The following is a 141,951-nucleotide window of genomic DNA, read 5'->3' as shown; positions in this document are numbered from 1 at the left end:
GAAACAGAACCACACATATATAGTCAATTGATTTTTATATCTCAATTGATTTTTGACAAAGTCACCAAGGCAATTCAATGGGGAAAGAATAATTTTCCTCAAATGGAAACGATTGGAAGCCATATGGGAAAAAGTGAACCTCAACTCTTACCTTGCACCATACTCAGAAAATATAAAGAACTCTTACAAATCACTAGGAAGATACTCAAGCTGATTTTTTAATTGGCAAAAGATTTGAAAAGATACTCTACAAAATCAGATATATAAATGGCAAACAAGCACATGAAAAGATGCTCAATATTATTAGTCATTCAGAATATGCAAATTAAAACCACGATGAGCTCCTACTGCACACCTAGTAGAATGGCTAAAATTTAAAAGACAGATAATATCAAATGGCGAGAATGGAGAACAATTAGAACCCTCATACATTGCTGGTGGAAGTGCATAATTGTACAACCACTTCAGAAAACATTTTGGCAGTTTCTTATAAAGTTAAACATGCACCTACCATTTAACCGGGCAAATCTACTCCTATGTATTTACCCAAGAGATACGAAAATATATGTTCACACAAAGACCAACTCACAAATATAGCAGTTTTATTCATAATAGCCTAAAACTGGAAACAACCCAAATGTTCATCAACATGCAAAAGGATAAACAAACTTTTATATACTTATGGAATTGAACACTACCCAGCAATAAAAAGGAATAAACTACTGATACATGCAATGGCATGGAAAAATCTTTAAAACATCATGTCATAAGCAAAAGGGTATATACTGCATGATTCCATTTATATGAAATTTGGGAAAATGCTAATCTAATCTATAGGGACAGAAAGCAGATTATTGGTTGCCTGGGGCTGGGGATGGTAGAAGACTGACTGCAAAGGGACATAAGGAAACTCTCTGGGGGAATGGAAATTTCTATTTCTTGATTTTGGTGGGGTATGCATTTATCAAAACTCATCAAAATGTACACTTAAAATGGGTACATTCAATAAAGTTGGCTTTTAAAATATTATTGAAATTGTCATCATAAGAAAAACCAGAACTTTGTGGGCCTCTCTTTCACTTACTTCATGGCTGAACAATTGTTTTTCTTTATCGTTGGGGTGGGTGTGCCATAATTTGGGGGCCTCTAAAGGTCTTAATCCAGCCTTGGAGGGTTAAGCAGGCCAGATACCAGAGGGCCTTGAATGTTGAGAATGGTGGTTTTATGACTCCCAGGGGTGTAAATCTCCCTGGCAATGCGGGATGTGACTCCTGGGGATGAACCTGGACCCAGCGTTGTGGGATTGAGAACATCTTCTTGACCAAAAGGGGGATGCGAAATGAAATGAAATAAAGCTTCAGTGGCTGAGAGATTTCAAATGGAGTCGAGAGGTCACTCTGGTGGACATTCTTACGCACCATATAGATAACACTTCTAAGGTTTTAATGTACTGGAATAGCTAAAAGTAGATACCTGAAACTACCAAACTCCAACCCAGTAGCCTTCACTCTTGAAGACGATTGTGTAACAATGTAGCTTACAAGGGGTAACAGTATGATTGTGAAAACTTTGTGGATCGCACTCCCTTTCTCCAGTGTATAGATGGATAAGTAGAAAAATGGGGAGAAAAACTGAATGAAAAATAGGGTGAGATGGGGGGGATGATTTGGGTGTTCTTTTTTATTTTTATTTTTTATTCTGATTCTGATTCTTTCTGGTGTAAAGAAAATGTTCAAAAATAGATTGGGGTGACGAATGCACAACTATAAGATGGTACATGAACAACTGATTGTACACCATGGATGATTGTATGGTATATGAATTTCTGTCAGTAAAACTGAATTTTTAAAAAAGCTAGAAAAAAAAAAAGAGTGGTGGTTTTAGAGATGGCCATACAGCCTTTGACACTTCTCCCTTCAAGAAGCAGAGCCTGTTTCCCTCCCCTGAGGATGGGCTGGACTTAGTGACTCTCTTCTAATGATAGAATCAAGCAGAAGCAATGGTGTGGAATCTCAGAAACTAGGTCATAAAAGGCGCTGCAGCTCCCCGCTTCCTCTCCCTCTTCCTCTCGCTCCCCTTCTCCTCCCCTCAGATCGCTCACTCTGGGGGAAGCCAACGCCATGCCCTGAGGACACGCAGGGCACCCTGAGGAGAGCCTGTGTGGCAGGGAGCTGCGTGAGGCCTCCGCGACAGCTGTGTGAGGAGCCGTCTTGGATTCGGACCCTCCAGCTGCCAGCCGAGAGCTTGGCTGCACCTCAGGAGAGCCCTGAGCCAAAACCATTCAACCAGGCTTTTCCTGGATTCCGGACCCTCATAAACTGTGAGAGAATAGTTGTTTGCTGTTTTTAACGACTTAGTTTTCGGTCTAGTTGTTACATAGTAAAAGATAATACACCAAGGTAAGGAGATTGGCTTTTGTTCCAGGGGCCAGGGGGAGGCCTGGAAGGTGTCAGAAAAAGGAAGGGACATGGCAAGACTGAGCTTAGGGAGAAGCCTCTTGGTCTCAGAGTGGAGAAGGGATTGGAAGTCACAGGGGGACACGGGAGGTTCAGGGAACACTGGATGGAGGTGGAGACTGTAGAACCACTTGGCACTGTGTGTGCCAAGTGGCTGGGTCAGGAAATTGCCGCTGGGGAAAGGAAACAACATGGGCTAGGGCACGGAGGTCAGCCGTTGCCTAGTGTCAGAGGCAGTGGGTGCAGGCAGAGAATGAGACTGTTAGCTCAGGGTGACTAGAGAGTGCGCTCTTTAGGGCCTGGCCAGGCCTTCCCACCCCCTTCCCCACCCTAGTCCTGGCCAGCACCCGCAGCTGCTCCGGGAGGCACTGGACATCTACAGAACCCCACCTTAACTTAAATCCTCTATGACCCTCAATTGTCATGGTGGTCCATCCCCAGTACCCACTGGGGATGCAGCAGTGAACAAACAGACAAAATTCCCTTTTCAAGCCTTTATGTTAGTGGAAGAAGACAGGTAATGAGCAAAATAAAAAAGTACATACATTACAGGGAAAAATACACAAGGTAGTGGGGATTAGGACTTGGAGGTTCAATTCTAAATAGGGTAGACAGGGAAGGGTTCACTGAGAAGGTAGTGTTTGAGCAAACTCTGGTGAAGTGAGAGAGTTAGCAACGTGGGTCTCTGAGGACGTGCTCCAGTGGAGGAAACAGCAAGTGCAGAGGCCCTGAGGTGGCATCAGACTGTCAGAGCCTCGGCCACTTCAAAATGGGGTGATGGCACCATAGGCTGAGGAGCAGAGTACCCAAGTGGAGAAAGAGCTCTGAAAACCTACCTATGGTCCCCTGGAGTCCTTGCTCAGTCCAAGGCTGCATATGTGTAGGGCAAAACTGCACACGGCCAGGCAAAGGAAAACAGAGTTGTAAGCTGACCAATTTCCAGAGCTCACACGGAGTGGGGAGACAATCAAGCTTCACTTGTTCAAAGCTCGAGTCCTCAGTGATCACCCGGGACATTCAGTCATGCCTCAGGAGAAGGAATGAACCATCCCATGAGAGAAGGCTATTGTGGAAGCCCCTAAAAAAGCTTCAAAGAGCTTCAAGAGGATCAGAGTAATTAAAGGAAGAAAATGAAAGCCTGACCCTCAATGATATAACTTCCAACATCCCATCAGATATTCCTAGACAGGCCAAGGAAAAGGAAAATCTGACCCGTAATTTTCCTAGGAGAAAAACCAGTAAATAGAGACAGATTCAGAAAGAACAGAGATGATGGAACAAGTAAGCAAAGATGTTAAAAAAGGCTACTATATCTACATTTCCAAAGAAAAAGGCAACGTCTCTTACAAGCAGAGGCATCCCCTTCAAGAACAGAACATGGGCCGGATTCCAGCCCCGCTCGCCCTCGTCCGGGCCCTCACGCAGGCTGCATCCTAAACAGCCAGGGGTGACAGCCCGTGTGTCGATCACATTCAAGGAACAGTGAGGAGGCCAGTGTGGCTGGGGTGGTGTAAGCAGGAGGGGAAGGAGTAGGAGATGGAGGTGGGGGGTAACAGGCAGATAGACAACGAAAGGGCTTGCAGGCCAAGGTGAGGACATGAATTTTTAATCTGAGCAAAGAAGACTCATGATTCCTCCACAGGTTAATGCAGGATGAAGAGAGGGGGTGAGAGGGGAGGCTGGAGGACCAAGGAGAAAGCCTCTTCAGTGGTTCAGACACAAGGTGCTGTAGCCTGGCCAGAGGCCGGGGATGACGACCTTGGGGTGAGAAGGGTCTCTGAGCACCCCCTTGGAGAGAGACTCAGCAGGAAGTGGGGACAGATGGACCGTGGGCAGCGGAAGCAGGAGGAGTCAGAGATGACTTGGGCTCCCGGCTGCAGCCCCAGGTGGGCAGTGACACTCAGCAATAATGAGAACAGCAGAGAAACACATTTTTGGGTGAGAAGACCATGCAGTAGATTTGAGACACCTGTGGAGGGACCCAGACAATGTCGGCTCAAAGTCTATGGTTTGAGAGAGAGAAAACAAGGGGGTCTTGGCTGCAGAAGCAGTTGGGAGAATGTCAGCACAGAGGGTGGGGTGAGCTCATCTGGGGAATGTATGAGCAGGGAGAGCAGGAGAAGGGAAGCAAGAAAGACAGGACAAACAGACCAGACCCTGGCCAGAGCCCACCAAGCAGGCTGCAGATGGATGGATGGGTGGGCAGGGAGATGGATAGTCCATGCGAGTGACAGAGGGGGTGAGAGCCAGCCCTGACCGTGTCTTGGGGAGGGAAGGACCCACTTGCATGTGCACAAATGTGTGCACACAGAGCCACACCCACTGGCAGGACACAAGGAAAGAGAAAATTCCACAACCCCAGAAAGGGAGCAAGAGCAAGAGGAAGAGCAGCAGGCAAACACAGCCACCACCACCACCACCACCCCCCCACACACACACACACAACAGGAATTATGCACGGGCAGCGCAAATTCAATAAGCCTCCTCTGGAGAAGAGGGAGTGTGGCTGAGCAAGATGAAGACAGAGGAAGGGAGGCAGGGGGGGCAGGCGGGGGCTCAGGGAGACAGACACACAGACAGGCAGACACCAGGGAGGGAGAACACACATAGATTCGCATACGTGAGCCTCCCAGGCTCCGGCCCCTCAGGGTCTCAGGTGGATGGATGAATGGACGGGAGGGTGAGTGGGTGCCTAAAGGCTTGAAGTCACCTAGAGACTGACTTAGAATGAGAAATCTCCAGATAAAGAAAAACCCACAGGTATGACCCTTGTTGAGACACACAGACCAGACGGTTGTGACACGAGAGTGAGGACCAAATCTGGAGTGAGTCTGCAGCAATAAGGGGCAGAATGGGGAAAGGAAGCAGAAAGACTCAGACTCAGAGATCCAGAGGCAGATGTGTGTACATACGGACAGACAGACAGAAAGGAAGAGGCACACCATGGACCTGAGGTCAAACTCTGGAGACCACTCTGGACCCTAGAAGGGCAAGATGCAGAAAGAGGACTGTGCACAGAAGCTGCTACAACCTTCTCTGTAATGGCAGAAGAGTAAGGACAACCGAGTAAGCAGGAGGGCACTAGATCAACAATGGTGCATCTGTCCTCAGCACTGGGCAGCAGGTAAAGGACTGAGATGCGTCTGTAAGTTCTGACATGGAAAGAGGCCCGAGCCACATGGTTGAGTGAAGAAGCCCATTGCAAAATCATAGGCACAGAACAACAGTATTTGTGTTAAAACTACAATAACCAAATCTTTCCAGGGATCTATCTATGTCTATCTACCTATCTATCATCTATCATGTATGTATCAGAATAATTCACACCAGTTTAATGACTGTGGATCCATATAGTGTGAGAATTAGATTAAGTTTAGCTTTCACACAGGGTGGGGGCAGCTCAGAGGAATGGCAGTGGGTTAAGAAGCCAAGCTGTATTCGGTGGCCAGTCCTCCTGTTTATCTGCCCACTGTCCTTGCAAGATGAAGACTTGGGGGTGGAGTTTTCTAAAATAGCCTCATAACTTGTTAGCAAAGTAGCTCAGACTGACTCTGCAGTTAAAGAACAAAGGAAAGAGGCCACTAAGCATAGAAGTGGTGCCAATGCCTTATAAGGGCATAACAGTTATAGCCAGGGGTGGAGACTTGTTTCAATTGTTTCTTGTTTCGAATGTTTCAAATATGAGCAGGCTGCATGTTTCAAATCTGCACAGGCTAGTTAGGCTTGCTGAATAGAATGTAACCTCTGAAGTATCCCGCTGCTGGAGAAACAGGGAAGGGACTTGCGAGTTAGGCGTAGGGAATAAATAGTGCTGAGTCTATTGTTCTGGGCACCAACCTCCCACATTTTGGTTGTGCGCCTGTTCTTGCAAGATCGTGAATAAATTCTTTTCTTCTTCGCAATTGGGTGAGCTTTAATTCCTTTTTAGGAATAGTGCTTGTTTCTCACAATTTGAAGACAAGTTGGAAACTAGGGTTTAGGATGAGGTTTCACAGGAAATTTTAGTCCTTCCTGCAATGATTTAAATTTTTTTTTCAAGTTGAATGTGCGTTGTGCTACCTATTGTATAATTAAAAAGTAGCTCTTCAAAGGAGGAGAATGAGAGAGGAAGCAGAAGAGGGGACAAGAGACAGAGAGTGGGAGAAAGAGAAGATATCCATAGACAGACATACCTTCTGTCTGTCCATCTATCCTCCTCTCCAACTACAAACATTCCTCAGCCCCTCCCCTGTATTAGACCCAGAGAGAACTCAGATACAGACCCTGCCCTCAAGGTGCTCATGGTCTGGTGGGAAAGAAAGACCCCCAAACGTGCTGTTCCAAGGGTCGACCTCATGAGATACAATGTTACTGTCAGGGGAGAGCTGGGGCTTCATCAAAGCAAATGCAATACCTGAGCCAAGAGAAGCTTGGGTGCATGCTGGGAAGACCAAGAGAAAGGGCATTCCTGGAAAAGGCCAGCTTGAGCAAAGGCCTAGAGGTGGGAAACAGCCTATGTGTTCCAGCCACTGCTTTGTGTGTCTGTGTCTGCATCATTGTGTCTAGAGATGGGGCAGAAGGAGATATGTCACCAAGAGAGCTGAGACTGGAGAGTTTGGCCTGATCCAGAAAAGCCTTGTAGCTGGACCAATTAGCTTGAACTTAACCAGGAGGGCAGTGGGGAGCCAGCCAAGCAGGATTTGGGCTAGAGAAGGGTGAGCTTCCAGATGAGCGATTTGGAAAGGTGGCTGGGGCAGCCTGGTGGAGTGTGGCTAGGAGGGAGCAGGGCTGGAGATTGCAGACCTGGGGAGCTGGCATCCAGGTAAGACGGTGGTGGTCTGCTGGGGGCAGAAGAGGGTCCCTGGGATCCTCCTGACAGCCCTATGGGGACTCAAGAGATGTCCGTGACTTGTTCCCCATGGACTGGGGGTGGGGAGTTGGGCAGGTGAGGAAATTGCTAGAGAAAACCAGTATGGGAGGGGAGGGAGTCTGCAGATGCCCACAGGGAGCCTACCTCGCACTTCACTCTCAGGTGCACAGGTGTGCAGGTCCCAGTTCAGGAGAGAGGTCCATGTCCAAGAAGGGCAATGGATGGAACAGATGTCTTGGGAGGGGAAGAACCACCCTCAGGGAGCAGGCAGAAGGGGAAGAGGGAGGAGCACTGGGGAGCATCAAGAATGAGGGGGTGGATGGAGGAGGAGGCTGCAGAGGAGGAACAGCTAGAGGGGTGGGAAAAATAAAAGCAGAAGCACCCAATGTCCTGAGGGAAGCAAGGATGGCACCCACAATCAGGGTCCCTGAGGGGCCAATGGAGATAAAGAGGCAAAAAGGGGCATGGGATTTGGCAGCAGGAGGCCAATGGAGGGCTCACTTGAGAACCATGGTGTTCTCGGGAAAGTATAGTCCGTTGCAAAGGATGGGGTGGGATGGGAGCAGGAACAGAAGCAATCAGAGCTAATCTCTTCCGTGGATGGATGGAGAGAGAGGACAGGAGCAAGACAGGAACAATGGGACAAAGGAGAATGTCTCTCCTCATGTTGGGGCTAAAGCAAATGTGTCTACCTGCTAAGAGGACCCAGGACGAGGAGAAAGGATGGTTGTTGCCATGGCAACCACACTGGTCATGAGGATGAAGAGGAGCAAAGGGTAAGATGAGAGATTTTGAAGGAATAATCAGCCTGAACTTGAAGGTGGGAGGCAGGGACAGGGGAGTGTGTTGCCTGGATCTCTGGCCCTGGAGATGAGGATGGGGCGCTTGGGATGAAGTGGGGGACGGATGAAGAAGTTGGCCCTGGCTGGGTGAGTCTGTGATGCTGGTGATATGCCAAGTGGAGCTGAGGAGCAAAGAGTGAACACAGAGGTCTGGGGTTGGAGCTGAGGGATCTGGGTTTGGGGAGCACAAAAAAAGGGAGCAGTTGGTGGAGGGGGGTCTCTGAAGTCTTGCATGTGGACAGCATGACCCAGGGTCTGGAGAAAGTGCCAAGACAGACAAACAGATAAACACACACTTAGAGTGACTTAGAGGCTTGACAGTTCCCATCACCCCATCTTCTTATAGGGTAATAACTGCTCTTTCATTCCCCTGGACCCTGAGCTCCTTGGGATGCAGACTGGGGCTTTGGAGCTCCTGTCCTCAACACAAGAGCTAGGTGCTCAATGGACGTTGGTTGGTTTGAAGGATGGACAGATGGATGGATGGGATGGGGAGTGGTTCTAGCAGCCCCTTGGAAGGACAGTTGGCAGGGAGGGGGAACAGATGGACCGGGGGAGCTAAGCAGGAGTCAGAGACCACTCAGGGCCCCTGGCTGCAGGGAGGGCAGTGGTATTCCACATTAATGAGAACAGGAAAAGGGCTGTTTGGAGGCTTGGAGATGATGAGATGGGTTTGAGGCACCTGGGGAGGGGACCAGTCAACACTGGCTCCAAATCTGTGGCTCAAGAGAGAGAGTGGTGATGGGGTGGGTCTAAGATGCAGGAGGAAATTGGGGAGGGGTGCCAGCTAGAGGGCAATAGGTACGCTTGTGTGCAGGGAGCAGGTGCAGCCTGAGAGGAAGGGCATCAGAGAAGGACAGGAAAACAGATAGAACAGACAGACCATGATCCAGAGCTCACTAGGCTTTCTGTGAATGGGTGAATGAATGACGAGTGACAAAGAGGACAGTACCCAGCCGTGACCATGCCTCAAGGAGACGTGACTCATACACATGTACACATGTGTGCATAAACACACACACACAGACACACACACACAGGCAGAGAAAGGGCAAAACTCCACAAGCCCTAGAAAGAGAGGGAACTGGAGGGAAAATGGTAGACGTGCACGTACATGCAGATGCACACACACGCGCAGAGCAGGAATGACGCACAAACCCAAAGCAAAATTCAATAAGGTCCTCTGGAGAGCCAGAGGGAGCGTGGCTGAGAGAGGAAGACAGAGGCTGAGAGCAGAGGATGACACATCAATAAAAAAGTTAACAAAGAAAAAGAAGAGGGGGAGGTGGGACCCTCAGGGAAACAGGCAGGCAGACGCAGAGATACAGAAAACACACGCACGTACACAGAGTTAATGCTGGACCAGGCATCCGGGAGATGGCGGATCAAGGGAGGGAGAGGGGGAGGGAAAAAGAGAGTAAGGGCGGGAGAAAGCCAGAGCAGGAGGACAAAACCTGAGCAAAGAACCTAACGAGAGAGGGGCCCAGCTGTGAGCCACATACCCACACACAAGCGGCACAAATTGGGTCCTCCAGGACAAGAGCCAAATCTGGAGAGAACAGGAAGAAATCAGGGAGAAGAGGAGAAAAAATGAAGGAAGAAAGGAGAGCAGCATGGACTCACAGAGACCTGGAGAGGCAGCTGTGTGAATGCTCAGACAGACAGACAGATGTGTGGACAGAAAAGAACTCGCATACTGTGGGCAAATTCTGGAGAGCACCCTGGAACCCAGAAGAGGAGAAAGAGGTGGAGGGGAGGCCTGAGCCCAGATGTTTGTAGCAGCCTTGCCTGTCATGGTGAAAAAGAGGAACCCAGCTAAGGGTCCGTCCACAGGAGAACAAACTCAACCACAGCGCAAGTGTCTTCTGAAATACGCTCTGGAGCAGATTTTTAAAAATAGGGCATCCTATGGCATGCCTGCACATCAGCTCTCTGGGGGAAAAAAATCCCTGATTTGTAACTGGTTTCCTTGGTACAAATACTCCCACCACGGCCCGTTTCAAGCCACCAATGGGCCGTCCCTGAGCACAGCGTTGGGAAGAGGCACACAAGGCTCTGGAGCTGGCCCAGGGGCTCCTCAGCAACCTGCTCATGGAAGAGCTCTGAGACTTACCAGTGGGTGAAAAAGCCCACTGGAGAACCCTGCCCAACGTAAATAGCATTTATATTTAAAACAACCCCCCCCCAAAAAAAAACAAAGCAACTCTATTTTATCTTGACAAGGAGGTGTTTCTAGATGGTGTGGATAGGTTCACACAGAGAAGGGGCTGGGGACTGGGATGGGGTGGGCAAGGAGACATCAGTCTTTTCTGCCATGCTTCAGTTTTTGCAAAGAGAATTTTTTTTGTGTATTGCATGTATAATTAAAAATTAATTTTTAAACTCAGAAGAGGGAGAAAATAGAGAAAGAAGAGGGAGAATGAGATTGAGTGAGGAGGAGGAAGTGATCTCCAGACCTTTAGTCTGTCTGTCCATCTGTCCTCCCCTCCCCCTACATCGTGCCTCATCCTCTCCTCTGGGCAGAGACCCAGAGAAAAGTCAGATTCAGATCCTGTCCTCGAGAAGCTCATGGTCCCGTAAGGGGAAGAAGACGCCTGGGTGCCCCTGGCAGGGGCAGTCCTTCCTCCATAGGGAAGGGGCTGCAGAGAGAATTCGGAAAAGTCTTCTTTGAGGAGGACATGGGGCTTCCCAGAGCAGATCCCCTGACCCTGCTCAGCAGCGCCCTGGGGGAGGCAGGGGGGAGCTGGGTGTGGTGGTCAGTGTGTAAGTGGTTCCCCAGGGCCCAGAAGGAGATCATCCAGGGTAGTGGGCAGAAGCTGGAGGGAAGACAGAGCCCTGGGGAGCACTGACCCAGGGGGTGGACAGAAACAGAGAAGGCTGCAAAGGGGACATAGGAGGGCAGCCAGAGAGGTGGGACGGAAACCAGGAGCCCAGGGAGGAGTCAAGGGGGTCCTCATGGGGGTGGGGGGAAGGAAATGGGCAACAGGATTTGGAGGCCTCCTCCAACCACCCTGGTGGGCTCTGAGTGACTGTGGTAAGTTGTGGAGGATGGTGGGTTGGAGAGGGGAGTGGTGGACATGGCCTGAACTGAGAGTTCCCTCCCCAGCTGTTCTGTGGATGGATTGAGAGAACAGGAGGGAGATGGAAACAAAAGGTCAAGGGAGAACGTGTCTCCTGGGGTGGGCAGGAGGTGAGCAGTTCCACCTGCTGAGAGAGCTAAGAGGAAGGAGGAGAGAAGGAAACAACTGTTGCCAGGGCAACCACATTGACAGGGAGGATGGAGAGGACCAAAAGGAAGACAGGAGAGGGGCTTTGGAGGAAGCATCAGTCATAGGCTGGAAGTGGGAGGCAGGAAGGGAGAGGGGGCTTGTTTATGTTTTCTGTCTTGGATTTGAGGAAATGGGGAAAATAAGGGGCTCCTCCTGGCTTTGGAGAGCCTGTGATGCTGGTGAGGTCCTCATTGGGGTACAGATTGGATGCAGGGTGCTTCAGCAGAGGGGCCAGGGGAGGACCAGAGATGTGGGGGCATCATCTCTCTCACACACACACAATCACATGAACTGAGTGTGTGGCTAAGAGTGACATAAAAATTTGGGGTGCTCTTATGACCCCCTTCTTCTCATTGCAGGTAACGGGTCTGCTTCCCCATGGGCTCAGCTCCACCAGGACGTAGCCTGGGCATTGGGGTCTGCATCCTCAGCAGAGTACCCAGAAGGTGCTAAGTGAATGCTTGTTGTTTAGAAGGAAGGGGGGGGAGGGAGGGAGGAAGGAAGATGGCTGAGAGTATGGAAGGACAGAGGGGAGAATGGACGGAGAGGCTGGTCCAGGTCTGTGGTCCAAGCATGAGATGCTGAGGCCTGGGCTGAGGCAGGGGCTGAGGAGTTGGGCTGGGATCCTGAACAGCCTCTTGGAGGGAGATTCAGCAGGAAGTGGAGACAGATGGCCCATGAGAGAGGAATCAGAGATGACTCGGGCTCTTGGCTGCTGAGCCCCAGGAAGGTGGTGCTCTTCAGCTCTTCAGTGCTAATGAGACCAGAAAGGAGAACACAACGCGGGTGCAAAGATGACTTGAGCTCTGGGTCTGCATTGGTTTCAGATCTGAGGCTGCAGTCAGGCTAGAGTTTGGGTTACAGGAGAGGAATAGGGGTGTCAACCAAAGGAGCAGGGCCAGGACAGGGACGCGGGGGCCTGTTGTTTGAAGGCAGGAAGAGGAGTGGAGTGGAGAAGGTCCTGGAGCTCAGTGGGGAGATAGTCAGACAGACGAAATGCTTAGGAGAGCGACCTGATCATGCCCTGGAAAGAGAAACGTGTCCGACACACTTGTGCACACATGTGCACAGACACATATACACACAGTGAGAGTGACATACTGTTAAAAAAAAAACTCCACAGACTCAGGGGGCTGAGGTGGGTGGCAGGTGCACACACACTCTCATGAAGCAGGGATGAGACATAGACGCAGAGCACATTCAGGAAGGCCCTGCTGGAGAGAGGGAGCGAGCACAGATGACAGAGAGACGAAGACCAGGGCAAAGAGAGGAGGTGGAGGAGGAGCCTCAGGGAGACAGACAAACTGACAGGAGGAGATATGGGTGTACTGGCACAGAGGAGGGCCCATGCCCACCTGCACAGGGACACCTGGGAGATGACGGGTGGGTGGGTGGGTGGATGGATGGATGGACGGACAGGTGGATAGTTGGGGTGGCCCAGAGAGTGGGAACAAATCCTGATAAAGGGTCTACAAAGGGAAGGAAGAAGACAGCGAGACCCAGAGTGGCAGATGTGGATGTTCAAGCAGACAGACAGTCAGACAAAAAGGAATCACGTACCATGGACTAAGAGGGAGTCCTCTGGAACTACGTAGTCCAATGAACGCTTACAATATGGTTGAAATGTGGCTAGTCCAAACTGAGCTGTGTTGAAAGTGTAAAATACACATAGAATTTCAAAGACTTAGTACCAAAAAATGTAAAATAGCTCATTAATACATATTTATATTGATTACATAATGAGATGATATATTTTGGATACATTGGATTAAATTAAATGTTATTGAAATTAATTTCATCTTTTGTTTTTACTCTGTTCATGTGGCTACTACTAGAAACTTAGAATTACACTTGTGGCTTGCTTTGTGGCTTGCATGACATTCCTATTGGCCAGCGCTGGAGAGAGACAGAAGGGAGGACAGGGCCCAGAGGTTTGTGTCAACATTGTGCGCATTGGTGGAAAGTGGGAACCATCTAAACACCCATGAACAAGGGCACAGCTAAGTACAGGCCCCGGTCGCTGTCCGCAGGGGTCACTCGCCATGGGTCAAAGAAAGGGTGCTTCCCTCCAGCAGCCACGGAGAGTGACCCAAGACATACCACTGAGGGAAAAGCCCGTTCAGAACAATAGCATTTACATTTAGGGGGAAGAGTACTAAAAACCACTGGGTTTCTATGGATACGTAGGAAAGGCTGAGATGACTCTCACCCTAAACTGATGCCTGTTCTTCCCTCTGGGAAGAGGATTGTAGGGAGCTTGGATTTGGGAGGTGTAGTCTTGTCTGTAATGTGTTAATACGTAAAAAGAAAATGTGCTCAGATATTATTTCGGTAATGAAAAGTAATTTTTTTTAAAAAGGAGAGGAAAAGAGCAGAAAAGGGAGGAACTAAGAGAAGAAGATGAACTTCTGTGCATCCATCCGCCTGTTTGTCCTCCCTTCCACCCAAACATCCCACAGCACAATTCTGCCCTCGAGAGCTGGCAACTGAACGGCCAGAAGAGACCCCCACAGAGGTGTTCGGCTTCCTCTGGAGGTGACCATGTGAGTTAAGGGGCTCCTTGGGAGAAAGGGGTTGGTAAAGGCTCCTTCAAGCAGAACAGAGAGCTGTGCCCTGAGCGCAGCTTTGCCGTGTGCCAGCAGACAGGGGGACCAGGCATTCCGGGCTAGAACACAGCATGAGTAAAGGCCCGGAGGTAGGAAACAGACCCTGCTCTCCACGAACTGCAGGCATTTCAGTGTGGCCGACCTGGGGGAGAGCGGGTATCACCAAGAGACAGGAGGGGAAGACGCTGGAGAAGTTGGCAGCACTGATCCAGAAGGACCTGGAAGCTGGATCAGGGGAAGAGATTTTACCCAGAGTGCAGTGGGGCCTGCTGGGTGTTACTGGGCTGCTGAGGGGTGGGCTGGTCAGGGTTTAGAAGGGATACTCATGCGGCTTAGTGGGGCATCACTGGGCCTTAGTGGGAGTGAGACTGGAGGCCCAGGAGGAAGCAGAGCTCGTGACCAGGTAAAGCATGGTGGTCTGGTTGGGTCAGCGGCCAGGGGACATGGAAGAGTCTGGCGTTGCTAAGGAGGCTGAGGGCCAGGCTGCAGTGGGATTGTGTGAGGGGACGGAAAGGAAGTCATCTAGCCTATGGTTCTGACATGGGCAGTCAGGAGGTGGGGAGGCCAGAGGACACAGACTTGGGGAGGGAAGGGGAGGAGGCCCGTGTGAGAAGGTGCCCACAGACGTCCACTGAGAGCACATCCCTTGATAGCTCCATGGGCAGGTGGGGCTCAGCAGAGCTGTCTGGGTCCAAGAGAGACGGAGCACTGGCATGGTCAGTGTGTGGACAGTTAGTGCCGCCTGGGGGACAGGAAATACCCCAGAGGATCAGGCAAAGCAAGAAGCAGAAAAAGAAAGGATCAGGCCCTGGGGACAGCAACACTTAAGGTTGGATGGAGGCAGAGGCAGATGCAAAGGAAACCAAAGAGGGACTGCACAGTTACAGTCAACCGAGAATTACAGCAAGGGCACAAAGACAGTTCAGCAGGGCGGGGAGCTTGATCTTTTCAACAAATGGTGCTGGGGTGACTGGATACCCACATGCAAAAGAATGGCGTTGGACCCGCTACCTCACATCACATGCGAAAATTAACTCAAAATGGATCAAAGACCTAAATGTGAGAGCTAAAACTATAAAACTCTTAGAATAAGATGTAGGAATACATCTTTGTCACTGTGGGTTAGGCAATGATTTTATGACAGTAAGCACAAGCAACAAAAGAAAAAATACATAAACCTGGACTTTGTCAACATTAAAAATTTTTGTGCTTCAAAGGCCACCATTAAGAAAATGAAAACAACCCACAGAATGGGAGAAAATAGTTGCAGATCATATATTTGACAAAGCACTTGTATCTAGAATATATAACAAACTCTAACAACTCAATAATAAAAAGACAGTAGTAAAAAGACAATTAAAAATGGACAAAGGCTCTGAATAGACATTTTTCCAAAGAAGATATACAAATGGTCAATAAGCACATGAAAATATGTGCAACATCATTAGCCATCAGGGAAATGCAAATAAAAATCATAGTGAGATACCATTTCACACTCACAAGGATGGCTGTAATCAAAAAGATGGGATAATGGAAAGTATTGGCCAGGCTCTAGAGAAATCAGAACTCTCATATACTACTGGTGGAAAAGCAAAATGGTGTGGCCATTTTGGAAAACGGTTTGACAGCTCCTCAAAAAGTTAAACATAGAGTTACCATATGATCTAACAATTCCACTCCTAGGTACATACCTAAGAAAATTAAAAACATATATCCACACAAAGACTTGTACACAAATGTTCGTAGCAGCATTATTCATAGTAGCCAAAAAGTGGAAACAATCCAATGTCCATCAACTGATGAATGGATAAACAAAATGTGGTATATTCATAAAATGGAATATTATTTGGCAATAAAAAGGAATGAAGTACTGATACATGCTGTAACATGAATGAACCTTGAAAACATGCTAAGTAAAAGAAGCCAGACAAAAAAAGACCACATAGTGTAATGATTCCATTTATATAAAATGTCCAGAACAGGCAAAATCTGTAGCGATATGAAGTAGATTAGTGCTTGCCTAAGCCTAGAGCAGATGGGGTGAGGGTGGGGCTTGGAGGATGATGGTTATTGGGGATGGCATCTCTTTTTGCTAATGAAAATGTTCTAAAGTTAATTGAGGTGATGGATGCATAACTCTATGAATATACTAAAAACACTGGATTCTGTTCTTTAAATGGGTGAATTGTATGGCATGTGAATTATATCTTCATAAAGCCATTGAAAAAAAAAAAAGGAGGGACTGCCCAAGTGGGAGGAAAACCCCAAGTAGACAGTGTCCCAGGAGGCAAGAAAGGAGGGAGCAACCGGAAGTGGGGGCGGGCCCCTGCGGTCACAGCCCCCCAGTGGGCCGGGTGAGGGGAGCAGGAAAGGGCACAGGATCTGGCACACAGGAGGGCAGCAGAGGCCTCCCCCTACCCCAGAGCGGGCTCAGGGCTGACCGGGTGAGCCGCAGGGGACAGGCTGTGAGGGGTGGGTGTCCTGGGTGGACAGGAGGAGGGGGGCAAGAGCTGGGTGGGGACACAGGTGGGGAGAGAGGTGGGTGGGTTTATCTGGATGCTGGATGTCGCCTTGGGGAAGGGGAGGAGAAAAGGGAGTGTGGGAGAGAGATTGGAGGGAGGACTCGGCAGGAATTTGAGGAAGACTGGAAATGGGAGGACAGGGTGTAGGGAGGGAGTGTCTGGACTCCTTTCCCCTGAGGTGGGCCATGGAGGCAAGAGTGGGAAAAGTAAGAGATGACTCAGGCTTGCTGGGTGCAGGGCCCTGGGTGCGGGTGACATCCAGCACCAATGAGAACCAGAGAGAAACACATCTGTGGGGTACAGAGATAATGCAAAGGGATTGAGAGACCCGTGCAGGGGCTCCCTCAAGCTCGAGTCTGTGGCTCAACAGAAAGAGAAGGGGGTCTGGGCTGCAGAAGGGGTTTCGGGGCAGGGGGCAGTATCGGCAATGGGGGCGACCTGCTACATGTGTGCTGAGTGAGCAGAGAACCCAGGACAGGGCCTTGGAGTCCCTGAGATGTGAGCACAGGAGGAGGAGGAGTTGGGGAAGGAGAGGAGGAGAGACAGGACAGAAAGACAGACTCTGTCACTGAATTAAATAAGCGTTTTATGAACATGTAGAAGGGCAGGTGGATGGATAGCCAAGGAGAACAGAGAAGGTAGGAGCCAACCCTAGTCAGGCTGCAGATAAAAAGACGTGACACACACAGGTGTTCACACCCAGTGAGAGAAGCACGAAGAAAGGACATGGGTCCTGCACCCAGTAGCTGCTCTGTCTATGGATGGTGACGGGTGGGTGGATGGAGGAGTAAGAACGAGGAAGGCTCAGGTGGGACTACCTTGCGACCATCTTCCTGATAACTGATATTACTTCTGGGGAAAGGGGTGGAGAACAAGAATCAGGGGAATTAAAGAGAATTTCACAATTTTAGTGCAAAACTCCACAAGTTCCCCAGAAAAGAAAGAGCTAAAAAGGGGCAGGGCAGCCGGCACAAGTGCACACACATGGCGGGAATGATGCTCAGCCTCAGAGCAAAATTCAATCATTCTTCTCTGGAGAGAGGGAAGGAGCGCAGGTGAGCAAGACAAAGTCAGATACAGCAAAAGAAGCGAGATTATATGTCAATAAAAAAGTTTGAAGGAAAAAGGGTTGGTAGGACACAGGCAGACAAGTGGGCCGGCAGACAGAGGCCCAGGCCCAGGCTCCCGCATGCACACTGGCCCCATTCAAGGCTCTCCGCCCTGTACAGGGTGCCGGGAGATGCCCTGGGCACATTTGCTGGCTAGCTGGATGGATGGATGTGTGGATCAGGGTGGATGGATAGATGGATGGATGGATAGATGTGTGGATGGAGGTGGATGGACAGATGGATGGGTGGATGGATGGATAGATGGCTGTGTGGATGGGGGTGGATGGACGGATAGATGGATGGATGGATGGAAGGAAGCACAGAGTAACCCAGAGATGGGAAACAAAACCTGATGAAGTGTCCAGAGAGAAAGCTCCAGGTGTCTTCCACTTGCTCCTCTGCTGCAGGGGGCTGACCTGGACTGCCTCCCATCGGTGGCTTCCTGCTCTCTGACTTCCAGTTGGGTTTGGCTGAGGGGATGCCCTGGCAGGAGATGAGGGGGGAGGAGGGTTATTCCTCCGGGTTATTCCTTCCCCAGGATCCCTCGACAGGGTGATCCCTTAACTGAAGGTCACAGCTGCTCTCAAAGCAGCTGCCTCTACACGAATATTTGCCTCCAGACTCTGGTAGTTACTCCAGCCTCATCTCTAGTGGGGGAAAGGGGGTCTCAACCTCTCCACCATTAGCCCCAGGCCTCAGCAAACCCTCAAGATTTCCCTCCCCTCACACCTCACTGTACTGTACCTTTGTAAATAAACTGTCCTCAAATTTTCCTAAATTTTGGTGTTCCCTCCCTTTCCTGCTGGGGCCCTGACTAACACCCTCAGTGAGAAGAACATATAGTGAGAACGGACAACACACACAGGTATACACACACACAGGCACAAACGAGATACACACAGGCACACACACACACACACACACACACACACACACACACACACCCTTGTGACTGAGAGTGAGGACCAAATCTAGAAGAGTGGGGAGAGATGAGAAGCTGAGAGGGACCAAGGAGGGGAAGGAGAGAGAGTGACTCAGAGACCCAGGAAGGCGGAAGGGAGAAGGCTTGGATGGACAGACAGAGGGGAGCAGGTGCACAGGTATGCATGGCAACCTCATTTGAACAGCCAAAAAGGAGAAATCATCTAAATGTCCATTACCAGGAGAAAAGCTAACTGAACCATGATGCTTCTGTCCTCTGGAGCATTACACAGCAGATAAAAAGGCTGAGGTACATCTGTGTGTTGTGAGATGAAAGTGATCCCTGAAAAATGGTTGAGTGAAAAATCTCACTGAAGAACTCAAGAAAAAGAGAGAGGTTGATGCCAAAGCCACAGTCCAGGGAGATGAGGCCAGAAATGTCTACTGGGTTGGGCAATGGGGAGATCTTCGGAAACTGGTGAGAACAGATTTGAGAGAGCAGTGGGAGCAGAGGCGGGTGGCAGAGGCCGAGGGGTGAGCAGCAGGGGAGGGAGGGGCTTGGATGAGAGGGATGAAGGGTCTGTGGGGTGGAAAGGACTGAGAAGGAGTCAGTAGGAGGGAGAGGAAGGGTGGGGCCAGGGGCCTGGGTGGAGGACTGGACCCAAGGGGGTGGGCCGGTGTGGGCATGTTGGTAAGCCCCCAACCCAGCCAGTTCTCAAGGTGCCCCGGGAAGATGATCCACTCTTTGGTTCAATCAATCAAGACCTGGATTCTGGCCATCTTCAGTTGGGCCTCAGCCTATTGCTGGGTGTGATGATTAGGTTCATGTGTCACCTTGGACAGGTGATGGTACCCAGCTGTCTGGTCAAGCAAGCACTGGCCTAACTGTTGCTGCGAGGATGTTTGTGGCTGATTAATATGCCAACAAGCTGGTTTATTAAATCATCAGTCAATTAGCTGCAGCTGTGACTGATGACATCAATGAAGGGTGTGTCTTCCACAATGAGACAATGCAGTCAGCTGGATTTAATCCAATCAGTTGAAGACTTTTAAGCAACACAGATAGAGGACCTTCACTTCTTCTTCAGCTGATTAGCAAAGTGTTTCCTGAGGAGTTCGTCGAAGTTGCCAGTTCGTTTCCTGAAGAGTTCATCGAACATCTTCATTAGAGTCGCCAGTTTGCCGCCTGCCCTACAGAATTTGGACTCGTGCATACCCACAGTTGCGTGAGACACTTTTATAAATCCTACATTTATAGATATCTTGTTGATCCTATTTCACTAGAGAACCCCGACTAATACCCTGGGGTTCGCCTTCTACTATTAGTTGGTGTTTGTTCTGGGAATGAAAATCATTCTCAACATCTCCCTTGCCAATGGATAGTTTTATAGGCTGGCAATGGGTGCAATGGGGACAGCACTGGCCAGGCTGACTTGAGTTCAAATTCCAGAAAAAAAAATCAGTGAGAGAAAAATTCTCACTGAAGAATAATATATGTAATGTGATACAATTTTTCTGGAAAAAATACCTAAGCCAAAACCACCTACTCCAAACACTTTATATTTTCCACAGAAAAAACCATATATATAGATCCATCTCCAGCCTCACACAGAACCGGGTACTCCAGGCGCCCTGCGGGTGCTCCCCTGGGGGAAGGGTCAGCTCGGGTCTCGGTGTGGAGGACACAGGCCTTCTCAATAGACAATGTAAGAAGGAAAGTGGGGAGCCCTGTGGTTGCCATGCCAAGGGGAGCCGCCCCTTCAGGCCCATGGCCACGGGTGTCCCCCTCAGCAGGAAACAACCGAGCCACAGACCCAGCGTGGGATGTGGCCAAGGTGGGGATGATGGCTGAGGCCCTGGGAAGGTTAGAGACAGCCCGGGAGGAAGCAGGCAGAGCAGTGGAGGATGGCAGGGAGCGGTTCCAGGGAGCACTGAGATGCCTCAGGCTGTGAGGCAAGGAAACCCTCCAAAGGAAACAGAGGAGGGTCGGCCCAAGAAGTAGGAGGAAAACCAGGCCCCTCCTTGTTCCAGAAGCTAGGGGAGGAGCAGGGGCCGCCAGCGTCAGGGGCTGGAGAGATGAGGAGAGGTGAGGAGAGAAAAGATCTGATTCCGTCTGGCTAACGTGGCAGTGGGGGCCGCAACTGAACACCGTGGTGGGCTCAGGGTCGGCTGCAGGTACGCCGGGAGGGAGGGAACAGGGAGGGGGAGAAAGCCAGAGCCTAATGTCGCCTCCCAAGCTCTTCTGTGGACTGAAGGAGAGAGCTGACAGGAGGGAGACAGAAGCCAAAGGTCAGTGGAGGGACGTGAAGGTGTTTGCCTCTGAAAAACCCAGGATAGGGGAGCACAGCCGTCCCAGGGTGACCACGCTGACCAGGGGCGGTGGAGAGGAGCCAAGGGGCAGGCGGGTGGGAGGAGGTAATGGAGACGAGTCAGCAAAGCCTCAAGGTAGGAGGCTGGTGGGGGTGGGCGTGGGGGGTGCCTAGATTTCTGCCCCCTCTGATGGGGAACGGAGAGCGTGGGATAAGGTTTGGGAAGTTTTCTCCCAGACTTAGTGTGTGATGGGGGGATGCTGGGATATATGGTCTGGGTGTGCATAGGGAAGCCATAGTTGGGGGACGAGATGAAGAGAGACAGACCCTGATGGACGGATGGATGGATGGACAGACAGATGGACGGGCATTCAGAGGAAGCAGGACAGCGAGGTGGAAGCCAACCCTGACCATGCACACACATGTGCACACACAGAGAGAACAGGAATGACACATCAACAGGCATTCCTCAAGGCTCCTTGGAAAGCAGAAGGAGCTGAAGGCAGAGGCTGTGAGAGGGCGTGTGGTATGTCACAACAAAGTTTAAAAAGTAAAAGGGGAGCAGAGCCCTCGGGGAGACAGGCTGAGATCCGCGTGCTCCACGGTGTGACGGGGACACACAGCCGCAGCCCTGCCCAGGCCTGTCTCGGGAGGGTGCTCAGGAGTTGTCGGCAGGTGGGTAGAGGAGGGGCAAGGGGCTAGCCCGGAGTGGGGGGAAACTGCAGAAGGGCCCCGGGGAGAGAGGGCTCCAGAGAGCTCCGAGGGCAGGAGGTGGTGAGGTCAGGGTAGGGGCCCTCTCCTCTCAGGGCAGCTCTCTCTACACAATTCTGGAATCTTCTCCTGCACTTCATCCTTTGGCTTAGTGGTAATAACAAGTTCACTGCTACTAGCCCCCATTTCCTGCACCGTCCCCCGTGGCTCCATATTCCCACGTCTCAGTACCTTTGCAAACAAACCCTCCTCAGAGTTTCTTAATTTGAGAGAGACATCTGTTTCCCGTTGGGACCTGATTGAGGCCAGGATGGGAAGAGGGGTCAAACGGGACCTCAGTCACATATGTGAAGCTTTAATTTTTTCTACAAATACAATAGGTCCTTATATGGAATTTAAAAATGCAATTAAAAAGTATTTTCAAAAGGGAGCAAAGAAGCAACAAGGAGAGAAAGAACAAGAGTGGGTGGAAGAGAAGAGACCTAGGGACACTCACCTGTCCATCCTCACGTTCAGACTCCCCATGCGGGCAGAGACCCCGAGAGAAGGCAGACCCGGGCCCCAAGGAGCCCACAGCCTGGAGGGGAGAAAGATGACCCCACACACAGTGTTGGGTGCTCCAGGGGGTGCTCCTGGAGGCCTGCGGGGCCCTGAGGGAGAGGGGTCAGCAGGGGCTTATCCAGAGAGGACATGGGACCCAGGCCTCTTCTCCACGGGTGGTGGGGGTGGGGGAAAGGAAGAGGCCCACGGCAGCCCCTCCAACGGGAGCCACCGCCTCACGCCCGTGCAGGGCCGGGGGAGGCTCCCGCTCAGCAGAGAGGCCGGAGCCACGACAGGACCCCGGGAGACTGAGGCTCCCCAGAGGCTGACAGAAGAAAGTCCTCCAAAGGCAGCAGAGGAGGGAGGGCCTGACGGGTTCAGGAAACCAGGAACCCTCAGAGACCCGGAAGTCGCGGGAGAACGGGGATAGATGAGGGAGGAATTGAGAGAGAATGAAACAGGGAAGGACAGAGACTGAGCAACTCAGAGAACCCAAGAGACAAACCCAGAGAGACAAATTTGGGTAGCGCCTAGAGCCCAGGAAAGAGGGAGCCAGAAAGAGGCATGTATGTGTTCATCCAATCTTATCTCTGATGGTGAAAAACCAGAAACAGCCAAAATGTCCATCAACGGAGGAAGGGCTAAATGAACTCCAATGAGTCTCTTCTCTGGTTTGCTGTGCCGCGGAAACACTGGGTGCAACTATATGTTCTAAGAGGGAAAAAGGGCTCTAGGAGAACTAAGTGGAAAAGCCCACTGGAGAATAATACCCATGGTATGAGGCAATTTCTTTTAAAAACAAGAACAATAGTATTCTGACTATAAGACTCCCAAACAGTATTCTGCATTTTCTAAAGGAATATATATGGTTCCATTTCCAATCGGTCACTGATTTTGTTCACTGATATTGACCTTGTTGCATCGTGCAACTTTGCTAAACTTACTCATTAGTTCTAGGAGTTGTTTTTTGTTTTTGTTTTTGTTTTTGTTTTTGATTCTGTAGCATTTTCTACATAGACAACAATGTCATCTGCTAATAGACAGTTTTTAGTCCTTCCTTTCCAATCTGTTCTTTTGTTTCTTTTTCTTGCATTATTATACTAGCAAAGACTTCCGATATGATGTTGCGTAGGAGCGGTGAAAGCAGACATCCTTGCCTCTTATTCCCAATCTTATGAGGAAAATAGTCTCTCAAAGCTTTCACCACTGAGTATGATTTGGCTTTTCTACAGGAAAAGGGGTGGGGGGAGGGAAAGAGAAAGAGAGGGGCGTGGGGGGGGGATGGAATTTTTTCCCGCTAAATTGATAGCTCTGGTTTCCTCTTGGGAAATGGTGTGGGGACCAGGATGTGAGGGGAGGGGACTGTGGAAGAGGCTTTAATGTCATATGTAATGTTTCAATTTTTAAGGAAGACTATATATTTGTACATTACTAATGATGCTGAAAAATAATTTTTGTAAAAAAGATATGGGGTTACAGAACAGGGAGAAAGAGACTGATGACAGATGAGGAGGAAAAGGAGACTCAGATAGACACACCTTCTGTCTGTCCATCCCTCCTCCCCCCAGTCACAAACATTCCTCAGCCCCGCCTCTTTGCTGATATCCAGAGAAGAAACCAAACACCGAGCCCAACACCAAGGCTTCCCAGTTTGGAGGGGGAGAAACCACCCAAACCAAGGCCTGCCTTCCTAGGGGAGGGTTCCTAGGGAGGGAGGGATATGTTGGGGATCCCCAGGGGAGAGGGGCCAGCAGGTGGTTCATTGAGGATGTGGTGCCTTATTCTTTTCTTTTAAGTAAAAGAGAACACTGCGTGCCTTTTTTTTTTTTGCCCCCATTTTTCTACTCATCCATCCATACACTGGACAAAGGGGAGTGTGGTCCATATGGCTTTTCCAATCACATTGTCACCCTCATAAGCTACATTTTTATACAATCATCTTCAAGATTCAAGGGTTCTGGGTTGTAGTTTGATAGTTTTAGGTATTTACTGCTAGCTATTCCAATTCATTAGAACCTAAAAAGGGTTGTCTATATTGTGCGTAAGAGTGCCCAGCAGAGTGACCTCTCGGCTCCTTTTGGGATCTCTCTGCCACTAAAGCTTATTTCATTTCCTTTCACATCCCCCTTTTGGTCAAGAAGATGTTCTCCATCCCACGATGCCAGGGGTGCCTTATTCTTGAAAGGTGGGTTTGGGGGTGAGGTGGACTGAAACCTGTCCTCCAAACCCCCAGTCCTGTGAGTCTGAACTCATTTGTAAATGGATCTTCAAGACTGTGTTGGGATGAGGACAAATTGAATCAGGGTGGGCTTCCTCCGTATGCCTGGAGTCCCTATAAGCAGAGGAAATTCAGTAGAGTTCGAGGAGACACGAGGAGACAGACTGCCACATGACAGAGGGTGACGGGAAAGCCATCCCCAGGAGGCGGCAGACTCCGTGAGAAAGCATGGCCCGGCCTTCACGTTCGACGTCTAGCCTCAGAAACTGTGAAACAATAAATTCCTGTTGCTTGAGTCAGTTTGTGGTATCTGTCATGGCAGCCCTGGCAAACCGAGACAGGAAGGGAGGGGAAGAGGCCATTGAGGCCTCATCCACAGTGAAGAGTTCCCCGTGGGACATCCCTGGGGGTCCTCCCGTCAGGCAGGTGGCTGCACGGTAGGAAAGAGGCTGTGGGTTGGGCAAGCAGGAAATAGGTGGAGAACTTTGCCTGAGCACCTTAGTGGGCTCAGAGAAAGGGGGGACAACAAAGCCCGGGCCAGGGTCCCTTCTCCAGCTCTTCTGAGGACAGAAGGAGAGAGAGGACAGGGAAGGGTTTCTCCACGATTTAGAGATATGTGAGCACATTCACCAGCTGAGACGACCCAGGAGAGAAGGGAGAGGATGGCCATTGCCAGAGGGACCATGTTGGCCACAAGCGTAGTAAGAACAACGGGGAAGACTGGAGAGAGATGTTGGAGGAAGAAGACAAAAAATGAGTTGAATTGGACATGGAGGGTATGGGAGAAGAGAAGGTGATGTCTGGATTTCTGGCCTCAGAGATGGGGGATGGGAAAATGGGATAGGAGGTTGGATACTAAGGGGTTGGATCCTGGCTTGGGAAGTCCAGGATGCTGCTGGGGCATCCCGAGGGGCTGAGGAGGGCCCAGTAGACACACAGAAGGGCTTGAGCAGAAGAGCCTGGGGTGGGGGGCAGAGACATGAGGGTGTTTCTGTACCCGGGGGGTCTCTGGAGCCCTGGGCATGGATGGCTTGGTCCAGGAGAGCTCATGAAAGTTATGGAGCAGAATTGGGAGGACATAGGCCTGGGAGCACCAATTCTGGAGGGTTGGAAGGAGGAAGAAGGTATGAAAAAGTAGCACAGCAAATAAGACATACGCCACCCTCTTAGGGCCTGAGGAAGCCGAGATGGGGCTGTTAAGATGGCAGGGTTGGGGAGGGAGGGCTGAGCAGCTTTTGAAGGAAGATTCTTCAGGAAGGGGGACAGATGGGCTGTGGATGGCAGGAGTGAAGAGTCAGAGATGACTCGGGGCTCCTGGCTGTGGACACGGGCGGGCAATGACACCCAGTACTAATGAGAACAGAGAGGAAAAACACATTAGGGTGCAGAGACAATGCTGTGGACTTGAGGAACCAAAGCCAGCTGGGGATCAGTTTTGAGTTTTCAACTTGTGAGCAGGAATGGAGTCTGGGCTGCAAGGTGTTAGCGCCGAGGGCAGGGTGAGCCTGTGCAAAGAAGGAGGACAGGGGCCCAGCTCAGGGACTGGAGGCTCCAAGGTGTGAAGGCAGGTGGAAGCCGGGGCTGCAAGGAGGCAAAAGCTGTGGCCAGCAGATAGTCCTGCACTCACACGTGCACACACACACAATGGACTAGCCCGGGTCCACACAGGAAGCAGGTGTTTCATAAACTCTTGTGGATGAATCAACAAATAGATGGACAAAGTGTGAATGACAGTGACCCAGAGACTGGGAACCACTCCTGCCTAAGCCCCCGGGGAAAGATGTGAGACTGACAGATGTTCACACACACACACACACACACACACACACACACACACACACACAGTCAGAGTCACAAAGGAAGAGCAAAATTCCACAAGCCCCAAGATAAAGAGGGAGCTGAGGGGGGAGGTCAGCAGGCTTACCCACACACAGCACAAATGCAATAAGGCCCCTCTGTAGAGAGAAAGGGAATGTGGCTGAGCAAGATGAAAACAGAGGGGAAAGGGGCTCTAGGGGAGACAGACAGACAGCAGGCACATGGATTCAGGCACACTGTACACACATCCTCACATTCTCACTGGCTGGCACAGAACTTGGCACCTATTAGATGATGGAAGGATGGATGGATGGAAGGAAGGAAGCAAGGAAGGAAGGAAGGGAAGGAAGGAAAAAAAGATAGATGGAAGAATTAATCCAGAAATGGGAACAAAATCTAATAAAGGACCCAGAATATAAGAGATTCACAGATGTATCCACACATACATCACAAATCTATATCACCTAGCATAGTATCTACCACAAGGTATTTAAAGATAGAATAATCGAATAAATGAATGGATTAACAAATGAATAAAGCAAACCAGAAATAAAATCAAAACCTCCTAAGTGAGACAGACAGAAATATGACCCACAATGAGATAGTCACAGACATGCACACACAAGGTGACCCACTCAGAAAGGAAGGCCCAGACTTATGAAGGCCCAGAGAGAGAACTCAGGAGCTAGGAGAGAAGGCAGATGGGAGCAGGGAGAGTAAGGCAGGAAAGCAGAGGAGTGGGCTGGGGTGGGGGGCTCAGAGGTGAGAACTGCTAGGGAATGGACTTGACAGGACTCGGTCATCAGTGGGATTCGTGTGTGTAATTCACAAGTATTTATGGAGGCCCCACTCTGTGCCAGGCACTGCTGAGGGAGCAAATCATATCAGGGAGTGGAACAGATCCAGACCCTGCTCTCTCCAAGCTTACACTCCAGTCCAGAAAATAGGAAAAGGCCGAGTGAGTGACTGAAATAACTCCTAATATCGATAAGTGCTAAGAGAAGGATAAAGCAGAGTGAGGAGACAGACAGCCTAGGCGGCTACTTCAGACGAAAGGCCAGGAGAGGCCTCCTGGGGAGCTGGCATTTGAGCAGAACACTGAGTGGCAAGAAGGAGGCAGCTTTGTGAATTTCTGGGAGAAGAGCTTTGCTGAAAGGACTCAAGGACTAAAGCTCTAAGATAGGAAAGAGCTTGATGTGTTTGAGGAGAGTGAGAAGGGCTGAACCAAGGAAGTGAGAGGGAGAGAAGGCAGGAGATGAAGCTGGAGACATGGTCATGGCCAGATCATGTCCGACTTTGTAGGGCATGGCACCAAGCTTGGATTTAAGTCACGAGAAGCCACTGGAGGGTTTTGAGCAGGGGGTGACATGATCTGATTTACAAGATCCCTCTGGCCCTGGATGGTGAATGAATTGGATGCAGGAGTAGAAGCAGGGAGTCCAGGAGGGAGGCTGGGCTGTCATAACAGAGAGATGATGGGAGCTTGAGTTAGGGTGGGGCAGCTGGGGTGGAGAAAACAGAAGGTAGTGGGGATGCTTCAGAAGTTCAGTCAGTGGAACTTACCAGTGGATTAAACCTGAGTATGAATGATGAGGCAATAAGGGACTCCAGGGTGACTTTGAGGGTTTTAGCTGTGATGTCATTTACTGATATGGGGAAGCCTGGAGAAGGAGCAGGTTTGCAGGGAAGATGGAATGAGTTCAGCTTTGGACACACTGAATTTGAGATGCCTTTCAGACATCCAAGTAGAGCCGCTGAATGGGCAGTGGAGTCTGGAGTTCAAGAGAGGTAAAGTTTGGGAGTCATTAGCAAATAGAAAACATGTGAAACCACTGAACTGGATGAGACTACCTAGGGAAAGTGTGTAGATAGAAAAAACGGCCATTCAGATGTTGGGGGAAACAGGAGAATCCAGCAAAAGAAACTGAAAAGAAAAACCAGGAGAGTTTCATGTCATGAAAGCAAAGAAAAGTGAATGTTGCAGGATTGAGGAAGTGATCAACCATGTCCACCATTGCTGATGGGTCAAGGAAGAAGAGGATTGAGAAGTGATCACTGGATTTGAAACGATGGAGGTCAAACCTAGTAATCTCGCCAAGAGCAGTGTCAGTAGGCTAATTAGAGAGGTTAAAAGTAGAATGGTTGGGAGTACACTTCCAAGATCTTGTTGACATCAAAGACATGCTGGAGTAAATGAGATGGAATGACAGCAGATGATGATCAGGGAGTGGGACAACTTGAAACTGAGATTTCAGAGTTGGAGCTCTTACAGTGTGGCAAGGTGACCGTGGTTGAGGTCGTGTGGAGGACAAGACTGTTGGCATTTAGGAGGCCAAAGTCATGGTGTTGGCTATGCCATCACGTGGGTATTGAAGTCACCAAGGATGGACACAGGCGTAGGAATTAGAGTAAAGAGAGAGAACCAGGAAATGCAATCCTCAGTGACCGAGGGGGCACAATGGGAGGTTGACAAATGACCACCCCAATGAAAAGTGCAGATGAAGTGAACGAAGGGGAGTCAAGTGATGTGGGGGTGCCACCTTCCATGGTGGGGCAGATGATGGTCTTATTAACCAAAACAAAGGCCCCAGCAGGAGGAACACCATGGGAGAAGATTGTGAATCCACTTTGAAACACATGGATGGCAGGTGCCTGAGAGACATCCAGGTAGGGACATCCAGGTGGCAGCTGATCACACAGACTGGAGGCTCAGAATAAAGGCTAGGATGGAGATCAAACCCCCAGAGGCAGTTGTATCTGAGCGGTCACTGAAACAGTGGGCAGGGTGAAGGTGTGGAGGGAGAAATGAGGAGGGCTGGGGCCCAGCCCTGGGGGTGAGGGAGGGCCGGAGAGCAGGAGGGAGGCCTGTGTTTTAGGCTTGGGTGGTGATCGTGCCTCACTGGAGCGAGGGAGGCTGGGTGGAGGCCAGGCTTGGAGGATAGAACTCAAGGGCTTATTTGGAGCCTGTTAAATTGAGTTGCCCAGAGAATTCTGTGTGGAGATACCAATAGGGCAGTTCACCATACACATCTGAGATTCGGGCCCTGGGCTGGGACTGTAAACATGGGCATCATTAGTGTAAGGCTTGCTGGTCACGGGACTGGAAGAATCGAGATTCCCAAGGGAGTGAGGAGGGAGAGGGAGGTGGAGAGTGAGAAAAAGGGAAGATATCCAAAAACTGAGCCACAGGGCTCACCATTTCAACAACACGTAGAAGAGGTTCTCAAGCTTTTCTCCAGTGGCCAGACATGGAAGGACGTGAGAAGAAGCCTTCGGAGCAATGTCCTGGAAACCAAGAATGGTGTTGAAATGCTGCTCAGAGTTTGAGTAAGACGAAGGCTGGAGATAAAAATGCCCATTATGTTTGGCAGCAAAGAGGCCAGCGATGACCTCGCGGGGGCAGGGGCTGCTGACCGCAGTGGGTGGCGAATGTGGGGCTAGTGCGTGAGGGCAACTCTCTCCCAGAGCTTTCCAGAGAAGGCCGAGAGAAATGGGCTGTAGTGGGGCAGGGGTAGAGTCGAGGGAGGGATCTTTCTTCTAAGATGGGAGAGGTTTACATGCTGGCTTGGAGGGATCCAAGAGAAATTTCCAAAAGGTAACAATGCCCTCAAAATGTCAGAAATCACTGCCATAGAGACAAGGCAACAGAGAGGGGGAGAGAACCTGAGAGGGGAGCCAGGAGGAGAATGGAGTGCCCACTGGGAGATTCGTTCATTCAGAACATCATTATTAAACAGCTCCCCATTTCATCTCCACTAACCGCCATGGACGGTGAGACTGGCCCTGCTACAGCAGCTTTTCAAGAGTCATCTAATCCTTGTGACACCCCATGAGGAACGTGCTGTCACTGGCTTCGTTTACAGATGAGGGGACTTGGGAAGGTGGCAGGTTTTGAGCAAGGAGTGTGGGGGTGAGCGTGGAGGTGAGGGCTCACGGAGGGGCCAGGAGCAGGAGGGGCTGCAGCAGGGTCTGACGGGATGGGGGCTGTTGAGGGACCCCTGGAGGAGAGTGGGCAGAAAGTGGGGACAGATGGCCGTGGGCGGCAGGAGTCAGAGACAACTCGGGGCTCCCGGCTGCAGCCCCAGCGGGTGGTGACACCCAGCGCTAATGAGAATGGGAGAGAAACATGTTTGGGGCTGCAGAGACAAAGTGGTGAGTCGGAGCGCATGTGGAGGGGCCCAGCCAGCTCTGGCTTTGTGCTTTGTCCTTGTGGACTGCAGGAAAGGAAAGACTCAGGATGAGCCGCCCAGGGAGAAGAGGGTGAGGGTGAGAGGACCAGGGGCCCAGGACCGGACAGGAGAGGCAGAAAAGAGAGACTTCTGGGTAGAGACACAAACACTCCCAAGGCCCTGTATACTTTGAGAGAAAAATGCTCTGATTTTCTCCATCTCTCCCTCTGTCTCCTCGGTGTGTGTCCCTCTTTCTCTGTGACCCAGTCCCCTTCTGTGTCTCCCTGGCTCTCAGCCTCTCCTGTCCTGGAGTCGCTTGGCTCTGTTGACTCCTCAGTGTAGATCTTAACAGCCCCCGCAGGGCAGCCCCAGGCCAGGCCCAGTCTCTGTCGGGCTCCAGGGCTGCTGCCCAGGGTCTTTCTCCCACCGTGCCCCCTCCACCTTCGTCTCCTCTTCCTCACTGCCTGTCTCTGGAGTTGAATTCAATTCCTTCCACCCCACGGGTCGGTACTGCTGTGTGTCGGGTGTGTGCACACTCATGTGCACTCACAGATCTGTCTGTCCATCTGTCTCCTGCCTCGGTCAGGCCTGCTCTCCAAGTCACCCTGAGTCACTCACCCAAATGCCAGCCTGGGAGCATCTGCACTGTGCCAGGAGAGGGGCCGGGGATGTCGTCATGGAGTCAGAAGCCTAGTCCCTAAGAGAGGGACGGTGACAAGAAAAACCACAGCTTGATCGTAGCGGCTGGTCACCGAGCTCTTGCCATGTGGCAGCCCTCCTCTAAGCCCTCCGTGCCCTTCCTCGATCCTCCAAGTTCATTGTCAGCTCCATTTCAAGGACTAGGAAACTGAGGCTCGAGAGCAAGGCACTAGCTGGACACAGTGACCCTGGGGGAGACGCAAACCTGCCTGGCTCAGGAATCCACAGTCCCCGAGGCACCCTGCCCTGTGGGACGGCAGCTGGGCTGGGGGCTTGAGGGAGCCCAGAGGCGGAGACGGGGCCCCAAGCTGGGCAGACTCAGGGTTAAAGCTGGGAGCCCCATGAGAATAGAGACCGTCATTGACCATTCCCCCCTCTGCCCGCGTCCCCACCCCCAGCCTCCCCAGGGTCTCTCAGGACCCCCGCTTGGCTCCGTCCAGACACTGGGGCCTCAATGTTGACCACAGATCTGTGGGGAGAGTCCTGTGCAAAGGTCCAGGCCTGTGAGGGGGCCAGGCCAGGGAGAGGGGGCCTGGGAGGAAGGAGGGAGGGGCCTTCAGGGAGATGTTCTGGGGGCAGAGCTGCAGGAAGGAGAGCCAGCTCACATGTGGGTGGCAGAAGCTGGAAGCCAGGGGTCAAGCGGGAGTCAGGCAGGACCCTGCTGGGCCCTGACCACGTGGGGTTGGTGCTGGTAACCAGGGCGGGGGGCCATGGGCAGGGGTCCGTGGGGGACTGGGGAGACCCCAGGCGACTGCAGAGCCCACTCTGGGCCTTGCTAAAACTGCTGCTGGCCCAGCACAGCTCCTGGAGGCAGGGAAGAAGTTGTCTATGGAATGAACGAATGAACAAAGGAACAAATGACTAGGCAAATGAAAAGGAACCTGCAGAGCGAAGCCAGAGAGAAGAGAGGAGAGGAGATACAGGGACGGGTGTCACCACAGCTAGGCAGCACGCACCGAGCGCCTGCTACATGCCCACACTGGGCTGGGCGCCTTTACATGAGACAGGGCGTCTCCACCTAAACTCTCTCAGCGTCCCCATTTTGCAGGTGAAGGCATTTAGGCTCCTAGGAGTCGTGCCTGCAGAACCATAGTGAGACTTGAGCCCAGGTGAGTCAGACACTGAAGCCAGGGGCTTACAAGAGTCAGAATGAAATGGAGATTAGAGCCCCAGAGTGGGACAGAGAGAGAGAGACAAACAGGAGAAGGACCTGCAGAGAAAGGCCCTCTCTAGGAGGAGTCAGGGTAGAGTTCTCTGGTGGGTGGTGGGGCCAAACTGGGTCACAGGAGAGGCTGGGAGCGTCCAAGCATCAAGTGGGCTGGGCAGGGGATCGATAGGTCTTTAGATTGGAGACCTTGGAGGGAAACCCAGGCTGGCCTGGGTTTGACTCCTGACACAACCACAACCCAGCTGTGTGACCCTGGAAAAGTCACCTAACCTCTCTGAGCCTTGGTTTCATCATCTGTAAAATGAAGATCATAACATCAACATCATAGTGTTATTTTAAAATAGTGCCTGCCATGGAGTGAGGGCCTGGACAATGTTAGCATTTGCTTAAAAACCGCTCAAAGCCAGCTGCTCCTCTACTCCCCCCACCTCCACTCCAGCAGCCTCTCTTCAGGGCGGCCTCCCAGTCCCTGGAGTCAAGTGAAAATCAAGCCACATCCCACTCCCAGCCTCCCAGCATCTACAAGGGTGAAAGAAGGGTGAAGTCCCTTGTGTCCAGGCCCCCTGGTTCTCTGCCCATCCTCAAATCCTGGGGCCACACAAGGAAACTTCCACAGACACTGTCCAGCTTCTGCTTCTAGTCTGCGGTGCAAACTATGCCCTCTACTGAGATGCCCTTCCCTGCAAGCTCTTCTTCATCCTTAAGGAACCCGAGAACAAAGGGAAGAGGTGAGGAAAAGGGACCCCTGTACCGTCGGCCCCTGCATCCCGGGTGAGGCGGCAGGAGAGAGAAGGAAGGGGGCGGGCAGGGGTTTTCTCTAGCTCCCCCACCCCACCCCGCTACCCCTCTCTGTGCTATCTAGTGCGTCTCTCTCACACACACACACACACACACACACACACACACACACACACACACACACACACACACACACACACACACGTTACAGACAACAGAGAGCCTGATAAAGCCCCAGAGAAGGAGGGAGGAAGGGAGGAGAAATAGGAGATTGTCAGATGGACAGAGCCTCCCAAAGACATTCAGACAGTCTGACAGAGACACACGAGAGTTCCGAACAGGGACCCCCAAATGCTTTTAAAGGCGTGAATGTGAGAATATAGCAGAATAGAATCTGCAGAGAAGGACCCAGAGAGGAGAGGCTCACAAACACAAGGAAAGGATTGAAAAAAGACCCTGAAGAGTTTGCGGTGGTGCACTTCTCTCTGGGGATCTTTATTTTATATTCTTCTGCACGCTCTTTTTGCTGTTTTCCACCTTTTCTACGGTGAACATGCATTACTTCTAAAACCAGAGGAAAACAATAAATGTCATTTCTAAAACAAAGAAAATGTCCACAGAGGAGGAGCAAAGCCTGGTAAGGCTGCAGAGAGGCAGCAGGGGATGGGAGAGCGAGTGTATACTCACACACACACACACACACACAGTCACACACACTCCCACATACATGCACTCACACACATTCCCCACCACACTCACTCTCTTGCTCACACACCCACACACCCACCCATGCTCACACACCCACAGTGCTCACACATGCTCACATGCTCACACACAGAGTCCCATGCTCTAGGCCTACAGCATGAACAGCAAGAGAGAAATTCCAGAAATCTCTGAGGAAGAAAGAAAGTGGGAAAGAGGAGAAAGGCAAGGCAGACAGGAGAGGCCGGAGCTGGATGGACAGACAGACAGGCACACTCTCACTGATGGAGCCCGGGACACAGCTCAGCGTGGATGCTGATGTCTGGGTTCCAACACCCTCACTGTTCTTATGGTGGTGGTGGTTGTAACTTTAATGGGTGTTTCTTATTACAAAAGTAATAAAGTGAAATGATCTCATGCAGACAATTTAGAAAAAATGCTGTTCTATTTTTGAATGAGCAAAAGAATTTATGAATGGGAGTGACCCGTGGAGACGGAGGGAGAGCAAACTGTGAGGAAACCACAGAAAGGAAGCAAGTGAGGTGTGCGCACACACCACACACAGAGACACACACATACACACACATACACAGACACACACAGACACAGACAGGCACACAAACATTCACAGACACACACAGACACACACCTGGGGATGAGGAAGAACAAGGTGGCAGTTCAAAAACCTACAGAGAGAGGGAGGCGGGAGGTAGGAAGACAAGCAGACACAAAGATGGGTTCCTGGGACACACACCCCAACGTGCACCCCAGGAGCTCACACAAAGTGGGGGCCAAGCTCATAAGCCTGGGAGCCGGCGGAGGCACGCTCGCCCACAGACACAGGCTGCCCGGCCCGAGCGCCTTCAGAAGGGGTTCTATGAAGGAAAGGGCACATGTGGGCGAGGGAGAGCGGCTGGAGACAGAGCCAGGCACGGAGAGATGAGGGGGCAGGAGAGTCAGAGGGGCCGGCACCCGGAGACACAAGACACCAGGAGCAACTCAGAGACAGACCCTGAGACACCCAACAGGGGCCCAGAGCCCCTGAGAGGGACAGAGTCGGCGAAGGGCTCTGCAAGGAGGCGCCAGGCTCCCGTGGCAAACTAGGGTCTGCTCCCCGGGCAAATGGGACCCACAGGGACTTCTATCCTTTCCCTGCACTTCTTTGTATTTTCTAACCCTTCTATCATCAAGATGGAGGCATTACTTTGGGAATCAGGAAAAATCATGTGCCTTGGAAGAAAAGAGAAGAGAAGATAGAAAAATGGCACCGAGAGTGAATGGAGATGAAGCTACAGAGAGCAAGCCAGGAGAGCCGAGCAGACACACACACACACACACACACACACACACACACACACACACACGTACACTCAGATACAGACGCAGAACATTCTCAGACAGAAACATACCGAGATGGACCCACAGTGAGATCTGGGACCACAAAGACACACACACACACACATACCCGAGATGGACCCACAGTGAGATTTGGGACCACAAAGGCACACACACACACACACACCCTGGGGACTGATGGGAGGCTTGATGAAGGAGGGAGCAGGGAGGCAGTGAGCAAAGACAGAAGAGGAGGAAGCAAGGGGAGACAGGCCAACTGAGGCACCGAGCCCCAGACCCCCAAACACACACACACACACTCACACTCACGTACTCACACAGGGAGCGTGAACTCCAGAAGGAGCCTGGGGGTACATGTATTGGTCACCTACTGGGTGCAGGCCCTGGAGTTAGGTTGGGGCTCCAGCCTGGCTCCCCCTAGCCTAAGGCACTGTGGGATGGCAAGTCTGGGTTGACACCGAGGCCCAGGCAGGGGTGGGGTCTCCCAGAGGAGGATCCCAGAGCCCAGGACCCCAAAGCAGGGTCCTGGAGGAAATAGAGTTTGCCAAACAGATGGGGGAAGGGAGGACGGGAGAAAGGTGGGCTGGCTCACCAGGCCAAAGCTTAGCAAAGGCTTGGAGGAGAACAGGAGCTCATGGAGTGGGGGGAAGGGGGCTGCAGAGGAGGCTGGAGGGGCAGGCAGGGGCCAGAGCCTGGGGGCCTATAAGGCGGGGTTCAGACCCTGACTCTGTTTTTGAGCAATGGGAATTTGATGGGGTTAAGGTTGGGGGGAGGTTGTCCCTAATCCCTGATAGGAGTAGAAGCAGGGGTGAGGCCCAGCTGTGGTGGGGGGTAGCAATGGGAAGATAAGACCCCAGGGCAGAGCCCCCTAGGAACCTGGCGGGTTAGGGGCAGGCCAAGGAAGCAGAAGGAGACTCAGACGCAGACACACACACAAGGCCTAGGCAGAGGGGGGAGAAGAAAGAAACTGAGCGAGGAAGAGCGAGGAGGAGGAAGCAGGAAAATATGTGGCATGAGACAGAGGCAGACATGGGCACATCTGGAAAAATCGAGGAGGGAGGAGAGAGGGAAGCCAAGAGGGAGAAAGAGGAGGACGGTGGCAAGGGAAGGGGGCAAAGGGAGAAAGAGAGAGGGGCACAGAGCTATAGAAGAGTCCGTGATGGAGGAAGAGAGGAGAGTCGGAGACGAGATGGACAGACAGACAGAGGAGAGGCCCAGAGAGTCAGACAGATCGGGAGTCAAAGAGAGAGAGAGGCTGAGAGCGGGAAAGAGCAGGAGACAAAGAGAGTCCTCGAGAGGGAAGGGGGCGCAAGGAGCAGTGAGTGGGCGTGGAGGGTGGGGGGCTCGCGGGGAGGTGCGGGCACGCACACGCGCGCGCGCGCACACACACACACACACACCCCTCTCCTCTCTGACGCACACAGCTGGGGAAGATTTCGGTAACACCTTAGAGACAAGAGTGGGCTGGAGGCAGAAGGGAGAGGCAGAAAGTCACACACACACACATGCACACACGCGCACACACACGTACACACACGCATGCACGCGAGCAGCCCAGCACATGGGAGAGACCCAGGCAAGGGATAGGATCTAGAGGAGGACGGATGCTGGTGACTGAGGATGAGCATAAAAGTGAGAACCTGTCACGGTCCCTGGTCCCTCTCTCCGTTGTCTCTCACACATGCCAAGGGAATGATAGTGGCCCCCGGGGCTGGAGCAGAGAGAAAGCGAGGAACACAGCGCAGTGAGACAGAGGGACAGCGAGCAAGAGTGGTGTGTGCTGCACAATGAGACATACATATATCCCATAAAACATTTGATGCTCACAAGGAACACAAAGCCACCTCCCACTCCAGAGAGGAAGGTGTGACAGACACACACACACACACAGCATGAGAGAACACGGGCTGGGAAGCAGTCAGCCACGGGGGTGGGCCGATGGGGATGGTGAGGGGGACGCTGGGGTCTGTCTCCCTGGGGGCTGGGGGACAAGAGGAGGAACTTCCCTCGTCCTGGCGGAGGATGCTGCGTCTCCTGGCCACGTAGAGTTTAGAAATGAGATTGCTACTCAGGCAGTCATTGGAGATGTGCTGAGCACCGTTCCGGGAGCTGCGGACCCAGCACTGGACAGACAGACGTGGCCCCTGCCCTGTGGGCCGACAGCGTGGAGGCAGAGATGATGGCACGAGGGATTGAAAACAAAACAGTGACTCGGTGTATGAGATGCTTCCAGGTAGAGCTGAGTAAGGGGAGCAGCAGCAGAGGCTGCCCCTTTGGCCGGAGCGGTCAGCGGGCACAGGAGCAGAGCCCTGGGGGGTGCACCCTGGGGGAGAGCGCTCGCCAGGCAGACAGAGGGTCAGTGCAAAGGCCCTGAGGTGTCCAAAGAAAAGCAAGGGCAGTGTGACTGGAGCAGAGGCGTGGACAGGAAGGTGACTGGCAGCATGTGGGAGCCCAAAAGCCTCCCTTGTAGGCCATGGTGAGTGCTTTGGATTTCGTTCTGCCAAGGGGTGCCCTGGAGGGAAATGGGACCCAGTGAGGACAGGGAAAGATGGAAAAGAAAAGATATGTCAGGCCCCAGCCTGGCCCTGCCCAGCTCTGCCCTCCACGGGGTCTGTGGATGGAACAACCTAAGGAGGACAACATAAACCCTGCAAATTCCCCAACAAGCTCGCTCAGAAGCAGAAAGGCAGCAGACAGACATGCACACAGACGCAGGCCTGACGCAGAAAGGGAGGAGACAGCTCAGGAAGGGCTCAGAGGGAGAGAGGGAAGGGTCAGGGAGAGCGGAGCAGCAAGGCAAGACCCCACACCCCCAGGGGCTCAGATGACACACACACACACACACACACACAGGGACCGGCTCTCAGGCTCAGGGCCCCAGGCATGAGGCTCGCCACCTGAAGCCGCCAGGCCCAGACAGTGACGTAGAGACGCTAACACAGCTCCCAGGAGAGGAGCTGCCCAAGGGAAGAGGGGGAGAGAGAAAGGGGTGAGCTGGATAGCCAGGCGGTGGGGTGATCCGTGGCCAGGAGGCCTGACGGGAGCCGGCGAGCCCTCCAGAGCCCCAGAGAGGGAAGAAAGGACATACAGACAGAATCACCCAGACGGACCCCTGCACTCAGGGAGGCACAGCTGGCAACCCAGAGATGCTCATATGCTCGCCAAGGTACAGCTAGCGTGACTGTCCCTGAGAGACACAGAACCCCCACACCCCCCACACTCATCATTCCACACAGACAGGACTGACAAACACACACACACACAAGTCAGAGACAGAGAGACATACAGACAGCCCAGCAAGACACATACAGAGACCAGCAGGCACTGACAACCACAGACTCACATAGTCAGAAACCTGCATCAGGACACACAGACTGTCAGCCACCAACACAAAACACATGGATCCAAAGAGAAACAGACTCACACACACAAATACAGACGACAGGACACCTGGGCAGTCAAATACTCGCACACAGCCACTGACACACCTCACCAAGGGACACAGACCCTCACCGAGACGGAAATGTACGCACTGACGTGTGTGGAAAGTCAGGTGGGAAACCCACGAGGGCAAGAGCGAAGGGAAGGGAGGTGAGGAAGTGAGAAGATGAAGACAAGAAGGGCGTGTGACCCATGTGCCACACCCGAGAGGCCGGCTGGCCCGACTTGGGGCCGGTGTCCCCACCAGACCAGGAGGCAGGAACCGCAGAGTGTCCCCAAGGCCTGCCCCACAGGCCGGTCAGGCAGCGGTGCTCCCGACGAAAGCATCCCCGGATCTGACTGATGTCAGAGGGTCACTCTGGGAGGCCAAGTGCAGTCCACAGCATCGAACAGAAGACGGTGGGAAGCCAGCAAGGGGACGGGGGCACGAGGGGGGTGGAGGCCCAAGCCAAGGCAAGGTGCTGGGATGGAGAAGGCATGGATTGAGGTCCACCTGGAGGACGAGGTGGGCAAGGAGGGGAAGGGGGAGCGAGGAGGGGCCTGGGGGCTGGCCTGGCTGCCCGGTGGGCAATGGGGTGTCGTGAGGCAGGGCACCTGCCCGGTGGCTCTGGGAGGGGTGGGGGAGTTCTGTTGCCAGGGGCCTATGGGCTGTCCAGGAAGTCCTGGAACTGGGGCTGGGGACCAGGGTGGGCCTCACCAAGGGGGAAGGTGAGGCCCAGGCGGGTGAGGGCAGCAGGCTCCGTGGTAAGACGGGTGCGAGTAGCAACGCCCACACCAGAAGGACAAGGCACAGAGAAGGAGCTGTCAGAGAGGAAGGGGGGACTCAGCAGACGGACGTGTCCACAGAGTTAGGGAGGCTGGTCTACAGCATCAGATGTGGGGAAGTTGAGGAGCCCGAGAACCAGGCAGCAGGAGTATGGGACAGGTCAGCCTGAAAACCACTTAGGGGTCAGGAACAAAATGCAGCAGGACAGGGGGTGGAGGGGGGTGAGGACGGGAAGGCAGCCTACACCTGAAGGTGGGCCGGGACTGGGAGGGGAGAGGAGTGGGGGCTGGGGGAGGCTGGCGGGCGGCTGGGGGGAGGTTTGCAATGGGAGAAATGGACCACGATGGATGGACAGGTCTGGGATTCAGATTAGAGACCCTGATGGCAGGTTGTCCATGGAGCAGAAAGAGTTTGCAAAGAGTGCTGGGGAGATGTGAGGGGCAGGGAGAGGAGGGCAAGGCCAGAGCTGGGGCTGAGCTGGGCAGGCCAGATTCACAGAGAATGAGAGCCAGTCCTTGCCCACCCTCAGAGAAACCAGAGATGGGGACAGAGAAAGGGGCAGAGGGAGAGACACAGAGAAAGGAACAGAGCCAGGCTCACCTGGAAAAATCTAGATGGAGCCCCCAGGAGCAGGCGAGAAAGAGAGAGAGGCAGAGGTGGGAAAAGCAGGGGTGCGGGGGAGGTAGAGGGTGAGCAGATTCTCTCTCTCTCTCTCTTCCCACCCCCTTCTCTCCCCCCCCCTCCCTCTCTCCAGCAGTGAGGCACAGAATAGAAGCAGAATTCAATAACGACTTGGAGACAGAGGTGGGGGGAGAAGCCGGGCGGAGGGCGGAGGGGAGGGAGCTAACCACACAGACAGCCCCACTCACAGGAGGGGCTCAGTAACGTTGACTGAATATGGAACAAAGACAAGGGACTCCCAGGAGGGGAGCAACGGCTCACACGGCTCCAGGACAGACAGACAGAATGTCACGCGCACACACGCACACACATGCACAGTGAGAACAAAACCCCGGGCGAGTTCTGGATTTAAAGCCATGAGAGGAAACAGTAATGGGGTCAGAATAACAGCTCCCCTCAGGGTGGTCACGAGCAGCAGGCACTGGGGGGCCTCTGCGGGCCGGGGGCTGCTGTTTCTCGATCTGGGTGGTGGACTCATGAGTATAGACACGTAAAATTCATTGAGGTTTCTCACTTAAGATTTGTGCATTTTGTGGTGTGTGCGTAGCACTTCAATTTTTTTAAACGAGAGAAAGAGGATAACAGAGGGAAGGAAAGATGTATGAGTCAGATGGGGAGACTAAAATGGGGACCCCTCACCACCATCACCATCAAATGATGCCCCGCTAAGAATAAACCTTGCCGGAGTCTGAGGAAAAAGGAAACAAAAAGGTAATGTGACTGAGAGGAAAAGACAGACACCTAGACCTTCAGCCGGAAAGGGAGAGCAAGCCGGTAGAGACCTGCATGGGGTCAGGAGTCCACGGCGCAGGCTGGGGATCACCAGAATTTACCACTTGTGTGGAAGGGCTGCAGGGGCTCCTGGAGGGGTGGCCTGGCCTGACAGGGTAACCTGTTGGAGGTGAGGGTGAGGCAGGTGCAAGGATGGGGGTGGGGAGGTGCTGAGCTCGGGGCGGGCCGGCGGGCCTGGAGGGGTGTGGGGGAGGTGGGGGGCCCAGGAGACGGCCGCACGTGTGGGTGTGGTGCTGAGATGGCCCAGCAGGAGCGGGCAGGGGGAGGATGACAGTGGACCCAGGAAAGGGGGGTTAGAAAAAGGGCCCAGGAATGACCATCAGACAGATCAATGGATAGATGGATAGACAGACAGACTGCCAAAAGCTCATCTGCAGACAGAAAGCAAACACTGGACAGAGCCTCAGAGATGGATGTGGAGAGAGGAAAAGAGAGAGTTTGGGGGAAGTGGTGAGAGAAAGAAAAGGGCATCTAGGAAAATGAAGGATCCTGGAGAGGAGGGAAAGAAGAGAGCAAAGGGGTGGGTGGAAACCACACACACACACAGACACACACACACACACACTCACATACATTCACTCACTCATGGGAGGGGCTCAGTAATATCGGTCAAAAGAAAATACAAAGGAAATTAGACCACAGAGGGAGCAAATGATAGATAAAGTGGCAGAGATGACACGTTGACAGCTTGTCACACACTGATTTCACACACCCACACACACACACATACACAATCCCTCTCTCTATGAATGTCACACACACAGAGCCAGGGCAGATTTCATGATTGTCTTAGAGCTGGGGAGAGAAGAGGTGAGAAAGAAGGAGAGGCAGTGAGCCACACACACACACACCCCAGGACACAGGAGACTCCAGGGCCACTGACTGAATGGAGCTTCCAAATGGGAGTGACACAGAATAAGCTCAAAAGCTGAGAGCCCTGCAGAGACGGGGCCAGGCAGGAGCAGCTGCTTGTAATGAGTGCTTTAGCAAGAGCTGAGGGAGCAAATGGAGACAAACCCCCAGCCGATGACGGGGACCCCCAAAGCTGGAGCAGGAGCAGGCAAGCCCTGGAAACCCAAGTTGCCTGCAGATTTGGGAGGGAGGGATGCTGGGGCACTGCTGAGGAGCCAGACCCACTCGGCCAAGACACACTCACAGGCCTGAGTGTTGGGGAGAGGGGGGTGGTGGTAAAGGAATGGAGAGGGCTCCTCAGAGGAGGGTGAGACCTGCTGGAAAGAGTGAGAGGAGGACACGTTGTGGGGCCTGCACACACGCATGCAGAGCTGTGCAGTCACATCTGGTGAAAGAAATGAATTAATGCCTGAACAGGGAACACAGAGAGGATATAACTGAGAGGCAGAGAGAGAGAGAGAGTCACAGAAACAGAGACAAAGCCAGGGAAACAAAACCAGAGAGAGACCCAAGGAGAAAGACAAAGAGACAATGACTGCAAAACCAAGAGAAGTGACGGCACAGATGCGGGTCCTCAGAAGCTGAAACCCACCAGCAGACAGTGTGCCACAGGGGTTTGGAAGGAGGAAACTGCAGGGACAGGGCAGGAAGAGGGGAGGTGGGGGGACACCCATGAGGGGTGCTGCCTCCAGAACGGGATTTTATGAAAGAACAAGCGAATGAATGAAAGATGACTGAATGGCTGGGAGGGATCCTGAGCACAGCCCAGCTGCATTCAGACAAGTGAGGGGGGTGGCCAGACCGGAGCAGGGAACACACGCCACACACCACAAGCCATGCCCACCATGTGTGACACGCATGCTATGCATGAGACACGTGTACATGTCCACACACACCCCATGTCACGCTCACACGGGCTAAGGCAGAGGGGGTATGGAGGGAATTCAGGGGGTTGCAGAGAGAGTGAGGAAGGAGTCACACACACACCTACTCTCACACACACACACACACAATGCAGGAGTCCCAGAGAAAAGATAAAATTTTAATAAGCCCCAGAGAGAAAAGGAAAGGAGAAAAATGGGAGACAAACACAGAAGAAAGAGGAGCCCTCTGTATGTCTCTTGCCCTCTCTGGGTATTTGTCTGTCTGTCTGTCTCCCTCTCTCTCCCTCGCAGTTACGTCCCCCAGCTGAGGGCAGGAGGAGGCTGAGAGAAGCAAGGCTGCGGTGACAGGCTCAGGGCCTCTCCTGGGCTTTGCATGCACTGCCCCCTTCCCCGCCACAGCCCCTGTCACCTCCTCACTCCTACTCGTCCTGCAGGTCTCAGATCATCGTTACCTCCTTAGGGAAGCCCTTCCTGACCCCGGACAACCTCAGGAGCCCTGTCTCTACCCTCCTGCAACCCAGGGCCTTCCTTTTGGTGTTGGAACATCCTATACAGTAAGGAACTTGTTGGGAGCTGGTCCCGTGCTCATTTTCACCACTAAACCCCTATCCCCCGAGCCCGGGTCAGGCACACAGAAGGTGCTCAATGGAAACTTGTTAAAGGAGCGAATGAATGAACCAGTGAACGCATGAGTGAATGGAGGCTTGCACACTTTGTTGAAAGCAAAGTTGGAGCGTTTCAAGGATTAACGTATGACCAGAAAGCCAGAAAGAGGCGGAAGAGGGAAGGAAGGAAGGGGGAGGGAGGGGGACGGGAAGACAGGGGCTGGCACATCTGGGAAGAGCAACCTGGAAGCACGATGGGGCACTGGGGCCTGGGCAGGCAGCGTGTGAGTGAAGCACACAGCACACGCCCGACCTCTGTCTGCATATAAATGCCACACACACAGGGCCAGAGCATCCCCTTGAAGACAGGAAGGGAACAGGTGGGTGGACAGGAAGGGGCCCCTCTGTCTCTGTGTCTCACACACAGACACACACACACACACACACATGTGCACGGATGGCTGGGCCGGAACAGCTGCTCCATGATGAGTGTTTTAGGAAGAGCCGAGGGAGTGGAAGGAAACATGACCCCCGTTGATGGCAGTGACCCCCAAAGCCAGAGCTGCAGGGAGGGGAGCAGGCAAGGAGAAGGCACGGCAGGAAATCCAACACACCTGCAGATCTGGGAGGGCAGGATGTCCAGGGGACAGCTGAGGGGCCGGCCCTGGTCCCTGGTAGATGCAGAAACACAGATCCAAGAGCCACACAGCTTTGTTGGGGGAATGATTCATTGAATGGGGGACCCCAGGGAAAGAGACAGACCTGCTAGGGTGAGAGAGATGGACAGAGACAGGGAGTGAGATTCACAGAGACCCAGAGACAGGGTAGGGTGTGTCACATACACAGGAGTCGAGGGCAGACTCCAGGAAGACACAGAGAGGGAGGGAGGCACCCAGGACACACAGCCTGCTAGGAACAGCATTGGCCCAGGTCAGGCACAGAAGACGCACTCAGCAAATATTCTTAGGGACCCGTGAAAATGTTTTAATTCATTTTAAATCAGAAGAAAAAAATTAAACTTTTAGTTCAAATAAAATGTTTTAATGTATAACATTACTATTTGTCTTTATACTGATGTAGTTGTAAAATAAAATTTTTAATGTTCGGTTTGTTTTGTTTTGTTTTTAATGGGGATGGATACCCATGGAGGCAAAAGGGCCTAGGGTCCACAAAGGTTATAAAGTGACCCTGGTTGGGTGCTCAGCCTGGGGCTGGGTGGGGCTGGGTAGGGCTGGGCCAGGGTTAGGGCAGACCCAGAGACAAGAGATCCCAGAGAAGGGGGCAATCAGGAAGCCTTCCCAGAGGAGGTGGGATTTCCAGGCTGAACAAAGGATAGAAATGTCAGACAGAAGGAATAGTGTGGGCAAAGCCTGCACAGTTAGGGACTCAGCACGTCCATGAGTCAGCTGGAGCCAGCCTGGAAAGGCCTAGAACGGCAGGCGAGGGGGGTCGGGCTTCCTCCACCAGAGCCACAAGAGTCTGAGCACTACCAGAGGTGGAAGAGGAAATAAAAGGCCACAGCCACATGCAGGTGAGAGATGGCCGAGCCACCCAGGGCTTGTGGCCCAAGTGCCCAGACAGTCAAATGGTGGGGTCCTCTGCAGAAGGAGTAGGGAGTGGCATTTGGGGGGCTTGGGGGTGAAGTGTCCGTGAGGTGGTCACCAGGGAAGCCATTCAGGAGGCTGGTGTTGAGGCTGAGGCTGGAGGGAGCAAGGAGCCAAGCCTGGAGCCAGGATGGGGAGTGAGGAGAAAAACATCCCCAGAGACCAAGTCCCAGGAGCCCCAGGGACACAGCAGGAAAGGGAGGGGGCCCAGGCACACATGTCCTCTGATGCACACACCAGGAGGAAGGCAGGAAAGGGGGGAGGGAGGGAAAGAGGAAGGAAGGAAGGAAAGAAGGAAAGAAGGAAGGAGGGATGGGGGAGGGAGGGAAGGAAGGAAGGAGGGAGGGAGGGAGGAAGGAAGAAGACACCTAATAAAGCACAGGGAGGTAAAGGTGGGAGGTAGAGACACAGACTGGCACAGAGATCCAGCCACATGTGTATGTACACACACACACACACACACACACACACACACACACACACACTGGGAATGGGACAAAGAAAGAGATGGGCACTTAATGACACTCCAGCAAGAGAGAGGCAGGAGACAGAGCAGGCAGACAGACAAGAGGACAGACAGATGAACACACAGGCAGAGCTCGACAGGAGGCCCGGTCTAGGACTCCAGGAGCCTCAAAGGGAGAAGGACAAGTCCAGACACTGGGTGGGAAGAGCCCCAGAGAGGAGAAGGCTGGGGCCAGCAGGAACCAAGATGAGCCAAGACAGACAGACAGACAGGCAGGCAGAGCTCCATCACCCTGCCCCATCCCTCCTCCCCCGCAGCCCTGTCTCCATCTGTGTCTTTTCCCCACCTGTCTCTCTTCCTGTTTATCTCTGTCTCGCTCTCTCTGCAAACCACAGAGAGAGACAAGGGAAAAGAAGAGAGCCAGAGAAAACGCAGGCCAGGACCTGTGTGTGTGTGTGTGAGAGCACACACATGTGTGTGTGTCCAGCACAAGGTCTGGTCAGAATTCTCTGAAGGAGGGAGGGAGCGAGAGGGAGGAGAGGAGTAGAGGATGCACAAAGAGGCTGCTGAGTGCCTCGGCCTGGGGGACAGCGAGAGCAGGGACCGTCCCCACACACACTGCCCACACCACACCCACCACCCGTACCGCACACTGCACACACCAGAAGTGACGCTGAGGAGAGAGGCAGGGAGTGGGAGGCAGCAGAGAGACCCAGGCACAGAGGGCCTGACACAAAGATAGACATGCAAGTGTGAGCACACACACTCATCCCATCGCAGGGCAGGGCCCAGGGTAGATCTTCAGCAAGAGTTTTAGGTATCAACGAATAAAAGATTGAAATGGCCCAGAGTGAGAGGGCCCAAGGAGAGAGACACAGACAGAGATGGAGAGACACGGAGAGACACTGAGAGACAAGGAGATGAGCAGACCCAGAGACGGAGATGAAGGGAGCAGGAGACAGGCCATTCTGATGCACACTGAGGGGGATGGCATAGGGGGCATGAATTACGTCTTAAAAATTTTTTTTCTTATTTGTGCTTGTCTCTCTCTTTCCTGCTGTGCTGGAAGGAACATGGATGATTTTTGTCGGGGGTAAACACCACACTTTTTCATAAAGAAAAAAAGCATGCAGAGTAACAGCAAAACCACACCAGCCAAGGAAGCTGGTAGGGGTGCGGGCCCAGGGGAGCACCCGGGCCCAGGGGAGCACCCGCGGAGGGGGTTGGAATCCCGGCGGAAGCCTCTTGCCCCTCCACTCTGCCTCTTTCACACGCCAAGGGCAAGAGATCGAGCAAAACCCAACTGAACGGAGCTCCAGAGTGAGGGAATCCAAACAAGAGAAGGAGCCAGGGACAGAAGGAGGGGGAGACGGTGTTCCCTTCTCCCGTCCCGGACCAGGCGTCGCCCGGAGCGCTGGAGCTTGCACCTGGAGGGGCGGCTGGGCTGGGGAGGCCTTTGGGAGGCCCAGGGCGTCTCGGGGACTCCTCCGGGAGTGGCGGAGCCTCGGCAGGGTCCTGAGCTGGAGGGCACGCCGTGGTGTTGTCTTGACAAGGGTCTGGCGGTGGGGAGGGTGGGAGGAGCTGGGTGAAGGCGTGGGAGGGGTGGGCCGGGGGTGCTGATCCCAGGCCGGCCATGGCAGGGGGGTGGGGGTGGGTGTCCCAGGGAAGCCCGAGGCCCCTGTGATTTGGGACCAGCCGGTTCAGGGGCAGGGTGGGGGCAGGGCCAGGTATGTGCAGGTGGGACCAGGAGGGAGAGTCAGCGGCAAGGAGAGACTGACGGGGAGAAAACTCTGAGAGACACAGAGACATAGTGACAGATGGGGAGGGAGGGGGACAGAGAAAGAGAAACTAGAGACCCAAAGAGAAAGCGCAGGGAGGCCGGGAGGACAGAGACAGAAACCAGCAACAGTGAGAAAGACCCAAAGACACAACGGGGGAGAGGGATGGAAAGAAACGGAAAACTGTGGAGGCAAGACAAACGGGGCTGGAGAGAGCTAGAGAGGCACAGACAGACAAAGGGACACAGGGAGAGCGAGAGGGACGGACAGACACCCGCGAAGAGCAGCAGAGAAACGCACTGACCGACACAGACCAGAAAGCGCGGCCCCCGGCTCTGCCCCGGCCCCGCCCTCCGGGGTACCGCCCCCCCTCCCCCCTCCCGGCCTCTCTCCGGGGAACCGCGCGGGGCCGCGCCGAGGATCGACCGCTTAACCGAGGCCCGCGCAGGCGCACTCCCGACATCCTCAGCGGCGCGGGCGAGCGCTTTGTCCCCGCGGAGGCTGGGGCGCGTCCCCGGCGGCTCACGCACCCGAGTCCCCGCGCCCCCGGGCCCACGTGGGCTCAGTTGGGAGAGGCTAGAGCCGTGCGTGCGCTCCCCGAGCTCACACGGGTGCACACTTAACGCACACGCCTGGGCACACGCTGCCGCCCCCACCGAGTCCTCTACCCAGTTACACACACGGGAGCCCACACGGCCCCAGGAGCCCACAGGTTCCTGAACCACCTGGGTATGTGTCCATGCAATGCACACACATTTGTGCACAAGCAGCCCTGGACAGACAGATCCCCACACCTACCTCATTCAGACCCAGGTATGCATGTCACATCGGCTCACAAATGCTCCAACAGCCACAAGCTAACACATCACCTGGACATGTGTCGACAGATACACACATTTGTGCACACTCAGCCATGAACAGACAGCTCACCTCCCACTCACATTTCCATGGAAACAAGCAGGTTCACACATCTGGGCACACACCCCCATGAGCCCACACCAGAGCACGCCCACACACAAACATACGGACAGCTGTGAACACAGAGAGTCATGAGCCATTGCCCACCCACAGACCCACACAAACACAAAGGTACACGCACCTAGGCACTCACTCCCGTGAGCAAACAAAAGACACAGGCCACAGACTCACGTATCTACACTGCTCTCACTGCACCCATGACATACACACACCAAGGGATCTCTGGGTGTCCACTTTGACCTGGACACCATAGTGGTTGAGCTTGCTGCCTTGTGAAAATAATACTGAACAGAGAAATGTCCAGTGTTTGAATTTCATTAAATAATTTGTTAATTAAGCAATGCTATTAAGGCCAGAGGTAACCCAAACATAGGTGTGTGATCTGATGTAAAATAAATTATCTTCATACAGACTGTTGCAAATCAACTTTCCAGGTTGTGTCCTTTAGTGGTCAGGAGACGAGAGGGCAGGGGAAGGATCTTTGGACTTATCTCCAGAGTGTCCAGTACTTTCCTGGACTCCAGTACCCTAGCACTCCTAGGAAACACAAACAGCAGACACGCAGCTGTAGCCTCAAGGCTTATTAGTGTGGTGACCACATCAGCACTGCCACACAGGCCTAACAGCCCCACCCTGGTCCCCAGTGTTGAGAGCCACCATTCCCCAAGGGCATTTGACTCCGGAACCTCTCGGGAGCCCCAGGCCGCACCACATTCCCACACTGCTGTCTCCGATGGCTCAAGTGACACTCCTGCCTGAAACCCTCCAGGCCCCAGTGCTGCCAGGACAAAGGCTCCTCTGCCGGGTGTAGCCTCTTCTCACATCCCATGCCCCTGCTTTCCTGCACACACTAAATGCTCAATAAACCCTTCGCCAAACGCTGAGGTCTGTTGGTGTTTAATCAGACAATATGCAAAGTATTTACAACCAATTCTGGATCCCTCCCTCCCTACAAGCCTCGGCTGTGGAATGCGGGACCCCAAGGCCCTGCCCAGAGCCGGGGGTTCCCCAGGCCTCTGCATAGTCATCTGAAATCTACAAAACACTGTTGTAAAAAAAAAAAGGGGGGGGGGGACAGTTTTAGGACACTTTGTACAAAGGGCCTTGGGCAGTCAGAGAGGGGTCTGAGAGCACGCTGGCGTGAGCCAGCCCTGATTTGACTCGGGTGGGAGAAGATGTGGTAATAAACATGAAGGAGAGGAAAAGTCGAAATTTCATAGGCAGGCACCGTTCAGCCTCCTTCTCCACTGGCAGGGCCTGCTGGCTCAAGAAACCCTGGCAGCCGTGAGAAATTCTGGTGGCGGGAATGTTATTGCTATGATGGGGCTGTGAGTGAAATGTACATGTCTGGGGGACAGAGCCGGGGGCATTTTTACACATTAAATATGGACACACATGGAGGCACGCACATGGGCACACACATACACACACAAGGACCCTTGGCAAGATGCCCCTTTCACAGATGGGCACGCTGAGGCCTAGGGAGGGGCCAACACATACCCAAGACTGAACAGCACAGCTAGGTCAAAACACGGTGTCCTGGTGCTCCCAGGGCTGGGCTTGCTATGGCACTCCAGGCCACAGGGATTGGACAGGAGCTGAGCAGTTGTGGAGGCCACGGCCACGTGACAAGGAGGCAGACCCTGAAGCCCAGAGAGGGGCAGGGGCCGCCCAAGGTCAGTCAATCTAGTGCCTGACATCAGACACTCATCCTCTTACTCCAGCCCAGGCACTCCTTTCCGCTACTTTTGAGTTCAGGGGTGCCAACTTGGGGAGGAGAGCAGGGGCCGGGCCTTGAAATGCCATAGGACAAACCAGGGAAAGGAAGACCCTGGGGACCCCTCTGATTCCAGAGCCAGGGCCTCCCTGTCCCTTGGCTTTCTACTTCTGCTTGATTGCCTCCAGAGCCTAAGCGCTCACTCCCTTTCATGGCTGGCTAGCTCTGAAGGTCACACATTCTGATTGAAGCCTGTCTCGCTGTGCCTTCCACCCCTCAGTCCTAGCTCAGTCGCAAACCCACCTCTACTCCCTCCCCTATAACAGCCTGGCTGAGATCTGCAGCCAGGAGCAGCGGCAGGAGATTCTCTTTACTCTCTCTAACCCATCTTCAGACCCCTTGTTCCCTGGGCTGCCCTAGTTTGTCCATGAAGCCTCCAAAGAGAATTCTCATTGGTTCCTGAGGAAGACAGAGGGAGCACCAAGTTCCAATCCTGTCTCAATCCTGAACTGCTCAGTGCCTTGGGCAAATCGCATCCCCTCTGTGGACTCAGTTTCCCCATGGGTAAAATGGGAACAAGGACTTGAAGATCTCCAAGGGTGCATCAAGTCTGAGAAAGGCAGGGTTTGAGGGAGTCCCACACCACCCACAACCATCAAGTCAGGCTAGGGCTTGGGTTGCCCAGCCTGGGAGTCAATGGTGGAGGGGTCTGGACCCAGAGGCCTCCACCAACAAATGTTTCAGAAATGGGTGGCAGGGGGCAGGGGGACGGGCAGGCTGAGGGCCAGGGGCCCACCACTCCTCTTTGGAAAGGCTCTTCGGCCAGCTCTTGAGACAGACTTGGGGAGGCATGGGAGGTGGAGGAGGAGCAGGTCCAGGTGGGGAAAGGGCCCCCCCAACCCGCCAGCCCCAGCCCTTCATCCCAGTTCCTCACTCAGAGACCCACCGAGCTCAAGGAGGGAATGCAGGAAGGAGGCGTGTGGCTGGAGCGGGAGCTGGGAGACACAGTCACCGGGCCAGCCTTGAACCCACCCTCAAAGGCTGCCTCAGGCCCCCAAGCCCTTCCATGCCCCAAAAGGGAGAGGGGCCTCGGCACTGGCAATTCAACCCCACGGAGGGAGGATCAACAGTGGGCAGGCAGAAGGAGGCAAGACCCCACGCAAGGGGCCGCCCAGCCCAGGATCCAAGCCGAGAAGCCAGTCTGGCCCTCGGGCCTGCTCCCTATAGGTTCTCGCCGGGCTGATACTGGGGCTCGGTGGATGTGAAGTAGTCCTCCAGGAAGGCCTGCAGATACTCAAAGGTGGGCCGCTCCTCCGGCTCCTTCCGCCAGCACTGGCACATGAGGTCGTGCAGGGACTCGGGACACTCAGGCGGGCAGGGCATCCGGTAGCCCCGCTCCACCTGGTCCAGCACCTCGCGGTTCACCATCCCTGTGGGCAGGAGGAGGCATGAGAGCATGGTTCCAGCGGGGTGGGGAGAAGACGATGGGGACAACAAAGAGGGCTTCCTGCCTCGGGCGGTTTGGGAGTGACTGCGGACAAGTCCCACTGCCAAGGCTGAGAGTCCTGACCATAGGGAGAGCCTCAGCTCAGATGATCAACCTTTGTTACACAAATGGGGAAACTGAGGCCCAAGAGGGGCAATGGCTTGTCCAAGGACACTAGGGCAGAGGGACTCAGGGACTCAAGATCTCACCAGGGTAGGGTACCCGGCCCTTCGTCGTGAGTTCCGTCAGCAGGATCCCAAAGGACCACACGTCCGACTTGATGGTGAATCGGCCGTAGAGGGCAGCTTCTGGGGCCGTCCACTTGATGGGGAATTTGGCACCTGCAGGAGTGAGAAAGGCCAGGAGGCAGCTCAGCAAAATGTCACAGCCATTCTCATCCCCACTGGACAGACAAGGAAACTGAGGCTCAGGGAAGGGCCACGACCTGCCCCAAGGCACACAGCATCCACCGACAGGCACTGCCCACCTTGCCGGGCTGTGTACTCATTGTCCTCGATGAGCCGAGCCAGCCCAAAGTCAGCCACTTTGCACACCAGGTTCTCCCCGACCAGGATGTTGGCCGCACGGAGGTCCCGGTGGACGTAGTTCATCCTCTCCACATACGCCATGCCCGAGGCGATCTGCAGGCAGAAGCAAGGGAGCCTGGCTCAGAGGCCACCCCACGCCCTTCCCAGGACCACAGGCATGAGCCAGGGTTGGGGCCATCCCCGGGGGTGGGGGAAGGAAAGCCAACCAAACTCCCTGACTGCCCCATGCTTTTTCAGGCCAACAAAATCAGTTTGTAAGAAATGCTGTTAACACAAAAAAGGACCCGTGCTTGGTGGAAGAAAGGACTCAGGGCAAAGGGCAAAGGGGAGGTGCAAGACAAGATGCAGCCAGAGCGGTGGGGTGACCATGAAAAAGAAGCCCCAGCTGCCCCACAGACACAAGTGAGCATCCAGGGCCTGCCCATTGCCCCAATTTCTCTCTCTGAACCTTGGCTTTCTCATTTGTAAAATGGGAATAATAGCCATCCCTACTCCTAACTGCGGTAAGGATTAAATGAAAAATGGTTGTTGAGCACTGCCCATAACGAGTATGAATACACACGTTTGCTGAGTGACCGAATAACCTTTACAGAAAAGAAAAACTGAGCCTGAGGCCCCACAGTGATTCAGTGACTCTTGATGCCCAAGCAAAGACTCTCCTCCGCCTGAAACCACCACCCACAGCCCAGGGTCCCAGTAATACAAGTGGAGAGATCAGTGAGTGTGAGGGCAATCAAGGCAGGCTTCCTGGATGGGGCACTGAAGAGGCAGGACTTGGCCGAACCAGGATGGAGTGGGTCTGGAGGCGGGAGGGCCAAGGATGTGGGGAGGCGGGAGGGGCTGACTCACCTGAGCAGCCATGTCCACCAGCTGAGGCAGTCGCAGGTACTTGCCCGTTTCTCCCTTGAGAAAGTCCAGCAGACTCCCTGGCAGAGAGAGACTTAGCTCCAACCCCTGTCCCATCCTGCCCCAAGCTCCAGGAGCCAGGAAGCACAGGTTCCCAGGTCCTGTCCTCCCAAGCAGACTGGCCTCACTTGAACAAGCACAGCAGATTTTATATAAACCCATCTCTGAACAAAGTCTCACTCAACTTTCGTCTCTCCAAGGGCAAGCAGGAAGGGAAACAAACCAAATGTCTATCTCCAGGTGAATGGATAGATAAACATCCACACAACAGACTACTACTCAGTAATAAAAAAGGAACAAAGTACTGGTACATGTAACAACTGGGATGAATCTCAGATGTGAAAGATTGCAGTATGAAATTCTAGAATAGGCAAAAATGAATCTATAATGACGGAAGGCAGATCAGTGGTTGCCTGGGGCACCCCCACACACCCCCAGGTATGGGAGGTACTGTCTGCAAAGGGGTACAAGAGAACTTCCTGGGATGATGGAAATATTCTAGATCTTGACTGTGATAAGGGATACACAGAGTATCCATTTTTTAAAACTCTTTGAAATGGACACTTAAATGGGTGTATTTGATCATATTTAAATTACATCCCCCAAAATTGGAATTTTTAAAAACATTAATTAAAAATTAAGTAAAGGCCAAGCCAGGGACTTGGTCTGGATATGGCTTAGCATGCAGGGTTGGTGGAATTCTCTTATAGTCCCAGCATGGCAAACAGCTTTAGAAAATAGGCAAACTAGGGGACAGGGTACATTGTGGGAAATCATTTAAAACAATATGAAATGCAAACAGCAATCTTTGGTTTGGTTTAACTTTCTGCTGACATGAGAATTTGATTCTATTCCATTCCACAAAGATGTACATTCCAAATCTAGAGGACACGAAGCATGCCCCCCACCTGCCTGGCTGGGAGAATGCCTATCTTTGGAGGACAGGGCGGCCCAGCGAAGGGCTGGCTCACTTCTCTGTGCCCGCTGCTCAGGCTCACCCTTGCTCATGTACTCCGTGACGATGTAGATAGGCTCCTCGGACACCACTGCATACAGCTGCACCAGCTTCTCATGCCTCAGTTTCTTCATAACCTGGGCCTCCTGCAGGAAGGCCTCCGGAGACATCGTGCCCGGCTTCAGAGTCTTGATGGCCACCCTTGTGGTGCCGTTCCAGGTCCCTGGGTGGGAGGGGCAGAGCTGGCTCAGTGGAGGCCCCTGTCCTTACCCCTCTCCCACCGGAAACTGAGTGCCAATCTCAATCCTGGTCTACCTAGCCATGTGACAAGCCAAGGCTGGGGCACTCTCTGAGCTTCAGTGTCTTCATCTATACAATGAGCAAAATAATAATGGTTCTCACAGGGCCATTACAAGGATGAACTGAGTCTCTGGTACATGCTCAAGAAGCAGTAGCTGCTGTTATGACTGTGATTATTAGAAAGGTTCCAAAGAGTAGCACGTCAGCCCGACAGACAGGGAGACCATGATTCCAACCTACTGCCCCCACTGTGGGTGGTCTCAGGCCCCCTGAACTGTCACCAGGGTATCACAGGTGCCTCATGCATTAGCAATGGAACTGTGTACTGCTGAGGGCTGGGTTGGGGAGGAGCCAGCCCAGGGTCTGCTGAGGCCTCCGGAACAAGAGGTCACCTCTGGAGCCCAAGGCCTCCAAAGAGGAGGGTATGGCACTAGGTACGAGGGTTTGGAGGTCAGACCAGCTGGACTCTGACTCCCTCCTGCGCCTCCTGCTAGCAGTGAGGCCGGGTGTTTCAGTTCTTCCCCCTGAGCCGCAGTTTCCTCATCTGAAACACTAGAGTACTACAGAGCCTACTCTGAGGGGCTCTCTGAGGATTAAATGAGATTTTATGCACTGGGCCAGGCCCACTGTGAGGGCTCAGTAAACAACTAACTGCTGAGGTTATCGCTGTATTATCATATGTTATTTTCCTTGGGGGACCTTGGGGGAGCCTATATTCTAGACCAGTGTGTTTAATCCGAGCCCCTGTCCCCACGGGGCCCGCAGCTCCTTTGGTGAGGAGCCCTTGTTCCGCCCTGTCTCTAGGCCTCAGTTGGAGGGCCTCCTGGCACAGGCCACCTGGAGAGCCGTCCATGGCACCTCACGAGGTGCACCCGAGGAGGGGTGAGAGCCTCCCCCGCTGACATCTCCGCACACCTCAGCCAGGAAGGAGTTCTGCAGCCACCAAACAGCTGACGCCGTGGGTTTACTGGGGTTTTATTCAAGTCCCCGCTTCGTGTCTGTGCCTTGGAGCTGGCCCATCATCCCTCTCCTGTCCCCAGCTCCAAGCCCAGGCCATCCCTCCCCTGGCCCAGCCTGACCTCCAGCCTCATCTCTGCCTCCCACTCCGGAGCCCCCTGCTCCCCTCAGCCTTCTGAAGGGGTGACGTGGAGACAATACCCAGTGGATGCTGTGGCTCAGAGGAAACAACCTTTAAAATGGCAAACCGTGGTCCTACGGCTGAAGCCCCGGCTGACGCGTGCCAGGCCCACCTCCAGCCCGACCTCTAGGACTCTTCTGGGTCAGCAGAGACCAGTCCAGGGAGAGGGGCCGGGGTTTTGTCTGGCTGCATGGTGTTCGCTTTCCAAGACAGTTTTGCCATTTCTCCAGGCAAGGCAGAAGCCTGTTTACAAGCCCAGAACCCGCCAGGCCCTGTGCTTCCCAGCGATCCCCTCTGTGAGCTGGGGTTCTTTCTCCCAGGCTAGGTGCAAACATGCACACTGCCCGTGGGCCCACATTCTCTCTCAACAACCCTGCAGGTGGGTCCTGTAGCACTGGGCCCATTTTATAGCTGAGAAGACTGAGGCTCAGAGAGCAGATGCCTGTCCCCACATGACCACAGGGCAGGGCACTGGGGAGCCCTCAGGGCCTCGCCCCGAGCAGCTCTGGGTAAAAGGTGCTGCTGTCTGCAGAGGCGCAGGCTGTGGCGAGTCCCACCCTCCCACCTGAGTGCTGAGGACAGCACTGGGGGCAGGTAGCTATACCCCAACTTAGTGCCAGCACTGCAGGGGTATTTCCATATTTAAAATAGGGCCCCTCTGTTCAGCGGAGGAGACTGAGGCTCACGGAGAAGGGATGGGAGGTTAGGGGGCCTTGAGCTGCCACTTGGTTTGGACATCTGCCTGGTTCTCAGGTGATGGGGGGCACCAAAGTCCCCCTGAAGGTGCCCTGGTCTCTCCTGAGGGACAGGGGAAGAGCCTTACCCATCCACACCTCTCCGAAGCAGCCCTGGCCCAGCTTGACCTCCAGCCGCAGTGACTCCCGGGGGATCTCCCAGGCGTCCTTGGCCAGGCCCTGCGTCTGCGGCTTGGACGTGGGGCACACGGTGGTGAGGCGGTGGCACAGGCCGTCAGCGTGTTCTGAAGACAGAAGCAGGGAGCTGGAGCTCGAGCAGGGCTCCCGCCCTGGGGCCTCCTGCTCTCCTGGGCTGTGCACACAGGCTACGCCCCGGAAGCCAGGCATCCACACCTACGAGCCCACCCCCACCCTCCACCCAGGCCCACACTGCCTCATGTATCTGTTCACTGAGTCACTCATTCATCAGAATTTCAGGGGTGGCCTAGGCAGGTGCCAGGGACCCGGCTGGGGATAAGTCCAATGGACTCCTGCCCTCAGGAAGCTCACAGTCCAGGGGGAGCCAGCTTCCCTTAATCACCTTCTAGGACCCCAAACGTGGCAGAAGAGAGCTGTGCGGGGCTGTGAGTGGGAGAGCAGGAGGCTTGATGGAGTCCTGGAAGGCTTCCCAGAGGAAGTGAGAACTGGGCTTGGATCTGCAGGAGGTGAGTGAGGGAACAGCACTGCAAGCAGAGGGCCGAGCCTGTGCAGAGGCCCTGAGAGAGGAGCAAGCTGTAGGGCTGGAGGAACCAGACAGAGGCCAGAGAGGCAGCAGGGAGCCAATGGGGGAAGTGGGGCACCAGCTGGAGACAGGCGAGCAAGCAGGACTCAGACCCCCAGGGCCTCAGGGAACATGCTGGGTGGGGTCTTCATCCTAAGATTCTGAGGTGGCCCCTGGAGGGTGTTGGTCAAGGGGAACAAGGCGCCCTGATGGGATTTAAGGCTCAGAGTGAACCCTAGGCGGTGACCGTCGGGATGGAGGGTGGTGACGATCCTAAAAGGATTCTCGGGTTGGGGAGAAGCTGGTGACCCCTGCACAGGCCACATCCGCACACAGAGGCCAAGGCCACACACCACAAACACGCAGACACCCAAGGCCATGGAGATGCGCCACATGGGTACACACAGTCCCAGACGCCGCAGGCCCCAGGCAGCCTGGATCTACAACACAGGCCGCACCGCAACTGCGCAGCCCGCGCGCACGGACACGCGCCCACGCGCACGGACACGCGCCCACGCATCCATTCCACCCCCCGCGAGCACCGCGGTTCCGCGCCCTCCGCCGCCCCTCCCCCTTCGCAGCAGTCAATCTAGCCTCCCCCTCCTCCTCGTTCAGTAACCGGTTCAGACCGGTTCTACGGCTGCAGAGACAAATCAGCCTGGGCCCCCTCCCTCCCCCACTCTCGGGCAGCCCCCTCCTCACCGGCCAGCTGCAGAAGGGGAGAAGGAGGAGGGGGGACAGGGGTGGGGGGCAGCAGAGGGAAGAGGGGTGGCAGGGAGGACAAAGAGAGAGGAGAGAGCAGGGAGAGCTGGAGGGAAGGGAGGGGAGAGGGAGAAAGGAGGGGAGTGGGAGACCCCGGATCCCTGGGTTAACAGACGTGACCAGCCTCCTTGGCCCCAGAGCCCGCTCTTCGGGGTCCGCGGCAGAGGGCGGGGGAACTCTCCCCGTCCCCAGAGCCTGAGCCCAGGCGGCACCCCTGGGCACTCACTGGAGTAGTAGGCCACGAGCTGCTGCAGGCTGCTGAACTGGGTGCGGGAGGTGATGTAGAAGCCGCCGCTGTCCAGCTTGCGGATCTTGTAGTGCTTCACATTGAGGCCCTTGGCGTTGTCGAAGTCGGACACGGAGAGGCAGTAGGCGCCTGCGGGCAGGGCCAGGGCAAGAGGAGCCATGAGTGACCCCCAGAGAGTGACCCCCACAAGCCGCAGCAGTGCCGGGGTCGGGGGTGGGGGATGCTTCAGACCCAGAGTGCCATTCTGTGCCTGACACCGAGGGAAGGGAGGCCGGGCACAGGCGAGTGCCTGGGGAGGACAGAGCCGGCTCCGTCCCACCCTATCTCTCCACGTGCCCAGCTCTGGGGCAGCCACCGAGGCAGGGCTGAGGGAGCGAATGAAATCAGGCTGGAGGTTCTCGCCGTGCACCCTTGGCCCCGGCAAGACCCCTGAATCCTGGGGGTGCATCCCAGCTGTATGGCCCTGGCCCGCTGCTGGCCCCCTGTGGGCCTCTGTAGGAACATGCAATGAGAAGAGGGCCTGGCACACAGGAGGCACTCAATGTTTGCTGGGTGCCTGGGAATGGCTCCAAGTGGCTGTGTGTCCCTGGCCTAAGTGTTTCCACTCTCTGGTCTCCCAACAGGGGCATTCTCAGCACCCACGGGAAGTTGGCTGAGGCTATAGCAGTTGTGGGCAGGAGACCACAGGCTGGGTGTGCCCTGAGGACAGCCGAGACCAAGCCGGGCCAGCCCTGGTGTCCCCCTCCCTGCTTCCCTTGAGCCTGGAAAAGCTGTTGGTCGGAAAAGTCTCCTCCTGCCCCGCAGGCCTTGCCAGGAGCCTGAGCCCAGCAGATGCTTGGGAATGAAGCTGAGCCCCGGGGTAGGGGGAGGAGGCTCCAGCAGCCAGAGAAGGCCCAGCTTGGGAGCCCGGCCCAGGCTGCACAGCCACTGGGCCCAGAGAGGGAAAGGGGCTGGACTCATATCACCCAGAAAGTCAGACTCAGCAGTAGAACTTGAACCCACACACCGGCTCCCAAATGCCTATACTCGGGCAGCTATGACTTGCTGCAGATGGCCCAGGCCATGTGCATGTGGAGCCACAGGCCTGAGTCCGAGGCCAACCCCTGACCATGTGTGCACACGTGCAGGCATGCCTGGGCCCGGCAGCCACACACTCACACATGGACATGCTCCCAGGTCCCTGGCAAGAGGATAAACCCAAAAGAATCCAAAAGAATTCACTCCCACATGGCGACACATGGACAACTCCACCCCCACATGCACACACATGCCTGGACCCACACATGACATGCACCCGTGTACATGGCCACATGACCACTCATAAGTGCATATGCATGACATGGGTGCACAGCTTTCCTGGCTCCTGGGCTCCCACTGAACCCCAGGCCCACAGGGAGCAGCCCAGCTTTATTGCCATGGTGACAGGGAGCCTATGACCCTCTTTCTGAGGTCTGGAGAGAAAGGGAGAGATCTGCACTCTCCGGCATAGGGGGGCAGGAGAGGAGTAGGGGCCAGGAGTGTTGGGGGAAGGATACGGCCAGGCGTTGGCACCCAGTCCAGCCCCAGAGGCCCCTCGGGAAGAGAAAGAAGAGGGACCCACTGGATCAGCCTCCACCCTGGGAATAAGCCTTTTGCTCTGTGACCCTCAGACCTCTGGATGACCTGTCCTCATTCCTCAACAAGGAAACTGAGACCAGAGAAGCTAAGCTTCATCTTTTGCTGCACCTCTGGCCACCCCGGATAATTCATTGTTCCCAGAATGGTCCGCCTTACCTTTGACCCTGCCATTTTCTCCACCTGGAAGGCTCCTCCCACCCTACTCCATGTACGGAACTCCTATTCATTCTGCAACATCCAGCTCAAAAAACCCACAAAAGACTCAGTTCCCAGTGGCCAGCAGGAGCACTCCTACCTTTTGTGGTCTCACTTTCTCGCACTAGGAAAGTCCCTCGTGGGTTCTCCGTGTTGAGCAGCAACCGTTCTGACTCCCGCCTGGTGATCTTGCCAAAGTACCACCTGGGGCGGGAGGGAGGAGAGAGGTATTGGCAGTCCAGGCTTCCACCCACCCATAGCGCCTCCCCCAGGGAGGTGGCCAGGACCCTGGGCAGCCAGACGTCCCACCCCGGCCCAGGAACAGCAGTGCTGGGGAGCAGGCAGGTGGCCAGAGACGATACTCACTCCTCAGCCTGGATGGAGTCGGAGGGCGCCACGTAGTTGCTGGGGATGTAGCCCGTCTGTCCTGTGCTGAGCGAGTGGGCCAGCCACCAGTCTCCCTCTCTGAGCAGGGGTAGAGGGAGGGAACAAAGGAGAAAGGGGCCGTCAGCCGCGGGCCTGGCGACCTGCAGTCTTCACAGGTACTGTGCTGGGGGCCCTGGAGGCGGGGCGAGGCTCAGGGAGGCAGTGGGATCAGCTCGAGGTCACGCGGCTTGCCAGGTCGAGCTGGCCTGGAACACGTCCCCTCCCTGCCCCAGATGTCTCTTTGCCAAAGCTGGCTCAGACAGACTTTGTCCAGGACTGTGGCAGGATGGACCTCAGTCAGCCTGAGGCCCAAATCTGCAAGGACAGAATTCTGGGATGGGAAGTAATCAGTCTGTTTCCCTTCAATGGATCAAGCTGTCTCAGGATGCCCAGAGCTGCCCTGAGAGGGAGGGAGGGAGCTCCCCATCTCTGGGGGCAAGCAAGTTGTAAGAGGAGAAGATTCTGCCCAAGATGGATGTCACACTAGACCTTCCAGGCCTCCAAAGCTCTGAGATTCAGAATCCCAATCTCAGAGGCCGGTGAGACTTGGGTGGAGGCAGAAGGTGGCTCTTTGGAGGCAGGTAGAAACCCAGGCCCTAATCCTGCAAACTAGAGCAATGCTTGCCTCTGTCACAAAATACGGGTCACCTCCCCAGCTGAAAACGACAGGCCGCCTCCTACAGCCTGCACATCCACAGGGGGACACTGAGGTCAGAGGGGCTGGGGCTTGCCCAAAGTCACACAGCGAGTCAACTTGGGGGGCACTGAGGTGGCAGAATCCCCAACCCCAGGGCACTTCCACACTAACTGCCCCATGGGGAGGAGGAGGATGTGATGGGGACGGGGCAGGAGGAGCTCCCCAGCATGGTCGGGTCCCCTGGGCCAGGGTGGGAGTGGGGAGGGGGTGGAAGTACCTTTGCAGCCATCTGAATGTGAACCAGGTCTGGCTGGAGCGGGGGTCCAGAAACACAGAGGAGGGAGGAGAAAGCGAGACCCAACAGGAGAGAAGAGGCAGAGATGGGGGTGGTGAGAGGCAAAGAGGCAGAAAGAGCGAGGGAGAGCGGGAGGGGTAGCCAGGCCGTGCTGGGGATGGGGACAGGGCAGGCAGCCGATAGGGGCCTCACATCCAAAGCACCACAGGGGACTGGGAGAGGGTCCATGGGGATGAGGGGAGGTCAACGGGCAGGGCGGCCTGGGAAATAGAGTCCACCCCCACTGTGCAGATGGGAAGACTGAGCCCAGAGAAGCTAGGCCTCCATCAAGGTCACACAGCCAGGCCCAGGCTCCTGACTCCCAGACCCCACGCCTGATAGCTTCTTCTCAACCCAAGGCCGCCTGTGGGCCTCACCGCGACCCCGAGAAGCTGCGCAGTGAGCAGGATATGCCCCTCGCTGGGGCCCAGAGAGAGAAAGGCCCTTGCCCACAGTCCCCTGGTCAGAACTTGAACACAGGTCCCTGGCACTGGTTCTTCTGAGCTGCCCCTGGCCATAATCCTCAGCCCATTTTGAAGACGGAAAAGTTGAAGCCAGGAGGGGGCAGGACTGGGGGAGCTCTCTAAGGACCTGTGAGAGGGCAGTGGGCACCCCAGACCCTGGGGCGTGGCCGGGCGGGCCGAGGTGGAACCAGAGGCTGCAGGGTCCCTTCTGGATGGAGTGAGATGAAGGGAGTACAATTGGGGCTGGCGGGCCTGACTTAGCTGTGTGAGCCATGACACACACTCGGGCAGGGCAAAACTCATGTGGGGGCGTCGGGGAGAAGGACCCTAGTGTAAGGAGTGAGGCCACCCTTGGGGGATGCCCACTGGGGGTCTGTCCACACTTCTGTCCCATTTGACCCTCCAGACCACCCTGTGAGAGAGGAAGGCAAGACCCCAAGCTATAAGGATATGGCTCAGAGATGTCAAGGGACCAGCCCAAGGGCACACAGCACCCAGGTGGGAGCAGCCCAGTGCTTTTATTGTAGAGCTGAGGCACAGAGAGGGACAGAGACTTGCCCCAAACTACAAAGCAAGGACTCAAGCCATAAAGAACAGCCCCTTGAGCTCTTCCAGGCCAAATCTGTCATTTCACCAATGGGGGAAATGAGGTACAGAGAGAGCCAGTGAGTTGCCCATAGCCACACAGTGAATCAGTGGCAGACCGGGGTGGAAACCAAGGCCTCTGAGCGCCCGCGGCAGGTTCCTGGACCCCTGCACTCCCCCAGGCCTCACAGAGGGAAGTCAGGGGAAGGTGGAGGGGGAAGCAGCAGGACTGGGGACAGGGGTCAGGCACTGACTGGGCTGAAGACTAAGGTCAGAGGCCACGACAAAGCTTGACAAAGCCAGAGTCTGCGAGCTGGCCGGCCCCCGGGAGCCCCTGAGTCATCCACTCAGAGCAGGAGGCCCGCAGGGAGTTGGCGCCCAGAGGCCGGCTGAGCAGTGCCCTAGAAGGCCTGAGGAGTGTGGAGCGCTCGGCCCAGATGACGTCACCCAGACCTCGGCCGGCAGAGCTTCCGGCTCCCCGACAGCGGCCCCTGGGCGCTCGAGCTTGGGACTTCACAGCCAGGCCGGGGCTTTACTTCACACGGCTCCCGGAGGGGTGTACCATAAACTTACTCAAGGGCCCGAGGTCCATCTTCGGGTTTCTGAGGGCCTGGGCCTAGAAGCAGATGGCCCTGGGTGCCGTCCCAGCTCACCCCTGCTAGCTCTGTGCCCTTCCCCCTGCCATGTTCCTCCAGAGCCTCGGTTTCCTCTTCTGAAGGGCAGAGACACTCATGCCTTCCTTCCTCAGGGGGTACTAAACAAGACGGTGTAAAATGCCCAGCCCTCAATACTCATGAGCTGTTGGTACCCTGATTTAGCCAAAAAAAGAAAACCGACTAACTCTGTGTCACTATGGTACTCTCCCCACCCTCCAAAACGTTTTGAAAAACCAAAGCAACTCAGCCCCAGGCTCCAACTACAATTTGCTGTGTGACCTTGGCAAGTGTCCTGCCCTCTCTGTGCACGTCTTAGATTCTCCATCTGTAAAAAGGAGATAATATTTACAGAATCTCCCTTGCAGGCAAAGTGTGTAAATCAGTTGGCATCAGGGCAAGCTGAGATAATTACTGTGATTACCATCTGAGCCTCAGTTGGTCTCCCTGTGAACTGGAGGTACCCCACCCCCGTCGTCCCCCCTCAAAGGTCTGGAAGGCTCAGAACTGCCTTGGGTGTCCGTGAGCCACGGGCCCAGGGCTGCTCCCTCGTGAGGATCCGCATGGCTTCCCAGCACAGTCTGTCCGGCTGGGTCACCAACCTGAGCTCAGTGTAGGAAATGAGGCAGCACTGAATATCCGACCGGGCAGAGTGACTGCAACTGGTGTCTTCCCTGGGACCTGGTCCTCGTTAGACCGGCAGGAAGAAGGAAAGGAAGGAAGGGAATCACACATTCCCTGCCTGACCCTTCACTTTCCCACGTGTGGCCAGAGGAGAAAGCTCTGGGCCAGGAGTCCCAGGCTGCAGTTTTACATCCCATCTGCTGGTCACTAGCTGTGTGGTCTCAGGCAACTGACCTTCCCTCTCTGAGCCTCAGGGTCCTCTTTTTTGGATCCTAATCCTTGCACCAGGAGTGTGGGCTGCTGGAACCAGGAAGTTTTACTGCTTTGGGGTATTTTTTTATCTTGCTTGTGCTGTTGGGACCGGTCAGAGAAGTGCTTTGGGGCTTGCAGACGAGCCAGTAGCCTGGCAGAACCCAGCCCCCAGGCTGAGAGCCCCAGAACTGAGGCTGGCTGGAGCCCTGGCAGTGGCCAGGCAACCTGGGTCGCTGCCGGCCAAGTGTCAAAGCCCTGAGGCCTGGGGCATGCAGTCCATGGGGCGAGGGGAGGGTGAGGCCAGGGCAGGCCCCTTGAGGAGGACAGGGGCAGGATCCTCAGAGGATCCCACAGGGGTGTCCAGGGCAAGTGGGCAAGGGACAGCTGAGGTGCTGTTGGCCTGCAGTGCCTGCTATAGAGCTCCTCCAAAGAGGCCATGGGAGTCTGGGAGGGAAGAAGGGGCAGCTGCGGGAGCAAGCCAGAGTCAGACCTGGGAGGGGCGCCGACACCTGGGGACATGGACACCAGGTCAGTGGGCTCAGGGCAGTCAGACTCGGATCCCAATGGGCTTCCTTGGACCCGGGGTTGGTTGGCACAAAGATTGGGGAGCAGGGTCCCCAGGCCTGCCATGGCGAGGACCCCACCCCAGCCAGCCTTGGCCAAACCCCTACGACAGATGGGCTCAGGTTCCAGCTCTCCACCCACATGGCCTGGGCCTTCCAGACTGGAATCCGGAAGACCCTGGCCCATGGGGTGGGCCGGGCAATAATGAACCCTAAGCAAGATTGGAAGGATGAGCAGGGTGGTTCCTGGGTGAGGAATGGGGCTGGAACACCTCTAATTTGGGTGGCCCTTCACCCTCTAGGCCCCCCAGATTCCCCCAACTCCAGCACCACACACCCACTCAGGCGAAGGAGCAGCCGTGAAGTAAGGGCTCCTGGCCCCCCCCATCCCCCAATCCCAATCATGGCCCCCATGCTGCTACCCAGGGGCTTCCCAGGAATGGACCTTTTTTCGGTCACTTCCAGCCCTCCCAGCAACCCAAACACCCCCCCAGGCCAACCCGGCAGGCAGGAAGGAGGGTAAGGGGCTGGTCAGACAGAGGAAGGAGTGGGGGCCACCCCCCTGACTTAGGCTGAAAGAGGCATCCCAGCCTGCCCTCCCCTCGGAGCAGGTCGAGGCTCTCCCAGCGCTGCCCCATCCCCTCCTGGTGCCCCCCCCCGCGCAGGGCCCCCTTCCTCCTCTAGGCACCTGGACACCTCCATTGAATGAATCCGAAAAGGGCCACGGGTCGGAGGGCCTGCCTCCCCACCCCGGCTCTGCCCTACTAGCTGTGTGACCTTGGGCAAGTCATTTCACCTCTCTGGGCCTCAGTTTTCTCATCTGCAAAGTGAGGAAATAAGAGTTTCTGCTTCACAGGGCTGCAAGGATGTGTGAATAAAATGATGTAATTTAAAGTGCATAACCCTGTGCTGAGTGACAAGTGAGATAGGGACCCAGAAATGAGATAGATCAGAGAGCAGCCGTGGAGGAGCTCCCAGTCTGAGAGGGGAGGCAGATGACAGGAGAGCTGGGGCTGCCCCAGGATTCACTAGGAAGGGAGAGGAAGGTTGGGGAAGCCCCACCCCCAGAGACAGCAGTGGAGGGAGGGGAGAGAGCTGCTGCCCAAGTTCCAATCTTGGCTTTTGCTACCTGGTAGCTGTGTGACCTCGGGCGAGTGTCCTCACATCTCTGAGCCTCAGTTTCCCCATTTGCAAAATGGAGGCAACCCCCTCCCCACCCCCTATCAACTGCTGCAGAATTGCAGAGAGGAGTAAACGTGAGGACACAGGTAAAAATGCCTGGAACCACACCTCTGTGCCCTTTCACCTCAAAGAGAAGGGACTCCCGAGCTGGGTTTTGAGGGATGCGCAGGAGTTTGCCAGGCGGAGATGGGAGAAAGGGTTTCAGGCAGAGAGAATAGCATGCACGAGGGGAGGGAGACATGAACAAGCAAGACGCGACTGGGGCTGGTAGAGATGTCCATCCTCCTCAGCCAGGCCTTTGAGGACAGTCAGGAGCGATTCTGCCCTGTCCTTCTAGAGCCTCCCAGCCTTTCCCCAGCTCCGCAGGCATCCAGCCCCCTCCAGCTCTCCACCCTTTTGCAGGCTACCTCTTGAGAGGGACTGCCTTCCACCATCTCCACCTGCCAGACCACTTCACTGTTCTTCCTTCGAGACCTGCTGGTCCCCTCAAGGGGCTCCAAATGGCCAAACTGACCCAGCCCTACCCTGGCCTGGACAGGGGCGGCAGGGGCTGGCTCCCGAGTACGTGGACAAGGCCCTCTGCACCTGGGTCTTGGGCCCTGCACACAGCTGGGCTCCAAGTGGGCTGCCGAGGAGCAGAATGGGGAGGGCGTGCATTAGTAGGAAGGCAGATGGGGAGGAAGTTTGATGGTAAGTGAAAGGTGTGATGGGAGGGCCCCCCCCATCTCAGCAGGGTTGAAGGTCAGGGACCTGGCCAAACCAGCGGTGGTGGAAGGGGAGAAGCCAGGGAAGCTGGGAAAGGGGAGGTGGGCAGCAAAGGCAGGGCCACTGGGAGGGGAGAGCACATGCAGACGGCAGCCCCCTCCCCCAGCAAGGTGTCCCCCCAGCCCACGGCCCACACAGTGCGTACACACCTGACATCCACCTTCCTCCTAGGGGCCAGCAAGAGAGAAGCAGAGAGAGAGAGGCTGAGACAGGGCTGGGGGAGCAAGCACGGGCCAGGGGATGGAGAAAAGGGGGTTCCCACGGCTGGCGGGGGGGACAGCAGGCACCGCCCTCTGCCTGTGGATCCTGCATGGCAGGAACAAGCCCTGCACCCCCAGTGTAGAGCCCCCACCGCCCCCCGCCCCTCTCTTAGGGCCTGAAGCCTCAGCCGCCCCCTCCCTGACAGGCGTCTTGGCAGCCAGGCAAAACGAAAGGGAAACGGGGGAGAAGGAGGGGAGGGCAGGGAGGGGACCCTCTCCCCATGGCTGGAGACCCGCACACCCCTCACCGCCCTGCTCCCCTGCCCACAGTGGCCCCGGAGCCTGGTAGGAGCCCCCGTGACCTACTAGGCCAGCTTGGCTCTGGGCTGCCCCCCCAGGCTGCCCTGTCCTCCACACCCTATCCCAGCATCTCATCCCCATGCCCAGTCTGCCCCTCTCAGATGGGATATTTCATCTCCAACCCTTCCAATATGAGCCCTTCCCCCTACAGCTGGAGACTTCCGGCTTCACCGGCTGCCCCCAGCCCTCTGCTCTCAGGTCACTGATGCGGGTGCTTCTGTGGGCACAGCCCCAGCTCTAGGCCCTGGCTCCTGGGCCCAGTTCTGCCCTGACCACAGGCCCTTCTGCGGGATCTGAGGTCAGCTGACATTCTCTGTGCCTCCCCCCAGTCCCCGCCATCTCCAGTTTCTGGACCCAGGCCTCTGCCCCAACAGCCTGCCCGGAGCCCCAGGCCAGCAACCACCGCCCGCCTCCTCATTCCCACAGGCCCCGTTACGACGTCCTGGAGCCTCCAACCTGCCTTGACACTCGGCTCTGCCCACCACCCATCTCCGTGCTCTCTGGCCTTGGCACTGCCTGCAGGGACGCCAGGCCCGGGGGGTGGTGTTCTAAGGGCCGGGGCAAGGGGGCACTCACGTGTTGTTGACAATCTGGAGCCGCTCCCCCTTCTTGAAGGACAGGTCCGTCTCTGTCCGTGACTCATAGTCGTAGAGGGCCACAAAGGTGGTCACCCCACCTGAGGAGAGGGGTGGGCTGGCTCAGAGGATGGACAGGAGGACCCTGCACCCCAGGGGGAGTGGGGGTGGCCTCCCGTGTGCCATCAGCGCCCAGCCTGGAGGCGTGGTCATGTGGGGGCATGAATGCGGGTCCATTTGTGTCCGTGTGTCCGTGTGTCTGTGCATCCCTGTGGGGGCCTGTCGGGACACGCCTGTGTGTGCCCGCTGGGCTTTAGGTGGCACTGGGTACCGTTTGGGGTCTGTCTGCTCCCCTAGATCAAGAAGCCCCCAGAACAGTCATCTTTGTTTTGTCCCAGAGCCTGGCACACAGTAGCTGCTGAAGAAATAACTGCAGATGAAGGGGTGAATCGGGCCTTTCTGTGTGTCTGTGGAGATCCTGGCTCCAGTAAGTGTCCTTCAGAGTACCTCTCTGCCCCCCACCCCATTTTAAATGACAACTTCCACTCCCCATGCATCCCCCATGCCCCACTCCCTGCCCTTCTTGTTTCTTCACAGCAGCTCTGCCTTCCAACATCCCTCCCACCAAACCACAGGCCCACACAGGCAGGGGTTTTGTCTGTTTTATGCAATGCTGTGTCCCCAGCACATAGTAGGGGCTCAACAAATGTTTCTTGAAGAAATGAATGGGTGTGTTTGTGAGTCTGTTTATCTCACTTGGATGTGGGTTTGTCTGGGGGGTCCACGCCCATCCCTGTACCCCTGAGTGTGTGTCTCTGTGTGTCTGTGTGTTCTCAAGGCACATACGTGCATTTGTGCATGGGGTCTGCCGGGACCATGATGGCGTTTCTGGCTGAGTGCCTGTGTGTGTCCCTGGATGGGTTTCTGACTGCACGTGTGTGACTTCATCCGAAAGTAGGAGGTTATGAGAGTGTGAGTTGCGTGTTTGTACATCTGCACTTGGGTGTATGTCTGTGCCCAGGGATCCATGCCCATCTGTGGCCATGCAGATGTGTCCTGTGTGGGTGTCTGAATGAGTTTCTGTGTGTGTGTGGCCCTGTCTGAGTGTATCCGTGTAAGCACGCACACGTTTGTGTGAATATCTACGTCCAGGAGTCTCCGGAACCCCATCTCCCACCCTGTCTGCAGCTCTCTACGCATCCCTCACCTGGGGCTGCCATGCCTCGCGGCGCCAGCAGAGGGCGCAGAGGAGCACGCGGCGAGGACCAGGCCCCGCCCCACCCCCAGGTGGGCCCGCACCCCCCGCGGCCCCCTTGGCCACACACTGGCCTCCCGTCCGAGCCAGCTCTGGACCGACCGGAGCAAGGAGCGAAGCCTGGTCCACGAGGCAGCAGGCGCGGACCTGGTTCCCACACTGCCCGAAGTAGCCCCTGACCTAAACCCTCTCTCTGGGCCTCAGTTTCCTCAACTGGGGTGGTCCTGTGTTCTCCGTCTCTAGCCCCTTCACACTCTGCATCTGATTCATCCCCAAAGGCAATGCATAAGCACACGTCCTTGAGTGTGCACCGCCCTTTAGAGTTTACAAAGCTCTTCCCCACCCACAGCCTCTGGGAAACCCCCAACAGTTCCCAGGATGAGAGCCCCAAAGAGCCCCCAGCACCCCCACCCACACCCGTCCCACTGACCAGCCAGCGGCCCCGCCCTCTGTGGGGAGGTGACCGTGTCCGAGGAGTTGAAGCCCCCGAACAGCTTGGGCTCGGCAGCCGCGGGGGCGAAGGCCGTGCTGGGGCCACGGTGGCCGTCGGCGGAGGCTGGCTTGCTGGGTGTCTGCGAGGAGGGGAAGGAGACCCCCGCCCCGCCGTGGGCGTTCTCGGCGGGCTCCAGGCTGCGGCGCCGCTGGCCGGCGTCCCTGGGCTTGCTCTTGTTGCTGCCCATAGTCCTGGCTGGAGACAAGAGGGGACCCTGGGGTGAGGGGGAGGCTCTGGGGGCAGGTGGGGACCCTTAGGAGCCTCCACTCCTACCTATTCTACAAATGGGGAAACTGAGGCCCAGAGAGGGGCACCGTGGGACCCCGGATGAGCCAGCCTCTTAAGCCGCAGTTTCTTCATCTGTAAGGTGGGGAGAATGATTGCACCCCTGGCAGACTTCTCTGGTACAGGGCCAGGCACAGAAGAAAGTCCTCATAATCAGAAGCCCTGGACTCCCCACCTCCCCTTGAGTCACCATTTCTGTCCCTCATGACAGTATCCAAGTCATGTCTGCGTTCCCTGTACCTGACACACAGGAGGGGGTTTTCTGAGTTTGTTGATGAATACATGACTGACCAAAACTGTCTAACCTGTCTAACTCTAAAACCACGGGTAAGGGGCTGAAGGCAGCGATTCAGCTTCAAGGCCTTGAAGAAAGAGAGATGGCTGGGAGCCTGCTCCTGCCACAGGGCCTTTGAACACGCTGTTCTCGTTGCCTGGCGTGCTTCCCTCAATTCACACCTCCCTCAATTCTCAGCTCACAAGTCACCTCCTCAGGAGATGTCCTCCAACTCCTCTGACTGGGTCAGATCCCCCTGATGTTTTGGGCCACTCCTTGACAATGTGTGGTCCAGTTTAACGTTTTTTAAATTTATGTGATTATTTGATTACCATCATGGGTTTTTGTCTGTCTTGTTCATTGCTGTGTTCCCAGTACCTGGCACAGGGCATGGCATGCAGTAGGTACTCAATAAGCGAATGGATGAATAAATGAATGACTATCCAAGAGTTAAGAGATTTCTGAGCCAGGGATCTGGAAGGCCCAGAGACTGGGAAATGCAGAGGGAACCATGTTCAAAACTCCCCCCACCATGACACCGATGACCCTGCCACCCCCCTTCTGCCTCCCACTTCCCCATCTGCGGGCCCTGGCTCACCCTGGCTCCCCAAGCCTGGCTGGGATCTCCCCACCCATTGTGGCTGCCCCTCCCGGCTCTCCCATCTCAGAGACCCTTATAGAGTCATCACCTCACCTAGTGGAAGGTAGGGGCTGTCCCAGAGGCCCTGGGAGGCAGCCTGGGGTCTCGGCACGAACACCAGGTGTGGGGTCAGGGGTCTTGGACTAGCAGCCCTGCTCCTCCTCCTTGCTGTGTGACCTTGGGCAAGTCACTTCTCCTCTCTGGGCCTCGGCATCCTCATCTGCAAAGCAGGGATAAAGCAGACTGCTCAGGGCTGTTGTGAGGATATGACTAGAAAGAGTGATCGCAGTTGCTCCAACCGTTGGGTCACTATCAGGCTCTGACTCTGGCAGGCCCTGAGCTAAGGGCCTCCCAGACCAGAAATCTCCTTTGACCCTCCCAAAGCATTTTATGAGTGAGAGGCAGGCTCTGAAATCAGACTCTCTGGATTCAGATCCTGACTTTGCTCTTGACTGGCCAAGTGACCTAAGGCACAGCGACTCACGTTCTCCCTGTGCCCCGTGTTAGCATCTATAAATGACCAGGGCATTGTGAGAACAGGAAGAAGCACTGTACAGCACCTGGAACCAAGTGGCTGCCCTGTGGTCAGCTGTTATTGATATTGCTTAATTCTGGACCCACTGGAGGTGGACTTCAGTTATTCTCCTGGAGATGCTGAAGGCCTTAGAGTCAGTCTAGAATTTCCTCTAAGAAGCCACGGATGCGGAAAAGTCCCCTTGATCGGGTGGGGCCTCAGGCTATTTCTCAGAGTGGCCAAGCCCACCGTGTGGCTGCACCCCCAGGTGCACCTCAGCCAGGCCCTGCACTGGGCCTGATGCTGCACAACGGGGGCATGGCCTGCACGATGCCTGGGGACTTCAGGCTCAGACAGCACGGGAGCAGGGAGGCCCTGGGGGGACCTGCTTAACCATCCAAGGGATCACCAGGGCCTCCTGAGGGGAGGTCCGAGGATCTTGGGGCAGGGAAGGCTGATTTCTATGGCAACTCATTCCATCGAGGTCATGGCGCCCATCAGCACCCATGCAATTGGTGTCCCAGGGGACCTGCTAACCTGTCCGCAGGACTGGGCTTGACAGAGGCTGAAGCCCCAACCACCACCACCCCCATCCACCTACACCTTAGGTCAGCATTTATGGCACCTGTTGTGTGGCAGACCTTCTGCAAGTCACTGCAGGGAACACAGAGAAATCGGCCAGGCCCTGCCTCAGAGGCTCGTGGTCTAGCAGGGGACTTGTTTGTGGGTGTTGAAAGCAAAAGCCAATGAGCCTGTATCATGAAAAACTTTTTAACAGCCCAAACTTTCTTTAGGATGAACTAGCACTTGGGATGAGGAGTAAGACCCCTGTTGCTGGGGGTAATCAAGGACAGGAGAATGAGTACTTGGCTGATGTGCCATGGAAGAGAAGGAGGACCAGGGCTGGACCTGGAGGCCCCTTCCAGCACCAAGAGGACATAAAGAGGACACAATGTGCCCTCTTGGGAGGGGGCGAGAAAAAAAGACATAGCCCCTGGCTCCAAAGCTATTACGCTCAGGCCAAGAAGACCACACCATCATAGGGCACTCAGAAGAAGCAGGAAAGTATGGTGGCTTGGAGCTCTGTATCCCAGAAAAACATGTCCTTAAACTGAATCCATTCCTGTAGGTGAGAAACCATTGTAAATAGGATCTTCTGAAGAGGTTGCTTCAGTTAAGGTGAGGTCCAGATGCATCAGGCTGGGTCTTAACCCTCTTACCGAAGGCCTGTTAGGGGAGAGAGCAAGCCAAGGGGAGCAGCCAGAAGAGAGGCTGGAAGTCGATGGAACCGAGAAGCCAGGAGAGGCCACCATGTGCATAGCTATGTGATAGAAAAACCAAGGACCAAGGCTTGCCAGCAGCCCGCTCCAGATCACCAGTTTTCTGGAAAGCATCGCCTTGAAGACACCTTTGTTTTGAACTTCTAGCCTCAAAACCGTGAACCAATAAATTCCCCTTGTTTAAGACAGCCCATTGCACAGTCTATGCTTTGGCAGCCAGGAAATGAAAACAAGAGACCTTCAAAACCCGGCTGCGGTGGCCTGGCCTACCGCTGGTGATGCTCTTAGTGTGTGGGTGTTTCTGGTCCTTGTGGTCGATTCTGACTGTGCAAGTAACAGGTGTTTGTGGAGAAGCCGGCGGGCTGGAGGTTAAGAGCCAGAGTCCTGGGGCAGACTACCCATGCCGAATGTCTGTCCTACTTACCCCTTGGCCCTTGGGCCTGTGCCTCAGTCTCCCTCCCTGTCAATTGGAGATAAGAACAGCACCCATGCCAGACGGCTGTGGGAAAAAACACGAAACATGCTTAGGGCCTGTCCTCGATGAATTGGTAACTTTTACCATTCAGAGTGGAACTATAGAAAGACACCAAGAAGAAAAGAAAACACACCTGGCAGACAACCGGCATCAAATGAACACCGACTATAAACAAAACTGGGGCATATCTAGATGTGAGTTCTGTCTCCACATCCCCAGCAACCAGGTACCCATAGGTGCTCGGGAAAAACAAAAGGCCAAAGGAGCACAGGTGAGTAACTGGCGTCCTGTTCGTTCCTGTGATCCGATGCAGTAAAGATGTGGTCCCTGCCACCAAGAATCGTCCCACAAGATTCAAATGCCCCCAGAGCCCGGCCTCTACGGGGCCCTGCGCTATGCACTTGGAAAATACTGACTCACTGAGTCCTCTTGGTAATCTATGAAGTAGAAACTAAGATTGTCCCTATTTTATCGATGAGGAAACTGACGCACAGAGAGGAGGAAAAACTTGGCTGAGGTCACACAGCGTGAGAGTGAAAGAAGGGGGGACAGGGACCCTCGCCGGCAGATAGGAATCAGAGGCTGTTCATGGGGTCCAGTGTGAGAACTCAGAGGGCCCCCCTCTCCCATATGGAACAGTCAGATGCCCTTGGCAGGCAGGGGTGAGTGGCTGAGGATGGGTATGGCTTGGGGCAGCCCAGGCCTAGTCCGAGAGAAGCCAGAAGATTCAGGCTTCTGCAAGCAGAGTGTGCTTGAGAAAGCACAGGGGACTTGGAAGGTGGGGAGGGGGTCGTCCAAGCAGGGCTGCAGCCATGCTGTGGGCCCTCAGGAGAGACCCCTCCAGACTCACTCTCCTTCCCCAGGCAGGACCCCGTCTGCAGGGCCTCCTGCTCCTGGAACCCAAATGCCAAGTCACCATGAGTTGCCCATTTGAGACGGGCCTCCCCACCACATCTCTTCCGTCACTTGCACACTCTGAAGTAGAGATAGATCCATGGGGGGCCAAGGGGAAGCCGGAGTAGGGGGTGTCTGGGAGCTTGAGGTTCCCAGAGGAAGGCGGCCCCCTTTCCTCCAGGGAGCCACTGCCAATCACAGGCTCCAGCCTCCTCCCCATACAGAAGACTCATGCCAACACAGCCCCAGTTGCAAAAGCCCAGCACTTCATGCTCATTGGGTCCTAAACCAACTTAACAGCTCCCACCAGACCTGCGTCCCCCCAACCCCGTGTTGCTGTCCCAGGGCTGGCCCCGCCCCCACTCTGCTCAGTGATTCGACAGATTTTTGCAGAGCTCCTACTCTGTGCCAGCCCCTGTTGGTGGACAGCGCCTCAGTCTTCCCAATCCCACCCCCCATTTCCCCAGGCCTCTGTGGCCCTGGGTCTGGACCTGGCAGTGGGGGCCCTCTCCAGCCCCCACCCCACCCCCATCCTCCCTGCAGCTGGAGGCATCTCTGTGAACCACCCCAATGACGGGGCACCTTCCTGCTTAACACTCTCCATGGAAAACCCGAAACAGCCCAAGTGTTCATCAGAAGGAGACAGGTGCACTAAATAAATGCCAGTCCAGCTGTCATCTTTGAAAAGAAAAGAGCTCGGTGTGGCCTGAGAGCAGAAGCTCATGCCACTCTATTGAGTGTAAAAAGGAAGATGACAGAACAGAATCTCCTCAAGGCTCCTCAGACCTCAGTTTCCTCATCTGTAAAATGGGGACAATAATGGCACTTATGTCATAGGGTCAGCGGGAGGATTAAATGAAATAACATGACGGGGCTCCAGGTGGTGCCCGGCACATAGTGTGTGCTCCAGGAGCATGACCTACAATTAATTCTGTTAAGAAAATGTATGTGTGTGCAAGTGTGTGTGTTTTAGAGGTGTAGAGAACATTCTGGAAGGATTCCAAATTCTCCACAGTTGTTTCAACCAAAAGGTGTCGGATAAAGAAAGGAAATATCTCTTTTTAATTTTATATACTATATCACTAGAAATGAACATTTAAAATAACTTTATCGTGATTTTTTTTAATGAGATTTGAAAAATGAAACACTCAGGAGCTTCCCATCATTCCCCCCGGACGAGGCCTAAACCCCTCAGTGGGGCCCAAGAGGCCCCATGGAGTTGGGGCTGCTGCGCTCTCCCCGACCTCTCCCATGTCTCCCGGCCCTCTGCCCCTACCGCGGTCGAGGGTACCAGCCTCTCCATCACCTCCCGGCCCCTGCACGGGCTGTGCCCTCCTCCTGGCACACAGATGCTCACAACACATTCCACGCCTTCCCTCTGGACTCGGAAGAACGCCACCTGCACCTCTTCTAAGGATGGAGGGGAGGCCAAGGGCTGAGCAGCTGAGAGTGAGGACTCCAGGCAGGCCTGGGTTCAAATCCTGGCTCCACCACTTACTAGCTAAATCTTCTTGGGCACGTCACTTCATCTCGCAGGGTCCCCATCTTTTAAATGGGGCTATTAATCAACCTAAACCCCGAGAATGAAGTGAGAGCACTGTGAGCCAGGCACTCGATAAGTGCTCGATGAATGGCACACAACGCTGTCGGCTGTTGTCATGATCATACAGGAGGTGAAAAGCAAAGCAAGAGGAGCCAGGAGTGGGTGGTGGGGCCAAGCACGAGGCTGACACATTACATGCAGGTGCCACTCCTTTGTCCTGACAGCACAACAACGTAGGGGCGATAGCTGCACCCACTTTACAGATGGGATCAAGCCTCAGAGAAGCCAGAACCTTGTCCAAGGCCACACAACAAGTGGGGTGCAGCAGGGCCGGGATGCTCCAGCATCTGGGGCTCTAACGTCCATGGCTCAGGAGAGTGGCATCGGGACACCGCTCCGGTGCCCTGCCATGGTGCCGACACCCCCACGGTCCAGCCCTCCACCGTCTCTGCCTCCCTGACACAAAAGCAACACGGGGGTCAGGGGCCAGCCTCTGCCATCACTACCCACATCTCTGGGCCCTCCGGGGAACGAGAAGCATCACAGAGGGGTCAAAAGCCTAGACCTGGAACCCCTTCCCAACCAGGCAGCCTCAAATGGGCCTCAGTTAATCCCACTAGAGTGAAAATCAGTGGGATTCCTCCCACCTACTAGGGCTTGTTGTGGGGAGACCAAAGAGGGGCTGAACATTTACAATCAACCAGTTACCTACAAGGGTGCCAAGGCCAATTCAATAGAGAAAGGAATCCTTTTCATAAATGGTGCAGGCACAACTGGATAACCACATGCCAAGGAAGAAAGCTGGATCCCTTCCTCACCCCCTGCCCACAAAAATTAACTAAAATGAATGACAGACCTAAATGTAAAAGCTAAAACTATAAATCTCAAAATACTAATGTAAATTTCATGACCTTGGGTTGGGCAGTGGTTTCTTAGATGTGACACCAAAAGCACAAAAAACAAAAGAAAAAATAGATAAATTGGACTTCACTGAAATTAAAAACTTGTGTTCTCCAAAGAAAACCATCAAGAAAGTAAAAAGACAATCCACAGAATGGGAGAAAATATTTGCAAGACCTATATCTGATAAGGAAGTTGAATCCAGAATATATAAAGAACTCTTACAACTCAACAACAAAAATACAAACAACTCATTTTAAAAATGGGCAAAGAATTTGAATGGACTTTTCTCCAAAGAAGATATATAAGTGATCAGTATGCACATGAAAAGATGCTCAACATCATTAATCATTAGGGAAATGCAAATCAAAACCATGAGGTACCACTTCATACCCACTAGGATGGCTAGAGTCCAAAAAGCTGACAAGTACAAGTGTTGACAAGGCTGTGGGAATTAGAACCCTCTTACACTGCTGGTGGGGATGTAAAACGGTGCAGCCTGGCAGTTCCACCAAAAGTTAAACATAGTTACCATGCGGCCCACCAATTCCACACCTAGGTATACATTCAGAAGAAATGAAAAATATGTCTACACAAAAACTCATGCACAAATGTTCACAGCAGTATTATTCCTAGTCACCAAAAGATGGCAACAACCCAAATGTCCATCAGGTGATAAATGGATAAATAAAATATGGTATATCCATACAGTGGAATCCCATTTGGCAATAAAAGGGAATGAAGTACTGATACATGCTACACTGTGGATGATGCTCACAAACATTACGCTAAGTGAAAGAAGCCAGACACAAAAGGCCAGTACTGTGTTATTCTATTTATATGAAATGTCTAGAATAGGTAAATCTGTAGAAACAGAAAGTAGGCTGGTGGTTGCCTAGGGCTGAGGGGGGTGGAGGGTGGGAGGAAATGGGGAGTGACTACTAATGGGTACAGTGTTTCTTTTGGGGGTGATGAAAATGGTCTCAAATTGACTGTGGTGATGGCTGCATGTATCTATCTGTGAATACACAAAAAGCCACTGAATTGTACACTTTAAATGTATGGATTGTATGGCAGGTGAATTATATCTCAATAAAACTGTGATATATTAAAAAAAAATATGCTGGGAGGCCACTATTCACCTATCTCATTGGCAAAGATCCCAAAGTGCAATAGCAGCCCATGCTGGTAGAGTGAGGGAACCAGTGTACCGTGCCAGGGTGAGTGCACGACCCCTCGGAAGGACACTCCAGCGATACCTGTCAGGATTACAGCTGCACCCACCCTCTGACCCTGCAATTTGGAATTAATCCTCACACTGAGTACAAAGCATATGGTTGAGGATATTTGTAATGAAGTGTCTACAATAAGCAGAAGACCAGAAACAACCAAAGAATCCCTCACTGATTAAATAAATCATGGTCTCCATCCACACAACAGAATACTATGCAACCATGAAAAAGTATGCTGCACAAAATGATCTCCAAGATACACTGTTAAGAGAAAAGAGTCAGATATAGAACAGGGTATAGTGCGTGCTACCATTTATTTAAGAAAAGAACAGAATTATATATATATACATAAATATGCCTGCATCTTTCCAGAAAGACACTCCGTAAACTGTTTTCAGTGGTTGCCTCTGGCAAGGAGGCCCAGGCCTCCTGTCTTCTTTTGTACTGTTTGAATTATTTTTTTATCACATATTTATGTGTGTGTATTTAAAAGCTTTTCCTTTCCTTTTGAAGAAAACACACAGGCTTACCTAGGTCCGATCCTGGCTCTATCTCTCATAGCTGGGCACATCACTGCACCTCTCTAAGCCTTTGTGCTCTGTTCTGTAAAGGGAGGGATAAGAATAATCTCTATCTTGAAGGTTGTTGTGGAGGATTAAATAAGATAAGCAAGAACAGGACACCCCACCATGCCTAGGTCTCGGTGAGCACACAGTCCTGCTTGATTATTAATATTTATTACTATTACTATAAAAACCAAGCTACCCCCAGATAGTCTCAGACCATGTGTTCAGAGGATGAGTGATACCCTCTGGCTGGGAGAAATTCAGGAAGGCTTCCTGGAAGAAGCAGCATTTGAGAAGGGCTTCAAGGACGAGAAGGATTTCCACAATAAATAGAAATGACAAGGTGTTCCTGGAAAAGGGAACTGTGCAAGCCAAGGCCTGGGAGTAGGAAAGCCCTGGGTGTTGGCTCAAGCACTGGTACATTTGTCTATTTTCAACAAAGCTTGGTTGAGCACCTACTATGCATTGTGCACTGCAGCAAGACAAACAAACAAAATCCAAGCAGCTGAACCAGCCAAGGGAGGGATTAGAGAGTGCAGTGATGGGGACAAGTCGGGGGCTGGGCAGAGGCTCATCCAGGTCCAAGTGCCCATAGAGCAGACCAGGAAATGGGAGCTCAGAGAGGGTGAGGGACTGGACTGCCCAAGGTCACACAGCAGGTCAGCAACTTCTGGAAGTAGCCTCTCTTGGCTCTGCCCTCCTCTCCTCCCACAGGCCAGAAGAGAAAACCCATCAGCCCCCCTGGCGTGCACTCATCAGAAGGTGGGCGCAGGTGCAGTCTAAACTGGGAGGAAGGGGGTGTCCACAAAGAGGAGGCACCATTGGTTCTCAGTGCCCAGTTGATGGGTGGAGACTTCTGTGAGCCAGCCATAGTGCTGGACCACCCAGCTGGACCCACCATAGCCCTATGGGGTCAGCCCCAGTTGGCAGATGAGGAAACCAAGGCACAGAGAAATCCAGTTACTTGCCCAAGGCCACCCAGCTCATAAGAGACAACACCAGAAGGCAGCAACAGGGCTATAACAGCAATCTCTCCCCCTCTCAGAAGGCCCCAAGGAGGGAGCTCTTCTTATCTACCAGGAATGTTAGACACTGTCTACATTGCCTACCTCTGTCTGTGAACAGAGGCTCGACAAGGGGCAGGCAGAGTGGGTAGTGGATGCTGCCCCTCAGTGGCCTCCCACCTGCCTGTGCAGAGGGGAAAGGAGAAGTCCCCATGAGGCACCTCCTCAAGCAAGGTGGATATGTAGCATCACAGTTGGGGGGGCCTGCTGCAACGCACCGCCTGGCCTTCCTGAGCCTCAGCAGCCACTTTGGCACCACATGCTCCATAGTATGGATAGCTGCGATGATAAAGGAGCAAAACACACATGGACCATGCTTGGGCCTACAGGCCACACTTGATAAATGGGAGCCATTCTTACTTCTTTGACATTACTGCTCTCATGGAGGCTGGGTTGGGCCATCCAAGGAGGGTAGAGGGCCAGCCAAGGCTCTAGGTCTCTTGGCCCTAGGCCCCTTCCAGTTCCTTCCCCAAGGCCGCTGGTCCCAGCTGAGCTCTCACAAGGAGCCCTTACCCCTTAGCCAGCCTGTTTCCCAGAAGGGGAAACAGAGGCCCAGACAAGGAGACTAGCTGCCCCAAGGGCCCACAGAAAGCTCAGGATATGGCTCGGGGGAGGCCCCAGGCCTCCGGGCTGTTAAACACCCCCCTCTCCCAGCCCCCACCCTCTGTGCTGAGCCCTGAGGCTGCTAATGGGTCTCAGAACAGCTTCTTTGGGAAGGGCCCAAAGAAGGGGCCAGGGCCTGGGCTCTTCTTGGCAGGGCCAAGGCCAACTCCGTTCTCTCCCTCCCCCAGCAGCCAGTCAAGGCTGCTCCTGCGCAGGCTGGGGCTGGACTGGGAAGTGCCGATGGGAGTGGGGAGGCCCAGCTTCCCCCTCAACCTCCTGCCTGGAGGGAGCTGGGGCCACACCCACTGCACAGGATGGACATGGGGGCTCCGACAGGCTGCCCCGGTCAGGGGGTGGAGAGCTGGGTTTCCAACCCAGATCCCTGGGACACCAAAGCGCATCCTCTCTGCACGGCACGCCCAAGGAGGAGTGGGATGGGCACCCAGGGGGTGGGCACAGCGTGTGCGGAGGTCCAGAGATGGACGGGAGGGTTGTGGAGTGGAAGAACAGGACTGAGTGGATTCCGTTCACCTGAGGCTCCATGCCACAGCCTGTCGGCACCCAGGGATTACATCTTCTGGGGGATGAAGGGGGAAGAGGAAGCACCTAAATCACTGGGGGCTTCCTGGAGGAAGGAACGTCTCGGGGTCCAAAGTCTGGACAGTTTGTGAGAAGTGCCTGGGAGTCTGATCCAGGCAGGGGGTCTGATCCAGGCAGAAGGGACTGTCGGGCAAAGGCCCAGGGGCCGGACTCGAGAGAGAGGCAAGGGTGCCTGGTCGATCTAAGTCTGCAGTCTCAGTTTTCTTAGCAGCAAAATGGGGAGGAAGACAGGAGCACAGGGGGTGCCTCCTTCTCCCCAACTCTACTTCCCCCGTCTCCCCCTCCTCCAAGGCCCCATGCCCAAGAGTAAGGTCTCTGGGGAGGAAGCTGAAGAACTTGAGGGGCTCAGTGGGACTGGGAGACTTCACTGACCCCCCACCCCAGCTTCTTCTCCAGAGTCCTCAGCTGGGCCATGGTGGGTGGGGCAGGGGGCTCACGAGGCCAGGAGGCCACTGCCCCAATCTCAGCCTTGCGAGAGACCCCACTACACAGATAAGGAAGCTGAGGCTCAGAGAGGGCTGACACCCAGCCCTCAGTCACACAGCAAGGTGGAGGCCTGCCCTGAGTTAGGGTGTGGGCAGGGGACACTGGGACTGAAGATAAGACTCTTGGGGCACCAGGCCCAAGAGCACTGGTCTGAGGAGGAGCCAGAAGAAGAGACTCTGGTCCCAAGGGACCCACAGACCAGGCAGATTTCAGGGACCTAGCCAGGTTCCATCTGGTAGGCCTGGGGAAGGTTAGCCACCAGGTGGTTCAAAGAGAATGGCACAAAAGGGACCCTGGAATCACGTGTGACCTTGGGCACGTCACACCCCCTCTCTGGGCCTCAGTATGCCACACGGAGGCCCCAGCATGTCAAGGGTCTCTCAGCGACCTGCCCCCTGTATTCCAAGTATGACCATGGGGAATGCTGGTGACAAGCTTTGCTCTCTCTGAGCCTCTCTCCAAGGTCACCCCTCCCAGGGACCCCAGCTGCCCAAAGTCACCCCCAATGGCTGTTGGGCCTTAGAGGGACAGCCACCAGCCGGCCCCTGCCACGGCGCCTGCTGTTCCCTGCCAATTGCTTCTCTGCTCTGGGAACACACAGTGCCCCTCCTCCCCGCCCGCATCCATCAGTACCTCCCTCTGGGGACTCTAGATAGCAGGAGCACCTGGTGGACTGGCCGCTCCACCACAGCCCGAGGGCCTGAGCCCTCCACTTGAAGCCCTCAGCTGAAGCCCACAGGTAGTTCCGTCTGGCCCTGTGACCTCAGAAAGGTCCAGCCCTCCTTTACTCTCCATAAAACGGGGTCTTCAGCATCTCAGCAGATGACAAAGCCTTAAGATCCTGCCTGCCGCTCACAGGCTCAAGGCCAAACTTGGCGAGGGGGTGGGGGTGGGTTCCTTGCATGCTCTCTCCTCCCCTCCCTCAGCCCTCCCCTAAGCTCCTCCCTCCAGGCTCTGCCCAAGCCTGACTTCACCTGCCCCCCTCCCCAGGCTGGGGGAGGTATCCCTCTTTTCTGGGCTCACACAGCACCCATCACGTGAGGATTAAGAGTTGGACTGCCTGGGTTCAAAGCCCAGCTCTGCTCCTTCTTAACTGTGTGGCCTTGGGAAGGTTACTACACCTCTCTGTCTCCGTTTCCTGGCCAGTAAAATAAGGATTAAAATAATAACCTGCCTCTGAGGATTGTTGTGAGGATTAAGCGAGCTCCTGCTTGTAAAGTGCTTGGAAGCCTAGCACATGTGCTATTCCTGTTTGCTAACAGTCTAAGTAACTGCAACAGTTATTTGTTGAGCACCCACTGTGTGCCAGACCCTGTGCTCAGCACCTTTCTTCAGTTATCTCAGGACACTATGGGAGGAAGGCCTCATTCTATGGCAAGGAAAGGAAGGCCCAGAAGCATCCGCTCCTCCATCAAAATACATCCAGGGAGGGAATATTTGCCAATATTAGGAATTACTGCTCACTTCTTGTAGATGTGATTATGACATTGTGGCCTTTTTGTTTGCTTGTTTACACAAGAGTCCTCATCTTTTAGAGGTGCATACTGAAATATTTACACATGAGCTATGATGCTAGGGCTTTGCTTCAAAATGGCACAGGGCCAACAAGCACAAGCAAAGATGCTCAACATCATTAGCCATTGGGGAAATGCAAATCAAATCCACAATGACATTCCACTTCACACCCAGGAGGATGGTGAGACTCAAAAAGACAGATCAGAACAAGTGTTGGTGAGGGTGCGGAAAGCGCAGACACTCACACACTGCTGGGAGGGATGTAAAACGGTGCAGCCGCTTGGGAAAACAGCCTGGCAGTTCCTCAAAAGGTTAAACACAGAATCACTGCATGACCCAGCAAATCTACTCCCAGGAACATACCCAAGAGAAATGAAAACACACAACCACACAAAACTCATACACGGATGGTCAAAGCAGCATTGGGCAGAATTACCAAAAGAAGGAAACATCCCAAATATCCAAGAACTGATGAATGGATAAACAAAATGGAGTATCCATACAATGGAATGTTATTCAGCCATAAAAAAGGAATGAAGTACTGATCAACATGTGACAACATGGACGAACCTTGACAACATTATGCTAAAGTGAAATAAGCCAGACACAAAAGACCCTATTATATTATATTCCATTCATAAGAAATGTCCAGAACAGGGAAATCTAGAGGAAAAAAGTAGATTAGTTGTGGTCTAGGGCTAGGGGAGGGGGAGCTAAGGGGGACAGAGGAGTGACAGCTAAAACATACCAGGTTTCTTGGGGGGATAGTGAAAATATTCTAGAATTGACTGTGGTGATGATTGCAACAAGTCTGTGAATATGCTAAAGCCATTGAATTGTGTGCTTCATATGGGTGAACTATATCCCAATAAAGCCGTTGAAAAAGAGATACAGAGTAGGGGGTGGGATGACAAAGGTGTGGACGGGGCAGGATGGGCCATGGGATGGTGGTGCTTGGGGCTCAGTGATGGGTTCATGGAAGTTTGTTATACTAACAGGCCACCATAATAAAGTTTAAAAAAATAAAAGATAAAATGAAACAATGCAACAATAATAACAAAATATTTGACCCCTCCCTCCCACCCACCAACTGCCCCCAGCCTGGGGCAAACCACCATTGCCCCCCACTGGCCTGATGCAGAAGCCACCTGGCTGGTCCTTCTGCCCCCCCTCACCCCCCACAGCAACCAGGTGTGCTCAGAGCCCTCCCGGGGCCCCCAATTAAAAGCCAAAGTCTTTAGACTGGCCCAGAGGCCTTGATCTGCCCCTCTGTCTCTCTGCCCTCCTGTCCTGCCACCCTCCCCCTGGCTCACTCTGTCCCAGGCCCCTGGCCTCCTCACACTCCTCCAACCCTCCAGGCACACCCCTGCCTCAGGGCCTCTGCCCTGGCTGTTCCCTCTGCCTGGGTTCTCTTTCTCTGAGAGCCCCGTGACTCCTCTCTCCCCTCCTTCGATGCAAGTTCTCAGTGAGGTCCTTCTGGGCACTCATTTAAATTGCAACCCACTGTCCACAGCTGACCGCGCGTCAACCCCCTCCCTGCCTTATCTTGGATCCATAGCACTTATCGCCTTCTTACAGACCATGCATCTATTTTCCTTATTTGTTGTGTTTTCTGTCTCCCCCACTTGAACGCCAGCTCTACGAGAGCAGGGATTTGTGTCTAGTGTGTTCTTTGCTCTATCTCCAGTTCATACTATACTGTCTGGTACATGGTGGGAGCTCAGTCAGTATTTGTTGGATGGATGGGTGGATGGATGCGTGGACGGGAGGATGGATGGATGGAGAGGTGGCAGGCCTCAGCCCTGGGTCTGTCCAGCGCCACAGCCTGTGCCCTGACCACCGTGCCCTCCGGCCTGGCAGCGCCTCTGACTACTCCACAGGGCAGTGTGCAAGTCTGAGTCAACTCTAGGCCCCCAGCCCCACCTACCTCAGGCCTAGGCCCAGAACGGGTACAAGAGAATATTTGCTGAGTGAGCAAGGAGTGAGTGAAGAGTGAGTGGGAGGCCATCGCCAGGCCAGGGTAGCCAGAACGTGCCCAGTCCTGTGTTCTGGTGTGAACACGCTCAGGGCTGCAGGCCGCAAACCAGCTCCGCCAGTGTGGCTGGGGCGGGACGGGGCGGTGGAGGCACACTGCTGGTGACAGGCCCCACCGCCGGGGAGGGGCAGGGGCTAAGCAGGTGGCCCGGGGGACTCCCACCGACTCCCAGGCCTGCAGAGACCTAACCCACAGTTTCCCCGTGGGCAGGCAGGGGCACCTCTCCAGACCCTAGCACCTTACCTGGATCCCTTCCCACTAGGACCTGTCCAGAACCTGGAAGGCGAGAGCGAAGGGCGAGGCCCAGATGTGGGTGGTGCAGAGCAGGGTGTGGTGAGGAGAGCCCTGGGGCTGCAGCAGGTGACCCGGAGTAAAACCCTGCTCTCCCCAAGTTGATGTGTAGCCTTGAGCGAAGCTGTGTGCCCTTCCAGACTCAGTTTCCCCATGTGGGAAAAGGTGTTGGGCATGAATCCTGGGCACCGTCAACCTTCAGGTGCTGAGTTATCTGGAAGAGGCCACTCAGCAAGTTCAGGCAGGATGGACATGGCCAGAGCCAAAGTGCATATATACGTCCTCACTCCCAACAGATACAATAGTAAAGAGACCTACTAATCTTTGAAGTGTATCTGGCAGTGGGTTTCCATGTCTCATCTGGTCCTTCCCAAAGCACCATGAGGCAGGGACTGTTACAGTGCTCATTTCACAGCAGAGGAAACCGAGGCCCAGGTCACATGGCAAGTTGGAGTCCGGGCCCCTGACCCCACCCCCAGCACCCATCTCCCCAAGACAGTCTGGGACAGGAAAGAAATCCCAGGCACACCTCAAAGGCTTGGCTGGAATTTGGGGCAGGGTCCTGACAAGCTGATGCCTCCTGGTATACCCTGGGCCCCTGGGCGAACCACAGCCTCAGTTTTCTCATCTGTAAAATGGGGAGAATGCTGCCTAAGGCATCACCCCATGTTTGGGGCAGCAGGAACCCAGAGGACTCAGGCTAGCCCTCAGGGCAAGGTGGGGGAGCCACTGGGTCCATGAGTCTCTGGATGAAGGGGGGACAAGCATGAACCAGAAGCCCGCAGAGGCCTGTGGGGTGACTCCGCCCCTCATCTCCATTGCCATCCTCATCTTCACGCCAGCAGCCCAAGAGGGAAGGTGACCCCTCTTCCCCCAGACCCCCATGCAACCCAGCTCCAAGCCCCATCCAAACTGCTCCCAAATCTACCTCCTTCCCTCCCGCCATGGTCATCCTTTAGTCTGGGCCCAGCCTCTGCCTGGGCTGGCCGATTAGGGGCAGAGGGTCTTTCTGAAATGCTTCCACCCCCACACTATGCCCGAGACAAAGAACAAAGGCTTCAGGGGGTCTCCAGTCAGGTTCTATCAGCCCCCCACCCCTTCACTCCCTCTGCTCCACCCACACCAGCCTCCTCCCCCTTCCCTAGAACTCAGCCTGCACCGCCTCAGGGCCTTTGCACTTGCTGTTCCAGCTGCCAAGAACACGCTCCCCCCGACATCTACACACCTCACTCCCTTACTTCCTCCTCTTCTTCAATCAAATGTTGCCTGCACAGTGAGGCCTTTTCTGACAACCCTATTTAAATGGCAATGCACCCAGACAACTCAGCTCTCCCTTGTGGTCTCAGCTCAAAAGCCACCTCCTGGCAGAAGGCCTCCCGAACCCGCCACCCCCACCCTACCCAAGCAAGGACCTCCAACTCCTTCCCAGCCCGGGCCACAGCGTGGATGGAGTACATGTCTCAGGGGGCTGGGGCCGCATCCATCTGGCTCACAGCTGAATGCTCTGCGGTGGGTGTAGCACTCAAAAGGGTTAACAGCTGGGGTGCCATTAGCAGTGCCCCCGATGGGGCAGCGGGTCTGGCATGGAGTAGCCTCCTCGGTAATCACTGAATGAATGAATGAATGAATGAGTGGGTGGATGTGTGGGCAGGTGACCACAGTGGGCCTCGGATCTGCCAGGACCCTGAGAAGGCAGCCCAGAGACGGAAGCGTCCACGAGGTCAGCAGTGAGCCTCTGGCCCGGCAGCTGCAGCCGGCCTGGCTCCTGCACCACAGGCTTCCTCCTCTCGGACTGAGGAAGCACCTCCCCCCAGGGGGGTGAGGGGGTGGGAACTGGGCGAGAAGGAGGGACAGGCGGCCAGGTCCCGAGGGGGTGTGGGCTCCCAGGCTCCATCTGCCCTACCACAAAGGGGCTCTGTCCTCAGTGCTGAGAGCCTGGGGCAGACCGGAAGCCGCCCCTCAGCTCCCCCAGCATCCCAACACCCCTGGCCAGCTGGGGCGGTAGCTCCAAAGCCGGGTTCTGGGGGCTGGCACGGTGCTGGGTACAACCCTCCAGAACTTTCTTTTCATCCTCCCAGGAGCCCTAGCAGAGAAGTGCCAAGGTGACCCCTATTTTTGCAGATGGGGAAACTGAGGCTCAAAAGGGCAAAATCACTAGGCCAAGGTCTCCCAGCCAGAAAGTAACAGAGCTGGGATCAAACCCCATCCCATCCAGCACCAGAGCCAGCACCACAGCTCTCAGCTCACCTCTCCGGGTTCAGGGCAGTGGAGGGGCCTTAGAGAGGCATGAGTGGGCAAGCATGGCTGGCCCTCTGCCCCAGCAGGAGGACATCCCCCTGGGTGAGGTCACCCAACAAGGGAGGGAGGCTGGGCCCTGAACCCGTTGCCCTTGCCTGTGCCCAGGCCATGGCCCAGGGGCCTTTGGAAACTGCCAAGCAGGCCCCAGCACATCCCCACCACTTCCCTCCAGGCCTACTGGCTCCCAGGCGGGCTGCCAGGGCCACCTCGCAGAAGCTGTGCAGCCAAGGGGGACGGACACCTACCCTGTACCAGGCACCACCCACAGTGCCCCGCCGGCTGTCCCTCCTCTCTGCCCACGGACAACGTGAAAACTCCCCCTCACCTCTCAGGCCCAAACGCCACAGCTCCTCCGAGCTTCAGCCACGAGGTGCTCACGCCACACCTTCAGGCTCTTGCTTGAGATGTACCCCCCACAGAGAATCATCCCTTCCTGCCCGGTGAATCATATGTACCTCTTCCTCCAGGAAGTCTTTCCTGACTCACTATTTCCAGGGGCCCCAAACCTATCTCAAGCCCCAGCCTCTGGGGGCTGCCTTCACTTGGCCAACAATAATCGAGCACCTGACCCCATCTGATCTTTCTCTTTGTCCTCCCTCCACACCCTCAGCAGGAGGCCACCCACGACCTGCCCCGTTTGACGCCCCAGCTGGTCAACCCACTCACACTCACCTTCCACCCACCTTGTACATGGCGCACCTCTCTCCCACCACCCCCCTCCTGGCTACACCCACACACCTCGGTCTGTTTCCCACCTCTGGTCCTTTGCACATGCTGTCCCTTCCTCCTGGCATGCCCTCACCCTTCTCTTTTTACCCTTTAAGATCCAGGCCACTCAATGACAACTATAGAAAAATAACAATAAAAATAATAAATTGTTGTTATTTAAAAAAAAAAAAAGCCCAGACCAGGTATCACCTCCTCTGGGAAGCCCTCCTGGATTGTGCTGGGCTGCCACAGAGCATGTGGCACCTACCTTGTGGTAGGGCAGCAGTCAGGGAATGAGCCTGGCTCCCTGAGAGTGCAGGCTGCTCCCAGAGGACATCCTTGAGGTCCCCAGCTGCCGGCATAAGCCCCAGGCATCACCAGCAGGTAACCAGAAGCTGAGCTGCCAGCTCCCAGAGACAGAGCCAGGAGCACCCCTGCTGGCAGCACTGAGTCCTATTCTGCCCATGCTGCCCATGGATCTGAGGTATGGGGCGGAGGAGGGGGGCTTTCTGCAAATGGCCAAGTGGTAACTGAACCCACGTTCGGTTTCTAAAACTAGGGCACAGGAGAGAAACGGGAACAGCAGAGTTGTCCCCAAATAGAACTGTGGCTCATCTGGTTCTGGGGCCTTCAGGAACACCTGGCAGGGGTGGCGATGGGGAGGGCAGGCAGCCACTCCCAGGGCTCTGAAAGGAAATCAGAAGTTCAGAGGGCAGGGGTCAACCTCACCTCAATCGCCACTGACTCCCTGCCCAATTTCCTCTGCGTCAGCCCCAATCCTGGGCTAGGGGGTACTCCCTAAACTGTCCCACCTCCCAGCCTTTGCTCATAGGGTCCTTGGCCTGGAATGCTGCTCCCCTTCCTGCTCGATGAGGTAAAGACTCCTGCTCCAATCTCACAGATGGGGAAACTGAGGCTCAAAGAGGGAAGCCACCAGCCCAGGGCACACAGCAGAGGAAGCAGGTGGGCCAGGGGAGGAGATGTGGGGGGATGTAGGTACTGTCAGCCACAGGGCTCTAGAAGGCCTGGCAGGGCCTGGTTCCGTCCTAAGCAAGCCCAGCCTGGGGACGTGGCACAGCTCAGGGACCAAGTCCACAGGGCACAACCCACCTGTCCAGGCAGGACAGGACCCCCTACTTGTCCCCTTCCCCAACCTGGGATGGCTGCTGAAAGACTGAGGAGCACCCTGGAGGGACATGATGGAACTATCTCCCCCATAATATGCACAGACCCATTATACAGATGGGAGATTAATTCTGGGGAAGGGGCAGGAACTTGTTTGATGAGTGCTGGCTCCGAATCAAGCCTTGGGCTAAATGCTTTACACAGATGATCACATCTAGTCCTCACCACACTACTGGAGTAGATGTTTTTATTACCTCCATTTTCCAGATAAGGAAACTGAGGCTCTGCGAGGGGAGGCAACTTGCCCCAAACCCCAGAGCAAGTAAGTGGCCAAGGAGACTTCAATTCAGTCTGCAGGCAAGAAACCTGGACCTTGGTTGAGTCCCTTCCTAAGTCCTAGGCCTTAGTTTCCCCATCTGGAAAGTGGGATGCATCCTGGGAGCCTCCTGACTGTGACATCCCAGTGTGGCCTAGTGAAAGCTATTTCCTTCCTCTGAGTCTCAGTTGTCATTCCTTCCTCCCCAGTCAGGTGCAAATTATAATAAAATAGCAGCCAACACTTACTGAGTACTTACTAGGTTCCGGCCCTCCTCTGATAGTGTCGTGCACGGTTACCTCCCTTGAACCTTAGCACAAGCCCATGTCATGGGTTCTGCCATTAGTCTTGTTTTTCACATGGGGAAACTGAGGTACAAAGAGGTGACTCCCCAAGGTCACATGGCAGTTGGGAGTTGTGAGAAGCCCTGGGGTTGGGGTCAGAGTGGCTTCCCCAAGGAGCCCCCAGGCCCTGAAGCTTCCCTGTGAGGCCAGGCAGGTCTCATGGAATGGGTGGGTGTGGGGGGCTGGAGGAGCAGCTTGGAATGGTGGGGAGGCCGAGAAGGCTCAACCCAGGTGAAGCAGGACAGGTCTGGGTGCTCAGGAGGCCCTGGGTTCACACCCACGTGCTGGGTGACCTTGGGCAAGTCCCTTTGCTTCTCTGAGCCTCAGTTTCCCCTGTGGTGAAAAAGGACCAGTACGGCTCCCTCCCAGGGAAGCTGTGAGGAGACATGGCCATTGTCAGATGCCTAAGCAAGGCTCGCCTGTGTGCTGAAGGAAGGGACAACCGCTGCAGGTACCCCAAGGGCTGGTCCCTGAGCTCACTGTTCCTTCAGGATCCTGTGTGCATCTGATTCTCCACGTGAAGGCAGGTGGAGGGTGAGGGAGGGTGCAGAGGAGGTGGGCTCCTAGGAGGAACCTTCTCGGCTCTGCCCTTCCTGGCTGTATTACCTCAGGCAAGACCATCACCTCTCTGAGCCTCCAAATCCTCCTTTTGACACAAGCTCAGGCTTCCATGGGGCTCTGGGAGAGGGGTTCCTTCCTGGGGAGACAGGGATCTAGAAGGGGCAGGTGTCCAGTTCCATCGCCCAAGGAGACAGCGTGCCTGGTATGACCCTGACTCGAGGCCTCGGTTTCCTCATCTGCCAAATGAGGATCGTCACAGCCATTCTGTCTCCCTCCCAGCCCTCCTGGGGGTGCTCAGAGGCAACTATGGAAAGTGCTTTGTAAACTGTAAAGTGCTGTGCCCTTAAGAGTGATGATTATCACCACACTCCTGTAGGGGCGAAAAGAGCCCTGAATATAGGGCAGAATGGGTCAGAACCATGAGGGCAGAGACGGGGCCAGGCAGGAGCAGAGGAGGGAGCCGCGGACTCAGGTTGGGGCAGGGAGGGCGGTTAGCAAAGGCTTTCTGGGGGCAGAGCATCTTAGCCACCAGAAGGGTGTTGGGGTGCGTGCTACACCGTGGGACCCGCAGAGGCAAAGACACAGAGGCCAGGCAACCCAGGGCAAGCAGGAAGATACCCAAAGGTTCAGACAGAGGAAGGGAAACGGGGGGATGACCAGGTGGAGCAGAAGGAAGACAATGTCACCCCCAGGAGCCCTTGTTGTGGAGCCCAGGGCCCATCCCTGCCTCTCTCTGGGCTTTAGCCACCTCCCCCGAAAAACAAGGGCAGCCACAGCTCCCGCCTCTCAGGCCAAGTGGGCAAGGATGCCAAGTGCCCAGTGTCCAAATAGCAGCCACCTTTGGCGAGCTGGGACCATTCGGTGAGGGAGCCTTGAATGCCAGATTGAGGCATCACGGCCTTGGGAAGCCTTGACAGTTCACAGGCCGGCAAAGGCCAAGGCGCGAGTGGGGCCCAGGGGCTGGAAGGAGCTGGCGGCTTCCGATCGACCCTGCCACCAAGCTTGTCTGTCTCTGCTTAACCTCCCCGCCACGCCCTGCTCCACAGGACAAGCCAACCACAGACATAGGCACCCAATCTCAGTCCCAAGAGATTCCCTGGATCAACTGGCCTGCGGGGCCTGGAATTACCTTCTGGACTGCCTTCATAACCAGGGGCGGAAGGAATTCCCTTGATAGTCAGAGGCACCCATAGGTAGTGAGCACTTACTGTGTGCAGGTGCTGCACCGAGCAGCTGGCACGCATTAGCTCATCCGATCTTCACACTGTCAAAGCTGGTGCTGGCGCTGTCACCCCTAGTTCACAGATGTGGAAACTGAGGCTTGGACCAGGCCAGATACTTTTCCAGTGATACACAGCAAACAAGTATCAGAGCAAGGATTTGAACCCAGAACCAACTGGCTCCAAAAGCCTTGCACCTTCCAATACCTTCCTCCTTTATGCCACAAGCATCCATCTATGCCAACCCTGGGAGCTGGGAGTTCCCTGCCAGATGCCATCATCCTGAGTCTGAGTGAAGATCCACCAGCCAGAGCCAGAAGCCCACAGTCAGGGTCACCTGCCATCAGCAACATGCCCACCCTGTACCTGTGGAAAGGTGGTACCAGGTACCAGCCAAGCCAGGTGCACACTCAGTGGGAATCAGATGCCCAGAAACCACCCAAAAGCCAGAGGCCTGAGCTCACATCTCACTTTGCTGGATTACTCTGGTCCCAGCCCTTGGCCTCTCTGGGCCTCAGTTTCCTCTTCTATATAATGGGGGGAAAAGCTCTGCCTTCTCCCAGAAAGGGAGAAAGAACGGAACAGTCACCTTGCTATGGCCCTCCTTGGGAGAGCACAATATGAGGACACTAACATCAGACAAAGTAAAAGCCAAGCCTCCAAATTTGGACAAAGCAGCCCGAGAGGTAATCAGACCCTGACCTGGGTGGCCATGCGTCCCAACACCACCTCAGCCCTGGCTTCCATCCCCCCAGCACCCAGTTCTGCTTGTGCTGGTCTCACAGCCCAGCAGATGCAAGGACTCAAAAGGACCTATTATTCCCTATACGTACTGTGTATTTTACCACAATTAAAAATAAATACATATTTTTGAAAGGACTCATTCCCACAATTGCTCAACAACTCCACACCCCTCTGGCATCTCCACCCCACATGGGCACCAAAGAGGACCCGGTTGGGTCTTCCCCTGGAGAACATCCAGGCTGGGACCCCCGTCACAAAGCATCGAGAGAAGAGCTCTCATAGTACAGATGGGGAAACTGAGGCCGAGAGCAGGAAGGGGCTTGGCTAAGGTCATCTGGCTTCTCTTCCCTCTATGACTTCTCATTTTATTCTGGAACTTCTCTGGGTAGTTCCGGGAAAGGAAACTAGGGCACAGGTTTGGAAGGAAGTCACTTGCTCAAGGTCCCACAGCAAGGGGTAGAGAGATGGGTTTCTGGCCTCCCACTGCAGATCCTCCCCTTTCACCTCGCCCAGGCTGTGCCCGGGGAAGAGGCAGGCTGGCTGTGTGGGCAGAGCCATGGATCAAAGGCAGGAGATTTGCATTCTGCTCCTAGCTTGGATGACCTCATGTGTGAGCCTCAGTCTTTCTGGCCTCAATTTCCCCATCTGTGAAAAGAGAGGGTCAGAATAACCGTGAATGACAAAACATGGCATGCATACCTGTTCCCTTATCCTCTGCCCCTAGCAGACATTACTAACTGATCACCGCACTCTTTCCCATGAAGCCAAGACTGGGCCTTAGAATGCTTCTCAACATAGCACTAGGGAATTTGAGTCCTGGGCCATCCCTAGACAGGACAATATCTGAGTCTCCACAAGGAAGGGAAAGGGTGAAAGGAGCACGTAACATTTACTGAGCATCCAGTAGCTTCAAGTTGCTGGAAGTACATTAGCTGATTTTATCCTCACGAGGAAGGTATGCGGAGGCTGAGGTTCAGAGAGGCCAAGTGACCTGCCTTTGGACAACACAGGGGCGGCATCTCCTGGGTCACCCTCCCAAGGAGCAGGGATGCGGAGCCAGCCACCAGGCAAGGGCCTAGGGTGCCATCTGTGTAGAGGGTACCTTCCGCCCCCCTATTCTACCAGGTGCAAGCCCTATGCCCATTTACAGCTTCAGAAACTGAGTCACGGGGAGGGGCCTCAGCTGTCAGAGGGGCAGGACTTGAGCCAGCATCTGGCCCTCCCCATCCTTACTCATTAAGCACCTAATGTGTGCTGAGCACTTTATTTCTGTCTTCTTGGACATCCTGGGAGCCATGACTCTTATCCCAATTCATGGATGAGGAAACTGAGGCTCCCCAGAGGAAGTGGCCCCCCAGGAGTTCAACTGGAAACCAGAGTGGTTTCTCATGGAGATAAAAGGAAGCAGTAGAAGGGAAGGAGGTAAAGGGCTGTGGGAACCCAAGGGGAGATAGAGGCGCAGGGGCCACACAACAGAAGCAGGAAATGAGTCTCTGGTCAAAGAGCTGAGTGCAGGGGCCCAGGGGCCCTTCGAAATGGCTCTAAGGCCATCAGAGACCTGGGAGGCCCCCGGCAGTACCAAGCATTGGACTAGGAGTCCAGAGCCCTACGGCCTAGGCCCAGCCCTGACACTTAGCAACACTTGAGCCTCAGTGTTTGTGTCTGAAAAATGGGGCCAATCCCATGACACGCTTCCCAGCTCAGCCCTCTCACATAGAGAGAAGGCACAGAGAGGGCAGGGAACGACCCAAGTTCACCCAGCACATCGGCAGCGCTGACTGCCAACATTCTCTCCTAGGTCAGCTCCCCTGGACCAGCATATTCAGGCCTGGTGAGATCATTCACTCAAAGCCTTCAATGCACAGCTGGGAAAGCCGGGCCCAGAGACACCAACCAACCTGCCCAATGTAACACAGCACAAGGCAGGTCCCATTTCCTGGGCACCTACTGGTGCCAGGCACCAGACATACAGCCTTCCCTTAACCCTAACCTGACAGGGAGATAATTTACTGTCCCCGTATTCAGGACAAGAAAATTGATGCTCAGAAAAATGAAGTGAATGACCTAAAGATACACTGCAAGTGGGGACAGTCAGAACCTGAACCCAGGCCTGTCTGGCCCCCAGGCCATCATCACACCTTGGTCTCCATCTCTCTAGTTGACCCCTCCCTGTTCCCTGCCTCATTCTCAGCTTCCAGCCACCATGCATTGCACTTTCCCAACCCCTAGCTCACATCCTCTCCTGCCTTCCTGCTAGTGAACTCCTACTCGATCCTCAAAGCCTAGCCTCAAATGCCTCCTCCTCTTGAGACCTGATCTTGGCTCCCACAGAATACTTGGCAGCCAAGGAGCCCAGCCCTCAGATGTTTCCACTGGTTGCCTTGGGCAGCTTTGTACTCCTGACCTCCAGCATGGGCCTGTGTAAACAGGGAACACCAATTAGCCTCCTGTGTGAAGATAAAGGCCAAACTCTCCCCCAAAGACCACAAGGCTCACAAGGCCCTGCCTGATCAAGTCTTGCTGATAACAACCCCCTCAGTTCACCTCTCCTCCACTCCTCCTCATTCTCTCTGCTCCAACATCACAGGCTTTCCCATTGTTCCTCCCCAACACCCCACTCCCACCCCCACCTCAGGGCCTTTGCACGTGCAGTTCCTGCTGCCCAGCACGCCCTTCTCCTAGCTCCACCACTGGCCAACTCCTACAGGTATCCTTCAAGACTCCTCTGCACCCCAGGCCTCCCTCTCTGAGCCCTTATCACAGTCCATGATTATATGCTTATTAGGCAACTTGTTTGCTATTTGGCTCCCCCTCCAGACTCAAATTCTGGGAGGCCAGAAACTTGCTCACAATCCCCCAGCCAGTACCCACCCAGGCTGATCTTGCCTGGCAACCTGGGAGGTGAGCAAGCAGAAGGGAAGACAGAGAACGCTCTCGGCTTCTTTGTCATGTGAACTGCTGAGCCCACCCCCATCCCCACTCAGCTCAGGCACCACCACCTCCTGGAAGCCTCCAGATGCCTCCCACAGCTCACTTGCCAACTCTATCACAGCACTGCTCAGCCTGAGTCATAAGCTCCTAGATCGTAGTAGGTGCCCAGTGTGGGGTCACGGGTGGTTACATCTGGGCAGGTTTGAGCAAGTGGGGTCAACTGGGGACCGGGGGATGGGGTGCTGCCCCAGTGACCCCACATACTCTGCCCCAGGCAGGGTTCAGCAGGTCACTGAGCCATCTCCTCCCTGGTCTCTGGGGCTTGGGAAGCCAGACTCCCCCCTCACCCCCTCCTCCCCAGGCCACAATTAGGGAACAAGCAAAAACAGGAGCTAGGCTATATACTGGGGGTAATTCCTGCTCCAGGAGGCTAGAGAAAGGAGCAAGCTGGGAGGCCTACCTGGGAGAGGCGGGCCTTAAGCTAAGCTTCCAAGAGCATGAGCAAATAAGCAGCATATAGAGAAGCAGCCCTGGCAGGGAGGCCTTCAGGAGCAAAGGCCCAGGGGCCACACAGGAGAGCCTGGGCAGTCAGTCAGCTGACAGAGGTGACACACTATAAATCATTTCCGTGGGTGGAAAGACAGCATCACCAAGCAGGCCCAAAAGAGCCTCATGGCTTCCATTCAATCACTCCTCAGTCCAGCCTTCCCCCAAACTGCTGTGAGCCTGCCCTCATGCTAGGCAACCCCTGCTCCCCCATCACTGGAAGGGTACAAGGGCAGCCAGACTGGGGTCTCCAAGGTCTGGGTTCTAATCCCAGCTCCCAGTTGTGTGGCCTTGGTCAAATCACTTCCCCTCCCCTGAGCCTCAGTTTCCCCATCAGCAAAATGGGGATAAACAAGAGTTCCTACCTCACAGGAAGGGCTCTGCCATTATTACTGTCCCGTTTTATAGTTGACAAAACTGAGCCAGAGAGCACTGAGTTGCCTAAAGTTGCACAGCTGCTGGTTGGCAAGACTGGGCTGGGGTGTTTCTTAAGAGGTTATGAGGCGGCTTTTCAAGCACCAATCCACTCTCCTGGGCATATGAGCCCCACTTGGGCCAGCAACCTCACCTCCCACCTTTCTTAGAGAATTCATGAAGTGCTCATTTACGGAGCACCTACTATGTGCCAGGTCCCCTACATGAAGAAGTCCATGGACTTGGAGGGGAAGTTCCTTGGCCCAGGGCACCCAGTGAGACAAGATGCCCAGGAACCCCAGCCAGCACTCCCCCCTGGGAAATGAGAAAAGGGTCAAGAACAAGGTCAGCGTGCCCACCCTCACAGCCAAGTCTGATCTTAGTGACACCGTGGCTGGACCAGGACTCACCCCAGCGACCCAGAGACCACTGCCCCCATTGCACAGACAGTCCCTGAGGCCCCGGAAGCCTTGCCCAGGGCCACACTCTCTCTGCCCACTCTCGAATCTGCCTGAAGTTCCTAGGGGCTGAACGGACACCACAGAGGTGATCCCCTTCTGTACGCCCCCATCCTCTCACCAGCCCAGCAGTGCAGCCAGGCCCACCTGCCACTGATGAGGATGGGGGCTCAGAGAGGGCAGGCAGATGCCTCAGGACACACAGTTGGGCAAGGGCCGGTCCCAGCCCAGCCTCAAACTCAACCCCAGCCCTAGCCCAGGCAGACAGGTAGACCTGTCAGGCAGCAGGCACCCAAAACTTTTGCCAACTTCTGAGCCAGTGGGCTGCTGGGCCTGCCCAGGGGTGAGGCTGGAGGCTGGGGGCTGTGGGCAGCAGGGACCAGCCCCGGCCTGGCCCAGCCCCTTCCAGGCCAGCGGCGCCAGGCCTGACCAGAGGCCCCACGAGGACCAGGAGGTCCTGGCTCCCGGCACCCAGGGCCCGGGACCCCCTCCCCGGTCACTCCTCCCGCGCCCGCCCCGCCCGCCCCCCACCTCACCTCCCACCCTGGGGTAGGGGGGCTCCAGGCCGGGGCAGCCGGGCCGGAGGCGGCGCCGCCTGGCTCAGATTTCAGATTTGGCCTAGACCTGGCCGGGAGGCTCAGGCCCCACTCGCCTGCTTCTCTGGAGGGCTGGCGGGGAGAGGGTGAGTCGAAAGGGATCCCTGCGCGGCCAGGACCCCGGCGCCCCCCGCCCGGCCCCCTCCCCCCCGCGGCATCATAACAAAAGGCCGCGCCGGGCACGTCCCCGTGCGCCCGCCGTGCGCTCGGGTATCGCGGCCGGGCCTGGGGGGAGGCGGGCGGAGATGGAGGGTGGGCAGGCGCCCCGCGGCCCGGCGATCCGACGCCGGGATGGTCCCAGGGCGCGGACATCCCCCGCCGGCCGGGACCCGAGGCCTGCGGAGAGACGGGGCACTCACCTGGGCAGGCGGGCGGGCGCACCGGCGGACGGACGCACGCGAGGGCGGACCGCCGGACCGCCAGAGGGTCGGACAGACGGCGGCCTGGCCGCTCCGGCTCCCTGGCCGGAATGGATTCCGGGCCGGGAGAGACAGACCGAGACAGAAAGGGAGGAGGAGGAGGAGGAGGAGGCGAGGAGGCGGTGGCCCGGGGAGGGGAAGAGGAGGGAGGGAGCGCGCGAGCCGGGAGGAGGGGCCCGGCAGGCCGCCGGGAGGAGGAGGAAGGAGGAAGCATGGGGGGCCGGATTCCCCGCCGGTGACCTGGAGACACCCAGGGGCGGACCAAGCCAGGGGTCCTGGCCAGGAGGGGCGGACCGGGGCACCGGGCACAGAGGCCGCGCCCCCCACTCCAGTCGGTGAAAGCGCCCCACTGCAAGGGACCCCCACCTTCCCCCAGAACAAAATGCCCTCCCTAACTCCCCCAACCCACCCACCCTACTTACCCCCTCTCCCCCAACTGTTATTAGGTATAAACATAGCACTGGCGCTAATGGAGCACTTTGTCTTGTCAGGCACCATGATAAGGGCTCAGGCTACTCTAGGCTGTAATCCTAATTCCCTGGGCTGGGCAGTGCCATAATTACCCCATTTTAAAGATGAGGAAACTGAGGCCAAGAAGGGCATCACCTGACAGGAACCAGGCCTTGGACTCCTGCCTCCAACTGAGTTTCCTAAAGTGGGGGCTGGGGCAGGTGAGGAGGTGCAGGGAGGAGCAACTTAGGAGGGGCTTGAAGCTGGTATTTAACTGGCCACCACATTTCCAAGTGAAGAAGCTAAGTACATCTGGACGCAGGGGGCAGGGAATGTAGCAGAGAAAAGGGACATTGAGGAAATGCTGATTTAGGCCACAAAGCCTCCCCCTTTACCCCTTTACCCCCCACCATCTCCTGGCCCAGGCTCCAAGGCTGCCCTATTATGGGTGGAGACCCCCCCACTCCCATTAGCTCCCCATCTGTCCTCCTGGAATTATGGCACAAGGGCACATGAGTCTGAATCCAGTTTTAAATACCTGCTGCCATTTTCCTCTTCTGAAAGTTCTCCCATTTCACAGATGAGAAACTAAGGCCCAGCCAAGACAAAGTGGCACAAGATATGGGCTCCCCCCCCCCAGGACAGAGGTCCCTGCTGAGAGGAGCTGGGGAGAACCCTAGAATGTGGGAGGCAGAGGCTTCAGGGTATAATACAGCTTCCTGGCAACCAGGAGTGAGCAAGGCCTTGAGCCGGACTGATCTGGGCTCAAATCTAAGCTAAATGCCCCCCTGCCATGGGCCCTTGTGCAACTTTTCCAGTTCAGCCCCCTCCCCTGTAAGACAGGAGTGAGCATGGCCACTGAGGGCCCCTGGGAGGGTTAGAGCTCACAAGTGTGAGGGTGGCCAGAGTAGTGCTCCACGAATGTAGCTCTTGTGGTTGGGGAACTGAGGCCAGAGGGGTAGGGGGTGCTCGAGGTCCCACCACAAGTTTGTGGCAAAGCCAGCACCAGAAGCCAGGCTGGGCTGGTGAAACGGCTACACTTTGAAAGATTAATCGCAACTTCCCAGAACTCCTGGTGGGCCCCTGGCTGGAAGAGCAGGTTTCTCAGCCCTTATTCACTCCTCAGACATTTCTGAAAAGCTTTCCTGGCCACGCTGGGTTAGAGGTGGTATATTCATCCAGCGGTATGCAGGTGCTGGTTCTTACCAGCCAGCAAGAGCCGATTGTGCACATCTCTTCCCAACTCCATGTTTAATGATGTCACATTAGTAGTTTGATATTAGCCATGGTGGGAGTATTTACACCCTGGAAATTGGCAAATGCTACAAATCAAGGTGCTTTTTTTCCTCAGAGAGCAGATTGTTAATTATTTACCAGCACATCCCTGGATTCATCCCAAGGAGTTCTACAGAAAGTTCTGGGTTTCTTCTAGAGCTGTGATGACAGAGGGCTTAAAAGCACAGGCTAACTGCATCATCTTGCATCTGTGACCCTTGGGCCTGCCATTTCTCTGAGACTCAGTATGCCTATCTGCAGAGTGATAGTGATTTCCCCAGAAGGCGTGCATGAGGATGAAATGAGGTGAGGTGTGCGTGGTACGTGTGGGCTGTCGTTATTACTCATACCCCTGCACACTCTCGTGGGTGAGAGCGGGCAACATGACTTGGACAAGCACAGAGGCAGCCGCCACCTGGAGTTTCAAGGGCCTGGCTCAGCCGCTGAGGCTCTCAGGAGGAACCTCAGGAGGATGTGGCCAGCACGATGGTTTCATTATTGAGTGTCTGAAGTTCTGAGAGTATTTACATCCCTCGTTAGTTTCAACCACTCCTCTGGGCCTTTTGCTCAGACGATAACCCCCGCCAGGAATGCTTGCCCTATATCTCCCACTTCCCCACTCATCAAGGCCCTGCGTCAGTGCCACGTTCTCCAGGACGAGCTGTCTGCATGTTCCTGCTGGAGGCGTCCCCCAGGTCCACTCTGGGTGTGTTTGCCCCCATCCTGAAGGCAGGGACTGTGGCCCGGTTGGCTGCGGAGAACACACTGACTTCGGATCCACAGAGAGGAGTTCAAGTTCTAGGCCTTCCATTCACTGATGATGTGACCTGCCCTCTCTGGGTCTCAATTTACTCATCAGTAAAATGGGGGCAAAACCCCCACCAACTTCCCAGCGTGGAGGATTTTGCTAGTAGGAGAGCTGATGGTCCGTCCTGGAGGATAAGTGACTCTCTGTGCAATATTCTGTTGGTTAGTAAAACAGCAAATTATTGCTCGACACCTGCAAATTATTCATCATTGTTCATAGACAGCACATACTTACTGACCTGGGACTCCAAAAGGGACAATTTCCCCAAACTGAAGCACCCAGCAGATGACAGATGCTGTTGATGCTGATGCTGTTGAGCATGGTGCTAGTGGTGTGCAGTGCTTGGGCTTGACATCTGGACTTCTCCCCATTCACCCACTGCACCCTGGGTCAAGCCACAACTGAGGGTGGGTGGGATGGAAAGTGTGGGCTGAGGCCTGGCCCATGTGACTGGTGGTGGATCCTCCATCCAGAGCCTTCCATGACGTGATGTCAGGGGTTCTGCCCACATCTCAGCCAGGGCCCAGTGACAATCTACATGCCACGCCCAGCCCCAGCCCAGCCCTCCCTTGGAACATCGACTGGGAGGCTGGATCCATCGCAGGCACTCAGTGGGAAATTCCAGACCAGCCCTATCATCCCCCAGATGGTTTGCTGTGAGTCGTCAGCCTGGGGTGGGCAGGCTCCAGCCTGAGGCTGTGGAAGGGCTTGGCACCTCCCAGGCACTGGACTTTACAGTTCACATGGAGACGTCTGATTCATCAGGGCATCAGCCCCATCTGGCCTCACTTGCAGGCCCTGGTCCCCTTGCTCTGCCAAGCCTGCCTCCTTGCTGGTCCTCCATCCTGCCCTGAGGCCTTGGCAATTGTTCACTCTACCTGGAATGTTCCCTGCCCCCAAGCCCCTGGCTAAGCCTTCCTCTTCCTTCCTCCATTCAGTCAATGCTTACTGAGCACCAACTATATACTAGGGTCTGTGCTAGGCTTGGAGGAGCTCACAGCCTGGAGGAGCCGGGAAGTGTATCCACGGTGTTAGCACAGCGATGTGCAAGCATGGGGGCTAGAGGGGCCCCTAACCCAGCATGTGTGTTGGAGGGGCACTAATAAAAGGAGGGGGTCATCTGGGAGGAGTGCAAAAGTCTGAGGAAATGGCTGTTAGATGTAAATGGGACGGAAAGGGTGTTCCAGGCAGAAGGAACAGCATGAAACACCGCAGTGTTTGGAACTATGAGCTGGGCAGGGCTGATAGAGCCCAACGTTGTGGATGTGCTGGGAACGGGGGGAAGGGTGGCTGGAGCAAATCCTGAGGCCCCTTGAATGCCAGGCTGTCCTGGAGGCAGTGGCTTACATGGGCATGTGCACATGGGCACCTGCCAGTATTCCAGGCAGTGAGGCCAAACGAGAAGCATCACCAGCCCCGTGAGAGTCAGAAGGAGCCAGGAGCAGGTGTGTGCATCCCCCACTGTCCAGCGGGGAGGGATAGAGACAGTGTGCACCTCAGCGAGTGGAGCCCAAGTGAGGACATCCAAATGACAGCCCTGACCACTGAGTGTGGCCTGCACAATTGCATATCATCGCAGCCTTGCCTGGGGCTTTCGGCCAGTTCACCCACCAGAAGCCTGAGGATCAAGTATGTCTCTACCCATCCCAGGGTCTGGAGACCAAAAGGGGGATGTCACAGGTCCACCAGGCTGGTACACAGTCCAATTGACAAGAAAACTCAGTCGCTCATAACCCCCTCAGGCTGGGGTAGACGCCCAGAGCGGACAGACACTCCCCCAAGGTCACCAGAGTCACTGGCAGGCAGAGCCAGGCCCCCTCCCCCATGCCCAGGCCTCCTTCCGCCACATCCCAGAATGTTTGTGAGAAAAGATGAAAGGAGTCGGGGCCCTTGATCTGCCTCGCCGGAGGGCAAAGGGCAGCGGAAATCTGAAGCCAAAGCTGTGGTTCCAGACCGGAGGGGGTTAGAAACCTTGGGCACAGCCGAAAGGAGATGGTCTGCAATGAGAAGGGCTTGAAAGAATAATGGTAAACCTAATCACAGGGATCGCGAGCTCACCCAGTTCTGGGGCCTCCGTGAGTGGCACCCGGTTTATTCTTCACAGCACTATGAGGTAGGGGCCATTGTTTCCCCTGGTGTACAGAAGAGGAAACTGAGGTTCAGAGAGGTGCCCGTGAGGAAGGGCAGAGACTCGAATGCAAACCCAAGCCGAATTCGAGCCCTCCTGATTCAGGAGCTCTCCTGCCCCCACCTTCCGTGAGACTCAGATTTCACGTCCAGGAGGGAGCAGGGAGAGTTGCAGGGCCCATGAAGGGACCGCTGGGCCCCACTGAACCCCGCTGAGCCCCTCTGAGCCCCAGCTTCCTCTGAGTTGAAGGGTGTCTCCACCTTCCACATTTCCCAGGCCTGCTGGGAAGATGGCATGAAGTAGTGTTTGTGGGAGTACTTTGAAAAGTAGATACTAACAAACAAAAAAATGCTCATGGCGTCCTCCACCTCAAGAAGAGGGAGCACAACTCCCCACTCCTTAGATGTGGGCTGTGCAGAGTGAACTCCTTCCGAGGAGCACAGTGGGCAAAGCAGGGTGAAGGGAAACCTTCCAAGGGAGAAACCTGCCCGACACTACCTCCGCCAGGGGGCCAAGGCCAACCTCCAACAGTCCCAGGTCCCGTGGCTGGGATGTGCCTCTCGCTGTGATGTGAGGACATCTTCCCTCTCTGGGCTTCCTGCCCCATGGCCCTAAGCCCAGTCTAATCATGACAAGAACATCAGACAAATCCCAATGGAGGGGCAGCCTACAAAGCCCCTGACCAGCCCTCCCACCACTGTTAAGGCCATGGAAGGTGAGGAAAGTTCAAGAAACCGCTGTGAGGACCAAAAGTAACATGGGATCCCAGGTGGCGTCCTGGACCAGAGAAGGGGCTTAGGGCAGAACGCAGGAAGTCTGAGCAAACTGGGGCTTTGGTTGATAAAGACGCTGTCTCTGAACAGCTCCTTCTGAAGCTGGGAAACTGATGACCAGAGATGGGGAGTGATCTGCCCAAAGTTAGACAGCAAGTTTTTGACAGCCTGGACCAGGATCAAGGTTTCTCAGCATCATGAGAAGTTATTAGATGCCTCCTGTATACCAGGCCCCCACCCAGGTCCTCGTCAGGGTGAAGCAGGTAGGGAGATTTAAAGACATGCCCATGGGGTGGCACCGCCTCTGGGCCAGGTCCCGAGGGACACAAGGCCCTGCCTCCGGCCAGAAGTGAAACAGTAACTCAGTGAGCAGGAGGGCCTGAGAGCCTCAAGTCCCGGAGTCCAACAGCCTGGGCCCACCCTCTCTGCCCCTGTCACCTCCCTGAGGGTCAAAGTGCTGCTCAGTAAGATGGAGCTACTGTTGGTACCGATTCGGCGATTCAGAGGGGATCCAATGAGCTGCCAAGGCCATGGGGCCTCCATCGCAGCACCTTGTACTTTGTGGGCGCTCAACAAAGGGTGATTTTTTTCTAAGTGCAGTGAGTGGGGATGGACTCAGAAAGGGAGGGATCTCTCAGATCGCTTAGAACGGATCCAAGGGGTGCGAGATCCAAGGGGTCCTCACGGATGAGGGCCTTTTAGGGCGGGTCTTGAAGGATAGGAAGGAGGCTGCCAGGCAGGGAAGCTGCAGCCGCGGCCTCCAGAGCTCCCGGTCTGGGGTCTGATCCTGCAGACAAGGAACACACCAGGCCGCTGTCCCAGGGGATTCCCACACAACGGGACAACCCCTTTCCCGGCCCTCAGGCCTCCTTCCTGGCCTCCCGGGCTCTGAGGTTCACCACTGCCTGAGCCAAGGGCGGAGGCAGCAGGGGACAGGCAGGGGTGGGGGCGGGCAACAGGGCGAGCAAACTCCAAAGTCGAAACGAAAGCAAGTCCTGCCTCCCACTCACCAGCTGAGTGTCACTTGTACAACTTCCTCCTTCTGTTCCTGCTCAGGAATTACCCGGGCAGGGCTCTGTGGTGATGGGGGGGGTGGGGACAGGGGGTGGCCAAAGGCTGGGCCCTGGGCCCTCCTCAGGTTTACTCTGACCACTCACAGACTTGTACCTTTTATCCTCAGTCTTCTCATCAGTCCATTCCTGTCCCCCAGGATACCCCTTCTCCTTCCTGCCTCCAAACATCTGCCTGTGCGGAGTCACCCTCTCCTCCTTACTCATCCAGACCCCACTTGCCTTCCTCGGCTCACCCCAGGCCCCTTCCGGAAGTCTTCCTGCTCCAGTGCCTTCCACAGAGACCCCTCCCTGTCCTGGCCTCTTTACACATTGGCTCCCCAAGCCGCTCCTGAGCAACTCGTGCATTCCGGGCTCTGGGCCCAGGTTGGAGAAGAGGCCTGGCCCCTAGCCTGTGGGTCCTGCATGCATCACCCATGCCCTGGGTGGGAAATCAGAAGCTAGGACCCCAGTCCGAGGCAGCCTCTGTGCAGCATGGCCCTGGGCAAGTCCCTTCTCTTCTCTGGCCAACAATATTTCTCCAGAGGCCAAGGAAAGAGGTTCAAAGACATGTGCAGTGAGCCTTGAGGGAATGGCCCCCTCCTGCCCTGCCCACCCCCAAACAACTCCTCAGAAATAAAGCTTCCCTACAAGTAGAACTGGTAGAATGCACACACAGGGCTCAGATGCATCAGAATTTCTGGGTGGGGACAAAGATGGGGGCCCAGGAAGGGGAACCCAGCTGGTGGCTGAAGGGCACGGTTAAGAGCAGCTGCAGAAACCTGTGTTTGAAAACTGACTCCATAGCTGTGAGGCCTCAGGCAAGTCCCTTCATGTCTCTGACCCTCACCACCCTCCTCTATAAATTGGAGTTAAATATTGTGCTGGTTTGGATGTCTTGCGTCCTCCAAAACTCCATGTTCTTCAAAGCAGTCTTGTGGGGACAGACGTATTAGTGTTGATTAGGTTGGAATATTGGATGAAGTTGTTTCCATGGAGATGTGACCCACCCAGCTGTGAATGGCACCTTTGATTAGGGTGTGACCTCTTGATTGAATGTTTCCATGGAAATGTGGCCCCACCCATTCAGGGTGGGTCTTGATTAGTTCACTGGAATCCTATATAAAGAGCTCACAAATAGAGGGACTTCAGAGCAACTGAGAGTGACATTTTGGAAGAGCTGCAGCTAAGAGAGGACGAAACACCCCAAGAGCAACATTTGGAGAATGCCATTTTGAAATGCAACCTGGGAGCAAGCGGAAGCCAGCCACGTGCCTCCTGAGCTAACAGAGGTTTTCCGGACACCAGCGGCCTTTCTCCAGTGAAGGTACCCGACTGTTGATGCCTTACCTTGGACACTTTATGGCCTTAAGACTAACTTTGTAACTAAGTAAACCCCCTTTATAAAAGCCAATCTATTTCTGGTATTTTGCATAATGGCAGCATTAGCAAACCGGAACAAACATACATACCTCAGATAACTGTTATAATGATTAGCATGACATGTACCAGATGCTCAGTACATGGATACTATTATTATTACCACTAATAATAAATCTGGTGCAGCCAACCTAAGAGTACCTTATTACAGAGGACAACTATGATGACAGCTTTAAAATCAACGACATAGGTCTAGGTTTTTTTGTTAAAAAAAGAAAGGGAGGAAGGAAGAAAAGTGGGCATAGGAAAAATAGAAGATCTAAACACTGCTATGTTACTAGCAGTTGTCCCGGGGGTGGGGGACCACAGGTGAGCTTAATATTTTTTTCCTTTGTACCTGTCTTTAATTTTTAAGTTTTCCACAGTGAGCTGATGTTACTCGGGCAATAAGAAAAAATATAAGCCATTTTAAAGTGTCATCTCAGCTGCCTCTGACCACATTAGGTCCCTGTGCCCCAACTGGCCTGGCCATCCCAGTGCACAGCCTGGTCACAGAGCTCCACGGCCACTCGGCCTTTCCCTGCCCCTCGGGGCTGGACCCTCAAGGCACAGTTAGGTTGCTCACTTTACCCCCGGCCCCAGCCCACCAGGAAGACTCCTGGGGGAAGTGCGCTGTTCCCTTCCAGAAGTTCTGGGACTCTGCTTGTCCCTCTCCCCTTGACCTTGGTTCATTTGAGGGGGACAGGGTGGGGAGAATGGGGATTAGGGTTAGCTTCTTTGCCCTGGCTCTGGGTTTGGGGCCAAAGACACAGCCAGGCTCTCCCCCAGACAAGCCCACCGTCTAGTGCTTTGACTAGATTTTATCTTAGTTTAGGTTCTCCCGAAGCAGGGCCTGAGACAAGCACTTACTTGGGAAGTGATCCCAGAAAGCTGGAAGCAGGGAACAGGAAGGGAGACAGGGTCATTGGAAAGCCAGTTTAGAGTGTTCAGGAGATCACTGCTATAGTAACGGGCTTGATTCCTTCAAGGATCCTCATCCCATTCCTGCCCCCAATATACTCCCTCTCCTTCTTGCCTCCAAACATCTGCCCTGCAGAGCTGCCCTCTCCTCTTTACTCATCCAGGATCCACTCGCCCTCCTTGGCCCACCCAAGGCCCCTTCCAGAAGTCTCCCTGCTCCAGTGCTTTCCACGGAGAACCCCCTGTCCTGGCCTCCCTCCATACCAGCTACAAAATGCCTCCCAGAAACATTCATCCAAAGGATGGGATGCTGAAGCCCTTATCCGCCACTCCTGTCCCCCACTGGCTGTGGAAGCTTCCAGGGGCTCTAACTCCCGCACACTCCCCAGCCGTGAGGAGGGCACTAGGGTCTGCTCTAACGCAGGAATCCGGAGTGGGCTGAGGGATGGGGCGCAGGCACCATGGCTCCCTCCTCACGCCAGTGCTTTAGAATGAGGTGTCCCACAAAATAGCCTTATTTCCCCCCCAATATATAAAGCCCAGGCTTGCAGGAGAAGTGGGCCAGGGTCTTGGGGAATCCTCCAAGAGAGCATTTCGGTTTAGGCCTGGCCCCAAAGTTAGACCAGTCCCTGCCCCAAGGAGCTTTTCATCCAGCCAGAGAGGTGGACTTAGAGACAGATGGCCTCAGTGGTAGCTCTGGGAACCCAAGAGAAACAGAAGTCCTCCCTCGTCCCCGGTGCTTAGGGAAGGGGAAGGAGGAGGGAGAGGGACAGCTTCCGAGGAGAAAGCTGAACTGTGGGCTGACTGAGCAGGTAAGAGAATCTGAGGCAGAATGCTTTGGCAAGGGATGGAGGCGTGAGAGTTCAGGCTAAGCAGTAGTTGAGAATTCAAGGTGGGAAGAAGTTTGTGCTGAAGGAGGAAAGTCGGCCTGGAGTCTGCTTGAGGGATGTCAGATGCCAGCTGAAGAGGTAGGGTTTGGTCTGGAGGGCAGTAGGGGAGGGGCATGGAGAGATCTGTGTCGGAAGACACATCTTGGCTACTTTGTAGAGGGTGGACTGAGGGCCAAGGCTGGGGCAGAGGGCAGGAGAGAGAAGATGAGGCCGGAACCATGCCAAGGTCAGTGGGGCTGGAGAGGGGGATGGCCCGAGACATTGAGGCCAGGGCCGGTCCGGACTGAGTGGTCAACGTGGTATGTGGGGAGGGGCTGGGGGAGCTGAGGAGGTCGCACGCTTCCTTGAGCGGCTTAGGGAACGACATGGTAAATTTGGATCACACACATCCAGAGTCCCCTTCTGCATGTGTCCTTGCACATCTTCCTCAAGAGACACCTCCTCCCAGAGGTTCTCAGTAGTCTCTCCACCATGGGATCCACTCCTGAGGCCTCTTAGAACCTTATTTGTTGCAACATGGCTGGGGAGCTCTGGGAGGGAGGGTCTCCACCTGAGTTCCTTCAGCAAGCTCCTATCCTAAAGCCTGCCCCTTAAATATCGGGTCCCCTAGGTTCAGTCCCATTTCCTCTCTCTGAGACACATGTCCCTCCCACCCACCCAGTTTCACCCGAGACCGTCCTTCCCAGCCCCAGCCCCAGCCTCTCTCAGGAGCTGTTTCCCTTGGACACTCCCCCCACCTGGACATCCTGGTTTCCTTGCATCCTCTGTTCCCTGGCACTGGCCCTCCTCCTGGGTCTCCTGCTCAGGCACCTCCGCCAGAAAGCCAGGGTCCCCAGCCACCTGCTCCCACCCGGATTCCCAAGACCCACTGCCTCCGCCGCCCAAACTACGCCCTCCTCCCCTCCCCTCCCCCACGCTCAGGCAGGGGCTGGGTTCATGCAAACACCGTGCAGCCTCCTCAGGATCTTCTGGCCTCTGGCTTCCCTTCCCCAATCCACCCAATAACAGTCACCTTGGTCCCCTTTCCAAAGCTTAACTCTGGTGCTCCAGGGGCTCCCCTGAGGCCTCAGGCCAAAGCCCACACCTGGGGTCACATAGGGTGCTGCCAGCCTCTCCGGCCTCATCCTCACCTTCCCCCAGGGCTGGACGGCTGGTCGTTCCCCACACGTGCCACCTGCTCACCTTCGGGCCTCAGCTCTCACTGTCCCCTCGGCTTGGGATGTCCTCTCTCTGCCTCTACTCCCTGGGTAACTCCCCTGAGGCCCAGCCTGGGTCAAAGCTTCTTCAGGACCCCGTCTGCATCTCCCACAGTGAACGTTAACTTTCACCCATCCATTCTCCGCAGAGCAAGCTGAGAGCTCCAGGGACAGAGGCCTAGTCTTGGGCACCCTTGTGCCCCAGCACTGCTCAGATCTGGGTTTGACGCTGAGCAGGCACCAACACTTGTTGGAACAGGAATCTCAGGCCTGGATTTCGCAGGTCTGCTGGAGTAAGGCCAGGAATTTTCCAGCCCCTGCCCGAGGCTAGCACATTAGCTCAGGCTTCCACCAGGAACTGAACCAGCCACCCTGCCCCAGGTCATGCCCGGAGTGGGGCCTCACCTTCTCCCTGTGCCCCTGCCAGCTTAGGAGAGACTGGGAGGAGGGTGGGCTGAAGGCAGGGATCCCAAGAGGAGCCAGGAGCCCTGCCCCTGTGCTGGCCCAGGCCTCAGACCCAGGGCCACAGTCCCTGGCTGACCCAGAAGCTGGCAGGGATGCTCCTCCCACAATCCAGATTTGAACCAGGTCTCCAGTCTCTTGCGGCTGTGCTTAAATTTCCCACCACTGCTACCTCCCAATCATTAAAATATTTAATCATTCAATAGTTCAATTGATTCCCTGAGTCCTGAGCTAGTTTCCCTGTGACTTCTCTTTCCTGGAGGCACTGGCTTCCAAGCTTCCAGGTCCTTGGGGCAGGGCTGTTTGATTGGATTCTACTCAGCAAACACTTGTGGAGGTCTCTCTGTGTCAAAAAGGTGAAATGAGTCCAAGGAAATATACGGCAGGCAAAGAGGGCCAGCCTGGGCATCTCCCCTGTGCTGTGCCTTGGACCAGAGCGAGGAGGAGGAGATAGTCACCAGCCAGGTCTCTCTACCTGCTGGGTACCAGAAACTCAAGGCCCAGAGAGGGTGAGTAACTTTCCCAAGGTTATACAGCCCACCTCTGGAGAACTGGCCGAGGCCTTGGGATTTGATGAAACATTTACTGTCTGGTGGATTGCACATTGATTAATAAAATATACATGGCTCCTGCCCTCACAGAGTTCACAGGCCGGTGTGGGAGGCAGTCTAAACCAGAGAACAAACCTACAGATGCAGAATTATAGGGGCCTCGTGGCTATGGTGGGGGGAGTGATTTTCACGTGGTGCAGTGGGTGGCCCCTGTGGGTGCTAAGCAAGGAGGAGGTGGTGGTGAGGATGTGATCCAGTGTGCGTTTCTGCTGGTGGCCGGATGGAGGAGGCAGGGCAGACGCAGTGAGGCCGGCCAGAAGGCTGGCACAGGCCTCCAGGAGAGGATGAAGGGGGTGCGGCCCAGGCAGGGGAGGTGGTGAGAAGTGGGTGACTTGAGTACATTTGGAGGAAGCACCTACCGTCCTTGCTGACGGATCAGTGGTGTGGGCACATCGGGAGGGCAGAATCTTGATTCCCAGGCATTAGGTGTGAGGGGTGGAGATGGGAAGACTGGCCAGGAGCAGTCAAGGGGGAAACATCGAGAGTTCAGTCTTGGTCAAATTATGTTTGAGAACCTTTTGGATATCCATGGAGATGTTAAAAAATTAATAATAATTTAGCCAACTCTTACTGAGCACACGCTGCACCAGGTGCTGCATGCCTTGTATGTATCAACTCCTTCCCGTCAACACCCCTTTGGGAAAGTTGGATTATTATCCCCATTTCACTGATGAGGGAACTGAGGCTCAGGTAGGATGTTGTGTAGAGGATAAGAAGCAAGCCCAACAGAGCCTCGGGGAGCACTCATGACTAGCAGGTGCAGGAAGAAGCCTTCAAAGGGGGTTCTGGGCTTCCGGGAAGGGGGTCTCCAGGGTCAGATGTTGCCAGGAGGTCACATGAGATAAGACAGGGACAATACAGTGTCCAGGGGACTGAGCCACATAGCTGACTTTGGAGAGTGCAGTTGCAGGGAAGCAGAGGGGCAGCAGCTGGATTACAGGAGTCCTGGAGGAAATGGGAGGAAAGGAAGTGGAAGGAGTAAGTGGGCCTCACACTTCCCAGGCACTAAGCCTGGCTGGTGAGGGCAGGAGAGAGGCAGGGTAGCTAACAGGGACCGAGGCTCCCAGGACACTGCCCTGCCCATCTGGGATCTGGACTGCAGAGACTTGCCAGAGAGGTGGACACTTCAGAATAATAATTTCCATTTTGAGATTGTCCAGTCGGCTGTGTGCCTAAGTCCTTTGTTAACATTGAGAGCTTTTTCCCGCTTGCAGCAATTCTCCCATGGACTGAAGGCAGGGCATGGGCACAGGCCAGGGAAGGGGTGACTCACACTGGTTGGCGCTGAGTGCTGACTGCAGGGCTCCCCGATGCTCCCCGAGGACTGTGGGCCTAGAGGAGCTAAGGAGGGCTGAGGCCTCCAAGGCCAGGATGAGAGCCTCTCCCATCCGCTGGACCAGGTACCTATCATGCTCAGAAACTAGCACCAGAAGTCCAGGGGTAGGGAGACCATGGCCATCAGCTGAACTAGCCATCTCCCCCGTTTGTATTCTGGGGAGACTTAGGCCCAGAGTGGGGAAGGGGCTTGTTCAAGGTCACATAGCGTTCCATCTGGTCATTACTTACTTTCATTGGTATTGTCACCTCCTCCTAGAACCCTACCCTGGACCTCCTCCAGGCTGAGCTGGGGCCCTCATTCCCACAGACTGAAAGCAGGAGCCAGGTCTGATCTATCTTGGAGTCCCCAGTTCCCACCCCAGGGTCTGACACAGAGCAGGGGACTTGGGTGGCCTTGTTGAACCCTTCCCAACTGAACTGAAACACTTGGTCCCCTTCGACTTTGATCCTTCTCTGGCCTGGGAGGCAGAGAGCCACATCTGAGGTTCAACACTTCTACCAAGTGGCCGTATAGATGCGAAATCTCAGGATCTCTGAGATAGAAAACCAAAAGGGACATCAGACCTCCTGCCCTCATTTTCCAGAGAAGGAAGCTGAGGCTAATGAAGGCCCTAACCACGAGTCCATGATTATTGAGATTTTCAAATCCCCTCAGCCCCTCTCCAAGGCTCCTGTCTCATAAATGCTAATGTCTAGGTTTCCTCATCTGCAAAACCTGGTTGGACCAGTCTCTGAAAGCTTGAAGCTCTCTAGTTCTATGAACTCACAGGCCCCAAGCCCCATGGGGGGAGGGGAGGAGAGGTTGTTCAAGAGACTGTTCATCATTTTGTTGTACCCCCTTGAACTCTTGGAGCAAAGCATTCCCAAGAATCAGGGTGATTCATACACAGCCAGCACCATTTGCCAGTCCCAGAGGAAAAGCAAGCTGAGGAATAAGAGATTCTGTGACTTTTAAAGAGGAGAGAAAGAAATTTCAAGTGAAGTTTCTCTTTAGCGGACAGAAGTTGAGGGAGTGGGAACATATATTTTTCCTCCCAGAAAGCCAACTATTTTTGGAAGGAAACTTTCACAGTTGGAGCCCAATCCTCTCAAAACCCAAGATGGTGCCTTCCAAGAGCACCAGGGAATACTGATTTTCAACTTGATGGGCTGTATCCAACAACTGCTGCCCTGATTGTTGACTGACTGGGTGTTGGTCAAAACCAAATTAGATTGGCTGATTTTGTTGTTCTTGTCAGATCTCCAACTGGCAGGGAGAGGAGGAGAAACGCATACTACCATCTCTTAAACTGGGCAAAGGGAAGCTTGCTGACTATTGGAGGGCTTTGGTAATTTGTAACCCAAGAAGACGTGGAAGGAGGTAGCAGGTGAGTATGGGAGGGGCTCTTGGGAGTAGCATGAGATAATTGCAGAAAAGGTGGATGGCGTAGCTCCACAACACACAGAAAACCAGCCTGCAGTTACTGTAGCAATAAAGGTCTATGGAAAGTGCAATCTCTCATTTTGACGTCACAGCTTATTTATGAGCAGCCCGAAGTTTGGGTCTCCTATGATATGAATGTTATACTCTTTTTTAAAAATTATACTTTAAGCTCCCATTCCTCAGCTGGGCAGAAGTGAAAATGAGTTTGGCCTCTTTGTCCAAGTGAGGATGTGTGATGCAGTAAGAAAGCCCCAGAGATCTGGGTTCTGGTTTAATTCTGAGTACAAAGAGCTAAGTGGCATTGAGTAAGCCTCCAGCCCTCTCTGGGGCTCAGTTTCCCCATCTGTAAAATCTCAGGGAAGAGAATTGGTTGAAGGTGAAGGAGTGACTCTTGAGGCTGTGGAGTCAGATGGCTTGGGTTCTAATCTCATTTTTCAAGCTATGTGACCCAGGGCAAGTTGCTTAAACTTTCTGAGCCTCCATTTTCTCATCTGTAAAGCAGAGACAATAATATCTACCTCATGGTATTTGCTGACAACTTAAACAACATTGTGTCCAAAGCACATAACTTAGTGCCCAGCTCACAGAAAAAGGTTTTTATTAAGGTATAATATACATAGTGAAATGTGCAGATCTTAAGCATTCTATTTTGATGACTGCGTATCAAGCACAGAATATTTCCATCACACCAGAAAATTTTCTCATGCCCCTTACTAGTCAACCTTTCTCCCAATAGCAACCACAGATTTGATTTCTGTCACCGTAGGTTAGTTTTGTTTATTTTAGAACTTCAAACGAATGGAACCATGTAGCATATATTTCCTTGTATTTGGCTTCTTTCACTCAACATAGTAGTTCTGAGATGCATTCATGTTGTGTGGATCAGTGAATCATTCCTTTATGTTATGCAGAATTTCAATGGATAAACTATAGTTTATCCATTTTATGTTGATGAGCATCTGGCATCATCAATAGCATTTGGCTATTATGAATGAAAGTACCACGTACACTCTAGCTAGAATCTAATACAAGACTTTTTGTGGACAAATATTTTTATTTCTCTTGGATCCACACCTAGGAGTGGAATGCTGGATCATAGGGTAGATGTATGTTGAATTTTTAAAGAAACTCCCAAACAATTTACTAAAGTGGTTGTACCATTTTACACTTCCACTAGCAGTGTGTGAGAGTTCCAGTTGCTCCACCGCCTCTTCAATATTTGGTGATGTCTGTCTTTTATTTTAACCATTCTGGTGGTATGTAGTGGTAGCTCATTGTGGTTTCATTTGCATTTCCCTGATGACTTATAATGAACTCTTTTTTTCTGTTTATTTAGAATTTTTTTTAAGGTAGTTCTGTTCCCCTTCACTTCCATGTAGCTTTCAACTGCCATGATTTGAAGCTCTGTTGAATAAATGATGAAGAGAAAACTTGAGAGCAAAACCTACTAAAAATATGAGCAAGGGCTCAACCTGAGAACCCCTCACTCAACTTTGGTTGCACAGGACTTGGAGGAAGAGGGTCACAGAGGAGGGTTCACATTCAGAGGAAGCCAAGATCAAGGCTGACTTGAAGTTAGGGCGTTTTAATGATACATGCGTCCCTGATTGAATAATCACTATCACTTCCACCATTTATAACCTACCTACTATGCTCCAGGTACCTTATAGACACATGGTATGTCTAATTTTTACAACAGTCCTAAAGATTATTCTATGATCTCCATTTGATAGACCCTAAAACTCAGAGGTGTAAACTCCCTGGAAACAGAAACCCTGTGAGGAGGCTGCTAGAGTATCCACATGCAATGACAGTAGCTGGACCATGCTAGTAGAAAAGGAAATGATGAGAAGGGGTCTCGTTCTGAATTTTGAAGGTCATGTTGCAAGGAGCTACCTAAGGGTCAGATGTGGGGTATGACAGAAAGAGGCAAGTCAAGGATGACTCCAAGGTTTCTGGCCTAAGCAACTGGGAGAATTATGAGGCTCTTTAAGAGGGGGAAGACCATGAGAACAGGCTTGGGGCTGGTGATGAGGAGGTCAGGAATTTGGTTGGAGGTGCCTGTTGGATAGCCAAGTGGAGATGGTGAGTAGGCAGTTGGATATGAGTCTTGAGTTTAGGAGAGGGGTCTGGAGGGGTCCATTTGGGAGGTTATCAACATGTAGGTGGCATTTAAGGCCGTAAGACTGGATGAGATCTCCAAGGGAATGTGTGTAGAGACAAGAGAAACGAAGACAGATCTGGGGCCTTCTGATGAGGAGGAAACAGTGATGTGGGAGGAAAATGAAGCGAGGGTGGGGTCCTGGAAGCCAAAAGAGCCAAGTCCTGCAAACTCCACCCATAGTAAGTATGGAATGAGGGCTTGGTGGGGCAGCAAAGATTGCCCTTGATTTCCTAGTGCTGTTCTCTGGCAAACAGACTTTGTTTAAGGGAGTTGGGCCTACTTAGGTGGTACTGTCCCTGTGAGCAAGAGGTTATCTCCCCCTGAGAAGCTGGAACAGGTCTACTCTAGAGGTCTCGCCCCTACCCTCTCAGCATAATTTCCCTTTAAGTCTCACCTCAGTCACCTCCCTTCTGCCAAGTGGCTGTGCTGGCCCAAGACTGAGGGGTGCCCCTCTGCCTAGCTTATTGAGGAAATCCTCACAACAAGCCTGTTTACATGTTCTCAGTCTCCCACTAGGCCAAGCGCACTTTGGGTTTCTGGGAAGTTTCCTTCCTTCGGCATCCCCAAGTGCATAGCATGGTGCCCAGCATCTAAGAGACTCAGTAAATGTTTGCAGGAGTCCCTTCTCAAGCCACTGCCTGGCCAAGACTGGCACTTTGTTATGCAGATGCTCCAGTCCCCAAACTTCCTCTCCTGAACCTACAGTGCTGGGAGAGCTTTCCAAGCCCCAACAGCATGGCAGGGAGCCCACATCACCACGCCTATTGACACCAAATATTTGTTAAATACCAAGGAAAGGGCCATGGACTTTGGTCCAAGTTCCAGTTCTGGCACTCTCAAGCAGTCCAGACTTTAGTCTCCTCCTCATCCCTAACTTGCTCCTCTTCAGTTCTGACAATGTTTGGGAAAGGGTTTGGCAAGCTGTTAACAAGCTGGACCAATCTGAGTTACCACAGGTTGGGGTTTTCCTCAGCAGCTGATTCAGGGCACATGACTTGACCAGGGTGACCCATCCCAAACCACGTGAGGACTGCTACGGTATTGCACTTGGTCCTTCTCAAGCCAGTGGAAACACATGCATGGATATTCACAAGTGTTTCCAGTGACTAAGGGCCACACGAAGCAGCTGGCCAGACCCTTTCTGAAAACTTGTCCCAGAATGGCTCAACCAGCAGAGCTGCTCTGACCAAATCTGCCCCGGCTCTGCCCATCCTTATCCTCACTGCCCCAATTTTTTGTGGCTGAGCCCTTGCCTCACCCCCAGTCAGAAACCCAGGCTTCCCCTCTCCTGGTAGCAGACAACACACAGGCAGGTTCAGCACTGGTAGTTTATTGACTTTTACTTCCCTAAATAACTTTCTCACCAATTGGAGGATAAAATAATGGAGGGGGAGGCTGCACAAGTGGAAGCTAAAAGGGCACACCTTGAATGAGGAATGAGTTTGGTTGAAAAGAGGTTGGTCTGAAATTTACAAGCCTCCTTTCAGAGGCTCAGAAAGTTTGTGCCCAAGAAACATGCATTCATTCAGCCAAATCCTTTCTACCTGATGAGAACTAGGAGATTATCCTGACCCAGGTCTTCTACTCTCAGGCCAGGGAGACCTGGCTGTTGCAGCAACTGGGATCACTGACACTGCAGCAGCCATGGCACCTTGATCTAAGCAGGTGAGGCCTGGCTCTGTCCACACAGGCAGAGACAAGGCTGGCTGACTAGCAGGAGCACTGCAGTGCCCAGATAATTGGAGGGCAGTACTTGTCAGCATCAGATAATGACTCCCAAAATGCAGTGTAAATCCACAAAGGTGCATGACTAAAGGCTGGACACAATGATTAAGTAAGAAAGTGTAACTCTCTGAGCTGACCTGACGTCTGAACAAAACTCCCAATACAGTCTTTGCTCCTATGGTGTTAACGTTCTCTAAACTGTCACGGAAGCAGAAGGAAGAGGAAGTGGTGGTCTGCCCAGCTGGGGCCTGTCATGACTGTCCAGATCTCTGTGGTTAGAGGGCATCCCAGCCCCCTCCAACCCTCAGCCAGGGATGGAGAGAGGGAACAGGATGTTGACTCCCAGGAGGGCTGTTCCCCAAGGCCCTCACCCTGCCTGCCCTGATCTGCAGCCCTCCTCTTCTACCGCTTCTTCTTGGTCTCCTTCTTGGGCCTCTTGTTCACAGAAGGAGCAGTAGTCTTGGGCTTCCTTGTCACCTCAGCACTTCTGGGCTCAGATGGTTCTGCCTCCTGCACAGCGAGAAAGGAGAGTCCTGCTTAGATCAATCAAGCCCAACATTGACAAAATGAGATCACATCTGAAGAGACTTTGCAAACTGAGGCATGCCACAGAAACACAAGGAATGGAAGCCATTCTTACTGGACCCAGAATGTGCACGTGTGTGGGACTGACTGCCTGGGGGAGCAGGGCAGACCTAAATGAAGGATAAAGGTGCCTGCGGGGAGGAGGCAGCTCTGGAGTCTCACAGGCCCGGGTGGAATCCAGGCTCCTCTACTTCCCAGTCCAGTGATCTTGGGGGCAACTCACTTCTGATTTCTGTGTCTTGGTTCCAGTCACCTGTGAAAAGGAATTACCTTGGAGGGAGATGTGAGGAAGCAAAAATGCATGAAATCACCCAGTAAGTGGCATTTGTACCCAGCAGCTGTGGAGTGGACCTCTCTTACTTCCGCCTTACTGTTCTCAAGAGAACAGCCAGCGGGCAGGTGGGGCAGATGAGCAGTCCTTGCAGCTGTAGCTGCTGTGACCCAAGAAAAGCGGGGCAGACTGTCAGGGAGGGTAGAGCAGACTCTCCTTTCAACAGGAACAGCTCTGTTTTTTATCTGTTTGTAAACTATGATTTGTTCCTTGTAAATTTTGGTTTAAACAGAGGTTCCGCTGTTTAAAAAGGGTTTAAAACTACAGATCCAGTCCTGGCCCTTATTTTGCTGATAAAGAAAGTGGACTCCAGGGAGGGGACAGGCTCATGTCAGAGAAGAGTCTGCACACCCTCAGTGTGCTCCTGTTGAGAGCTTTCTCCCCTGGGTGATAACTCAGAGTGCCGTGGCCAAGTGGGACATTAGAGAGCCTGGACTAGCCCAGAGACCACTAACTGCAGCCTGTGAGCCATGACTGCTTTGGCCCACAGTGTTTATTTTTGAAAATTGAGCCAATCGGGAGATTTCTCATTAAATCTGGATTCCTGTCTTCTTCTAAAAACTTTAAAGATCCAGTAACACTGCCCTGCATTCCCTCATGACAACAATCAGTGGAGCCATGACCACTCCTTTAATCGGGTGCCTGCCTTCCCCACGGCCCCCAAGCATTATGGCAGGAAAATGTATCTCAGTACCTGTGTCTTTAATAAAAATGGGAAAATAAAAAGGAGACAAAGAATACTGAGAGGCTGCACACTTCCTCTGGAAGGGAAAAATATTCCTCTGTGTTTAATTTGCCAGCCCCCAGCTCCAGCTTGCTTTACTCTCTAACCTTCCCTGCTTGCCTGGTGAGCCCCTGGCCTAAGCCTCTGCCCTAGAGAAGAGGAACCACGGCTGGGGAAGGGGAGCAGTCCCGGCCCAAGGTCCAGTCCAGGGGTCTGTGTACTCCCTCTTATCAGCCAACCATGTCTTCTCTCCATCCTGCCCCACTAGCCAGAACAGATCACAGATGATGCAAAGGCCAGCCCAGTTCCAGGCACCATGGCGATGGAGTGATCTCCCCAAAACAGCAAGCCCCCCACCCCCACCCCAAGCAGATACTGTTTATGTGACTTAGGGGAAAAAATTGTTATTTAGCCCATTAGAAAAAACAAACAACAAAACCTCAGAGAAGCTGGTCTGTCACTGCATGCCCTGGCTTCTGCAGAGACGAGGCTAGTGTTTATGGCAAACCCAACAGGGCATAATGTGCTTGGAGGCCTTGGGAGCTTGAGACTGTATAAGGCAGGACCTCTGCAGCCAGGGGAAACCAGTCTGTCCCTGAGCACCCCCAAGGCAGGCAGGCCTTAATCAGGGATTTATGCACAGGAACTTGCCAAGGTCGTCCTGGGTCCCCAGGGACTGGGGGACACACCTCCTGAGCTCAAAACTGGGCACCTTTCAAACAGGACCTGGTTCAGAATCCACAGAGATGGTGGCACTCAACTTCTGTCCCCAGTGCCTCTCTCACTCCACAAACCCTCTCTCATCCTTTATGGCACCTCCAGGCCTGACCTCTCCTGAGGTTTCAGCCCAGAACTCTAGATGACTGGGCCTGGCAGTCTCCCAGGTACCTCCAGCTTACCTTGTCCCACACCTAGTGAGAGCCCTTCTCCCACAAGCCAGTCCCTCTTCCCCCACCCACAGGCAGAGCGACCAACTGGAGCCCCAGTAATCTTGCTCACTCCCTCCTCCCCTCTATCCAACAGGTCACCAAGTCCTGTTGATTTTACTTCCTCTACCTCTTGATTCTGCCACTTTCTCCAGCATCAAAATCCCTATTTTAGTTCTGCCCACTACTAACCAACCTCCCTGCTCTCCCTGTTCTGTTCCTCATGCAGCTGCTGAGGGTATTTTTCTGAAGTGCAGATCCACCCAATGCACCCACTGCCCTAAACCCTCCAGTGGCTCTCCATCACCCATGGCCTCAGTCCTGGGATGGCATCCAAGGGGCCACCTCTCCAGCCCCATCTGGCTCCTCCCCATCCCCCACAGTGAGGCAGGCCCCAGGGCCTCCACTGGGCACTTCTGCCAAATGGAGCACCCTGCCCAAGAACACACCCCTACTCACTGTCCAGCCATCCTTTGCTCCTCCACCCCCAGCAGGGCACATCCCCTCCTCCCATTCCCCAAGATACCCAGGAACCTTATTCATGCCACTGTTATTTCAGCATAATTACATGTTTTCATGTTGATCTCTCCAACTAGCCATGAGCTCTGTGAGCTCCTTGGGAAAGCTTCAATTGTTGCTGAATGAATGAAATGAAACAGGCAAGGGCTCCCATATCCTTGGAAACTTCACTCTTGTTTATTACCATGAAAATATACCACCCGAGACTGGGCTTCACTTATTCCATGGGCACAGAGGACACAGGCAGATTTGAAACACCAATATACACAACCCTAAAGTATGGCTAGACATGGTTACCAGTAATGGTGATGATGATAATGATGATGACGACGATAGGTGCAAGAGCTGCTAATATTTATTATTTACAATATGCTGTGTGTCCTGTGTTCTAGGCATAATCTTACTTTAGCCTCACAAGATGTCACCATGAGCTCCATTTTATAAATGAACAAGCAGACACTCAGAGAGTTTACGTGACTTGCCTATGGACTCAATGATGAGTAGCAGAGCCAGGATTTGAAGCTCAGCTCTTAATGGTTATACCATATAGCCTCTCCCTGGTTTCCTGGGGACCTCAGGGCTAGGGGAACCTCAAATCTGAGTTAACTGTGAAATGTACTTTCTGTTTAGCAGCCCCCAGAATCACAAGGTGACTATGCAATGACAAAACAGCTGTTCTAGGGTCTGTCGATGGGTCATTCCAAGCCCCCTTGTTTGTGACTAAAGTTCCTACAAGAGTCAGAAAAGTAGGCTAGTGCTCTGCAAGTCCTGGTTTCTTTTCCAGAGTTGAAAGTGGCTCTCTGTGGGTGTATGCACATATTACAGTCATCAAGTCATCTGAATGTATTATCTGTCTCCTCCTCTGATCCCCATCTCAGTTTCTGGCATTGTCACCCACCCAGTTACCCAAGCTAGCAACCTCCAAGTCATTTCTGAGTCCTCACTATTCTCTCATGTCTCCCACACCTAATCTGTCCCAGGTCCTGTCCATTCCCCTTTCCAAAGGGCTTTGGACTCCACCCAGTCCCTCTGGATGGTGCAGACCCCATGGTCTCCTGCCTGCCCCTTGCTGTATCAGCCTCCCACTGGTCTGCCTGCCCTTTCCTGGCCTCACTCCACTCTCATCATTCTCCACACTGCTTACAGAGTCTATTTTCCTAAAACAATGACGGCAACAGTCCTGATCATGCCTGTCTTCTACATTGAAAATGCTGCTGGTACCCCCTTCATTTAGACAAATTCCAAAAGCCTCAGCGTGGCCTCCTGGGCCATTGCCACTTCAATCTCAGCCCTGTCTCCAGGCCTGCCTCCTCATGCAGACCATCCTGTCACACTGTCCAGCCAGTATCTCCCAAGACTCTCTCCCTTTCATCCCCTGTAGAGATGATCAGCATTTATCACCCATTCCTTTGCACCCACTGTATGCAAGGTACAGTGCCAGGCACTATGGGTAACAAAAAAAAGAACTCATATTTATTGGGTGTGTACCATGTGGGTGCTTTATAAGCATCAGCCCACTAAACTTCCCAATCACCCTGGCAAGCCACTGTGAGCCCCATTTTACAAACAAGGAAACTGAGGATCACTGAGACTCAGTGACGAGCCCAATGAGGCACAGGGCTTCTCCTCAAGCTGCAGGGAAGCCAAGGTGGCTGTTACACACATGCTTCAAATGCTGGGGCCCTAGCCACACAGAGCCTGGAGCTCCAAATTCTCAACTGGCAAGAATGACTCCGAATGAATGCCTGACTGTTTATTTCTCCAAGCCTGGCAGATGGCAGACTCAAACATTACAACCTCACCTTTAAGCCTAGGAACACCTCACGTCCTCTGAAGCACGTTTTACATTTCCTCAGCAATTACACTATGGAGAATTTTAGTTACTTGGTCTGCAGAGATGTCCCTGTGGACACAGGCCCCATTAATAATGAGGAAGCTCTACAGCCACTTACAAGGCCAGAAAATTGCTGCTATTCATCAGATTCAAATAATCGATCCATGCCACAATACATAAAATCATTCCCAACAGGGAAGACACACTGAATTTTATGATTTCCACTACAAAATTCAATGTGGATTTAGTTCTGTAAATCAGGCCAAAATGTTATTCCACACTGACTGAAACCCACTCTCATCTCTAAAATGGTCCAAGGAAAGAAAACAATGATGCCATGCTCAGATACTCTCACACACCTTATCTCACTTGATCCTCCAAAAAATCTGTGGGTTGGGCAGGAATGTCTTCCTTTTTACCGTTCAGAAAGCTGAGGCTCAAGAAGATTAAGGATGGGCTGGCCCTTAGACATGTTTGCCTAATGCTAAAGCTCTTACTTGTTCCACTGAGCCACCCTTGCCTAAGGCCTGGGCAGGTTGGGGGCAGGGAAAACCTTGCAGAGATGGATCTAGCCCTGGCCTTGACAGGAGGACAAGACTAGTTGAAATAGGGAATGCAGGAGGCCCATCCATGTGGGATCAACAAGGTGAATGGAGGCACAGAGTCCAGAATGTACTTGGCAGGTGAGGAGAACTGTGATTAGAAAGAACAGCCTTGGGGAGCTGATTCCAGACACAATTCAGCACAAGGCTGCTGGCCCTTCCCATTGACTGGTCTGTGGCTCTTTGTAAGTGTCTCCCACGAGCTGGTATACATCTCAAGGACTGAGGCTGGTGGGAGCATGTTTATACTCTCACTCTCCCTACCACTCAGATTCTCTCTGCCACCCAATCCAACTGCAAACTCCTCCCAAGCTTTAAAAAAAAGAGCAGAATCACAAAGTTGGCTCTGTGAGTCTGTCCCCTGTGGTGCTGAGACTTGGTATGCTTGGCCAAGTTAATTACATAGGTTGACAGCCCTCACTGGCAACCAGGGGCCTGTCTAAAATCAAGACCCTCATGCAAAAATTTCCAACAGGGTCCTGACCTTCTAGGCCACTGTCCCACTGCCCCTTTTTTAGGGCTCCAAATGCTACAGGGCTTTCTGGTTGAAAGTGAAGTCTCTGTAGGCAACTCATTGAAAGCCACCACTCTTGCCATCAATTGTGGTGAGATCTCTACTAGATCACAATGCTGGATATTTGTTGTCTTTGTCTGCCCAGCACCCTCTTTCCATTAGGGTTCTGCCTTTTCCCTATCCCCTATGGTTTGGGATGGGGGCAGGAGGACTGGGAGCAAAAGTCCATGTAGAAACTGATCCTTGTTACCTGCTCCTTAAACTTCTGGAATTTGGCTCCCATTCCTTAAACTACTGCACCCCACTTTGAGAAAAGCTATGGACCATCACCCCAGAAAACATGCCTAAGCATATAAACATCACATTTTTGTAGATAATTTCAATGAAAGGAGCTCATAGACTCCTGAAGCCTATCCAAGGACTTTGTTCTAAGGAAACTCAACTCTGGAGGAAAGCAGCCTGAATGTGGCACAATCAAATCAAGCAGCCTTTTCTTCTTTTTCCTTCATCTCTGTGTTCATCCTGGACTACTTGTTGGTTTTCCAGGAGGCCACATCCTTGGTCTGCTTCCCACTGCTCAGTGCTGTCTCCAGAGAGTGGGTCTAATGGTGACCTGGCACTCCTGCTCCTCTGGACACTGACCTTCCCCTCTTCCACCCTCTCCCAGTGGTCATTCAACAGGGCTCCTACTGGCCTAAGAAGTCAGCACAATTCCTTCGGTGGGGATTCTGGAACTGAGACCATACAAGAAGTGAGCCTCTCTCTGGAAAGCTGCATGTTTTAGTTTCCTAGGCTGCTTCAAGCAAATACCTTAAAATGGGTTAGCTTAAACAATGGGAATTTATTGGCTTATGGTTTTGAACCCAGGAAAATGTCCAAATCAAGCCATCATCAAGATGATGCTTTCTTCCTGAAGACCAGCTGCTGGCGATCCTTGGCTCCTTTGCCATATGGCAAGACATGGCAGTGTCTCTCCCTTCTCTTCCGGATTTCGATAATTCCAGCTTTTTGCTTCTGTGGCTTTTTCTCTTTTTGTCTGAATTTCATTCTCTTATAAAGGACTCCAGTAATAGGATTAAGACCCATCCTAAATGAGGTGGGTCACACTTAACTGAAGTAGCCTCATCAAAAGGTCCTACTTACAATGGGTCCACACCCACAGGAATGGATTAGATTTAAGAACATGTTTTTTCTGGGGTACATACAGCTTTGAACCACCACATTGCAGCTGAGAGTTATAAAATTTGGGAGCTGTCAGGGGCCAGTTTTCTCTGACCCCAGTTAAGGCAGCAGAGGAAGCAGGACCTTGGTGAGAGATGTGAAAGACACAGAGAAAGGCAGGGCGGAAGGGCAAGAGGATATGGCAGAATAGGGAGCTATGAGGTCCCTGGTTCCTGCTCCTTCCAGAACCTGAGATGCAGGGACAGTGCCTGCATCTTTTCAGTGTGTCGATATTGCACATAAACTACCGCAAGTAAGTTAGGCAGTCCCCAAGTTTAGGCCTTTCCTAAATCTTAATTTCCTTTGAAAAGCTGAGCAATGCATTCTTAGTGTTTCAAGTAATAATGCTATATGGATAATTCCCAGGTCTCTCTTTGACCCCAACTTCTTGCTGGCTCTTCCTCTTCCCACTTGGATGTCTTGCTATTACTTCAAATTTAACACCTCTAGAACTGAATACCTCCTGTCCTCCCAAAATTAGTTTTCTGCTTCAGGGAAATGGTCTAAGGACTAGACCAGTGGCTGTATATTAGAATCACCTGGGCACTTAAAAAAAACAAAACAACAACAACAAAAAACCCACAAAAATCTGATCCAAGACCTCACCTGAGATCAACTGAATCAGAATCTCTATGGGTACAGCCCAGGGCTTCAAAAGCACCTCAGGTGATTCTAATATGCAACCAGGTGGAGAATTCTGGACCAACCAAAGGGCATTAATGTACTACTGTTCGCTAGCCTCTTGCTCATAGACATCATTGGTCAATCTCTCTCCTACTCAGCCTAGACTCAGGCCCAGAATCATTTTCACCATGGCCACCATACAATGAATCAGACTTGGCATTAGAGATGAAACATTTCTGCCATCCCTAGACCTGAAAGAAAGAGTATGAGAATCTACTTTCTTATATTTTAGAATCCAGAAATATAAATATTATACACGCCAATAAAAAGTTAAATTAACAGTACTGTATATTTTTGCTACTGATCCATTTAAAAGCCAAAGGGGGAAAAAAAACTAAAACAGTAAAATATTTCTTTATTTTACTATTTTAGAAATCCAAGAAAAAGCTTAGATTAAGTGTGGTCCAGGCCTCAATTAGGCTCAAAGAAATGTTTACTTTCTTGGATCTTAGTTTAATGAGGTGTCAGTGAGAAAATATTCTCATTTGGCTTAGGATTCTAGGAACTTTAGTTTTGGTTTTAAGAATTGGTTCTTGCTCCTACTATGAAAAGGAAGGGGGTGGGGTGGGAAGCATTTGTATGTGATCTTTTTTTCTTCCCTGATTACCTCCAAAAGAGTTTTCAAATAATCTAGTAAGTATTGAAGTTCTGGAGTCATAAGCTAGTTGCAAAAAATCAGCTTATTGGAACAACAGGAAAGACATTCTTTTGCTTTTCAAAGGCTTTCCCATCATCGGGAGCCAAAAATATTATCTTCTGACCTAAAAAGCCACTAATAAACCTTGTTTCTATAAGTCAGGCAAGAGAGATGATTTTTCCTTAAGCAAAACGGCAAAAAGAGCAATCTGGTTGTCTGGGTCCTCTTAGCTTTCTCCTCTGCCCCGCTCTACCACCTTCTGCCACTCTCCACTTCCAGGGACCTCCCTACTGCCCTTGGGTTGCCTGGAGCCCCTACAAGCTGTCCCCACTCCTATGGGCTCCCTTCCTCCCTAAAAGCTCCCTTTTCCTAAGTTAATTACACTTCTTTTCCCTCCTCCATTAGAATTCCAAATCTCAGCTAGCTGTTAGGCACAACCTCTAAGGAACACAGCCTTAGCATTCACTCTTTGTAATCTTGTTCATACATAGACGACTATGTTTCCTTTCCATTTATTTAGTGAGAGAAGACTGCCTTATGGGGACAAACTGAGGAAACCTGGCAACAGAATCCCTGCATAATTCAGGGCCATTTGCTGGCCTGACATGCCAATAAAATGTTAAATTAACAGTACTGTATATTTTTGCTACTGATCCATTTAAAAGCCAAAGGGGGAAAAAACAGCTAAAATAGTAAGCCTCAGTTATGAGGACAATTCACTTGTGTGAGCCAAATTTATTCCCCTCAACTGCAAGATAAATGAAAATGAAATGTTATATACTATATATTTTAAAAGATCAGCTTGTTGTTCCAAATTAACTTCCAAATGTCAGAGTTTGTGTGACAGAGAGGCACATTTTTGAGCCCCTTGTCAACTCCCTGCCAACAGACCTCAACCTACCTGAGCCACTAAAAACATCAAAGAGATCAGTAAAGGGCAGCCCTTTTTCTGAAAGTTTGCTGAGCTGACCCAGGCCTCTGTGGCTAACCTGGAAGGATCAAGAACACAAGTTGAGCAGCTTCCCAGCTCTCAAAATGGCCACACACCTCTGACTCTATATTTCTGCCTATAAAACAAGAACATTCATCACCTCCCTCCCTTGGGACTTTTAGCAGCTTCAGCAGTAGCCAATGATAATAAAAATGTTTGTTATTCATAATACCCAATAGCATGCCATGTCTGTAAGGCCAGCGCCCAAGCACACAGGCATTATATTTTTAAAGTGTGATACAATTTTTTTTTTTTTTTGTGAGGTGAGTTTACTGAAGGTGCATCAACAAGGAATTGGAGGAAAAAAGACTTTCTAAGACCAGTTCAGAGTGAGAAGAGTTGTTTGTTTTGTTTTTGTTTTTTAATTTTAATTTGAAATAAATTCAAACTTACAGTAACAGTTGCAAAAACAATACAAACCCCAAACACAGAACTCCAGCATACCCCGACCCCCCTCCCCCGATACCCCATCCAACAACTTTAACATCCTGTCACACCATTTCTTTCATTTCTTTCTTTCCCTCCCTCCTTCTCTCCCTCCCTCCCTCCCTCCCTCCCTCCTTCCCTATCTATCATCCATCATCTATTGCTCTGTCTTCTGAACATATGAGAGCAAGCTGCACACATCCTTGAACACACAATATAATTCACATATACATTTCCCATGAACAAGAACATTCTTATGCAATCCCATTAAGCGCAGCTAAGAAGTTCAAGAAATCCAACATTGATACAAAGCTTACATTCTATATTTTCTTTTTTTTTTTTTTTTTATGTCCCATCCTGTGTCCCTTTGAGCCTCCTCTCCTCCATCCTCAGATCCCATCCAGGATCATCGTTGGCATTTTATTGTCAATTAAAGTACAATATAATTTTGAGTAGAAAAACAATGATCATGACCTCCTTCTCAAAAATACTAGAATAAAAAATGGGAGAAGATCAGAACAACCTAGAGTCCACCAGCTTGTCCATGTTCAACCATGGTTTCCTTCTCCCCTGCTGGCTGCTCCTTCTCCCCACCACCGTATTCCTTAAATATGAGAGCTCCTCAAGGCTCCATCCAGGGCCCTTTTCTCATCTCCTCCATCTTCTCTCCTTAGATGACCTCATCCCCTCCCATGGCTTCAGTTACATCTTATCAACTCCCAAATCTTGGTCAACATTCAGCCAGGACCCTCCTCCTGCTCAGAACAGTAAATCCAACTGCCTAATTGACGGAACCACCTGGACATCTCAGAAGTACCTGTTTAAAACTGAGCTCGGCCTGCTCCTTTTCCATCCCCACCCCCAAGCCTGCTCCTTTCCGGGAGTTCCCTATTGTATTAGCAGATGCCTGTCATTCTCCCAGCTGCACAAGCAGGATCTTCCAGATATCTTGATCTCCAGAATTCATACTGTATGTTGTTAAGTGAAAAAAGAAAGATGTGAAACCGTATTAAACAGTATACTATCTATTGTGTATCAAAGAGGAAAACATGAACATACACACATATACACACACCACATACATCCATATGTATTTACTTATATTTTCAAAAAGAAACAAATAATAAAAATGGTTACCCATGGGGAAAGGAAGGGAACTGGGTGAAGGACATTAAGATTAAAAGAAACTTTTGTGAATATACCTTGTTATACAGTTTTGACTTTGGAAAATGTTTTATACAAATGTTTTATTTAATTTTATTTTATTTAATGTCTTATATAATTAAATTATAATTTAAAAAAACAAAATTAAATCAAAAAGGAAAAGAAATCCCACCCAAATTCAAAATAAATCAAAGCAAATTAACCTAATTCTGTGTCAGGATAATGGTATCCTATAGGGAGAAAAGAATTACTAACCACAGTACTTTGTACATCCCTATTGGGCCAAAAAGAACTGAATTACATTCTTAATCTTATTGTCATTAGTAAAAAATAATATAGTTATTTTTACACTATTTTAAGTATATTGTAGGATAAAGCAAATGAGTAATTTTGTTAATGTTATTGGGAAACAAGATTTGCAGCATAAGATAAAGAGATATAAAATACTAGGATAAAATCAAATAAATAAAAACTTTGTAATCACAAATGTGAATTGAAAATACCAATATGAACTCATGACTCTCTTAAAAATATATTTATTTCCTACCTTTGTTCACTCAAAAAGCAATCACAGCTCAGTAGCAATGACTACCCATAGTGTTCCAATTGTGGTCTCCAAACACTGTTTCCTATTAAAAAGAATCAAAACTCTTTGGAGAAATGGCTGATTCCAGGATCGGGGCAGGGAAAGATACAAAATGAACCTGACAAATCTTGTTGGGCCAAGAAGCAAGAAAGCTATCTATGTCAAAGAACAAAGATGCCAACTTGAAGGGGATTCCATTGGGACAATTTGAGCATTAAAACAACAACAACAACAACAAACTACAATTGATTAAAACATATTGGATATTTAAAAATATATGTTCATAATGATACTAAAAATCAAAGACTTATTGGTCACCATTGGCGGTTGCTAGGGCAGTAACTCACTACTCTGAAAACTGATAAATAAAGGGAAATAATCAAGCATTTATCCTGCCTTTCAGTACGAACAGCATTTCTGAGTAACCACATGGTTGATGAAGAAAAGGTTGTCTTCAGTGAATAATTCCAGCTAATAAATGCAGAAGGAAATAATGGCTCTAAGCAATGATCATCAATGGCTGCTAAAACCATTAAGTGAAAAGGTGATGGGGGATTTTATAATTTAGGGATCAGATGACACTACCTGAACCCACTAATCAATCTAGAATCACTAAATAAGTGACAACCAGACACCATGTGCCTGCTGAGGACATACAGTAGGAAGTACAAAACACTAGCTGTGAAGTATTCTCAACACATAACCTGATCTGAACTGAATCAAGCCTCTAAGTCTAACTTGCAGTTGATAAGAAATATGGGGAATAGAGAAAGATGTTAAACGATGCCTTAAGGAAGCAGTCAGCCAAGTCCTGCATGTAGACACAGGAGATGACAAATGACCTGCTTTCTCCAACAAATCAGTGTCATGAGAAAAGGTTGGTGGTGGAGGGAGGGTGTATATTTGCAGCATAAAAGACACTTGAGTCAAAACAACAAAAAAGCCAATCTGATCCTGTTACTCTTACTTAAAACCCTTCTGGGCCCTGCTCACTCTGCTGGCTGTATCTCTTACCATGCCCCTCTCCCTCTGTGCTCCAGCCATATTCAACTTCATTCAGGTCTTTGATCTAGCCCATTCCTTTACTCCTTGGCTCCCTGGCACCCACCCTCACCTTGGAATACTGTCCAAGCCCCCTGCCCACATCACATGGCAGCCTGCTTATCTTCTCAGGCATAGCTCAAACACTGTCTCCTTGGAAGGATGCCCAGCCCCTGCCCCAGGGTAAGGTCAGGTCTTCCCCTTTGTTATACACCCTGGTGGTACCCTGTTTCTCCTCACGAAAGCCTTTGTTTCCCACAGGAGCACATGTGAGTATGTTTGGTACATGCCTGCCCCCAAAAGACCAGAAAGTCCTTGAAGGCATCTTTCATCAGAGTCTGACATGAAGTAAGCACTAAATAAAATACCTGTGTAACAGAAACATGAACATATAAACCACCAGTCATGAGGATCAATGCCATCAGGTGGGAATTTCGGGGAACACTAAACTAATAAAGCGCAGCGTAGTCCCTGCTGACCTTGGCTGCTGTGGTATCTACGGTTAGTACCTAGAACCCAGCCTGGCACCAGAGGAACTCACAGGAAGAACTCACCATCTCGTGGGACTTGGGAATGGGTACAATGATGGCCAGCACACAGATGAGCTGGAAGATGGCCCCCAGGAAGAGTCCAAACCGTAGTACGTTCTCCAGGAAGGTGGGCTCAGGCACCTCGGGAGGTGAGAAGTCCAGGTCGGAGGCCATGGCCCAAGCTACCCACTGCTTGAGGTCTCCTCTAACTCACCACTCTCCAAAACCACCCCTAAATGAAAAGGGTAAGGTGTTACGTTTTTGCAAGGACTTCCAAATAGTTCAGCAGTCATGAACGCAAACACATACATACAAGAATACATAAAGCAATTGTGGCAAAATGTTAATTGTTGAATCTAAGTGGATATATGGATGACCACTGTACCATTCTTTCAACTTGTATGTTTGAATTGTAAAAAAAATATAAAAACTTAGAGAAAATAAATAAATGCAAAGGGAAACACTTTGACAAAAATTCACATCAACATACATTTACTGAAGACCTGTTAAATTTCAGGTATTGTTGGTTCATTGATTTCTTCATCCAGTCATTCTTTCAACAATATTTATTGAACCCCAACTACCGGAGGAATGAGAGTAAGCAAAACAGACAAATCATTGCTGTCTTGGAGCCTACAATCTCACTGGGGAGACAGACAATGAACAAATCAAGGTGTGATGTACATGCTAGGTGGTGGTGACTGTTTTGAAAAAAACTAAGGGTATCATTTTATTTTATATGAGGTGGCAGGGAGGGCCTCTCTGAAGAAGAAATGGAAATAAAGTGGCAGAGATGTGGAGTGAGAGAGTGAGCCATTTGAATATCTGAGAAAAACATATTCCAGGAAGAGAGAAAAGCAACTCTAAAGGCCCCGGGTCAGGGGAACAGGAACCAGACCAGTATGGCCAGAGAGGAGTGATCAGAAGGGAGAGTAGAAGGAGAGGAGATCAGAGAGGCAAAGGGGCAGGGACAGACCTTATAGGACTTTGACACTTTCAGTTTGATTGAATAAAATACAAAGCCAGTCCCCTCTATGTGGGACATGACTCCCACAATTGAGCCTCCCTGGCACTGAAGGATTATTACTGAGTGTTAATCGGTGATACATTAGGAGAAAGACCTGGATCAAAAGGGAGAACAACTAAATAAAACAGTTTCTATGGCTAACAGATTTCAAATAGAGTCAGGAGGTCATTCTGGAGGTTACTCTTATGCAGGTCTCAGCCAGATTTCACAAACTGCCATACTATGCAAAGTTTCAAACAAAAGTGCTCCAGAGCGCCCTAGGGATGTCCAGACAATGTAGGCAAGTCACATGGCTACATGAAATCAATATCCCTTTAGCAGGCTCTATCTGGGAATCTACAAAAAGCTATTTCTCCAATATAATGTAGTTATATCCACTTATAGATTCCATAATCATGATTCTTTTACTACTTTTACTGGAACCTATAATTTTCAATTTACTTGTTAAGTTTATTTCTCAGAGACCTAAAGCCTCTGGATTGTGCCTTTGCCAGGTGAGCCCTGAAACCCAGCAGGTATGCAGTCAACTCCCACTCTCCAGTTCTTCTGGTCTGCCCTGGACAACTAACAGAAGGATAAAGGATGGATCAGCCCCAACCCGAAAGCAAGGAGTATCTTCAATAGCAAGCAAGATAATTCCATTTCTCTGCCCCATAATATATGTCCCTCCTCAACTTGAAGCAGGCAGAGTGGTCTTCATTCCAAATCCCTCAAGACTGAGAAATGAACAAAAATAAAGAGGGACTGTAACCACTGACTACAGTGGATTTATTGTTATTGTAGCTATCATCTTGTGTTAACTGAGTAATTTGTAACACTGCTATACAAAGAAAAAAAATGTTGTCTTCAATTGTAACAAATTCCACACCAATGCAAGTTGTAATTGGTAGGATGTAAGTTGTAATTAGTAGGACGGTGCAAAGGAATCCTGCATTTTATGCATGATTGTTCTGTAAACTCACGATTTCTCTAATAAAGGAAAAAAACTGTATATGTGTGTGTGTTTGTGTGTGGGTATATGTAAAGCCGTGGAAGGGGCTTGGGCAGAGAGTGACATGACCTGACTTATATTTTTAATGGTTGGGGTGGGGGGAAGCAAAGAAATGAGGGAACAGAGTAAACCCAGGGAGACCAATGAGGAGGGTACTGCCAATAACCCAAGCAAGAGATGCTGGTGGCACGGACCAGAGAGGCAGAAGTAGTCAGTGGTGGAAGGTCCAGCCTCTACCCACCTCTCCAGCCTTTCTTTCCACTGGGGATCTGCCTCCTAATACCCTGGTCAAGCTGAGTGAGATGACTGCCTGAGGTTCTGCAAGAGCACTGGGCCTCTGCCAAGCTGCACACTTTGCCAAGAATGCACTTTCTCATTTTGTCTGCTTGGTAACCCCCACCCCTCCCAACTCTACCTCCTAGGCTCAGCTCAACTGTTACCTCCTTAGCAAGCCTTTCTTGTCTGCAATCTTCCCCTCCCAACCCCGGTATGACAGAACTGCTGCCTGCCTATCATGGCACCCACAATAAGGAAAAGATAAACTTACCTTGGAACCTGGCCTACTTAACCCCAATGCCCTTTGTTTTTTTTCAGACATCTGTGCCACAATGCACTTTTCTGCTAGATATGTGCTGTCCAATATGGGGGCCATGAGCCACATATGGCTACTGAGCATGTGAAACGCAACTGGTCCTAATTGAGATGGCCATTAAAAACACCCAATTCCAAATACATTGGGTGTTGGGGATTGAATCGTATGTCCCACAAAAGACCAGTTTAGGTCTCAACACCTCTCCTGGGAGTGTGGACCCATTGTAAACAGGATCTCTTGAAGACATTTCTTCAATTAAGATGTGGCCTAACTGGATGAGGTTGGGCTTTAACTTGGTTTACTGCAGTCCTTTATAGGTAGAATGATATTCAGACAGAGAGACAGAAAGCCATGGGAGCAGGAAGAAGCTGGAAGTCAAGAGAACCTGGAGGGAAAGGAGAAGACACCTCCATGTGCATTGTCATGTGACAGAAAAGCCAAGCGCCAAGGATCATTGGCAGCCATCCGCAGAATAAGAAAGCCTCAATTTTGGACATCTAGCCTCAAAACTGTGAGCCAATAAATTCCCATTGTTTAAGCCAACTCATTGTATGCTATTTATATTAGCAAGCAGGAAACTAAAACACTGGATTAAATAAAATCTATTATTAAAATTAACTTTACCTGTTTCTTTTAACTTTTTTTTTTTTTTTAAGTATATGCTTTTAAAAAGCTACTAGAAAACTTTAAATTACCCATGTGGCCCGCATTCTATTTCTATGGAATGGCCCTGGGTTAAAGGAACTGTCCGAAAGAACTTCTTCCAACTTGGATATGCTGCTTCATTGCTTTATAACATTTTTCCAACATGAAGGAGGAGTGACTTGTGGATTAACTAAAATGACCTTTTAAGTAGAGAGAGGAGCACTTACACAAATGCATATTGTCTCCCTTTCAATCTGGTCACTTTGGAAGGTCATGTGCCTGTGCCAACAAGGTGGCCACTTCTCAGATCAGTTCTGTCTTCTTTGGGAATGCCTGTCAAAATCTGAGGCCTGTTCTTTTCAAAATTTTAAGAACTGGCAGATCTTCATCCACCCGGGAAGGATTTGATTTCTGGAAAGAACCCAACATCATTTGAATCCAAGTGTGTGAATCAGGTGGGGCATCAAGCTCAGGAATACCATTTTTGGTCAAATACAAGGTATGATGCTCAGATACCAGGCAGATTGTTTGGGGTGGCTCATAAGCTGGCCCTGCAGTGAATTCCAAGGCGGCTGTGAGAACAGCTTCCCTGGAGTCAACGGACAGCCCCTACAAGGCACTGCCATGTGAATACCAAAAATGCTCTCACTTCTGTACAGTTGCATCTCATAAAGTATGAACTTTTAAAAATGCTTTGGCCCCAAGATTCATGCTTAAACTGTAACATGCCTACAGGGCCTATCAATACCTACATTTATTCATATTACTAATAGCAAGACTTATGAATTATGAATATTTGGAGTAGTATGATAGAAAGATATAGCCAGGAGTCAGGAAATGTAGGCACAAGCCCTGTCTCTATCAGCAAGTGGCCACACTTTGGGCCCATCTCTTGACCTCTCAGAGACTTAAGTGTTCTCATTAAGCAACAACAATATCTATTCAAAGCTATAATGCATTTAAGCTATTTTTTAATGGCAGTTAGGCAATATATAACAAAAGCCATAAAAGTGATTATATCCTTTAACTGAACAACTCACTTCCTAGAATTTAGAGTAAGGAAGCAATTCAAAAGAAGAAAAAGTTCATGGTAGCAGTATTCATAATACTGAAAAGCAGGAAGCAATTGTAGTGTCTGTCAATAAGGAAGCAGTTAACCCAATTATAGTGCATCATGGAATATCCCCCTTGCCCCCCAGCACTAAAATGGCAATTATAAATGCAGTACATCGAGGATAATGGGAAGCCTTTGCAAAATATTAATTGAAAAAGAAAGTGTTCTAGTTTGCTAATGCTGCCGGAATGCAAAACACCAGAAATGGATTGGCTTTTATAAAGGGGGTTTATTTGGTTACACAGTTACAGTATTAAGGCCATTATGCATCAGCAATCGGGTACCAGGTACCTTCACTGGAGGATGGCCAATGGTGTCCAGAAAACCTGTTAGCTGGGAAGGCACATGGCTGGTGTCTGCTCCAAGTTCTGGTTTCAAAATGGCTTTCCCCCAGGACGTTCCTTTCTAGGCCACAACTCCTCTTCAAAATGTCATTCTCAGTTGCTCTTAGGGTGTTTGTCCTCCCAGCTTCTCTGGAGCAAGAGTCTGCTTTCAACGGCCGTCTTCAAACTGTCTCTCATCTGCAGCTACTCTCTCAGCTTCTGTGCATTCTTCAAAGTGTCCCTCTTGGCTGTAGCAAGCTCGCTCCTTCTGTCTGAGCTTATATAGTGCTCCAGTGAACTAATCAAGGCCCATGCTGAATGGGCGGGGCCACACCTCCATGGAAATTATCTAATCAGAGTTATAACCTACAGTTGGGTGGGGCACATCTCCATGGAAACACTCAAAGAATTGCAATCTAATCAACCCTGATAGTCTGCCCACACAAGATTACATCAAAGATAATGGCGTTTTGGGGGACATAATACATTCAAACTGGCACAGCAAGCAACCGTATAAACACTGTGATCACAACTGTGTAGAAGCTGTGATTTCATGTTGCTAAAGCTCAAAAGAACCACTGGAAAATGTAAATTGTTGCTGTTAAGGTGAAGGGGTGTGAGTTTTAATTTTTTGGAAAATATTGAAACATGGATCAAATATAAGATGAGAAATCCATGTCCTAGCTATTTCCTTCACAAGTCTTTTGTTAGGGTCTACTGAAGCATTGTCCAATAGAATTTTCTGTGATGATGGAAATGTTCTTTATCTGCACTCTTCAATACAGTAGCCATCAGCCACATGTGGCTATTAACTGAAATGCGACTAGTGGGAATGAGAAATCGAACTTCTAATTTTATTTCACTTAAATTAATTTACATATGAATTGTCATATGATGTAGAGGCTCCCATACTAGACAACGCAGGTAGAAGGGTGTGTCTGTGTGTGTGTGAAAAAGTTCTGGAAAATATAAAATAATCTATACATATATTGTTTGCTTTAGAACTCTTATATAGTTTTCTCTGTACCCCTACATTTTAACTCCTAGCCTGCCTGCCAGTATTTTTTGGTTTTTCCTTTCCTGATTACATTCAGATTTCAACCAGAAGGCACTTCTCTCCCAGACTCCCTGTGACTGGTTTGCTCTTCCTGCCATTATAGCAGCCAGCAGCAAGTGAACCATTTGCCAGGTGTTGTGCAGAGTACTTTACAGCCAGCATCTCATGCATTGTCACAACTACTCTGGGAGGTGGGTATTACCAATGAGGAAAGGGAAACCAAGGTGGGGGAGAGATGAGGTGGCTTACCTAGGGATTGCTTGACTGGTCAGCATTCAAACTCAAGCAGGCTGGTTCCTCCAGAGCCTTCACTTTTACCCATTAGGTCAATGGCTTTCAAACTGCAGGTTGTGACCCATTAGTGAGCCATAGAAATCAGTTAGTGGGTTGCAACCAGCATTTTTTTTTTTTAAATAAATGACATAAGAAAATATCAGAGTTTGTCAAATTAATAAGGGACAGGACTATGTCTTGAAGCTTTTTTTCAGTTATATCCATCTTCATCCAAATATGTATGTTCTGGGTCATAATTTAAAATTGTATTTTTTAATGTATGAGAAACACTACACTGGAGTCTACTCCAGTGTATCTGATCCATTGTATTTGACCCACTGTGAGCTCCTGGACAGCAGGGACCCTGTGTGCATCTTGAGTTTGTCCCAAGGCCTAACTCAGGAATTTTTGGTCTATGATCACTATGCCTCTGTTTCCCACCTTTAAAGCAAGAGATGTCTCATTTAACAATGAGGAAGAGGAAGAAGAGCTGAGAGGCCAGGAAGCTTCCTTGAGTTCCTACAGTGAGTCAGGGCAAAGCTAGGCTTCTGAGAGCTGTGGGTTGATGTGACACCACTGCAATGTCTCTAGCCGTATGGTGCTCCAGACTTGCTTGCGGGCGGAGGTTTTATACACTGGGGTAATCTCATACCCCTACCAGCATATGATGAAAAGTACAAACCCACTTATCACCAAATGCGGCCGGCAATTTCATGGGGTTACGGGACCCCTTGAGGTCCATCCCTGAATGCCAGACAACAGTGTTGTGAGATATTCGTTTACTAGGCAAGTATTTATTGAGCTCCTACTATGTGCCTGTCACTATTCTAGTCACTGCCTTCATGAAATTCCATCCAAGTAGAAGCACTCAAACACACACATACAATCAACAAACCTTTAGCTAGACTGACCAAGAAAAAAAAGAAAAGACTCAAATTACGAAAATCAGGAATGAAAACAGGGACATTACTACTGAACTGATAGAAATAAAAAGGATTACAAGATAACACTATGAACAGTTATACACCAACAAATCAGATAACTTAGGTGAAATGGACAAATTCCCAGAAATACACAAATCACCAAACCTGACTCAAGAAGAAAGAGAAAATCTGAAAAGACTTATAACGAGATTGAATCAGTAATCAAATAACTTTCAACAAAGAAAAGCCCAGGACCTGAGGCTACACTGCTGAATTCTACCAAACATATAAAGAATATTTAAAACATCCTTCTCAAATTCTTTCAAAACACAGAGGAGAAAATCCTTCCTACCTCATTCTATGAGGACAGGATTACCAAAACCACACAAAGACACTACAAACTACAGATCAATATCCCTTATGAATATAAATGCAAAAATTCTCTACAAAATATTAGCAAACTGAATCCAGCAGCATAGTAAAAGGATTATACACAATGACCAAGTGGGATTTATCCCAGGAATGCAAGAGTGGTTCAATATATGAAAATCAACCAATGTAATACATCATATGAATGGAATGAAGAGGAAAAAAAAAATACACGATCATCTCAATTGATGCAAAAAATATTATCTGAAAAATCCCTTTTATGATAAAAATATTCAACAAACTAGGAATAGACAGAATTTCTAAAACCTGATAAAGGGCATCTGTGAAAAAGCCACAGCTAACATCATACTCAAGGGTGGAAAACTGAAAATTTTCCCCTAAGAGCAGGAACAAGACCAGGATGTCCACTCACACTGCATCTATTCAATATCGTACTGGAAGGTCTTACCAAAGCAATTAGGTAAGAAAGAGAAATAAAAGGCATCTGAATTAGAAAGCAAAAAATAAAATTATACCTATTTGCAGATGACACAATCATATATATACAGAACAACCTAAAGAATCCACACACACACACAAAAAGTAGAGGTAACAAATTCAGCAAAGTTGAAGGATACAAGATCAACATACAAAAATCATACAATCTGAAAAAGAAATTAAGAAAACATTTCCATTTACAATAGCATCTAGAGGAATAAAATACCTAGGAGTAAATTTAACCAAGGAGGTATAAGACTCGTACACTAAAAACTACAAAATGTTGTTGAAAGAAATTAAGAAAGACATAAATAAATGGAAAAACATCCCACGATCAAGGACTGGAAGACTTAATATTGCTAAGATGGTGTGTCAATTTGTATCTATTACGTCCCCCAGAAAAAGCCATATTCTTTGATGCAATATTGTGGGGGCAGATTAATCTTTTTGACTAGGGTATGACCTCTTGATTGGATGTTTCCATGGAGATATGACCCACCCAACTGTGGGTGATATCTTTGATTAGATTATTTCCATGGAGATATGGTCCCCGCCCATTCAGGGTGGGTCTTGATTTAATCACTGGTGTCCTATAAAAGAGTTCACAAACAGAAGGACCTCAGAGCAGCTGAGAGGGACATTCTGGAGAGCAGCCGAGAGAGACATTTTGGAGACAGTCGCTGAAAGCAGACTTTTCCTGACAGTTTGGGGATACTAGCTCAGTGTTTGCTCCGGAGAAGCTACGAGAGGACAAAACACCCCAAAAGCAACATATTGACGAAAGCACAGGAGCTGAGAAAGGAGCTGGAACACAACCTGGGAATAGCAGATGCCAGCCATGTGCCTTCCCAGCTAACAGGTTTTCTGGACGCCATTTGCCTTCCTTCGGTGAAGGTATACTGGTGTTGATGCCTTAATTTGGACATTTTCATGGCCTTCAGACTGTAAATTTGTAACCAAATAAACCCCCTTTATAAAAGCGAATCCATTTCTGGTATTTTGCATAATGGCAGCATTAGCAAACCGGAACAGGTTTCCATAACCCTCAAATTGATCTACAGATTCAATGCAGTTCCTACCAAAATTCCAACTGCCTTTTTGCAGAAATGGACAAGCTGATCCTAAAACTCATATGGAATTGCAAATAGTGAAAACAATCTCGAAAAAGAACAAAATTGGGGGACTCACATTTCTCAATTTTCCAAAACTTACTACAAAGCTACAGTAATCAAAACAGTGTGATACTGGAATAAGGGTAGACAGTCAGGTGGAATAGAATTGAGAATACAGAAATAAACTCACATAACCATGGTCAGTTGGTTTTTGACAAGGGTGCCAGTACCATTCAATGGGGGAAAGAACATTCTTTCCAACAAATGGTGCTAGGGCAACAGGATATCCACATGCGAAAGAATGAAGCAAGACCTTTATCTCATAACATATTCAAAAATTAACTCACAATGGATCAAAGACCTAAATGTAAGAGATAAAAGTATAAAACTCTTAGAAGAAAAGAGTGGAAGAAGACTAGGGCAGAAGCATGGAGACCATTTAAAAGGCTACTTACAACACTAAAAAAGGGATGCCTGCACCAAGATGATAAATTTCTCAGAGTATGGACATATTTTGAAGAGAAAGTCAAAGGATTGTTGAGGTGAAATCTAAAAGAGAGAAGTTAAAATAATCCCTGAGGGCACTGAGACTACTTTATATGATACTATAATGATGAATACAAAACGTTACATACTTGTCAAACCCAAAGAACTTTACAGCACAAAGAGTAAACCTTAATGTAGGAATATTTTAAAATCATTTAGGAGGTTTGAGTACCCAGGATGGAAAGCACAATGTGACAAAAGAATCTAAATGTATTATAATATATGAAAGAACCTCACTGAAGGGGTTGGGGAAATGTCAGACCTAAGAAACTTTGGAAATTAGTAGTGTCTAAAGGCAAAACAAACTATACATGAACTGTATTCTGGTTGACAAAGTAGTTTCCCACAACGGTACATGTTAACAATTTTGAAACCACTTGACTGAAAAATTATGTAAATGGATGGTGGATGATGAGAGCCAGCTATGTCACTGTTGAGCGGGAGTTGACAGATAAGGAAGAGGAAGAGGCTAGAATGATCCATGTGGTAAGGGATGAGAGTTGGAGACATCAGTATGAACTCATGTTTAGCTTAATATAGATACAGGTGGTTATATATAGAAATATTCATAGACATGCAAAACACATGGGTTGGTATATATTAACATATATCTCCTTGCTCTGTCAGCTGAGAGAGACTACAAGCAAGGAGACCCCAGTATCAATGAGCATACCTAGCACCCAGACCTTGGTTTCTAATACCATTCTCCAATAAAAGGAATCAGGGGCTCCTTGGAGAAATGGTTGATTCTAGAGCTAGGTCAGGAAACACACAAGATAGGCCTGGAGCATCTTGTAGTGCCAAAAAGTAAGAAAGTGCTAAAAAATAAAAATAAAAACAAACAAACAAACGAACAAACAACCACCACAATGAAGTACGAAACAGGAATATAGGAGCCAATCGAATGGGCTCCCAATGGCTAAAGCTGAAACAATTTTGACAAAATAAAGTAATACTGTATTATAACCCAAAGTATTAAATAAATATCCATGACTCTATACTGATAAAAATCAATTATTGCATAAAGAAATAAATAGGGAAGAATAGGCAAATTGCCAAGGCAGAAGAATTCCAAATAGTTAGTTACTCTGCTTTTGTGGGGACTGCGCATAGTGACTTGCTTCCTAAGAGTACAGTATGGGAAGAGGAAAAAAAGAGTAATTTTATAATGGAAAACCTTGACAAACACTACCATCTCCAGCCAGGTGATCAAGAGTAACATCAGGCATGATGCCATATTGATAGTATGTTCCCTTGGGTCGGTAAGATGAGAATAGCACTTTACCTCTGTGCTCCTCCTCCTCAAAATCCACAATCCCAGACTAACCATGAGAAAAACATCAGATGAATCCCAATTGAGAGATATTTTATAAAATAACCAGCCAGTAATCCACAAAACTGTCAGGGTCATCAAAAACAAGCAAAATGTGAGAAACCGTCACAACAAAGAGACATGAAAACTATATGTAACACAGTATCCTGGATTAGACCCTAGAACAGAAAAAAGATATTAGAGAAAAACTGAAGAAATCTAAATAAAGTATGGACTTTGGTTAATAATAATGTATCAATATTGGTTCATTAACTGTAACTAATGTACCACATTAATACACGATGCCCATAATAAGAGAAACTGGGTGTGGGTATATGGGAACTCTCTGTGGTATCCCTGTAAGAATTTAGTAAATTTAAAACTGTTCTAAAAAAAGATTATTAAAAAAAAAAAAGGAATAGGCCAACATTTCAAAATAAATAAATAACCCCTGAGACTTGTACAAATCTCCAGGATTAATTAATAGTAACCAAATTGTCTCTAAAACTGGAAAATCCAGATTCCAAAATTGCCAGAAGACTCACCATCTCCCAAATTCCCCTACTGTAGTGTAGCGTGTGGTAGGGAATTTTTGGCTTTTAGTGAAGAGATTTAAAAACTCTATTCTGACATCATCAGCCATTAGAGAAACAAATCAAAAGTAAAACGAGATACCACTTTACACCCACTAGAATGGCTATTATTAAAAAAGCAGAAAGTAAGTGTTGGCAAGGATGTGGAAGAAACAGGAACCCTTGTACACTGTTGGTAGGAAAGTATAATGATGTAGCTGCTGTGGAAAATAGTTTGGAGGTTCCTGAGAAAGTTAAACATGGAACTACCATATGTCCCTGAAATTCCACTCCTAGGTATATACCCAAAAGAATTGAAAATAGGGACTCAAAAAGGTATTTGTATGCCAATGTTCCTAGCAGCATTATTTACAATAGTAAAACGATAGAAGCAATCTAAGTGCCCATCAATCAATGATAAACAAAATTTGGTATATCCATACAATGGACTATTATTCAGCCATGAAAAATGAAATAAAGTGCTAGTATACACCACAGCATGGATGAGCCTTGAAGACATCATGCTGAGTGGCAGGCACAATATAAATATTATATGATTTCTCCTACATGAAATAATTAGAATAAGCAAATTCATAGAGACAGAAAGAAAAGTGGTTACCAGGGCTGGCGGGAGGGAGGAATATGGGGTTACTGCTTAATAGAAAGGGGTTTCTATTTGGGATGATGAAATTGTTCTGGAAATAGATAGCAGTGGAAGTTACACAGCATTGTGGATGTACATAATGTGACAGACTTGTTCACTTAAAAATAGCCAAGTATGATGTTTACGTTATATATATTTTACAATAAGAAACAGACTAGAAAATATAAAACCGGTGACAGCAGGAGTTAACGCAGCCTTTCAGCAACAGACTGTATACCCAGACCCCTTCCATTAAAACAAATTCCCAACAACTGCTCAGAATTGGATTACAATTTCATCCTGTGCAAAGCTAAGTCATTTCCCAGAGCAAAGACACAACTGGAAGCCAGTGGGTTGTAAATGGTGTGCAGATGACCTGGAAAACATAATTATTAAATCTGAATTTGTTACCACCACTTAAAAACTGTGAGAGTTCACATAGATTCATTTGCCGCTTCTCTTGAAAATAATTACTTCACCCAACAAAAGCGCTGTGTATTTAAGTGCTCTACATTTACCATCTCTTTCAATCCTTGGAAAAACCCGACGTGCCCATTTTACAGAGGAGGAAACTGAGAACGAGAGAGCACATACGACTTGCCCACAGTCACGGAAAAAGACGGTGTCACACTCGGGATTCGAACTCAGACTAGGCTCCTCCTAATGCTCCAACAGTAGAAGAAAAGATCCCAACGTGAGCACGAGGAGCCCTGGGTTCTCGCCCAGGCTCTGAACCAAAGAACAGGGAGGCATCAGGAGAGGCCTCCATCTCCCTGGGCCTCAGATTCGCCTTTGCAAGTAACTTCCTAACGAGCACCGTGGGAAGTTAATTACACCGCCCGCAGAGCGGCGCCCGGGCCAGCCAACGACAACCCCAGGGACAGTTCGGCCGCCACACTTCAGCCCACCCACTCCGTTCGTCCCCGTCGCGCCTCCGACTCCGCCCCGCCCTGAATCCGTACCGGACAGCCGGCGCCGCCGCATTCACCTCCCGCTCCACCGCGCTGCACCCCCGGAAGTGGTTCCCCGCAACCCCGGAGTACGGAAGTGACGTACACTTAGCAAACGCCGGCTCAGTTGCGCCTGTCCCGCTAGAGCTTGGTTGTGCGCGAATGCCAGGGGATTGTTGCACTTCTGTTCCCACAGTGTGGGTTCTAGCCGGAGAAAGAAGCTGCGAGAAGCGAGGTCCAGACCTCCTCGATTCTTCAAGCCCTGTTAACAGCTCAGTCCACTTTGGCAGTCTTTTATAGAGACCTTAATTTTATGCCAGGCCCTGGGGTATGAGCCTACGGTGCAAGGGGGAGACAGAAACAATTTCTTATAATTTAGGCACAGGCCAATATTTATAATTCATTAGAAAACATTTGCCCAGAACCTAGTGTATGCCGTGTTTAAACTAAGTTCTGCTCAACAGATACTTATTGAACACCTGACTTGTGCAGGTCAGTGGGGGTACAGTGGTGAAGCAGACAGATGTAGTCTGCCTTCAAGGAGTTTGCAGTCTGGTGAAGGCAGCAAGACTAAAGT

At 52.3% G+C, this 141,951-nt stretch overlaps 3 protein-coding genes across 7 annotated transcripts; all 3 read right to left on the bottom strand.

Moving 5' to 3' along the window:
• Positions 1-48,215: 48,215 nt before the first annotated feature.
• SRC (SRC proto-oncogene, non-receptor tyrosine kinase) lies at positions 48,216-96,578 on the bottom strand. Of its 5 annotated transcripts, XM_037811336.1 has the most exons (17): positions 96,421-96,578; positions 91,621-91,761; positions 72,021-72,095; positions 69,857-70,022; positions 68,541-68,798; positions 66,857-66,956; positions 65,870-65,887; positions 60,576-60,608; positions 59,602-59,700; positions 59,336-59,439; positions 57,403-57,552; positions 55,783-55,938; positions 53,565-53,744; positions 52,510-52,586; positions 51,600-51,753; positions 51,322-51,453; positions 48,216-51,056 (listed from the first exon to the last, which is right to left on the bottom strand). In XM_037811336.1, exons 5-17 carry the CDS (start codon positions 68,788-68,790, stop codon positions 50,848-50,850), a joined length of 1,662 nt encoding a protein of 553 aa, XP_037667264.1. In that variant the 5' UTR covers positions 68,791-68,798; positions 69,857-70,022; positions 72,021-72,095; positions 91,621-91,761; positions 96,421-96,578; the 3' UTR covers positions 48,216-50,847. The 5 variants fall into 5 exon arrangements, with proteins under 5 accessions (XP_037667264.1, XP_037667263.1, XP_037667265.1 ...); XM_037811335.1 differs by lacking the exons at positions 72,021-72,095; positions 91,621-91,761; XM_037811337.1 differs by lacking the exons at positions 72,021-72,095; positions 91,621-91,761; positions 96,421-96,578 and adding an exon at positions 83,753-83,769.
• LOC119515290 (basic proline-rich protein-like) lies at positions 95,717-109,937 on the bottom strand. The gene is made up of 2 exons (XM_037811152.1): positions 109,736-109,937; positions 95,717-96,720 (listed from the first exon to the last, which is right to left on the bottom strand). Exons 1-2 carry the CDS (start codon positions 109,935-109,937, stop codon positions 95,717-95,719), a joined length of 1,206 nt encoding a protein of 401 aa, XP_037667080.1.
• A 2,714-nt stretch (positions 109,938-112,651) lies between these two features.
• On the bottom strand, positions 112,652-141,454 carry MANBAL (mannosidase beta like). The gene is made up of 3 exons (XM_037811333.1): positions 141,387-141,454; positions 128,452-128,659; positions 112,652-115,622 (listed from the first exon to the last, which is right to left on the bottom strand). The coding sequence occupies exons 2-3, from the start codon at positions 128,599-128,601 to the stop codon at positions 115,515-115,517; spliced, it is 258 nt and encodes an 85-aa protein (XP_037667261.1). The 5' UTR covers positions 128,602-128,659; positions 141,387-141,454; the 3' UTR covers positions 112,652-115,514.
• Between the last annotated feature and the right edge of the window lie 497 nt (positions 141,455-141,951).

Source organism: Choloepus didactylus, chromosome 19 (assembly GCF_015220235.1).
Source record: "Choloepus didactylus isolate mChoDid1 chromosome 19, mChoDid1.pri, whole genome shotgun sequence".
Taxonomy (NCBI): Eukaryota; Metazoa; Chordata; class Mammalia; order Pilosa; family Megalonychidae; genus Choloepus; species Choloepus didactylus.
This window is presented reverse-complemented; position numbering and strand designations above follow the sequence as displayed.

Bases quoted from the DNA above. Each gene is read 5' to 3' on its own strand.
- SRC (XM_037811336.1), bottom strand. From the start codon at position 68,790: ATGGGCAGCAACAAGAGCAAGCCCAGGGACGCCGGCCAGCGGCGCCGC. The intron at 59,701-60,575 runs GTACTTCCACCC...ACCCCTGCTCAG, and splicing joins ACATTCAGATGGCTGCAAAG to AGAGGGAGACTGGTGGCTGG. The intron at 51,454-51,599 runs GTGGGCAGTGCC...TCACTCCTGCAG, and splicing joins TGAGTACACAGCCCGGCAAG to GTGCCAAATTCCCCATCAAG.
- LOC119515290 (XM_037811152.1), bottom strand. From the start codon at position 109,937: ATGGCTAGTTCAGCTGATGGCCATGGTCTCCCTACCCCTGGACTTCTG. The intron at 96,721-109,735 runs GTGAGTCACCCC...GGGTGTCTCCAG, and splicing joins AGCACTCAGCGCCAACCAGT to GTCACCGGCGGGGAATCCGG.
- MANBAL (XM_037811333.1), bottom strand. From the start codon at position 128,601: ATGGCCTCCGACCTGGACTTCTCACCTCCCGAGGTGCCTGAGCCCACC. The intron at 115,623-128,451 runs GTGAGTTCTTCC...CTCGCTGTGCAG, and splicing joins TTCCCAAGTCCCACGAGATG to GAGGCAGAACCATCTGAGCC.